Source organism: Catharus ustulatus, chromosome 23 (assembly GCF_009819885.2).
Source record: "Catharus ustulatus isolate bCatUst1 chromosome 23, bCatUst1.pri.v2, whole genome shotgun sequence".
NCBI lineage: Eukaryota > Metazoa > Chordata > Aves > Passeriformes > Turdidae > Catharus > Catharus ustulatus.
In genome coordinates this window covers 941,135-1,080,595 of record NC_046243.1, presented here as the reverse complement: position 1 = coordinate 1,080,595, position 139,461 = coordinate 941,135, and the positions used below count along the sequence as shown (strand labels likewise).

The 139,461-nt window shown below is 53.8% G+C and overlaps 7 protein-coding genes and 1 long non-coding RNA gene across 10 annotated transcripts; 4 read left to right on the top strand and 4 right to left on the bottom strand.

Annotated features, from left to right (window-relative positions):
- The first annotated feature begins 3,463 nt into the window (after positions 1–3,463).
- SP6 (Sp6 transcription factor) lies at positions 3,464–4,573 on the top strand. The gene has a single exon (XM_033079215.1). The coding sequence runs from the start codon at positions 3,464–3,466 to the stop codon at positions 4,571–4,573; it is 1,110 nt and encodes a 369-aa protein (XP_032935106.1).
- A 3,899-nt stretch (positions 4,574–8,472) lies between these two features.
- SCRN2 (secernin 2) lies at positions 8,473–15,468 on the top strand. The gene is given in 9 exon segments (XM_033079185.1): positions 8,473–8,507; positions 9,051–9,222; positions 9,767–9,838; positions 9,840–9,949; positions 10,713–10,912; positions 11,224–11,439; positions 12,414–12,579; positions 12,651–12,828; positions 13,755–15,468. Coding segments are annotated over 8 exon segments (1,272 nt in total). The 5' UTR covers positions 8,473–8,507; position 9,051; the 3' UTR covers positions 13,914–15,468.
- Positions 15,469–16,857: 1,389 nt separating this feature from the next.
- On the bottom strand, positions 16,858–17,259 carry LOC117006366. Its single transcript, XR_004419983.1, has 3 exons — positions 17,181–17,259; positions 17,040–17,100; positions 16,858–16,960 (listed from the first exon to the last, which is right to left on the bottom strand). It is a non-coding gene; the product is annotated as an uncharacterized LOC117006366 (long non-coding RNA).
- A 455-nt stretch (positions 17,260–17,714) lies between these two features.
- Positions 17,715–23,791, top strand: MRPL10 (mitochondrial ribosomal protein L10). The gene is made up of 5 exons (XM_033078904.2): positions 17,715–17,799; positions 18,752–18,921; positions 20,671–20,835; positions 21,891–22,035; positions 23,220–23,791. Exons 1-5 carry the CDS (start codon positions 17,760–17,762, stop codon positions 23,450–23,452), a joined length of 753 nt encoding a protein of 250 aa, XP_032934795.1. The 5' UTR covers positions 17,715–17,759; the 3' UTR covers positions 23,453–23,791.
- Positions 23,792–24,794: 1,003 nt separating this feature from the next.
- OSBPL7 (oxysterol binding protein like 7) lies at positions 24,795–36,581 on the top strand. Of its 2 annotated transcripts, none has more exons than XM_033079248.1 (23): positions 24,795–24,842; positions 26,382–26,574; positions 26,729–26,851; positions 26,950–27,003; positions 27,123–27,236; positions 27,317–27,418; positions 27,496–27,616; positions 27,694–27,797; positions 27,873–27,965; positions 28,064–28,193; positions 28,281–28,405; positions 28,501–28,581; positions 28,699–28,830; positions 29,293–29,383; positions 30,116–30,405; positions 31,600–31,737; positions 31,812–31,875; positions 32,485–32,563; positions 32,644–32,788; positions 34,322–34,463; positions 34,564–34,690; positions 34,763–34,885; positions 36,235–36,581. In XM_033079248.1, exons 2-23 carry the CDS (start codon positions 26,482–26,484, stop codon positions 36,341–36,343), a joined length of 2,580 nt encoding a protein of 859 aa, XP_032935139.1. In that variant the 5' UTR covers positions 24,795–24,842; positions 26,382–26,481; the 3' UTR covers positions 36,344–36,581. The 2 variants fall into 2 exon arrangements, with proteins under 2 accessions (XP_032935139.1, XP_032935138.1); XM_033079247.1 differs by having other exon boundaries at positions 27,873–27,971.
- Positions 36,384–51,291, bottom strand: TBX21 (T-box transcription factor 21). The gene is given in 15 exon segments (XM_033079119.2): positions 36,384–36,480; positions 37,944–38,136; positions 38,139–38,565; positions 38,567–38,708; positions 40,297–40,358; positions 41,866–41,892; positions 41,894–41,956; positions 41,958–42,022; positions 42,803–42,912; positions 42,914–42,926; positions 43,018–43,172; positions 50,874–51,038; positions 51,040–51,185; positions 51,188–51,264; positions 51,267–51,291. Coding segments are annotated over 15 exon segments (1,767 nt in total).
- Positions 51,292–66,857: 15,566 nt separating this feature from the next.
- TBKBP1 (TBK1 binding protein 1) lies at positions 66,858–81,760 on the bottom strand. Its single transcript, XM_033079272.1, is given in 12 exon segments — positions 66,858–67,301; positions 68,907–69,421; positions 69,424–69,756; positions 70,942–71,060; positions 75,814–75,863; positions 76,869–77,029; positions 78,079–78,220; positions 78,520–78,624; positions 78,722–78,844; positions 78,922–78,973; positions 78,975–79,148; positions 81,453–81,760. Coding segments are annotated over 11 exon segments (1,896 nt in total). The 5' UTR covers positions 79,142–79,148; positions 81,453–81,760; the 3' UTR covers positions 66,858–67,172.
- An 11,860-nt stretch (positions 81,761–93,620) lies between these two features.
- On the bottom strand, positions 93,621–134,066 carry KPNB1 (karyopherin subunit beta 1). Of its 2 annotated transcripts, XM_033079210.2 has the most exons (22): positions 133,953–134,054; positions 133,639–133,697; positions 129,972–130,154; positions 126,128–126,328; positions 122,855–123,007; positions 121,130–121,189; positions 119,892–119,981; positions 118,085–118,195; positions 117,480–117,581; positions 113,720–113,944; positions 111,709–111,900; positions 109,218–109,348; positions 107,396–107,543; positions 107,080–107,151; positions 104,247–104,391; positions 103,573–103,655; positions 102,177–102,284; positions 100,787–100,930; positions 99,099–99,204; positions 97,262–97,376; positions 95,701–95,862; positions 93,621–93,847 (listed from the first exon to the last, which is right to left on the bottom strand). In XM_033079210.2, coding segments are annotated over exons 1-22 (2,631 nt in total). In that variant the 5' UTR covers positions 133,993–134,054; the 3' UTR covers positions 93,621–93,846. The 2 variants fall into 2 exon arrangements, with proteins under 2 accessions (XP_032935101.1, XP_032935100.1); XM_033079209.1 differs by lacking the exon at positions 93,621–93,847 and having other exon boundaries at positions 95,697–95,862; positions 133,953–134,066.
- Positions 134,067–139,461: the final 5,395 nt, after the last annotated feature.

The window sequence follows — 139,461 nt, the reverse complement described above, 5'->3', positions numbered from 1 at the left end:
CCCGTGGGGTTGTGGTGGCCGGAGCCCGGAGCGGGGTTGGAAATGGGGACACGACGCGCCGGTGATTAAGTGGCTCCACTGGCCGTGGTGTTGTCACCCGGCGGCTCGCGGGGTTTGTCCCCTCCCGGCGGGGACACGCAGGGGTTGGACATCCCCGGCTCAACCAGCACCTCCTGGGCTTTTTTTGGGCTGTCCCAAATCCATCGGGGTCCCGCCAGCAGCGTCCTGCCGGGAGTCCGGCTCTGACCCCAAAATTGTCCCCAAAATTGTCCCCAAAATGCGTCCATCCCGTTTATCCCGAGGTCACTGAGCCCCCCCACGGGGACAGGTGACATCCCTGCGACCACGAGCAGGTGGCCACCTCTGTGTGACACCCCCGGGATGCTCCACACAGCGCGGGGGTCCCCGCGGGGATGGCAGAGGAGGGCGGTCCCCTCCTTGTGTGGGGACGCTCCGGGGGTCTCCGGAGGGGTGGCAGAGGAGAAGCCACCCCTTTGTGTCACCCCTTTGTGTGGGGACACTCCGAGGGTCCCCGCGGGGGTGGCAGAGGAGGGTGGCCACCCCTTTGTGTCACCCCTTTGTGTGGGGACACTTCGGGGGTCCCACAGGAGAAGCCACCTGTGTGTCACCAACAGGCGAGGCGAGGGGACAGCTGCAGTGCCGGGATGGGGGGTGGGGACAGAAGGGACGCCCGGGGGTCCCCGAGGGGGGGTGACAGGAGGAGGAGGCGGCCACAGGCGCGGGAGGGAGGCGGTTGCTGCTTTCTTCTTTAATTACCCCCCTGTTTGCGGTGTCTGCTGCGAACTTCCCGTCCCCTCCCTCCGCTTTCATCCGCCGGATCCTGAGACCGGAGCCGGCTCCTGTCAAGCGCCGGGGCTGCGGCTCTGCCTCCAAGGGTTAAAATCACCGGGGCCGGGGGTGGAGCTGGGCGGGGGGGGCGGAGGGAAGAGCCGGCGGCCGGGCTGGGACCTGGCCATTCCTGCTCGCCCGGCCCAGTGGGTGCCCCGTCCCTGGGGAGCCGCGCGGGTCCCTCGGGGTCCCCTGGGGAATCAGGACGCCGATGAGGACGGGCCCGCCGGGACCTCGCTGCCGCTAGAGCCGTACGTACCCCCGGTGCTGCCGGGGATCGGGGGATGGGGACCCCCGGGGTGGTCGCGGGGATGTGGCTGCTCTGCTCTGACTGACAAGTCCGTGCTCGCCACCCTGCCTCGTCCGCTCGCCACCGAGCCCTGGAGCTGCTGGGACACCGCGCTGTGTCCCCCCCGCTCCGATTTCCAGCGCGACCCCTCCCTGCGAGGGGCTGCACAGGCTGGACCCCCCTCCCCAAAAAAAAACAAACCCTGAGACTCGGGCAGCGCTGCAGAGGGGACAACCCCCAACCCACCGCACCCCCGGGACTCACGGCATCCCCCCAAAATTCCTCAGCATCCCCCGAACCCCCAAATTCCGCCCCCTCCGCCTCTCCCGTCCCTCCCGTCGGGGCTCCCGGTGCTGGGGGCAGCGGAGCCCGCCCGTCCCGCCGCGGGGCGAGGCACCGGCGGAGCTGCGAGACGGGGCTGGGCCGCCCGTGCCCAGCCCGGGCCGTGACTCACGGGACGCTTCAGCCGCCGCTGCCTCAGTTTCCCTGCGGTGAAATGGCCAACGCGTCGCTGAGCCCCGCCAGGGAGGGAGGGAGGGAGGGAAGGACGCTGGGGGCCCCTGGGGATTTTTTGTCATCATTCCCGGATGGAAAAATGTCCTGGGAGGTTCCCGTGCCGGGCTGGGGCAGGCCCGTGGGAAGGGGGGGTTCTCCCTGCGCTGCCCCCATCCTGGTCGTGGCGGTTTTTTCCCCCCGAATTTGGAGCTGGGAAGGGGGGGATGGTGCCACTGGGGGGGTCTGTGGGACCCCCGAGCTGAGGGGGGATCGTTGGGGTTGGGGGGTGCCAGGAGAGCCCCGGTGCTGGATCTGATGGGGTGGGACAGACCCCAGAGGGACCCTTCCCCTCATTTGGGGGGGCTGGGGGATGTCCCTCTGTCCCCAGACCTTGGGGGGGCCCCGTCCGTGCCCCCTGCCACCCCAACCCCCGTGCGGGGCTGTCACCGCGGCGTTTTGTGGGTCTGACCCCAATTTGGGGCCCGTGGGGGGCTCAGGACCCCCATTTGTGTCCCCATGAGACGGGGACAGTCCCCTGGAGGGTTGGGGTGGGCAGAGCTGAGCCCCCACGGGGGAGCAGGACCCCAAAATCTGCTGAGCTGCCCCCCCGGGGGGCTCATCCCGCCGAGCCCCCCCCCCGTGTCGGTACCACAGGCACACGTGGGACCCCTCCCCAAACTCCCACTCTGATATTTGGGGTCCCCCCGCCTTCCTGGGTGACACCTGATGTCCCCACACACCTGAGGGGCCTTCAGCACGGTGGGGACCCCCTCCCTACCCTGGAATCACAATTCTGGGGTCGGGGGGCACTGAGGGAGGTCCGACCCCTCTCCTCAGAGCATCCCCCCCCCAAATCTTCCAGCACCCCCTAAATGTGTCCCCAAGGGTCTGTCCCTGTCCCACGCGGGCTGGGGGTGCAGGAGGGGTGTCCGGGAGGTGGTGACGAGAGGGGACCGTGGGAGGGGGTTCCGGGGAGTGAGGGGGGTTCCAGGGAGTGAGGGGGGGTCTCGGCCGCCCCTCGCCGCGGCGCCGGTGGGAATTCGGGGGGCGGGAGCCGGTGGCGACAGGTGGATTTCGACACCGGGGTGGGGCCCGTCCCCAGTGGGGTTTGCCCGGCTCCCAGCTGAGTCACGGCCGCTCTGCCGGGAGGCTGCGGCTGCCCGGGGGTCTGGGGGTGCCCCGGGTGCTCCGGGGGTGCCCCGGGGGTTCCCTGGGGGTGTCCCGGGGGTGCGGGAGAAACCAGCCCCGAGCTCGGCTTCAAAGCGCTGCCCGCGGTTCTGCTGCCTCATCCCGCTGCCAACCGGCCCGGGGGTGCAGCCCCCCACCCCCAAAAAAATTAAAATAAAACAGCCTGTGGGTCTCAGCCGGGAGTTTATGGTGGGAGAGGAGGGGTGATGGTTTCACAGCACGGCTGGGATGCGGGAGAGACGGGTTGGGCTCGTGGGTGCTGTGTCCCTCTGTGTCCCCTCCTGGGTTCCGTGTCCCCCCCTGTTCGGCCCATGGACTTGGAGATGTCACCTTTGTCCCCCCTGGGACACGGGCACTGTTGGGGAGATGGTAAAATTTGAATTTCGGCTCGCATTCTGGAATCAGGCACCGACCCCTTCGAGCTGCAGACGTGATCCCAGGGGCTGTCACTGAGCCCCCCCGAACTGGTGCCACCACCCTGGTGTCACAGCAGCGTCACCGAGCAGCGCGACCCCCTTGGTGGGGAGGGCGGCAGGGACAGAGGGGGGGTTCAGAGCTGTGTCCCCCCTTTCTCACAGCCCCTCTCCCCCTCCCCTTCCCCCCCTCCCCTCCCCGCAGGTCTGTGCGCGCCGCCTCCCCGCGATGCTGACGGCGGTCTGCGGCTCCCTGGGATCCCAACCCTCGGACGCGCCCCGCGCCTCCCCGACCCACCTGGACCTGCAGCCGCTCCAACCCTTCCAACCCCACGGCCCCAACGCTCCGGGGGCTCCCGACTTCTCCTCGCCGCTTCCCCCGCCCGAGCTGCCGCTACCGGGGCCCGACGACGCCGCTTTCGGTGCCACCCCCGGTGCCTACGACCCGCATGGCCCCCCGAGGTTAGAGCTGCCCCCCGACGGCCCCGCCGCTCCCGGAGCTTACACCAAGCTGCTGCCGGCCGCCCCGGACATGGCCCATCCTTACGAGCCCTGGTTTCGACCCCCGCACCCCGGAGCTCCAGGAGAGGAGGGCGGAGGTGTCAACTGGTGGGACCTCCACGCCGGAGCCAGCTGGATGGAGCTGCCCCCCGGGCAGGGTGGGGGGCTGCAGGTGCCCCCCGCTCACCCCGGTTTGCCCGCGGGGTTGGGGGGGTACGGAGGGGGCGAGCACCAGCTCTGCGCGCCCCCCGCCCACCTGCTGCCCCCGCCGGCTCAGCATCTCCTGGCGGCCGAGGGGGTGAAGGCGCTGGAGGGACCCCCGGAGCCTCGGGGGCCGGAGGGGGAGGGCGGGGGGCGGCCGAAAGGAGCCCGGAGAGCCGTGCCCAGGGGCGGGGGGCAAGCCGCGTGCCGCTGCCCCAACTGCCAGGAGGCGGAGAGGGGGGGTCCGTGCCCCGAGGGGGTGAAGCGCAAGCACCTGCACAACTGCCACATTCCCGGCTGCGGGAAGGCGTACGCCAAAACCTCGCACCTGAAAGCCCACCTGCGCTGGCACAGCGGCGACCGGCCCTTCGTGTGCAACTGGCTCTTCTGCGGAAAGCGCTTCACCCGCTCCGACGAGCTCCAGCGGCACCTCCAGACCCACACGGGCGCCAAGAAATTCTCCTGCCCCGTCTGCGGCCGCGTCTTCATGCGCAGCGACCACCTGGGCAAGCACATGAAGACGCACGACGGGGGCAAGGAGGGCGCAGAAGGAGAGGGCAAAAGCGCCGGGGAGGCGTCGGCGGCCAAGGGAGGCAAGAGGGAGTCGGAGGGGGGCACGGCCACCCCCACAAACTGAGCCGCTGAGCCCCGGGGGGGACACGGATGGAGGTGGGGGGACCCTTCGGGGCCGGTCTCCGAAGGGATTTAGGATGATTTAGGGGCGGGGGTGGTGGGCGCAGGGCTGGCACCTTGTGCCGGGAGCGGTGCTGAGTTTGGGGACAGCGTTGGTGGCGTTGGTGGCGCGGCCCCGTCCCCCGGCGCGGTGTTTGGGGAGCGCCGCAGCCGGAGCTGCCCCGCGGCGGTTTCACTTGTCCCGCTCCCTCTCTCCCTCCTCCCCTTTTTTTTCCTCCCCCCCTCCCTCATCCTCCCCCGGCTTCCCAAATCTTTTTTTTTTTTTTTTCTTCGGGAGCTGCTGGCAGGCGGCGGGGCTGTTTGGGAGGAACATCAATGGGAGCCGAAGGAGCAGGAGCTGCCCGGGCACGTCCAGCCCAAAGGGGAGGAAGGAGAAAGGGAGGCAGGAGAGGAGAAACCCGGGGAGTTTTCGTTCGGCCGCAGCCCCCCCGAGCCCCCTCCCCACCCACACCGTGCCACCCCCACGAGGTTTTGGCACAGTGACCCACTCGGGGGTTGGCGACATCCCCCAGCCCCAGGTGGGGACGCTGAGCTGGCTCCCCGGGGGGTTTGAGGATGTGAAACCCACTTTTGGCCAAATCGCGGCTAAAACGAGGGGAGAAAAAAACCAAAAAAAAACAAAAAAAAAAGTCCTGCTTGAATGTGAGCCGTGGGGAGCTCGGGGGGCCGCGGTGGCGAGCGGAGGGCGAGCGGGGCGGTTGCCCAAGCGCACACCTGCAGCTTTCCCACACCCACCGCGGCCGCGGGCCCGGGAGAGCCGGGACAGCCGCATTCCACCGGCCTGGCACTGCCCCGAGACCCCCGGCACCGCCCCGGGCCCTGCGGGATCCCCCACCCCCGGCGGGCTCCTCTTGTCCCTTTTGTGGGGACGTTTTGGGGACAGCAGCCATCCCCTCGCTGTCCCCTCAGGGATTCCGTGTCCCCTCCGTGCATGCTGCCTGTCCCCTCTGTGGTCCCGTAGCCGCTCCCTCCCCGGGATCCCACAAATTCCAGGGAATTCTGCCTGTCCCCCCCTCCCCGTGCATGCTGCCCGTCCCCCCGGGGACCCCAGAGCTGTCCCTTCCCCCCCTGGGGACACCCCGGGGTTTTCCCCCCCACCAGGGACCCCGTAGTTTTCCTCCCCCGAATCTGTCCCGCACCCCTGGCTGGGGGTCGGTGAATCTCGGTTTTGTTTTTTTTTTTTTTTTAGATCTTTTGGGGGTCTTACACCCCGATTTTGGCAGAACCCCTCGGACACAGAAGGAGACGCTAAAGCCGGGACCTGGGGAGGGGGAGGTTTTGGGGTGGGGCACCCCGGGGGTCTCCCGGCCAACACCAGTTCAAACCAGTTGGGAATCTGGGGAGGGGGGAAAGATTTGGGGGGGTTCTGGGGGGGGCTGCCCCCCCTCTATGGCCCCATCCTGGGGGTTCTGGGGGGGCTGCCCGGGCTCGGAGCACCCCGAGGTCAGGGGGGAAGGGGTAGAGGTGAAGTCGAGTTGGGGTCCGTGCCCTGAAGGGCGCCCCGAGGCGTTCGGTTTTGAGTGTTTTATTATTAATTATTAATTATTATTATTATTAATTATTAATATTAATTATTAATTATTATTATTTTATCAAGGTGAAGCCAGGCTTTGCCGCTCGGGCAGAGTGGATGTCCCAGGCCGAAGCTGCGGCCGTGGGGCTGTGAGGATGAGGAGGGGGTAGGACCCCTCCGAGGGTCCCATCCCTGTCCCCATCCCTGTCCCCATCCCTGTCCCTGTCCCCACGGATGTGGCAGGGGCTGGCAGCAGCCCCCCCGTGGGGCAGGGACGAGCCGTGGGGCTGGGACCCCCAGCACGAGGTGAAGTCTCGCTGGGGGGGGGGTCTGCGAGGACGTGTCCCCAACCCCAGCACGGCCACCACTGTCCCCTCCGCAGGACTCGGGTGACCTGGGCTGTCCGCAGCTCTCGAAGGACGTCCCCGACTCCGGCGTTTGCTTTTTCCAGCACAAAATCCCCCCTAAAAAATGGGATTTCACCTCCCCACGGGACCCCGGGGGGGGGCTCGGGACCCTCCCCAATATCCCACAGCGTGGCACCAACGCGATTTTAGCGACCAGCAGCATCTGGGGAGGGGGCTCCGACTTTTTGGGGCACCCCAAGGAGGAAAGGGGTCCCAAGACCACGCTGGGATTCGGGGTTCAGCCTCAGCGAGCTGGCTCAGAGCCGGGGGGGTGCCCAGGTGCGCTCAGCCCCCCCAGGTGCGCTCAGCCCCCCCAGGTGCGCTCAGCCCCCCCGGCTTTGCTCAGCCCCCGCAGCCCCGGGGCCCTGCCTGCCGCGATGGGGCAATGAAGGCTGTAAAACCGGGTGGGGAGGGACGGCGGCCGGGAAACCAGTCCAGCCTGCTGCGGCTGTGGGGATCCCGGCCCCGCGCCCCGAACCGCCGCGTCCCCCACCCACCCTCGGGGCAGGGAGGGACCGGCCCGGCCGGGGATGGAGAGGGGGTGGCCCCAGGGGGTGTCCCCCCAGCCCGGAGAGGGGAGAGTTTGTGCTGTGAAGAGGCTGCGGGGCTGTGGGGTTTGGGTTTTGTACTGGAATAAACGCCGCGTGTTTTCCATGCTCCGGCTCTCCGGCTCCATCGCTGCTCGAGGATGGGGGGGTTCGGTGCCCTGACCCCAAATTTTCCCTGTTAAAGGACACCCTGACCCCAAATTTTCCCTGTCAAGGGGCTCAGGGGTTCGAAATCCCGACCCCAAATTTTCCCTGTCAAGGGGCTCAGGGGTTCGAAATCCCGACCCCAAATTTTCCCCACCGAGGGGCTCAGGGGTTCGGAATCCCGACCCCAAATTTTCCCTGTCAAATGACTCGGAGGGTCGGCACCTCTACTCTAAATTATCTCCTTTAAGAGGCTCAAGGGTTTGGAATCCCGACCCCAAATCAGCCCTGTCCAAGAGACTCAGGGCTCAGCACCCCGACCCCAAATTATCCCCACCAAAGGACCCAGGGGTCCGGAATCCCAATCTCAAATTATCCTCACCAAGGGGGTCAGGGGTCCAGAATCCTGACCCCAAATTATCCCCACCAAAGGACCCAGGGGTCTGAAATCCCGACCCCAAATTATCCTCACCAAAGAGGTCAGGGGTCCAGAATCCCGACCCCAAATTATCCTCACCAAGAGGGTCAGGGGTCCGGAATCCCAATCCCAAATTATCCTCACCAAGAGGGTCAGGGGTCCAGAATCCCGACCCCAAATTTGGGTCTCAGGGGTCCAGCCCTGCGCCCCCACCCCGGCCTCATCTCTCCAAGCCTTCCCAGGACGGGGACACCGCCGGCTGCTCCCCGTGGGGGTGACACGGGTTGGGACCAGCCGAGACCCCACGAGGGTCACATCCCGCACCCCCCGGGCCGGGCCGGAGCTCAGGGTCCCCCCGGGGGCTGGGCGGTGCCGGGGCAGGTCCGTCCGCATACCGCGGGCCGGGCGGGGTGCTGCCCACGGGCACCGGGGGTGCCCACGGGGGTGCTGCCCACGCCGGTTCCACCCACCCGGTGCTGCCCACGGGGACTCGGGGGTGCCACCCACGCGGGGCTCAGACCCACGGGACCCCACCCAGCACACACCCGGGTCCCCGCTCCCTGCTCCACGGGAGGAAAATTTGGATCATCGTGCCCGGGCTCATTTGGGAACGCCCCCGACGGACGCGGGTGCCGGTGCCGGTGCCGGTAACGATATCGGTGCCGGTGCCGGTGTCGGTGTCGGTGCCGGTCCCCGCGCTGCCGTCGCGCGGCCTCCGGCCACGGGGCGCCGCCGTCGCACGGCCGGGGCTGGACAGGGCGGGCCGGGGCTGGACAGGGCGGGCCGGGGCTGGACAGGGCGGGCCGGGGCGGGCCGGGGCAGCGGCGGCGGTGCGGAAGCAGCGGCAGGTCCGTGGGCACGGCGGGGCCCCGCGGGGTCCCGGTTACCGGCGCTGTGAGGGAGAGGGTCTCAGTTCCCGGGGGTCCCGGTTCCCGGGGGTCCCGGTTCCCGAGGGTCCCGTCCGCGGGAGGGGTCCCGGTTCCCCGGTGTCCTGGTTCCGGGGGGTCCCGGTTCCCGGAGGGTCCCGGTTCCCGGGGGGTGGCTCCGGCCGGGACGGAGCTGCGGGGTCCCGGGGTGGGGGGTACCCCCCAAATCACCCCGCTGTGGGGTCCGTGATGTCCCCCAAGTCTCGGGACCGCGCCATCCCACAGCCCCTCCGTGCCCAGCCCCAGAGCGACCCTGGGGACACAGCCAGGACGGGGACACATCCGGGACAGGGACAAGGGGTCGATGTCCCCCTCGGAGCCTCCAGCCCACCCCTGATCCCCCCCCAGCTCCAGGCACCTCTTCATCCCCCAGCCGCCCCTCCAGACTCCCCCCGGCCAGCCCCAAAGGGACTCTGGGGACACATCCAGGGCAGGGACAGGGGGTTGACATCGCGCTCGGTTTAGGATGGCGGGGCAGGCTCCTGTGCCCTCGTCCTGCGATTGCTTCGTGGCGCTGCCACCGCACACGGCGTCCCCCGCCGTCATCTTCGGCAAGAACGCCGATCGTCCCCGAGACGAGGTGCAGGAGATCGTCTATGTCCCCGCTGCCACCCACCGGCCTGGGGACAAAGTCCAGGTGAGACCGTGCTGGGGACAGAGCGGCTGAAGGGGTCAGTGCGTCGGGTGCCAGGTCACCCGTGGGTGTCCCCGCAGTGTGTGACTTCCTGGGCAGGGTGGCTACAGGGACAGAGCGTGCCAGGTGTCACCTCCATGTCACCCCCAGGCCACCTCCCTGAGCCAGAGTGGCTGCAGGGACAGCACTGAGTGTGCCAGGTGTCACCCCCGTGTCCCCCCACAGCACATCCCTGTGCAAAGGTGGCTGCAGGGACAGAGCATTGAGCCTGCCAAGTGTCACCCCCGTGTCCCCGCTGTGTCACCCCTCCGTCCCCGCTCTGTCACCCCGCTGTCCCTACTCTGTCACCCCTCTGTCCCTGCTCTGTCACCCCCATGTCCCCGCTCTGTCACCCCCGTGTCCCTGCTCTGTCACCCCCGTGTCCCCGCTCTGTCACCCTGTGTCCCCACTCTGTCACCCCCATGTCCCCACTCTGTCACCCGTCTGTCCCTGCTCTGTCACCCCGTGTCCCCGCTGTGTCACCCCGTGTCCCTCGGTGTCCCCGCAGTGCACGTACCTGGAGATCGAGCAGGTGCAGCACACCCACGCCGTGGTTCTGAGCCGCCCCGCCTGGCTCTGGGGGGGCCGAGATGGGCGCCAACGACCGCGGCGTCTGCGTGGGCAACGAGGGCGTGTGGACACGAGAGCCCACGGGAGAGGAGGAGGCGCTGCTGGGCATGGACCTGGTCAGGTGAGCAGGGGGAAGGTGGGGAGGATGGGGAGAGTGAGGATGATGAGGATGGTGAGGATGATGAGGACACTGAGGGTGTTGAAGGAAGTGAGGACAGTGAGAACGGTGAGGATGGTGACAGTGAGATGTTGAGGATGATGAAGATGTTGAGGATGTTGAGGATGTTGAGGATGGTTTGGACAGTGAGGATGTTGAAGAGAGTGAGGACAGTGAGGATGATGACGATGTTGAGGATGGTGAGGATGGTGAGGATGATGAGCACAGTGAGGACAGCAAGGACAGTGAGGATGGTGACAGTGAGATGTTGAGGATGATGAGGATGATGAGGTTGGTTTGGACAGTGAGGATATTGAAGAGAGTGAGGACAGTGAGGATGATGACGATGTTGAGGAAGGTGAGGATGGTGAGGATGTTGAATAAAGTGAGGACAGTGAGGATGTTGAGGATGATGAGGATGTTGAGGACAGTGGTGACAGCGAGGACAGGGATGAGTGAGGGCAGTGAGGACAGTGGTGACAGTGAGGATGCTGAGGATGATGAGGATGCCTAGGACAGTGAGGACAGTGAGGATGATGAGGGTGATGAGGATGTTGAGGACAGTGCTGACAGCGAGGGCAGTGATGACAGTGAGGATGATGAGGATGATGAGGATGCTGAGGATGCTGAGGATGCTGAGGACGATGAGGATGTTGAGGACAGCGATGAGCGAGGCCAGCCCCGCTGTCCCAGCCCCCGGCGCTCCTGACGGGCGCTGCCGGCCCAGGCTGGGTCTGGAGCGCGGCGGCTCCGCCCGGGAAGCCCTGGAGGTGATCACGGCTCTGCTGGAGCGCTACGGCCAAGGCGGGAGCTGCAAGGAGGAGCCGGTGCCCTTCGTGTACCACAACACCTTCCTGCTGGCCGACCGCACCGAGGCCTGGGTCCTGGAGACTGCCGGCCGCTACTGGGCGGCCCAGCGCATCCGCGGTGAGCGGGGACTGGGAGCACTGGGAGCACTGGGAGCACTGGGGCGTTCCTGGGCGGACTGGGAGCACTGGGGCGTTCCTGGGCGGACTGGGAGCACTGGGGCGGACTGGGAGCACTGGGGTGTTCTGGAGCGGACTGGGAGCACTGGGGTGTTCCTGGGCGGACTGGGAGCACTGGGGCGGACTGGGAGCACTGGGGCATTCCTGGATGGACTGGGAGCACTGGGGCGGACTGGGAGCACTGGGGCGGACTGGGAGCACTGGGGCGTTCCCGGAGCGCACCCAGTGACCGCTCCGCCCCGGCTGGCACAGAGGGAAGCCGCAACATCTCCAACCAGCTGAGCATCGGCAGCGACATCACGGCCGAGCACGCGGGGCTGCGGGAGCGGGCGCGGAGCCGGGGCTGGTGGAGCGGGCACGGAGAGTTCAGCTTCGCTCGGGTGTTCTCGCTGGACAAGCAGCCCCCGCGCATGGAGGCTGCCAAGGCGAGGTTCCAGGCTGGGAAGGAGCTGCTGCGGCAGCACCAAGGTGGGGACAGGGGTCGGGGTGGGGACAGGGTGGGGACAGGGTGGGGATAGCGCAGGGACAGGGATGGGGACAGGACAGGGACAAGGATGGGGACAGGACAGGGACAGGGATAGGAACAAAACACAGACAGGGATGGGGACAGGACAAGGACAGGGATAGGAATGGGGACAGGACAGGGACAGGGATAGGAACAAAACAAAGACAGGGATGGGGATAGGACAGGGACAGGGACAGGAATGGGAACGGGACAGGGATGGGGACAAGACAGGGACAGGGATAGGACAGGGACGGGAACAGGACAGGAACAGGGATGGGGATAGCACAGGGACAAGAATGTGGACGAGACAAGGACAGAGATGGGGATGGGAAATAAAACAGAGACAGGGATGGGGACAGGACAAGGACAGGAATGGGGACAGGACAAGGACAGGAATGGGAACAGGACAGGGAGAGGGATGGGGACAGGACAGGGACAGGGATGGGAACAGGACAGGGACAGAGATGGGGATTGGACAAGGACAGGGATGGGGACAGGACCAGGACAGGGATGGGGATAGGACAAGGACAGGAATGGGAACAGGACAGGGACAGGGATGGGAACGGGACAGGGATGGAGATACCCATCCATGGCTCCCCAAGGGCTGCTTTCCGCGCTGGCAAGGAGCTCCTGTGGCAGCACTCAGGTGAGAACAGGCATGAGGACAGGACGGGGATGGGGACAGGACGGGGATGAGGACAGGGATGGGGACAGGACAGGACAGGGATTGGGACAGGACGGGGATGGGGACAGGGATGGGGACAGGACAGGGATTGGGACAGCACGGGGATGGGGACAGGGATGGCCACCCGTGGCTCCCCAAGGGCTGCTCCTGTGCTGGCACATCCCCATTTCCTGGGGACAGACCCGCACCCGCCCCCACTGTGTCCCCATGCCCAAGCCGGCAGTGCTGAGGTGGCTCTGCCTGTCCCTCCAGGTGACATCACGGCAGAGACGCTGATGTCCATCCTGCGCGACAAGGAGAGCGGGATCTGCGTGGACACGGAGGGGTTCCGCACGGCCGGCAGCATGGTGTCCGTGCTGCCCCGCGACCCCGCCCTGCCCTGCGTGCACTTCTTCACCGCCACCCCCGACCCCTCCCGGTGAGCCCAGGTGGGGACAGGGATGTGGCATTCCCAGGAATTCTGCTCTCTCATCCCGGCTCCTCCTCCAGCTCTGTTTTCAAGCCCTTCGTGTTCGTGGCTGGCATCAAGCCGGCGCCGCAGGTGAGGTCCCCGAGCTTCCCGCAGGATCCGGCCAAGCAGATCCCGAGATTCCAGCGCTCCGTGGATCGGCGGCACGAGCTGTACCGGCGGCACCAGGCGGCGCTGGAGCTCATGGAGCAGGACCGGGTACGGCAGGCACCACTGATCCATCCCACAGAGCCCACAGAGCTCACAGACCCCACAGAGCTCACTGATCCATCCCACTGACCCCACAGAGCTCAGGGACCCCACAGAGCTCAGAGATCCCACAGAGCTCAGAGACCCCACAGAGCTCAGAGACCCCACAGAGCTCACTGATCCCACAGAGCTCAGAGATCCCACTGACCCCACAGAGCTCAGAGACCCCACAGAGCTCAGAGATCCCACAGAGCTCAGAGACCCCACAGACATCACTGACCCCACAGAGCTCAGAGATCCCACAGACATCACTGATCCCACAGACTGCACTGACCCCACAGAGCTCAGAAATCCCACAGAGCTCACAGACCCCACAGACCCCACAGAGCTCACAGACCCCACAGAGCTCAGAGATCCCACTGACCCCACAGAGCTCAGAGATCCCACAGACCCCACAGACCCCACAGAGCTCACAGACCCCACAGAGCTCAGAGACCCCACAGACCTCACTGATCCCACAGACTGCACTGACCCCACAGAGCTCAGAAATCCCACAGAGCTCACAGACCCCACAGAGCTCAGAGACCCCACAGACCTCACTGATCCATCCCACAGAGCCCACAGACCTCACTGACCCCACAGACTGCACTGACCCCACAGAGCTCACTGACCCCCCAAAGACCCCACAGATCCCAGAGACCCCACAAACCCCAAAGACCCTTCCCCATCCTGCACTAGGATCAAACCTTGAGCTCTCTGATCCCACTCTGGGTAGGACCAGACTCCCTGAGCTCCCTAATCCCACCCTACAATGAAATCAAACCCTGAGCTCTCTGATCCCATTCTGGATGGTACCAGACCCCCTGAGCTCTCTGATCCCACCCTGGATGGTACCAGACCCCCTGAGCTCTCTGATCCCCCCCTGGTCCCAGCAGGAGCGGGGTCAGCAGCTGCTGGAGACGCTGCAGGAGCTGGAGAAGCAGGGCCTGGAGGGGATGAGGGAGCTGCTGCAGGGCACTGTGACCCCCAGCCCAGAGGAGCTGGCCGATCTCTTCTTCGACTGCGTGGAGGCCGAGCTGAAGTTTTACACCTAAACCCCACCCAGGTGGGTGGGCTCAGCTTCCCCCACGGCATTTCTCATGGATAACGAACCACAGAACATTCCCAGAGTCCGGCTCTGACTCTTCCTGACTCCCTCCGTGGGTGCCAGCCCACAATTTACCCCGGAGGAAGCACCAGGAGGTGGGCAGGGTGTGGAATGAGGTGCAGAGGGATGTGGGATGGGATTGGGATCCCTGCCCACAGCTCTGTGTGTGCTCTCCCCCCATTTCCAGCCCCTCAGGATGGCTCTGGGGTGGGAATCAAGACTTTATTCCTGGCTGCTGCTGTTGCAGGATATTTGGGATAATTGCCCATTCCCTGCACCTTTGGCACCACTCTCCTTCTTCAGAGCCTTGCCTGGGGGCTGGATGGTGCCAGGAGCTCGCTGGGACGCACTGGATGCCACCAGAGGTGACAGCTGTGTCCCTCGCGGGCGGGGCTGGCACCATCCGGGTGTGGCCGTGTCGATGGCTTTGTCCCCTGCCAGCTCCCGCAGCGCTGCCCGGCGCTCCCACAGCTCCTGCAGCCGGGCCCGGTGCTCGTCCAGAACCTTCCTCCTCCTCTGCCGCGCCCTCCTCATCAGCTCCCGGTGCAGCTCCATCAGGAAATCTGTCAGGGAGGGGCAGGAATTCCAGATGTGGCACTGAAAACCGAGAGTGCCCCGTGTCCTGTCCCCACCCGGGCACCTCTGTCCAGAGTGAAGGGAGCCTTCAGCTCCTCCTCCTCCTCCTCGCTGCTGCAGGAGCCTCCTCCCGCCTCTTCCTCAGCTGTGTTTTCATGGACGGGCTGGAAATCCAGCTGCAGGAGGTTGGGCAGGGCTGCCAGCACCAGATCCCTGTGGGAAAAGTGGAGGAAAAGCCGAATTTTCTGTGGCTGTGGGATTGGGAGTGGATGTTCCATACTCCTTCAGCCCAGCAGAGCCTGGCCTGGGTTTGGGGAGAAGGGATTCGAATTTCTGGGATTTGGGGAGCAGGGATTGAATCCCTGAGGTTTGGAGAGCAGGGATTCAAATCCCTGGGGTTTGGAGAGCAGGGATTCAATCCCTGGGGTTTGGAGAGCAGGGATTCAAATCCCTGAGGTTTGGAGAGCAGGGATTCAATCCCTGGAGTTTGGGGAGCAGGGATTCAATCTCTGAGGTTTGGAGAGCAGGGATTCAAATCTCTGAGGTTTGGAGAGCAGGGATTCAATCCCTGGAGTTTGGAGAGCAGGGATTCAATCCCTGGGGTTTGGAGAGCAGGGATTCAAATCTCTGAGGTTTGGAGAGGAGGAATTCAAATCCCTGAGGTTTGGACAGCAGGGATTCAATCCCTGGGGTTTGGAGAGCAGGGATTCAATCCCTGGGGTTTGGTGGGCCAGGCTGTGTTTGATTTTCATGGAATAGTTTGGGTGGGAAGGGAACTTAAATCCCATCCATCTCCATCCAGGGACACATTTCACTATCCCAGCGTGCTCCAAACTGTCCTGGGAGATGTCCAGGGATCCAGGGGCAGCCACAGCCACTCTGGGAATTCCACTCCATCCCCTCCCAGCCAGGAATTCCTTCCCCAAATCCCCTCTGGCAATGTGAATCCATTCCCCCCTTGTCCTGTCACTCCATCCCTTGCCCAAAATCCCTTTCCCAGCTCTCTTGGAGGCACTGAAAGGCCACAGTTGGGTCACCCCGAGGCTTCTCCCAATTTTTTGAGGGGTTTTTCTCCCTGTCCTGCCTCTCCTGACCCACCTGTATCCATCCTGCTGGGTGCACTCGTTCCCTGTCAGGTCCAGGATCTGGAGGCTGTGGGGCAGCTCCTCTGTGGGGATAAAGGGAAGCACAGAGGGGCTGAACTGGGAGCTGAACCCCCTCCAACCAAAATTCCCACTCCCCTCAAACTCCCACAGCTCATCCCTCACTCCTGAGGCAGCTCCCAAAGCAGCATTTCAACCCCACACCCAGGGAAACTGAGGCAGGGAGGGCAGGGAATGGGAATTCCAAACATCCCTGGATCCATTTCTGCTTCCCACCTGTGTCCAGCACCTGGATCAGGTTGTGGGACAGGTCCAGGAGGCTCAGGTGGGGCAGGGCCTGAAGGTTTTCCACCTTCTGGATGCGATTCCCAGCCAGGCAGAGAAATCTGGAGGGCACAGGGATGTTGAGGGGGTCCCAAAGGCTGGAATTTGCCTCCCTTCCCCAGCCAAGGGGACCTATGGAAATAAATCTTTGGGAGCAGGAGATGCTGTACCTCAGGTTAGGAAAAGACTCCAAATTCTCAATCTTCTTGATTTGATTCTGGAAAATAAAATAGGAAAAAAAAAAAACCAAAATCAAAATAATGTGGTTTTGCTCACTGTGTGAAAAAATTGCATTTTGGGAACATTCTGGGATTGTTCCAAACAATCCTGGGGGCAACACCATGAGATTCTGGAGAGGGAATGGGGTGACCCCAAAATTCAGCACCCTGAGTATCCTCATGTGGGTTTGGAACCACTGGAATTCCAGTGGGGTTGGATGGGAATGGGGAGGGGGCTCAGAGACCTCCAGGGTGGGACTGGGAGGGGAGAAAACCCTGCAGGGTGGGGGGAAACTGTTCCCTTGGGGATATTGGGGAGGGGAAACAGGAGCAGAACTGGGGGTGTCTGTGTCACCCCAGGACAGAACTGGGGGTGTTTGTTCCCCCCCAGTACCAGAACTGGGGGTGTCTGTGACTCCCCTAGAATTGGGGGTGTCTGTGCCCCCCAGAACTCAGAACTGGGGGTGTCTGTGCCCCTCAGGAGCAGAACTGGGGGTGTCTGTGCCCTCCAGAACTCAGAACTGGGGGTGTCTGTGTCCCCCAGGACAGAATTGGGGGTGTCTGTGACTCCCAGGAGCAGAACTGGGGGTGTCTGTGTCACCCAGGACAGAACTGGGGGTGTCTGTGCCCCCCAGGAGCAAGGCTGCTCCCACACACTCCCCACCTGCTGCAGGTAGAGGCTGTGGATCTGTCCCAGCCTCTGGAGCTTCCCGATGGAGGAGATGTTCTCCCGATCCAGGCGGATGCTGGAGGTGGGCAGCGGCCCCGTGGATCTAAAAGAACACACAGGGGGGATTTTTTTGGGGTGCCCTGAGCCCCTTCCCTGGCAGCCAGGCTCGGTGGGATCCTCACCCCAGCTGGGTCACGATGAGGCTGTCGCTGAGGGTCACTCCTGGGGACGGCTCCTCAGGGGCTGTGGGAATTCAGAGTGAGGGTCCAGGCCAGGGGGGAACCCCCCCTGTCCCCTCCCTGTCGCCCCAAAGTCTCACTCACCCCCACAAGGGGTGTCCTCTTGTTCAGCCATGGTGGGGATGGCCTGAGGGTCCATGTCCCCTCCTTGGGTCAGGGTTTGAGGAGGGTGCTGGAAGGGGAAGGGAAAAGAGCGTGAAAAAACTGCGGATTGGGGATGTCAGTGGGGAAAGGATTGCTGGGGTGGGGGTCAGTGCTGGGACCCCATGGTGGGGCAGAGGAGCTCTGTATCCAGGGGGGTTATGGCACTGGAACTGGGGGGGATCAGTGGGACCGGGAGCCCCGGTGTGGGAATCTCAGAGATCCCCAAGATGGGGCTGGGGGGCGAACCAGGCCCACTTAGAGACCCCCTGAGATCGAGCCACAGCAGCTCAGCCTGACCGGATACCACGGGTTTGGAGCTCAGAGACCCCCGGAAAGGCCGGGATGGGGCTCACCGGCACCGGTTCCCCAGGTTTGGGGCACAGCCTCCCTCACTTTGGGGGGGTTTAACGAAGGGCCCAGGCCTCGCCTAGGCCGCGCCGCGCCGTTGCCATGGAGACGGGCGCACCGGAAGTGACGCCTCCGCCATGTTCCGGCCAGCCCTGTGCGGTCGCGGCCAAGATGGCGGCGCTGGGAGGTGGCGGGACGCGATGGCGGCGGGGTGAGAGACCGGGAACGGGAATGGGAATGGGGCTGGAATGGGAACGGGAATGGGAATGGGAACGGCAATGGGAATGGGGCTGGAATGGGAACGGGAATGGGAACGGGAACGGCAATGGCAATGGCAATGGCAATGGGAACTGCAGTGGGAATGGGACTGGAACGGGAGTTGGGAATAGGAATGGGACAGGAATGGGAATGGGACGGGAATGGGAATGGGGCTGGGACAGGAATGGGACAGGAATGGGAATGGTAGTGGCAATGGGAATTGGGAACAGGAACAGGACTGGGACAGGAGTTTGGCATGGGAATGGGATGGGAATGGGACTGAGACAGGAATGGGAACGAGACTGGAACAGGGAACAGGAACGGGACTGGGACAGGGGCCTGAAATGGTAACAGGAATAGACCGGACTGGGATGGGGGCCAGGATTGGAAACGGGACTGGAACAGGGAACAGGAATGGGAATGGGACTGGGACAGGACTGGGAAAGGGGCAGGAATGGGACTGGGACTGGGGCAGGAATGGGAACGGGATTGGAAACGGGACTGGGACAGGAATGGGACTGAGACAGGAACGGGAATGGGAATGGGAATGGGAATGGGACTGGGACTGGGACTGGAACGGGACTGGAACAGGGAACAGTAATGGGAATGGGACTGGGACAGGACTGGGACAGGGGCAGGAAATGGGGCTGGGACTGGGGCAGGAATGGGAACGGGATTGGAAACGGGACTGGGACAGGAACGGGAACGGGACTGGAACAGGAACAGGACTGGGGCAAGGGCTTGGAATGGGAATGAGAAGGAACAGAAACCAGGACCAGGAGCAGATCTGGGACACGATCAAGAACCGGGGCGAGCAGTATGAGCGGGGTCAGACCCAGACTGGCCCAGCCCCGGTGCTGGCTCCGTTACCGGTCCTGGCAGCGGTGCTGAGCGCTGCCCCGCAGCCTGGCTGCCCGCCCTGCAGCTCCTGCGGCGCGGCTCCAAGGCGGTGACGCGCCACTGGAAGGCCATGCACCTGCAGCGGCAGAAGCTGATGGCTGTCACCGAGTACCTGCCCCCGCGGCCGGCCGTGCCCCCGCGCTGCCTGCCCCGCCCCAGCGCCCACGGCGTCCAGGTGAGGCTCTCAGGGGAGCTGGGGGGGGCACAGAGCCCGGCTGGAGTTTGGGGAAGGTCGTGCCAGGGTGTGGAGTGGTGTGGGTGGGATGTGGTGGGTGGGAGGGAGAGGCTTGGTGGGTGCTGGGGACCAGGTGAGGCTCTGTCTGTGGGGTGTTGGGATGTGTGGGGGCAGCTTGAGGTCTGTGGGATCATCTTGAGGACCATGGGATCAACTTGAGGTCCATGGGAACACCTTGAGGTCCATGGGATCAACTTGAGGTCCATGGGATCACCTTGAGGTCCGTGGGATCACCTCAAGGTTCATGGAATCAACTCAAGATCCATGAGAGCACCTTGAGGTCCATGGGAGCACCTCATGGTCCATGGGAAAACCTTGAGATCCATGAGAACACGTTGAGATCCATGGAATCACCTCAAGATCCATGGGAACGCCTTGAGATCCATGAGAACACCTTGAGATTCATGGAATCACCTTGAGGTCCATGGGAACACCTCATGATCCTTGGGATCACCTCAAGATTCATGGAATCATCTCATGGTCCATGAGAACATGTTGAGATCCATGAGAACACCTTGAGATCCATGGGAACACCTCAAAATCCATGGCATCACCTCACAATCCTTGGGACCATCTCCCCGCATCACCTCCAGCTCTGGGATCAGTGGGGATCCCACCCTGTTCCCTTTTCCCATATCCCATTCCCACACTCCCTTCCTTACATCCCACATCCCCACACCCACATCCCCAGCCCCATACCCTCATCCTCATCCCCACACCCCACATCCCATACCCACATTCCAAGCCCCATACCTACATCCCCTATCCTATACCCACGTTCCATGCTGCATATCCACATGCCCATCCCCACATCCTCACACCCACATCCCCATCCCCACATTCCCATCCCCACATCCCCATCCCCACACCCACATCCCCATACCCACATCCCATACCCACATTCCAAGCCCCATACCTACATCCCCTATCCTATACCCATGTTCCCTGCTCCATACCCACATCCCCACACCCACATTCCCCATCCCCACACCCTCACACCCACATCCCCTGTCCCATCCCTACATCCCCATCCCCACATCCTCATCCCCACACCCCACATCCCATACCCACATTCCAAGCCCCATACCCACATCCCCTATCCTATACCCACGTTCCCTGCTCCATACCTACATCCCCATACCCACATCCCCACACCCACATCCCCATCCCCACACCCACATTTCCAGCCCCATCCCCACACTCCCATCCCCATTCCCACACTCCCTGCCCCCAGGAGGACGGCCGGGCACGGGTGCTGCAGGGATCCCACATTCCCTGCCCCATTCCCACACTCCCTGCCCCATTCCCACATTCCCATCCCCATTCCCACACTCCCTGCCCCCAGGAGGACGGCCAGGCGCGGGTGCTGCAGGGATCCCACATTCCCTGCCCCATCCCCACATCCCACAGCCACATTCCCTGTCCCACACCCCCAGGAGGACAGCCAGGCGCGGGTGCTGCAGGGATCCCACATTCCCTGCCCCATCCCCACATCCCACAGCCACATTCCCTGTCCCACACCCCCAGGAGGACAGCCAGGCGCGGGTGCTGCAGGGATCCCACATTCCCTGCCCCATCCCCACATCCCACAGCCACATTCCCTGTCCCACACCCCCAGGAGGACGGCCAGGCGCGGGTGCTGCAGGGATCCCACATTCCCATCCCCATTCCCACACTCCCTGCCCCCAGGAGGACGGCCAGGCGCGGGTGCTGCGGCGCCAGGTGCAGGACACGCTCAGTGCCAGCCGCATGGTGGCCGTGTGCCACTACAACCCCATGGCTGACGAGGACGTGGCCACCTTCCGGCACTACCTGCGCAAGCACGGCATCCACGTCAAGTTCGTGCTCAATGAGGTGGGGGCTGGGGGTGTCCTGGGGGTCCCAGGGGTGTTCCAGGGGTGTCCTGGGGTGTCCTGGGGGTGTCCTGGGGTGTCCTGGGGTGTCCTGGTGTTCTAGGGGTGTCCCAGTATTCCAGGAGTATCCCAGTGATTCCAGGGGTGTTCCAGGGGTGTCCTGTTGATTCCAGAGGTGTCCTGGGGGTCCCAGGGGTGTCCTGGGGTTCCCAGGGGTGTTCCAGGGGTGTCCTGGGGTGTCCTGGGGGTCCCAGGGGTGTCCTGGGGGTGTCCTGGCGGTCCCAGGGGTGTCCTGGTGTTCTAGGGGTGTCCTGGTGGTTCCAGGGGTGTTCCAGGTGTGTCCTGGTGGTGCCAGAGGTGTCCTGGGGTGTCCTGAGGGTGTCCTGGTGGTCTCAGGGGTGTTCTGGTGGCTCCAGGGGTGTCCTGGTGGTCCCAGGAGTGTTCCAGGTGTGTCCTGGTGGTCCTGGGGGTGTCCTGGTGGTCCCAGGGGTGTCCTGGGGGTGTCCTGGGGGTTCCAGGGGTGTCCTGGGGTGTCCTGGTGTTCCAGGGGTGTCCTGGTGGTTCCAGGGGTGTCCCAGTGATTCCAGGAATATCCCAGTGGTCCCAGGGGTGTTCCAGAGATGTCCTGGTGGTTCCATGGTGGTCCCAGTGCTATCCCAGTGCTCCCAGTGCTATCCCAGGGTTATCCCAGTGCTATCCCAGTGCTATCCCAGGGTTATCCCAGTGCTATCCCAGTGCTCCCAGTGCTATCCCAGGGCGTTCCCAGTGCTATCCCAGTGCTATCCCAGGGTTATCCCAGTGCTATCCCAGTGCTATCCCAGGGTTATCCCAGTGCTATCCCAGTGCTATCCCAGTGCTCCCAGTGCTATCCCAGGGCTATCCCAGGGTTATACCAGTGCTATCCCAGTGCTATCCCAGTGCTCCCAGTGCTATCCCAGGGCTATCCCAGTTCTCCCAGGCCTATCCCAGTTGTCCCAGGCCTATCCCAGGTCTATCCCAGGGCTATCCCAGGTCTATCCTGCTGTTCCCCTGCCTCATTCCCCTCATCTCTCCCAGATTGCCCGGCCAGTTGTGGCCCAGTCCAAGTTCCGGAACCTTCTGCCGCTGTTTGTGAGCCGGAACATCCTGCTGGTGAGCGCGGAGCCGCGGGCCAGGGAGATGCTGAGAGTGCTCAGGGGAGTGCCCCAGGTCATCCTGCTGGGTGAGAGCCTGCCCTGGGGGTCTGGGGAGTGGGGATGGGGTTTGGGAATGGGGGTCTGGGGAGTGGGAATGGGGTTTGGGGAGTGGGGATGGGGTTTGGGGAGTGGGAATGGGGATTTGGAGGGTGGGAATGGGGGTTTGGGGGTGGGGATGGGGGTTTGGGGAGTGGGGATGGGGGTTTGGGGAGTGGGGATGGGGGTTTGGGGAGTGGGGGTTTGGGAATGGGAATGGGGGTTTGGGGAGTGGGAATGGGGATTTGGAGATGGGAATGGGGGTTTGGGAGTGGGAATGGGGGTTTGGGGGTGGGAATGGGGGTTTGGATATGGGAATGGGGGTTTGGGGGTGGGGATGGGGATTTGGGGGGTGGGAATGGGGGTTTGGGGAGTGGGAATGGGGGTTTGGGAATGGGAATGGGGTTTGGGGAGTGGGAATGGGGGTTTGGGGGGTGGGAGTTTGGGGGTGGGAATGGGGATTTGGGAATGGGGATGGGGGTTTAGGGAGTGGGAATGGGGGTTTGGGAATGGGAATGGGGGTTTGAGGGTGGGAATGGGGGTTTGGAGATGGGAATGGGGTTTGGGGGTGGGGATGGGGGTTTGAGGGATTGGAATGGGGGTTTGGGAATGGGAATGGGGGTTTGGGGGTGGGAATGGGGGTTTGGGGATGGGAATGGGGATTTGGGAATGGGAATGGGGGTTTGGGGGGTGGGAATGGGGATTTGGGGATGGGAATGGGGGTTTGGGGGTTGGGGATGGGGCTTTGGAGGTGGGAATGGGGGTTTGGATATGGGAATGGGGGTTTGAGGGTGGGGATGGGGGTCTGGGAGGTGGGGATGGTGGTTTGGGGATGGGAATGGGGGTTTGGGGAGTGGAAATGGTGGTTTGAGGGTGGGAATGTGAGCCCAGGGCTGGCAGTGTGAGCCCAAGGCTGGCAGTGAGGGCTCAGGGCTGGGAATGAATGTCCAAGGCTGGGAATGTGAGCCCAGGGCTGGGAATGAGAACTCAGGGCTGGCAATGAAGACCCAGGGCTGGCAGTGAGGGCTCAAGACTGGCAGTGAGAGCCCAGGGCTGGCAGTGAGAGCCCCCTGCCAGAGCTGCACCCCAGAGGAGCTCTGGGCACCCTGCAGGCTCCAGCAATCCCCCCCCAGGGCTCTGCTGCCCCGTGCCCATCCCTGCTCCCCTTTTCCAGGCGCCGTCATCGACGGCACCATCCTGAGCCGGCGGGGCGTGGAGAACTTCGCCCAGCTGCCGTCCCTGGAGGTGTCCCAGGGCCAGACGGTGGCAGCCCTGTCCCTGCTGCCCTCCCAGACCTCCTCCCTGCTCCAGCAGGGCCCTGCTCGCCTCACGGCGCTCCTGGATGAGCACATCCGACGGCTGAGGGATGCAGGGGCAGCCACGGAGCCTCCCACAGGGAATCACTGATCCTGGAAACTGGGAAACTGGGAAACTGGGAACCAGTTCCTTCCCTGGGGATCATGGACATAATTCCCATGGAATCAGCTGCAGCCCCAAAAAAGGGGGCTCAGGGATTGGAGGTTTGGCACTGAGGGTCGTGGCCATTCCCTTGTGCTCCCTTGGGAATGTCCCAGCAGCGTTCCAGCTGTGCTCAGGGATCTGTGGGATCAGCCAGAGCAGGAGGAGCACGGGATGGAGCCTCCAGGAAGGATTTTGGGCACCCCCTGTGCCTTCAGAGCGTGCTGGAACACTGATCCCACCACCCGTGGGGTCGCTGTCGTGTCCAATAAAGCTGTGTGGAAATGCTGTGGCCTCGTCTGGGATTTTGGGGATGGGGGGAGAGGTCAGGGCTGCTCCAGGGGACTGGGGTGGGAGAGGGAAATCCCAGGGTGGGAGAGGGAAATCCCAGGGTGGGAATTCCCCAGGATGACCTTGGAGGGGTGATCCTTGAGACCCTCCTAGGGTGGTGATTCCTGGGATCTGCATGGGGTAATGATCCCTGAAATGGCCCTGGGGTGGTGATTCCCAAAATTCCCATGGGGTGATGAGCCTGGGACTTCCATGGGATGGTGATCCCTAAGACCCCCCTGGGTCAGTGATTCCTGGGATCTCCATGGGGTGGTGATCCCTGAAATTCCCATGGGGTGATTGCTGGGACTTCCATGGGGTGCTGATTCCCGGGATTCCCATGGGGTGGTGATTCCCAAGACTTCCATGGAGTGCTAATTCCTGGGATCCTATGGGATGCTAATTCCCGAGATCCTCATGGAGTGGTGATTCCCGAGGTTCCCATAGGGTGGTAATTCCTGAGAACCCCATGGGATGATGATTCCCAAGATCTCCATAGGGTGGTAATTCCGGGGACTTCCATGGGATGGTGATTCCCGAGTTCCCCATGGGGTGGTGATTCCTGAAATGCCCCTGGGTCAGTGATTCCTGAGATCCCCATGGGGTGCTGATTCCTGGGATCCCGGTGGGTCAGCGATCCCTGACACCCTCCTGGCTTGGCAATCCCCAAACCATCCACGGCTCGATGATCCCGAGACCCTCAGACATCCTGCGACCCCCGCGGGACGGCGATTTTAGGGTCCCCCGCTGATCGATGATCCCCGAAATCCCCAAAATCCCCACGGAATGACCAACCCCGGGACCCCCCACCCCTTTCCCCGGGTGGGCTCCGGTGCTGCCCCGGTTCCGTGGCCGCTCTCGGTGTCCCCGGCGCTGCCGGCTCCGGTCCTCCACGGAGCAGGGGGCAGAGCCGAGCGGCTCCGAACCGCCCTCCGTGTTCCGCTTCCTGCCGCCGCCGCCACCGGGCAGGATGCGCCCGATCCCCGCCGCCCTCCCTCCGCCCGCCCAGGTGAGCACCGGCACCGGCCCCGGGGGGTGCGACCGGGGGGTGACACCGGGGGGTGGCACCGGGGGGTGACACCGGCGCGGGGACACGGCGATGCGCTTTGGAGACCCCCGGGGGTACCGGCACTGCCCCGCTCCGGTGCGAGGGGTCGGTACCGATCCCCGGCAGCACCGGCGGGAGAGAACCGGGAGATTCCCGGTGCTGCGGAGCCGCCGGTACCGGTGCGGGGTTATCCATGGCAGCGGGGTTATCTGCCGGTGCCGTGGGTATCTGCCGGTGCTGTGGTTACCGGTGCTGTGGATATCTGCCGGTGCCGTGGTTCTATCTGCCGGTGCCGTGGTTCTATCTGCCGGTGCCGTGGGTATCTGCCGGTGCCGTGGTTATATCTGCCGGTGCCGTGGGTATTATTTGCCGGTGCCGTGGGTATTATTTGCCGGTGCCGTGGTTATCTGCCGGTGCCGTGGGTATTATCTGCCGGTGCCGTGGTTACCGGTGCTGCCGGTACAGCGCTGAGCGGTGCCGCGGTTACCGGCGCGGTGCTCCCCGGTGCCGGGGTTATCCCAGCATCCCAACATCCATCCTACAGCAGATACCGGGACACCCATCAGGGCCACAAGGCCAGGAGAGGCTTCCCCGTGCCTCAGTTTCCCCCTGGGGAATCTGAAGGGCAAAAGGAACAAACGCCCTGCTGGGAGCGCTTGGCAGGGGTCGTGTCCTGGCTTGGCAGGGGTCGTGTCCTGGTTTGATCCCGGTCTTGGCACCGCTGTCACCCTCCCGGCTGTGCCCCGGCTGCCACCGGCGGTGCCCGGTCCGTGGGGCGGACTCTGGACCCGGACTGGGCGGTGCAGCCGAGATAGCGCCTGGGAGGGTCAAAGGCTCCCGCAGAAGTTTCTGGGTGCTGCTGGCGGCGGTGCCAGTGCAGGGTCCCCCGGGAGCGGGGCACAGGGGGACACCCGACACCAGGTAGAGGGGGACAGGGGGATCCCCGTCACTCCGGGAGTGGGGAACAGGGGGATCCCCGGAGCGGGGGACAGGGGGATCCTCGCCACTCCGGGAACAGGGGACAGGAGGACCCCCGCCACCAGGTAGAGGGGGACAGGGGGACCCCCGCCACCAGGTAGAGGGGGACAGGGGGACCCCCGCCACCAGGTAGAGGGGGACAGGGGGACCCCCGCCACCAGGTAGAGGGGGACAGGGGGATTCCTGTCACCCCGGGAGCGGGGGACAGTGGGATCCCCGGGAGCGGGGGACAGGGGGACCCTCGCCACTCCAGGAGTGGGGGACAGGGGGATCATCACCACCCCGGGAACAGGGGGATCCCCATCACCCCGGGAAAAGGGGACAGGGGGATCCCCGTCATCCCAGGAACAGGGGACAGGGGGATCCTCGCCACCCTGGGAACAGGGGGATCCCTGTCACCCCGGGAAAAGGGGACAGGGGGATCCCCGTCATCCCGGGATCAGGGCACAGGGGGACCCCCGCCACCCCCTGTCCCAGCCAGGGTGCCGATTCCATCCCTGAGCTGCCGCCCCCTCCCCGCAGCGGCTCCCGCCGTGACGGCCGAGCTCGGACCCCCGGCCCCGCAGCCCGGACGGGAGGGGGGGCTCGGTCTGGTGCCCCCTGCCCCCTCTGCTCACCGGCCATGGGCAGCCACGAGAAGGACCCGTCCTCTCCCAAGAGAGCCCTGTCCCGCTCCAACAGCACCGTGTCTTCCAAGCACAGCAGCGTCCAGCAGGTCGGAGGATTTGGGTCTGGGGAGGGGGGCTCAGAAGGAGCAGAGGGAGCTTTGGGGGCTTTAGGATGTGGGTACCAAGCGTCCCTGCATGGAGATGAGGTGGGCAGCAGCCTCTGGTGCTCAGAGACCCCCACGCTGACCCCCAATCCCGCAGGGCTCGGAGAGCTGGGAGGTGGTGGAGGAGCCCCGTGGCCGGGGCAGCCCCGGGCAGCAGCCGCAGCGGCACGAAGGCTACCTGCTCAAGAAGAGGAAATGGCCCCTGAAGGGCTGGCACAAGGTAACAGGCTGAGCTGGCACCAGGAGCCGTGATTTGGGCAAGGTGGGCTGGGTGTAAGGGGGTGCAGAGCAACCCAAACCTTTCCCCTCCATCCCCAGCGGTACTTCGTGCTGGAAAACGGGATCCTGAAATATTCCACCACGCGCCAGGACGTGAGTGTGTGCCCAGGCTGTGGCCACAACGGCCTCCCCGGGGGGCTCAGGGCTGGGGACACCCCCCTGAGAAATGGGGGGAAGGGTCTTCAACCTGACAGACATCCCTGGACCCCCAGGTGCTCAAGGGGAAGCTGCACGGTGCCATCGATGTCCGGCAGTCCGTCATGTCCGTCAACAAGAAGGCGCAGAGGGTTGACCTGGACACGGAGGACAACATTTATCACCTCAAGGTGCCACTCATGGCTTGGGAGCTGGCATGGGACAGGGTTGGGGACATCAGGTGGTGACAATTTGCCGCTGTCCCCCCCAGATCAAGACCCCGGAGCTGTTCTCCAGCTGGGTGAGCAGCCTCTGCTCCCACCACCACGGCGAGCGGCCGGAGCCGTGTCCCCAGGGGGGTCCCAGCACGAAGGTGGGTGACACCTTGGGGTGACAGCACCAGGCAGGTGGCTCCTGACAGCGACTGATGCCCTCTGTGCCCTGCTGCAGGGCCAGTGGACACGGATCCTGCCCTCGGGCAGTGCCCCTGCGCTGTCCACGCTGGCCAGCTCCCGGGACAAGGTGAACGCGTGGCTGAAGGACAGCGAGGGGCTGGAGCGCTGCTCGGCCGGTGAGCGGGGCCCGAGGGGGTGTGTGGGGCCGGCTGGGTGCCCCGTGCCCCGCTCCCTGACCCCTGTGCCCCTACAGAGCTGTCAGAGTGCCAGGCCAAGCTGCAGGAGCTGACGGGGATGCTCCAACACCTGGAGGCTCTGCACCGCATCCCCTCGGCCCCGCTCATCCCCGGCAGCCAGGTGAGGGGGGCAGCCAGGTGAGGGGGGTCCCGAGCCCCTCCCTTTCCGGCTGCAGCCCCCTCCTCTCCCTCACAGCCCTCGGCTGCCACGGAGAGGCCCAAGAAAGGCCGGAGGAGCACCAAGATCTGGTGCACGCAGAGCTTTGCCAAGGACGACACCATCGGCAGGGTGAGGGTGAGCTGGAACCGCCCCCACCCCCCAATCTCTGCCACCACCAGGGCACGGAGCCCCCCCAGGTGACCCCGCTGACCCCCGTGTCCCCTCAGGTGGGCCGCCTGCACGGCTCTGTCCCCAACCTGTCGCGCTACCTGGAGCCATCGCAGAGCCAGCTGCCCTTCAGCGTCCCCCCGGAGTACACGCAGCTGCAGCGCAGCTTCTGGGTCCTGGCACAGAAAGGTGCGATGGGAACGGGGAGCTGAGCCTTGACGGGGGTGCCAGGGTGGATTTTGGGGTGCTGACCCTCATGTCCCTGTCCCCCGGCAGTGCACGGCTCGCTCAGCAGCGTGGTGGCCGCGCTGGTGGCCGAGAGGGCTCGTCTGGAGGAGATGCGGCAAGCGCTGGACAGGCAGGGTCCGGCCCCACGGCCCGGCAGCGCCGGCACGGCCGGGGTGAGGCACCACAGCGGATTTTTGGGGGTGCTGGGTGACCCCTGTCCCTGTCCTGGCTGGAGGGGACCGATGGCTCAGCCTCTCCCTTCCCACAGCCCGCCCTGCGCCGCTTCCACTCGCTCTCCGTCTCCTCCGACACCACCCTGGACTCCTTCGCCTCGCTGCACCCCGATGAGGTCAGGGGGTGGCGTGGGGTGATCAGGGGGTGGCGTGGGGACATCAGGAGTCACAGGGCGGGCTGGGGGTGCTGTGACCCCCCCGGGATGGGGCTGAGCCCGTGGCTGTCCCCGCAGCCGGACGCGCTGCCCGCCAAGGGCCGGGAGCAGCAGCTCTCCAACCGCAGCATCGTCTCGCTGGCCGATTCCCACACCGAGTTCTTCGATGCCTGCGAGGTTTTCCTGTCCGCCAGCTCCTCGGAGAACGAGGTGAGGGGGCTTTGGGGGGGTTCTGATGGTTGGGGAGGAGTCTCTGCCACCCCCTCGCTGCTCTGGGTTCATCTCTTCGCTCTCTCTCCCCCCGTCCCACCTCATTAGTTGATCCCTGGATCGCCCCCAGCCCCTGGATCCCCCCCAATCCCTGGATCCCCCCCAGCCCCTGGATCCCCCCCAACCCCTGGATCCCCCCCAGCCCCTGGATCCCCCCCTCTCCCCGTGTCCCCCCCAGCCCCTCCCCGCCCTCGGGCTCTCCGCAGTCTCTGAGCCCCGTGGTGCTGCCGGTGCCGCCCCCTCCCCATCCCGACGCCCCCAGCCCATCCCGGGGCTCATCCCCTCCTTTCGGGGGGACCCTTCCCGGTAGCACCGCACCCACCCCCTCCGTGGGGTCCCCCCTGCATCCCCCCCATCCCCCCGGGACCCCCGAAGCCGCCGACGCTCCCTGCGCCTCCTCAGCCCTCGGAGGACGAGTCGTGCATCAGCGAGGTCACCGCCAGCGTCTGCGAGGAGAGCGCGGAGCCGGGGGGGCCGGGGCGCGCCCCGACAGGTACCGGGACACCGGGGGGACACCGGGGGGACACCGGGGAGGGGAGAACCGGGGATGGGAGTGGGGGAAAAGGGAACCGAGGCGGGGGCAGCTCTGCTTTCCGAAATGGGAAGGGAAAACAGCGGATGGGGGGAACGGAGGGGAAGGGACGGCTCTGCTCCGACAGCACCGGGGAGGGGAGAATCGGGGAAGGGAGAACCGGAGAGGGAAGAAACGGGGATGGGACAATCGGGGATGGGAGAACCGGGGAGGGGAGAACTCGGGAGGGGAAAACCGGGGAATGGAGCACCGGGGATGGGAGAACCGGGGAGGGGAACACCGGGGATGGGATAATCGGGGATGGGATAATCAGGGATGGGAGAACCGGGGAGGGAGCACCGTGATGGAAGAATTGGGGAGGAAGCACTGGGAATGGGAGCACCGGGGATGGGATAATCGGGGAGGGGAGAACCGGGGATGGGAGAGTCGGGGAGAGAGCACCGGGGATGGGAGCACCGTGATGGGAGAACCGAGGAAAGGAGGGCCGGGGATGGGAGAACCGGGGATGGGAGCACCGGGGATGGGAGAACCGAGGAATGGAGAACCGGGGAATGGAGCACCGGGGATGGGAGAACCGGGGAATGGAGAACCGGGGAATGGAGCACCGGGGATGGGAGAACCGAGGAATGGAGAACCGGGGAATGGAGAACCGGGGAAGAGGATCAGCTCCATCCCACCGCCGCTGCCCGGCAGGAGCGGAGCGCCCGGGGCTCCCGGCCGAGCCGCCGCCTCTGGAGCCGCCGCTGGAGCTGCCGGGGCCGGACCCTCGGCGGAGGAGCCGCCTGCCCGCGCCCCCCGCTCCCTCGGGGGATGTCAGCCTGTGGGGGCTCCTGAGGAGCAGCGTGGGCAAGGACCTGTCCCGCGTGGCTCTGCCCGTGCAGCTCAACGAGCCGCTCAACACCCTGCAGCGGCTCTGCGAGGAGCTGGAGTACAGCGCGCTGCTCGACAGAGCCAGCCGGGCCCGGGACCCCCGGCAGCGCCTGGTCAGGGGGGAACCGGGGGCACCGGGGAGAGCCGGGGGAACCGGGGGGCTCGGGGAGGGTTGGGGGCTCGGGGAGGATTTGGGGGCTCGGGGAGGATTGAGGACTCGGGGGGCTCGGGAAGGATTTGGGGGCTCAGGAAGGATTTGGGGTTTGGGGGGGCTCGGGGAGGATTTGGGGCTCAGGGGGCTCGGGGAGGATTGGGGGCTCGGGGACGATTGAGGACTCGGGTGGCTCAGGAAGGATTTGGGGGCTTGGGGGGCTCGGGAAGGTTTGGGGGCTCAGGGGGCTCAGGAAGGATTGGGGACTCAAAGGGATCAGGAAGGATTTGGGGCTCAGGAAGGATTTGGGGCTCAGGGGGCTCGGGAAGGTTTGGGGGCTCCGGAGGCTCGGGAAGAATTGGGGACTCAGGGGGCTCAGGAAGGATTTGGGGTTTGGGGGGCTCGGGGAGGATTTGGGGGCTCGGGGGACTCGGGAAGGTTTGGGGGTTCGGGGGGCTCGGGAATGATTGAGGATTCGGGGGGCTCAGGGAGGATTTGGGGGCTCGGGGGGTTCAGGAAAGATTGGGGGCTTGGGGGGCTCATGTGGGGACAGGGAGAGTTTGGGGACACAGGAGACCCTGAGATCATGTGAGGACAGGGAGAATTTGAGAGTTTTGGGGACATGGGTGAACCTGAGGACTTGTGGGGACAGGGAGAATTTGAGGATTTTGGGGACATGGGTGAGCCCGAGGTCATGTGGGGACAGGGACAGTTTGAGGATTTTGGGGACATGGGGGAATCTGAGGACATGTGGTAACAGGGACAATTTGAGGATTTTGGGGATATAGGGGAGCCCGAGGACAGGTGGGGACAGGGAGAATTTGAGGACATGGGTCAGCCCAAGATCACATGAGGACAGGGAGAGTTTGAGGATTTTGGGGACATGGGGGAGCCCAAGGACGTGTGGAGACAGGGGGATTTAGAGACCTGTGGGACATGAGGGACACCTGGGACGTGGGGGACCCCAAGGACCGGTGGGGACAGGGAAAATGTAAAGATTTTGGGGACATGGTTGAGCCCGAGATCACGTGAGGACAATTTGAGGATTTAATGGGCTCAGAGTCGCTTGGCTCTGCTGGGACTTGTGGGACCGGGGCAGGACCCTCGTGTGCCCATCCCAGCCGTGGTGACAGCGGCGGGGTGGCCTTGGGGACAGGTTTATGTGGCCGCCTTCGCCGTGTCCGCCTACGCCTCCACCTACTACCGGGCGGGCAGCAAACCCTTCAACCCCGTGCTGGGCGAGACCTACGAGTGTGTGCGGCCAGACCGTGGATTCCGCTTCATCAGCGAGCAGGTGGGGTCTGGGGGGGCCCGGGGGGCACCCCGGGGCTGGACAGGGTGGTGGCATGTCCCTTATTGTCCCCTCAGGTGTCGCATCACCCTCCCATCTCCGCCTGCCACGCTGAGTCTGATAATTTTGTCTTCTGGCAAGGTGGGTGTGCTGGAGGGGGGGTGGGGGGTGCCCTGAAATCCTCCTCATCCTCATCCTCATCCTCATCCTCATCATCCTCATCCTCCTCCTCCTCATCCTCATCATCATAATTCTCCTCATCCTCATCATCCTCATCCTCATCATCATCATCCTCATCATCCTCCTGCTCCTCCTGGTCCTCCTCATCCTCATCCTCATCCTCATCATCCTCATCCTCATCATCCTCCTGCTCCTCCTGGTCCTCCTCCTCCTCATCCTCATTTTCATCCTCCTCATTCTCATCCTCCTCATCCTCATCCTCTTCATCCTCATCCTCATCATCCTCATCCTCATCATCCTCATCCTCATCATCCTCATCCTCATCATCCTCATCATCCTCCTGCTCCTCCTGTTCATCATCCTCATCATCGTCCTGCTCCTCCTGCTCCTCCTGTTATCCTCCTGCTCATCCTCCTCATCATCCTCCTCCTCCTCCTCATCCTCATCCTCATCCTCATCATCCTCCTCATCCTGCTCCTCCTCCACCTTCTCCTCATCCTCCTCATCCTCATCATCTTCCTCCTCCACCTCCTCCTCCTCCTCCTCCTCCTCCTCCTCCTCCTCCTCCAGACATGAGGTGGAAGAACAAATTCTGGGGCAAATCCCTGGAGATCGTCCCCGTGGGCACCGTCAATGTCCAGCTGCCCAGGTGAGACCCCCCCCCCACCCCAAACCCCCCCGTGCCTCCTCCCCCCTGCCCCCCCCGTGCCCACCCAGGTGTCCCCCCAGGACCGGTGACCACTACGAGTGGAACAAGGTGACCACGTGCATCCACAACGTGCTGAGCGGGCCCCGCTGGATCGAGCACTACGGGGAGGTGCTGATCCGGAACACCCGCGACGCCTCCTTCCACTGCAAGCTCACCTTCTGCAAGGTGTGCCCCTCCCTGCCCCGCCCTGCCACGCCCTGCCACGCCCTGCCCCTCCTCCTTCCACTGCAAGCTCACCTTCTGCAAGGTGTGCCAGCCCCGCCCTGCCCCGCCCTGCCACGCCCTGCCCCGCCCTGCCCCGCCCTGCCACGCCCTGCCACGCCCTGCCACACCCTGCCACGCCCTGCCCCTCCTCCTTCCACTGCAAGCTCACCTTCTGCAAGGTGTGCCCCGCCCTGCCACACCCTGTCCTGCCCCTCCTCCTTCCACTGCAAGCTCACCTTCTGCAAGGTGTGCCAGTCCCGCCACACCCTGCCCTGCCACGCCCTGCCACGCCCTGCCCCTCCTCCTTCCACTGCAAGCTCACCTTCTGCAAGGTGTGCCTCACCCTGCCCCACCCTGCCCTGCCCTGCCACGCCCTGCCCCGCCCTGCCACACCCTGCCACGCCCTGCCCCTCCTCCTTCCACTGCAAGCTCACCTTCTGCAAGGTGTGCCACGCCCTGCCCCGCCCTGCCACACCCTGCCCCGCCCTGCCCCTCCTCCTTCCACTGCAAGCTCACCTTCTGCAAGGTGTGCCCCGCCCTGCCACGCCCTGCCACACCCTGCCACGCCCTGCCACGCCCTGCCCCTCCTCCTGCCACTGCAAGCTCACCTTCTGCAAGGTGTGCCAGCCCTGCCCTGCCCCGCCCAGCCACACCCTGCCCCTCCTCCTACCACTGCAAGCTCACCTTCTGCAAGGTGTGCCCCACCCTGCCCTGCCCCACCCTGCCACACCCTGCCCTGCCACGCCCTGCCACGCCCTGCCACACCCTGCCACGCCCAGCCACGCCCTGCCACACCCTGCCCTGCCCCTCCTCCTTCCACTGCAAGCTCACCTTCTGCAAGGTGTGCCAGCCCCGCCCTGCCACACCCTGCCACGCCCTGCCACGCCCTGCCCCTCCTCCTTCCACTGCAAGCTCACCTTCTACAAGGTGTGCCCCGCCCCTGCCACACCATGCCCCGCCCTGCCACACCCCTCCGTGCCCACCCACTGCCACACCCTGCCCAGACCCTTTCTGAATTTTGTCTCTCCTGGCCCCATCCTTTGCCCAGTGGCCACGCCCTTTCCTGGTGACCCCACCCATCATAACCACACCCTTTCCCAGTAGCCACACCTCTCTTCCAATAGCCCCACCCCTTTCCCAATAGCCCCACCCTTCTCAATGACCACACCCTTTCCAATGACCCCACCCTATCATAGCCACACCCCTCTCCAAATAGCCACACCCCCTTTTCCAATAGCCACACCCCTTTTCCAATAACCACACCCCCCTTTCCAATAGCCACACCCCTTTTCCAATAGCCCCACCCCTTTTCAATAGCCACACCCCTCTCCCAACAGCCCCACCCTTCGCAATGACCCCACCCTATCATAGCCACGCCCTGTCCCAACAGCCCCACCCCTTTCCCAATAGCCACACCCCTCCCAATGACCCCACCCCCCCTCCCAGCCCCGCCCTTGTCCCCGGCCACCCCCTCTGAGCTCCCGGTGGTCCCAGGCTCGTTACTGGGGCGCGGGGGCCAACGAGGTGCAGGGGGCCGTGCTGAGCCGCAGCGGGACGCCCGTGGAGCGCCTGGCGGGCAAATGGCACGAGGGGCTGCACCGCGGGCCCGCCCCGGGCCAGTGCGTCTGGAAAGCCAGTAAGGAGCTGGGGGAGTGCCCTGAGGGGGTTATCCCACCCTGAGGGGGTTATCCCACCCTGGGGAGGGGTCTCCCACCGTTTCCCCCCTCCCCACGCAGACCCCATGCCCCGCGACCACGAGCGGAATTACGGCTTCACGCAGTTCGCGCTGGAGCTCAACGAGCTCACGCCGGAGCTGCGCCGCGTCCTGCCCTCCACGGACACGCGCCTCAGGCCGGACCAGCGGTCAGCACAGCTCGGGGGGGAGTGGGACAGGTGGGCTAAAGCCCCCCAGGTGGTCACAGCCGCTCCCCACAGGTACCTGGAGGAGGGGAACGTGCCGGCGGCCGAGGCGCAGAAGCGCCAAATCGAGCAGCTGCAGCGCGACCGGCGGCGCGTGATGGAGGAGAACAACATCACCCACCAGGCTCGCTTCTTCAGGTCTGGGGGGGCTGCCGGGGATGGGGGAGCCGTGGGGGGAGGGGGATGTGGGGGTCTTGTGGAGTGGGGAGATGTTCTGGGGGTGCTGAGGGCATCCCGTGGGTCGGCAGGGATGTGGGGTGATCAATAAATGGGGAAACTCCCTGGGAGTCTTGGGGACACCCCAAGAGGGGCTGGAGGGGTTTTAAAGGATTAGGGGGATCCTCTGTGTCCCAAGAGGGGGTGGAGGGGTTTTAAGGGATTAAGGAGATCCTCTGGGAGCCCTGGGGACACCCCAAGAATGTGTGGAGGGATTTTGAGGGGTTAAGAAGATGCTCTGGGAGTCTTGGGGAGGAGTTTTGAGGGATTAGGGAGGTCCCCTGGGAGCCTTGGGGACACCCCAAGAGGGGGTGGAGAGGTTTTGAGGGATTAGGGGGATCCTCTGTGTCCCAAGAGGGGGTGGAGGGGTTTTGAGGGATTAAGGAGATTCTCTGGGAGTCTTGGGGACACCCCATGGCTGAACGGCATGTGGGGTGATCAATAAATGGAGAAACTCCCTGTGAGTCTTGGGGACACCCCAAGAGGGGCTGGAGGGGTTTTAAAGGGTTAAGGAGATTCTCTGGGAGCCTTGGGGACACCCCAAGAATGTGTGGAGAGATTTTAAGAGATTAGGGAGATCCCCTGGGAGCCTTGGGGACACCCCAATAATGTGTGGAGAGGTTTTGAGAATTAGGGAGATCCCCTGGGGGTCTTGGGGACACCCCATGGCTCCTGGGGCACGTGGGGCTCTCAGAAAATGGGGATCCCCTCCCACTGGAGTTCTGAGAGCATCTCAGGAGGGTCTGGGGCTCTCAGGGGACATGTGGGGCTCTGATGGGATGGGGAGACCCTTGCCAGGAGTCCTGAGGGCACCCCAAGGCTCGAGAGGATGTGGAGCTCTCAGGGAATTGGGAAAAAACCCCATGGGAGTCCTGAGACCTCCCCATGGTAATTTCAGAGATTTTATGGAGAGATTTTAGGGAATGTTGAGACGCTTTGGTGGTTCAGAAGAGTTTGGAACTCTCAGGGAATGGGGGAAAAAACCCATGGGAGTCCTGAGACCTCCCCACGGTCACTTCAGAGATTTTTTGGGGGTATTTTAGGGAATGCTGAGACCCTTTGGTGGTTCAGAGGAGTTTGGGGCTCTCAGGGAATGGGGTAAAAATCCCCATGGGAATCCTGAGACCTCCCCATGGTAATTTCAGAGATTTTATGGAGAGATTTTAGGGAATGTTGAGACCCTCTGGTGGTTCAGAGGAGTTTGGGGCTCTCAGGGAATGTGAAAACCCCCCTGGAAATCCCATCCAAGCCCCCCCTGACCCCACCCCCAGGCGTCTGACGGATTCCAGTGGCAAAGAGTCGTGGGTGAGCAACAACACCTACTGGAAACTGCGCCTGGAGCCCGGCTTCGCCCACCTGGACAGCGCCGTGCTCTGGTAGCCCCCCCCAAATCCTGGGGGTGCTGAGCCCCCCCAGCTCCTCACAGCAGCGGGGCTGGTCCCCCCAGCGCTTGGGGGTGCAGAATCCCGCCCCTCCTGCCCCCCTTTCCGAGCCGATTTGCCGAGGTTTCCATAAAACTGTGATTTAAAAACGGGAGGGGGGCGCTGGCAATGCCTCCCCCCGCCCCGGGGCAGAGCCTTGGGGACAGCTGTGGCACTTTGGGACAGGGGGTGGCAGTGTCCCCCCCTGCCCTGGGGGCACAGGGTGGTTCAGGGGGGGTTCAGGGGGGTTCCCCGCGGGCGGGAAGACCCCACTGCTCCCCCTCCACCCCGCCCCAAATTGTGCTGCTCTAATAAAGGCTGTGAAGAGTTGGGGTGTGCTGAGATTCCTGAGGGGGTTCAGGACCCCCCTCCCAGGTCAGGATGGGGATACACGAGTCCTTCCCACCCTCCCTGTGCCTCAGTTTCCCTCTCTGTGCCTCAGTTTCCCTCCCCGTTCCTCAGTTTCCCTCCCCGTGCCTCAGTCCCTCCCCATGCCTCAGTTTCCCTCCCCGTGCCTCAGTCCCTCCTCGTACCTCAGTTTCCCTCCCTGTGCCTCAGTTTCCCTCCCCGTGCCTCAGTTTCCCTCCCCGTGCCTCAGTTTCCCTTCCCGTGCCTCAGTTTCCCTCCCTGTGCCTCAGTTTCCCTCTCCGTGCCTCAATTTCCCTCCCCGTGCCTCAGTTTCCCTCCCCGTGCCTCAATTTCCCTCCCCGTGCCTCAGTTTCCCTCCCCGTGTCTCAGTTTCCCTCCCCGTGCCTCAATTTCCTTCCCCGTGCCTCAGTTTCCCTCCCCGTGCCTCAGTTTCCCTCGCTGTGCCTCAGTTTCCCTCCCCGTGCCTCAGTCCCTCCTCGTACCTCAGTTTCCCTCCCCGTGCCTCAGTTTCCCTCCCCGTGCCTCATTTTCCCTCGCTGTGCCTCAGTTTTCTTTCCCGTGCCTCAGTTTCCCTCTCCATGCCTCAGTTTCCCTCCTTGTGCCTCAGTTTCCCTCCCTGTGCCTCAGTTTCCCTCCCCGTGCCTCAGTTTTCTTTCCCGTGCCTCAGTTTCCCTCCCCGTGCCTCAGTTTCCCTCCTTGTGCCTCAGTTTCCCTCTCTGTGCCTCAGTTTCCCTCCCCGTGCCTCAGTTTCCCTCCTTGTGCCTCAGTTTCCCTCCCCGTGCCTCAGTTTCCCTCCCCGTGCCTCAGTTTCCCTCCCCGTGCCTCAGTTTCCCTCCTCGTACCTCAGTTTCCCTCTCCATGCCTCAGTTTCCCTCCCCGTGCCTCAGTTTCCTTCCCCGTGCCTCAGTTTCCCTCTCTGTGCCTCAGTTTCCCTCCCCGTGCCTCAGTTTCCCTCCCCGTCCCTCACACCCCTCCCCGTGCCTCAGTTTCCCTCCCCACACTCCCAGCACCGCGCAGAGCCGTGTCCCACAGTGTCCCCTCCCTTTTATTGTGATATGCCGCATCCCCCCCTCCCCACACCGGGGGCACGGGCTGGGGAGGAAAACTCAATAAATACTCCAGCATCAACCCCCCCACTCCCCTTAAAACCCACCAACACCAAAAACCAAAAACCAAACCTCACCACCCACCCCCCTCCCCGCTCTCCCCGCGCCCCCACCGGGGGGTGATTGTTGATTGTCACGCCGAGCTCAAGGGAGCATTCACACCCAAAAAAAGGGTCTGACCCCTCTTTTTCCCCCCCTAATTGCCGTAGTAGCCGTAGTAGCCCCCGTCGGGCAGCGGCTCCTTGTCGTAGATGTCGCCGTTGCGGGGCTGGGGGGAGCCCTCGCTGCTGGAGGGGTGCGGTGACACTCTCCTCCTCTTGCACTCGTAAAGCCCCGAGTCCGACGAGTCCCCGGAGGCCACCACCGCGGCTGGCTCGCTGGCCCAACCCTCCAGCTCCTTCCCCTTGTCCTCCCGGTGCTCCCGGTACCAGCCCAGAGCCGCCGCTGTCCCTTTAGGACCGAACTGCCCCGCGCTCCATCCCCCCGGGGTCACCCCAAACCCCCCCTCGGGGTAATAGGGCAGGGGGGGGTGCGGGGTGGGGGGCAGCCCGAAGGGTTTCACCCCATAGGGTTGGAATTTTCCCCCTCCGTAGCTCCCCTCGTACCCCCCGAACTCCAGCGAGCCGGGGGCTGGGGGCTGCTGAGGGGGGAAAAACCAGTGGGGAGGGTCTTTGGGGGGCAGGGGTAGCGCAGCCCCCCCCCGATCCCCCCCCAAAAAAGCGGCCCGGGGGCAGCGGGAACTGCTCGGGCAGGAAGGGCTGGAAGCGAGGGGAGGGCAGGAGCTGCTGGCAGCCCGAGGGGTCCGGCGGGGACGGGGTCAGGCGGTCACTCTCCGAGGCTGTGTACATCCTGGGGAGGAGGGGAATACAGGAATTTGGGGTTTTGGGGGTTTTTGGGAGGGATCCCGGATGAGTGGGGAGGTTGTGTACATCCTAGGAAGGAGGGGAATGCACGGGTTTGGGTTTTTTGGGTTTTTTTGGGGGGTTTTTGGGTGGGATCCCGGAGAAGTTTGGAGGCTGTGTACATCCTAGGAAGGAGGGGAACGCAAAAATTTGGGGTTTTTGGGGTTTTTTGGGGTTTTTTGGGAGTTTTGGAGGGATCCCAGATGAGTGGGGAGGTTGTGTGCATCCTAGGAAAGGGGGGAAGGCAAAAATTTGGGGTTTTTTGGGTTTTTTGGGGTTTTTGGGAGGGATCCCGGAGGAGTGGGGAGGCTGTGCACATCCTAGGAAGAAGGGGAACGCAAAAATTTGGGATTTTTTGGGGTTTTAGGAGGGATTCCGAAGGAGTGGGGAGGCTGTGTGCATCCTAGGAAGGAGGGGTTTGGGGTTTTTTGGGGTTTTTTTGGGGGGGGTTGGTTTTTTTGGGGTTTTTTAGGGTTTTTTGTTGGGTTTTTGGGGGTTTTGGGAGGGATCCTGGAGGAGCGAGAAGGTTGTGTACATCCTAGGAAGGAGGAGAACGCAAAAATTTGGGGTTTTGGGGGTTTTTTTGGGGCTTTTTTTGGGGTTTTAGAAGGGATCCCGGAGGAGTGGGGAGGCTGTGTGCATCCTAGGAAGGAGGGGAATACAGGAATTTGGGATTTTTTGGGGGCTTTTTGGGGTTTTGGGGGGGTTTTTGGGGGGTTTTGGGGTTTTTTGGGAGGGGATCTCGAAGGAGTGGGGAGGCTGTGTGCATTCTAGGAAGGAGGGAAATACACGAATTTGGGATTTTTTTGGGTTTTGGGAGGGATCCCAGATGAGTGGGGAGGCTGTGTGCATCCTAGGAAGGAGGAGAACTCACGGGTTTGGGTTTTTTGAGGTTTTTTTGGGGTTTTGGGAAGGATCCCGGAGAAGTTTGGAGGCTGTGTACATCCTAGGAAGGAGGGGAACGCAAAAATTTGGGGTTTTTGGGGGGTTTTTTGGGGTTTTGGGGGGTTTTGGGAGGGATCCCGGATGAGTGGGGAGGTTGTGTACATCCTAGGAAGGAAGGGAACGCAAAAATTTGGGATTTTTTGGGGTTTTGGGAGGGATTCCGAAGGAGTGGGGAGGCTGTGTGCATCCTAGGAAAGAGGGGTTTGGGGTTTTTGGGGTTTTTTGGGGTTTTTTGGGGGTTTTGGGAGGGATCCCGGAGGAGTGGGGAGGCTGTGTGCATCCTAGGAAAGGGGGGGAACGCAAAAATTTGGGGTTTTTGGGGGGGTTTTGGGGTTTTTTGGGGGTTTTTTGGGGGTTTAGGAGGGATCCCGAAGGAGTGGGGAGGTTGTGTGCATCCTAGGAAGGAGGGGAACTCACGGGTTTGGGTTTTTTGAGGTTTTTTGGGGGTTTTGGGAAGGATCCCGGAGGAGTGGGGAAGCTGTGTACATCCTGGGAAGGAGGGGAACGCAAAAATTCGGGGTTTTTGGAGTTTTTTTGGGGTTTTTTGGGGGTTTTGTGAGGGATCCCGGAGGAATGGGGGTGACACTCACGAGTCAAAGTTGTCCCGGAATCCTTTGGCGAAGGGGTTGTGATCGATCTTCAGCTGGGTGATCTGTGGGGATGCTGGCAGCTTGTCCCCAACCCCCCGGGATGTCCTCAACCCCTCCGGGATGTCCCCAACCCCCCCGGGATGTCCCCTCGCTGTCCCTTTGTCCCCATCCCAGCAAATCCCACCCGGGGGGTGCTGAGGGATTCAGGGTGGGATGTGTGGGATGCTCCTTGGGAATCCAGAGTGGGGATGAGGGGGTCCAGGGGGAGGCTCTGGAAATTTGGGGGATACTGGGAATACTGGGAATCCTCTGGGATGCTGAAAGGATCCAGGGAGTGGTTCTGGAGCGGATCTAGAGTGTGGTTCTGGAAATTTAGGGGATACTGGGGGCACTGGGATGCTGAAGGGATGCAGGAGGAGATCCTGGGATGCTGAGGGGATGTGTGGGACGGTTCTGGGAGGGATAATGGGATGCTGAAGGGATCCAGGGGGAGGCTCTGGAAGTTTGGGGGATACTGGAGGCACTGGGATGCTGAAGAGAACCGGGGGCTGGTTCTGGAGAGGATCCAGAGGGTGGTTCTGGAAATTTGGGGGAATACTTGGAGCCCTCTGGGATGCTGAAGGGATGCAGGGGGAGGCTCTGGAAATTTGGGGGATACTGGGGGCACTGGGATGCTGAAGGGATGCAGGAGGAGATCCTGGGATGCTGAAGGGATGTGTAGGACGGTTCTGGGAGGGATAATGGGATGCTGAAGGGATCCACGGGGTGGTTCTGGAAATTTAGGAGATACTGGTGGCACTGGGAATCCTCTGGGATGCTGAAGAGAACGGGGGCTGGTTCTGGTGAGGATCCAGGGGGTGGTTCTGGAATTTGAGGGGATACTGGGAGCACTGGGAATCCTCTGGGATGCTCTGAATGGATGCAGGAGGACACCCCGGGATGCTGAGGGAATGTGTGGGATGGTTCTGGGAGGGATAATGAGATGCTGAAGGGATCCACACTGGTTCTGGAAGTTTGAGGGATACTTGGAGCCCTTTGGGATGCTGAAGGGATGCAAGGGAGGCTCTGGAAATTTGGGGGATACTGGGGGCACTGGGATGCTGAGGGGATGCAGGGAACACCCCCGGGATGCTTGAGGGGACGCAGGGGACACCCCGGGATGCTGAGGGGATGCAGGGGACACCCCGGGATGCTGAGGGGATGCAGGGGACACCCCGGGATGCTGTGGGGATGCAGGGAACACACCGGGAATGCTGAGGGGGATGCAGGGAACACCCCGGGATGCAGCTGGGCTCTCAGGGGAACACCCCGGATGCTGAGGGGGATGCAGGGAACACCCCGGGATGCAGCTGGGCTCTCAGGGGAACATCCCGGGGGCGCTGGCACACAGGAACGGGCCAGCGGGATTTTCCTGGAGCTGGGAACACTCAGAGGGTGCCGGGGAATCAACGGGGCTGCTCTGGGAGTGCTCGGGCTGCCGTGGTGACCCCGGGATATCCCATCGCTGGTTTTTGGGAGATTTTTTTGGGATTTATTGGGGAGGGGGCGGGACGGGAATGTCGCACTCACGTCGGCGTTCTGGTAGGCGGTGACGGCGAATGAACTGGGTCTCGGGGAAGGCGAAGGTGTGAGTGTGCGGGCTGGGGTATCCATCCTCCCCCCTCGCCCTCCTTCACCTCCGTGACGTGCAGCCGCGGCTGGTACTTGTGCAGCGACTGCAGCACGAATCATCTGGGGGGAGAAAAAAAACAGAAAAATAAAAAAAAAACGGGCCAGCGAGCCCTCGGGGGGAAATCAGAGAGGGTGGGAGGGTGGGAACCCATCCCCGGGACCCCTCCCGGGTGGGACCCCTCCCCAGTGCCCCACTATCCCCCAAATTTCCAGAACCACCCCGTGGATCCCTTCAGCATCCCAAAGGGCTCCCAGTATCCCCTCAAACTTCCAGAACCACCCCCTGGATCCTCTCCAGAACCAGCCCCCGGTTCTCTTTAGCATCCCGGTGCCTCCAGTATCCCCTAAATTTCCAGAACCCCTCTGAATCCCTCTCCAGAACCACACCCCCGGTTCTCTTCAGCATCCCAGTGCCCCCAGCATCCCCATCAAATTTCCAGAACCACCCTGTGGATCCCTCCAGCATCCCATTATCCCTCCCAGAACCGTCCCAAACATCCCCTCAGCATTCCAGGGTCTTTTCCTGCATCCCTTCTGCATCCCAAAGGGCTCCCAGTATCCCCTCAAATTTCCAGAAACACCCTCTGGATCCTCTCCAGAACCACTCCCTGCATCCCTTCAGCATCCCAGTGCCTCCAGTATCTCTCCAAATTTCCAGAGCCACCCTCTGGATCCCTCCAGCATCCCATTATCCCTCCCAGAACCATCCCAAACATTCCCTCAGCATCCCAGAGTCTCCCTCTGCATCCCTTCAGCATCCCAGTGCCCCCAGTATCCCCTCAAACTTCCAGAACCATCCCCTGGATCCCTTCAGCATCCCAGACGGAGCATCCCCTCACCTGCCCGACGTTGTTGGAGGCTCCCTTGTTGTTGGTGAGCTTCAGCTTCCCGAAGGAAACCTCCTGGCGCATCCAGTGCGCTCCGGTGTTGGGAGAGTCGGGTGGAGTACAGGCGGTTCCCTGGCGAGGGGACAGCGGGGACAGCGGGGACAGCGTCACCCCCGCCCCGCCAGCCCGCCAGGGGTGAGGGAAGGTGACAAAACCCCCGTACCTGGCATGGTGCCCTCGGCTTTCCCGCACTGCACCCATTTGCCGCCCTGGTAGCGCCAGTGGTGTTGATCCACCAGCACCACGTCCACGCACACGCTGTAGTGAGCCGCGGGGTTCAGGCCCGACAGGTTGAAGCTGAGGAAGGGGAACATGCGCCTGGGGAGGGGACAGAGGCACAGACATTGTCACATTGTCACATTGTCGCATTGTCGCATCCCTCCAGTTTGAGCAGGGATGATGATGGTGATGGGGAAACTGAGGCAGCGCTGTCACCCCCCCCCGCCCGTGAGGAGCTGAGTGACCCCGGCAGTTGGGGGATGATGTCGCGACCGATCCCCTCCCTGTAGTGGCATTGTCACATTGTCACATCCCCCCCAGTTTGAGCAGGGTGATGATGATGATGATGATGATGATGATGATGATGATGATGGTGATGGGGAAACTGAGGCAGCGCTGTCCTCACCCCCCCGCCCGTGAGGAGCTGAGTGACCCCCGCAGTTGGGGGACACTGTCGGGACCGATCCCTCCCTCACTGTAGTGGCATTGTCACATTGTCACATTGTCCCGCTCGGCAGTTCGAGCAGAGATGATGATGATGATGATGGTGGTGATGATGGTGGGGAAACTGAGGCAGCCCTGTCACCACCCCCCCCCCATGAGGAGCTGAGTGACCCCGGCAGTTGGGGGATGATGTCGGGACCGATCCCCCACACTGTAGTGACATTGTCACATTGTCACATCCCCCCAGTTTGAGCAGAGATGATGATGATGATGGTGATGATGATGGTGGGGAAACTGAGGCAGCGCTGTCACCACCCCACCCACGAGGATCTGAGTGACCCCGGCAGCTGGGGGGACACTGTCGGGACCGATCGCCTCCCTGTAGTGGCATTGTCACATTGTCACATCCCCCCCAGTTTGAGCAGAGATGATGATGATGATGATGATGGTGGGGAAAGGGAAACTGAGGCAGCGCTGTCACCACCCCGCCCGTGAGGATCTGAGTGACCCCGGCAGCTGGGGGACACTGTCGGGACCGATCCCCCCCCTCACCCCTCCCCGGTCTCTCCCTCCCCCTCCCCAAGCACCTTCCGGCTCGGAAATCAACACCGCTGCTATTTCGGGCCCGAGCCAAGGGCAGGAAGGGGACACGGTGGCACCGGGGGGGGACAACACGGTGGCAGCTGCCATCCCCCCCCCGGGTGTCCCCAAAAAATCTCCACTCGCCCTCCCGGTAGCCACCAGGTTGGCAGCAGAGCCAAAATTCAACCCCCCAAGTGGAATTTTTGGTAATTTTTGGTGATTTTTGGTAATTTTTGGAAATTTTTGGAAATTTTTGGTAATTTTTGGTAATTTTTGGTAATTTTGGTAATTTTTGGTAATTTTTGGAGCTTGGTATCAGCGTCTCCTCCTTAATGTCAGACCCCAAATTCTCATCATCCCAAATTCCTGACGGGGGAAAAATTAAAAATAAAAAAAAAAAAGGGAGGGGGTCGGTGTTGGCCCCCGCAGGAAGTGGAAAGAAAAGTCAGCGCTGCTGAGTCAAAATTGCCTTTGCGAGAGAGTGGGGAATAGAAAAAGAAAGAGAAAAATAAAAATGGAAAAAAATAGAAAGAGAAAGGAAAAAAAAAATGAGATGAGAAGGAAAAAAAAAAAGCAGAAAAATAAAAGAGAGGAAAGAGAGAAAAAGAAGAAAAAAGGAAAATTAAGAAGAAAAAAAAAATTAAAAGAAAGAAAAGGAAAAAAAAGAAAAATTAGAAGGAAAAAAAGAAGAAAAAAAGAAAAGGAAGATAAAAAAAAAGAAGAAAAAATAAAAAGGAAGAAAAAATAGAAGGAAGAAGAAAAAGAAAAAGGAGGAAAAAAGAAGACAAAAAATAAAAGAAGATAAAAAAAGAAGATAAAAAATAAAAAGAAGTAAAAAAGAGGAAAAAATCAAGAAGAGTCAGTAAAAGAGGAAGAAGAAGAAGATAAAGAAAACTAAAAACAAGAACGCAAAAAGACTAAAAAGGAGAATAAAAAGAAGATGAAGACGAAGATAAATAAAAGGACAAAGATGAAAAGAGAACCAAGAGGAGCTGCACGTGCTCCCGAACATCCCGGGCTGCCCCCGACCCCTCTCAGCCCCCATTTCCCCTCCGTGTCCCCAAAAATCGCCGTCCCCGCGGGCTCACATCTCCTGTGGAGCGAGCACCGACCTTCCAGCCGCTGATAGAAAAAAAAAATTAAAAAAAAAATTTCAACCACATAAAAAAACCACCTGGGTACCACCGGAGCCGAAACCCTGAGCTGCTGCACCAGCCCGAGCTGCTGCATGGAGCAGAGATGAAAAAACAGCTTTTTCTTTTTTTTTTTTAGTTGTTTGTTGGGTTTTTTCTTTTTTTTTTGTTCTTTGCGCTGCCAGCGCTGCTCGGGGCTCTCACGCTGCTGCAGGGTGGGGGCAAGACCCGAAACCGCGCTCGCCTCGCTTTTATTTTTAAATTCCCCCGGCTCGGGCAGGACTCGGCGCTCCGGGGTTCGGTCATTGCGGTTTGGGAGGTGCCCACCCCAAAAAAAAAAAAAAAAATTAAAAAAAAAAAATAAATAAAACCGCTGGTTTCAGAATTTGAGGGTTTTGTTTCGGGGAGTTTGTCCCTGGGTGAACCCCTGGGTTGGGGACAGTGAGGGGACAGCGAGGGGACAGCAAGGGACAGCTGGGGACACAGCTGGGGACAGCTGGGGACAACAGCTGGGGACAGGGTGGGGGGTCCAGGAGGACAAAACACCCCCAGGCCGCGGCTTCCTGAGCTTCATCCTCCTCCTCCTCCTCCTCCCCCGGGGACCGCAGGAGCCACCACGGGCGGGTGGGACATGTCCCAATCCCCTGCACGACACGGGGGTAGGGCACGGGGACATGGAGTGGTGACACGATGACATGGATGGTGACACACCAATGCATGGTATGGCGACACAGAATGGCTCCTGGACATGACACGGTGACATGGCACGGTGGCACACCAATGCATGACACAGTGACATGGAGTGGCTGCTGGACATGGCATGGTGACATGGAATGGTGACACACCAACCCACGGCATGGTGACATTACATGGTGACACACCAACCCATGGCAGGGTGACACAGAACACCCTCTGGACACGGTGACAATGGCATGGTGACACACCAACCCATGGCATGGTGACACCAAAACACCCTCTGGACACGGTGACAATGGCATGGTGACACACCAATGCATGACACAGTGACATGGAGTGGCTGCTGGACATGGCAGGGTGACATGGAATGATGACACACCAACCCACGACATGGTGACAATGGCAAGGTGACACAGAACACTCTGTGGACACGGTGACAATGGCACGGTAAACACCAACCCATGGCAGGGTGACATTACATGGTGGCACACCAACCCACAGCATGGTGACACAGAACACCCTCTGGACCGGTGACAATGGCATGGTGACACACCAACCCATGGCACAGTGACAATGGCACATAGGTGACACACCAGCCCATGGCATGGTGACAATGGCACATAGGTGACACCAAAACACCCTCTGGACACGGTGACAATGGTGGTGACACACCAGCTCATGGCATGGTGACAATGGCATGGTGACACACCAACCCATGGCATGGTGACAATGGCATGGTGACACACCAATGCATGACACAGTGACATGGAGTGGCTGCTGGACATGGCAGGGTGACATGGAATGGTGACATGACACAACAACATGGCAGGGTGACACACCAACCCACGACAGGGTGACAATGGCATGGTGACACACCAACCCATGTCACAGTGACAATGGCATGGTGACACACCAACCCACGGCATGGTGACAATGGCACATAGGTGACACCAAAACACTCTCTGGACACGGTGACAATGGTGGTGACACACCAGCTCATGGCAGGGTGACAATGGCATGGTGACACATCAGCCCATGGCAGGGTGACACGGAACACCCACTGAGCACGGCGACAATGGCGTGGTGACAACCAATGCATGACACAGTGACATGGAGTGGCTGCTGGACATGGCATGATGACATGGAATGATGACATGACACAACAACATGGCATGGTGACACACCAACCCATGGCAGGTGACAATGGCACAAAATGACACCAACCCATGGCACGGTGACAATGGCAAGGTGACACCCAACTCACAGCATGGTGACACAGAACACCCTCTGGACACAGTGACAATGGCAGTGCCACCACGGTGCCACAGCAGGACGAGTCCCCTGACAAGGCACATCTGTGTGGCCAGCTGTGCGGTGACAGGGCACAGCTGGGTGTCACAGCACAGCAGGACACGGTGACAAAGTGACAACACGGCCACACCGACCCTGCCAGGGGTGCAAAGGACAGGGACAGCCCTGGAGTGTCCCCAAAGGGCAGGGACAGCCCTGGAGTGTCCCCAAAAGACAAAGCCAGGTCCCTGTGTCACCCCAAACCCAGCGCCGATCCTTTGGGGAACCCCAAAAACAAAAATGGGTTTGGGGAACCCCAAAACTCAGGGGTGGCCTTTGGGGAACCCCAAAAAGCAAAAATGGGACCTGTGTCACCCCAAAACTCGGCCAGCCGCTTGTGTCACCCCAAAACTCGGGCCAGCCGCTTGTGTCACCCCAAAAAGCAGAGCCGGCCCTTTGGGGAACCCCAAAACACAAAAACGGCTTTTGGGTAACCCCAAAAGGCAAAGCCAGCCGCTGTGTCACCCCAAAAACGCACAGACAGCCCCTGTGTCACCCCAAAAAACACAAACACAGATCCTGCGTCACCCCAAAATTCCCTAAGCATCCCCAAAAAACACAAAGACAACCCCTGTGTCACCTCAAAAACACAAACACGGGTCCTGTGTCACCCCAAAAAGGCAAAGACAGCCCTGTGTCACCCCAAAAACACAAACACAGGTCCTGTATGACCCCAAAATTCTCTGAGCACCCTCAAAAATCACAAAGACAGTCCTGTGTCACCCCGAAATTCCCTGAGCACCCCAAAATCGCAGACTCAGCCCCCCAAACCCCACAACAGGAATTCCTGAGCACCTGAGCACCCCAAAAAACACAAACACAGCCCCTGTGTCACTCCAAAAATCACAAACACAGGTCCTGTGTCACCCCAAAAATCACAAACGCAGGTCCTGTGTCACCCCAAAAATCACAAAGACAGCCCCTGTGTCCCCCAAAATTCCCTGAGCACCCCCAAATCTCGGAGCCAGCCCCTGTGTCACCCCAAATCTCGGTCCCAGCCCCTGTGTCACCCCCAAATCTCGGACCCAGCCCCTGTGTCACCCCAAATCTCGGACCCAGCCCCTGTGTCACCCCAAGTCTCGGCCCCAGCCCCCCGAACCCCACTGCAGGAATTTCCCCCGCCCGTCTCTGCTGGGGCTCCGGCCACTCCTCGGGGTTTTCCGCAGAAATCCTGCCCTGGTGAACCCCAAAATCCGCGGGGGACCCCGTTGGGGGTTCAGGTGCCAATTTGGGATTCAGGTGACCCCGTTTGGGGGCTCAGGTCCCCCTCGTGTCCCCATTTGGGGGTTCAGGTGCCCCTCGGTTCCTGTTTGGGGGTTCAGGTGCCACTCGAGTCCCCATTTAGGGGTTCAGGTCCCCGTTTGGGGGCCCAGGTGCCAATTTGGGGGTTCAAGTGACCCCTCAGGTCCCCATTTGGGGTTCAGGCCCCCCTCGAGTCCCCGTTTTGGGGGTTCAGGTGACCCCACAGATCTCCTTTTGGGGTTCCGATGCCCCTCGGGTTCCTGTTTGGGGGTTCAGATGCCCCTCAAGTCCCCATTTGGGGTTCAGGTTCCTCAGTTTGGGGTTCAGGTGTCCCTCGAGTCCCCATTTGGGTTTCAGGCTCCCATTTGAGGTTCAGGTCCCCTCGAGTCCCTGTTTGGGGTTCAGGTGCCACTCGGGTCCCCATTTGGGGTTTCAGGTCCCTGTTTTGGGGTTCAGGTGTCCCTGTTTGAGGTTCAGGTCCCCTCGAGTCCCTGTTTGGGGTTCAGGTACCTCTCAGGTTCCCTTTTGGGATTCATGTCACTATTTGGGGTTCAGGTCCCCATTTGGGTTTCAGGTCCCATTTGGGGTTCAGGTCCCCCTCGAGCACCACTCTGGGTTTTTTTTTCTTTTGGTTTTTTTTTCCTGTCTCAGCAGCGCTGCACACCGAGCGCTGCAAAAAAAAAATTAAAAAAAAAAAAATAAAAGAGCGAGCGGCGCAGGGTCGGGGGAAACGGATGTTTTGTGGCTCTGAGTTTGACGCTCTCCACAAGCTGAGCTTGCTCTGAGCCCCCCTCACCCCTCACCCCTGCATGAAATTGGGGGAAAAAAATCCCCAAAACCGCCTGGTTTGAGGTCGGGAGGTGAAATCAAAGCGGGGCAGGAGGAATTTGAGATTTTGGGCTGCCGCAATTTCCAGTTCCTGACACAGAACATGGAAAAAGAGCGGAAAAAAAATTAAAAATCCGAATTTCCTGCAAAGCCCGGGCAACAAACACCAACTTGGGGTGCCCGCCACCCCCCTGCCACCCCCTGGGTGACACTGGGGACGTGTCACCTCACCCGCGCCTGGCTCGGAGCGTCCCCGAGCGCAGCCGGGCCGCGGCCGTGCCAAACCAAGCGGCCCTAACGTGTTTAGACTTCCAACACATTAAACAGGTTGGGCTCAGCATCGAAGTGACACCGAGCGAGCCGAGGGCAGCCCCCGGTGCTGGCAGGGCAGGAGGGACCCCCGGCAGTGGGGAGGGGGCTGGGGAAGGGGGGGGAGGAGTGGGGAGGGGGATGTGGGCACAGCGGGGGGATGTAGATCTGTTTTTTTTTTTAATTTTTCCCCTTGGCACGGAGTTTTGGGATGAGCTGAGCTCTGGGTCTGACCCTGCTGGGATGCTGGGTGGAGACCCCTCCCCAAAATGCGGCTCCCAGGGGTTGGTTCCGCTCATTTTCACCAGCTCAGGGTGGGGCTGAAGGACGGGTTTAGCATTTTGGGATCCCTTTCCACCAACTACGGTCCCACAAGGCTTTTATAGCACCCAGACCCCCCAAAATATGATTTTGGCAGACCCCAAATGGGATTTTAGCAGACCCCAAAATGGGATTTTGGCAGACCCCAAAAGATGATTTTAGCAGACCCCAAAATATGATTTTAGCAGACCCCAAAAAAATCCCCCAATTCTCAGCCGGGAACCAACACGGAGGGACAGCGAGAACCCGGCCGTGGCGCCACCAAAAGCGATTTTGGCAGCCAGGACGTGGCCGAACCTGGTGCCACATGGGGTAGCCTGCCCCACAGAGCCACCCAGAGAGGGGACAGCGACAGGGAGTGTCACCCCCCCTCCCGTGTCGCTGCGGGGTGACAGCAGCTCCTCACCACTTGTTGCAGCGCCGAGCTCCGGATCCGGCCCGTGGGTTGGGGCCGGATCAAAGCTCCCTGCAGGCCCCTCTGTCACCTTCCTGACCCCCCTGTCCCTCCCTGACACAGCTGGGGACACCCCCAGACCCTTTTCTGCTTCTCAGCTCCCCAGGGAAACAACACCGGGGATGCTTTGCCTCCCATCTCGGGTTCTTTTTGTGGATGGGGATCCGCAAACACCTCCCACCCTTTTGGGGACCCTTCAGAGCCCCCCCGGATTGTCGCACCCCCCTCACCCTCGATGTCCCCGCACCCCCCGCCACCCCCGGTGCCCGCTGGGGTCCCGGTGGCGCTGCCACTTTTTGTCACGGTGCTGATTCCCCTCGGTGTCCCCACTTTGTCCCCTCCTCTGCGACAATTCCCTGTCCCCACCGCTCCGCTGTCCCCATCCCAGTCCCTCCCAGTCCCTCCCAGTCCCCCCAGTCCCCCCCAGTCCCCCAGGCTCACCTGCCCTGCTTGGTGATGATCATCTCGGTCTGGTGCTTGTGGAACTTGGCCCAGAGCGGGTAATTATTGAGCATCACCTGCACCTTCCCCGCCGCCCGGTACCCGGGCAGGGCACAGAGCGGGGGGCACAGCGGGGCACCCCCGTACCGAAAGCACCCTCGGCACCCCGTAACCCTCCCCGGGAGCAGCGGGAGGCGGCGGTGCCCGGTAAGGCGGGCACGGCCCCAGGAACCGGCCACCAAAACCTCCGGGAGCGCCGTACGGGAGAGGGGCAGCTCCCGGTTCCGGTGTCCCCCCGTCACCGAAAAAAGCGGCGGAGGAGTCCCGGTGTCCCGGGGGTCCTTGGTGAAGCTGGAGACCGTACTGAGCATGGGGGCGGCGGCCCGGGGGCTCCGGTGCCCGGCTCCAGCGCGCCCATGGACGGGCGGGGGCACCGGCCCCGCTCAGCCGCTCTCGGGGGTCCCCGGCACTCGGAGTTGTCCCCTCGGTGAAGCTCCCAAAGTCCCCTCCATGCCCCGGTGGGATCCCCGAGACGGGGATGGACAAGAGGGAGTGAGGAAAAAAAAAATAAATAAAAACGAACCCGGTAAAAAATACCCTAAAGCAGGCGGAAAAACCCCAAAGTGCCGTGGTTGATTGGGGGGTGCCGGTGCTGTCACACGCTCCACCTGCGCATCCCGCGCTTCTTATCCAAAGAAGCGGCTCCGCACCGGGATCTCCGCCCTCCCAGCCCTCCCCACCCCCGCCGGGGCGGCCCCAGAGCGGGGCGGGGACCACGCGGGGACCGCGACACGCGGGGGAGCGAGGGACGGGACGGGCGACACGTGGAGATGGGGACAAAGTGACATCGGGGGATGATGTGACACCCGCTGAGGGTTCGGTGCCTTCTGGTCCTCCCTCCCCTTTTTGCTGATTTTTGGGGTCCCCACCAGGCTGTGCCACCCCCCGAGGTCAGACCCTGCTGGCACCTGTCCTTGACCCCGCCGTGCCCGGGGAAGTCCCGGTGTCCCCTGGTGCCACCAACGCGACATTTGGCTCTGCCCCGGCCGCTTCCCTTGGCTCATTCCCAGCTCGGCTCCAGTCAATATTTTCCATTCCCGGTGGGGCAGCGCCGCGCTGGGGGAGGGTCAGGGGTGGCTCGGTGTCACCCCACAGCGCACGGAAGGACGGGTGGCACTGCCGCTGTCCCCGCTCCTGGTGGCCTCGGTGATCCCCTGGGACTGGGGGGACAGCTGGGGACAGGGGACAAGGGACAGGGATGGGGACAGGGGACAAGGGACAAGGATGGGACAGGGATGGGAATGGGGACAAGGGACAAGGGACAGGGACGGGGACAGGGGACAGGGATAGGGATGGGGACAGGGGACAGGGACAGGGACAAGGGACAAGGACAAGAGATGGGGACAGGGATGGGACAGGAATAGGGAATGGGGACAGGGATGGGGACAGGGATGAGGACAGCGATGGGGACAGGGGATGGGGTCAGGAGACAGGGATAGGGACAGGAAATGGGGACAGGGATGGGGACAGGATGAGGACAAGGCACAAGGGATGGGACAGGGATAGGGACAAGTGATGGGAATGGGGACAGGGGACAAGGGACAGGGATGGGGACGGGAACAGAAATGGGGATGGGGATAGAGATGGGGACAAGGGACGGGAATGAGGACAGGGATGGGACAAGGGACAAGGATGGGGACAGGGATAGGGATGGGGACAAGGGACAAAGGATGGGACAGGGGATGGGGACAAGAGTGGGACAGGAATCAGGATGGAATGGGACAGGACTGGGTGGGGACAAGGGACACGAACAGGGACAGAAATTGGGATAGGGGAAAAGGGACAAGAATGGGGACAGGATAGGGACAAGGGACAGGTGTGAGGACAGGGATGAGGATGGGGATGGCACAGGGCTGGGGATGGCGACAGGAATGGGGACAGGGATCAGGATGGGAACCAGGTGGCAGGAATGGGGATGGAGACGAGCTGGGGACAGGGACAGGACTGGGGATGGGACAGAAATGGGACAAGGGACAGGAATGGGGACAAGGGACAGGATTGGAGATGGGAACACGGATGAGGACGACAGGGGTGGAGATGGGGACACAGAATAGGATGGGGACAGGGATGGTGACAGGGACAGGGATGGGGACAGGGACAGGGACAGGGACAAGGATGTCCCAGCCGTGGACAGGAGGAAATGGGGAGTTAAGGATGCGCAGCGCGGCCCTGGGGGGTGGATGGGACCCCCGGGCCAGGCTCGGGCGTGTCCGGGAGATGTTTATTGGCCCAGCAGACACATCCGGGCCGGCTTTTCAGCCGTGCCGTTCCTCACAGGGGTCCCGGCCCCCCACCGCCACCAGCCTGGGGACAGCATCCCCCTGTCCAGCTGTCCCCACCCTCCCGGGCCACCCCCTCCCAACCCACCGACTCCCCAGGTGACAAAAGAAGGAAACCAAGGAAATTTCCAGAATTATTTCATTCCAGAAGGGGAAATAAAGGCCGGAGGGGGTTGAGGATGGGGGAGCGATTCATTAACGGGGGGGAGTCAACACCGAGGGACAAATGCTCCTGACGTCACCACGCGCTAATTCATTCCCGTTCTGCCATCGCCGCCGAGGATGAATTCACAGGGACACCCCCCCTGCGGGATCAGCCGCCGTGGCCACCCAGAGGGGGACGGGCTGGCCAGTGTGGCCACCGTGCCCACAGCTGGGGACCTGCCACTGTCACCCTGGGGTCCCGGACTTGGGACCTGCCACCGTCACCCTGGGGGTTCTAGACTTGGGGACCTGCCACTGTCACCCTGGGGGTCCCGGACTTGGGGACCTGCCACCGCCACCCTGGGGGTCCGGAGGGGCGGGACAGGAGTGTGTGGCCCTGTCCTCAGGATGTCACGCCCTTGAGTCTCCCCCCCTGCCACGGTAAAGTGACACCAGGGACACTGGAAGAGACGCGGCAGACTCCTGGGGAGAGGGTTGTCACAAGTGTCCCCTTGCGGGGAGGACACGAGCAGGGCCAGGAGGGACGGAGGGACAGGAGCCGTGTCCTGACTGTCACCTTGAACAGCCCAAACTGTCCCATGGCAGCGACAGCGACATCCCGACACCCTTGGGACGGGACAGCCCGAGCTCGGCCCTCCCCGGGGAGTCACCACCGGGATTTGGGGTCCAATCCCACAGCCGGACCCTCCTCGGGGTTAATCATCTCCTTCCCCAGCCCCGTGCCTCAGTTTCCCCAGTGCGGGTGGCTCATGAGTGTCGCACATCCTAGTGTCCCCAATGTCCCCGAGTGTCGCCGTGTCCCATCCTCCTGGCCACCCGCGTGGCTTCGGGCACTCACCAAACACAGAGGGGACAGGAGGAAGTGACTCGGATACTCCCCGGGGTTGGGGACACGTTTGTCACCACGGGGACACGTTTGTCACCACGGGGACACATCCCTTCCCAAAGTGGCAGTGTCCCAAAATCCTGAGCCGACCCTGTCGTGGCCCCGTTCCTCAGTTTTCTCCCCTCCCTGGGGTCTCCAGAGCCGGCACGGGATGGGGTTTGATTATCCCAGGTGTCCCCTGTCCCCTGTCACCTCTGGGAATGTCACCGTGCTGGCATGTCCCCACTCCTGGGCATCGTCCCGGACTAAAACCCCGCACAGGACCGGACACCCAGCCGGGGGTGCAATCCTGAGGTCCCCAAAGTGTCCCCGAAGTGTCCCCAAAGTGTCCCCAAAGTGTCCCCAAGCCCCGCTGTCCCCACCCCTCCCTCCAGCCCAGCCCCCAGGCAGGTTCGCCTCCTCCGTGGAAGACCCGGCAGAATTTGGCTTCTGGGGAAACTCGGGGTAATTTCTTACTCAATGGCACCGTTCCTGTTTTCATATTAAATGAGCACGAGGGCACGGGCACCCGCTGGGGGCTAAATTTGGTCTCAGGGAAAACCAAAAACGCTGCCCCCACCCCGGAGGAATTTGCATCTCGCTGCTGCTCGAAGGCAGCGCGTGCCGAGCGGTTCATGGAGGCATGAATTAACAAACCGCAGGGCCCCCGGGCCGGCACGGCCACCTGCACACCCACCGGGGACCCACGGGGCCGCATCCGCCGCCCACCTCAGCCAGGGCCAGCTGGGGAGGGACGGAGCCTCATCCCCGGTGCTGCCCTCGAGTTGTATCCAGGAGCAGAATCCTCCCAAAATCCCCAAATCCCTCCTGTCCCATAGGTTTGTGTCCCCTTCCTCTAAACGTGGCCACCACCAGAGTCCTGTGGGTCACAGCGGGCTGGGGAAATCACGGGGTGGCGAGTGGGGAACAGGTTGGGCCAGAGGAGAGTTTGGGGGGTTCAGATCCCTCATCCCCCCCTCTCTGTACCCCAAATCACCCCCGTTTTGGGGGGTTTCAAATCCCTCATCCCCTCCTCTCTCTGCCCCAAACATCCCCGTTTTGGGGGCTCAGATCCTTCATTCCCCCCTTTATCTGCCCCAAACCATCCCGTTTTGGAGGGATCAGATCTTCGTACCCCCCTCTCTGCCCCAAACCATTCCCGTTTTGACGGGGCTCAGATCCCCATTTCCCCTTTTACTGCCCGACCACCCCCGCTTGGAGGGATTCAGATCCTTCATCCCCCCTTTATCTGCCCAGACCATCCCCGTTTTGAGGGGCTCAGATCCCTCATCCCCCCCAAACTCTGCCCCAAACCATCCCCGTTTTGGGGGGCTCAGATCCTCATCCCCTCCTCTCTCTGCCCCAAATCACCCCCAGGAGGGGACGGGGGTTCGTGCCCAGCGCGTTTCCCTTTCAGGACCCTCCAAACCCGCCCCAGCAGCGCTGGGAGGATGCTCAGCCCCTCCAGGACAGGGTGACACGCGTGGGTGTCGCTCCCAGGGGCCAGCCGGCCAGCCGGGGGTGACAATTCGGTGACAGGGCTGGGGGGCCGGCTCAGCGAGCAGACGGCTCCTTAATCTCGGGGAAGGAAGCGGCTCTGGTTACGGAGCTGCCCTCGGTGTAAAAGAGCGACAGGAAGAAACTCATAACATCGTTTCCAGGCGCTGCCATCCAAACCCGGCTGCTGCCGCTGTCCCCCGTGTCCCCCGTGTGTCCCCCTGCACCAACATCGCTGGGGTTTGGGGTTTCCCAAAATTCCTCTCCTCCTGCAGCACCAATCGCGTCCCCGCAGAACCGATCCACTCCCTCCTCCTCCTCTTCCTCACCCCTCCGTTGGCCGCGTGGGAGGTGACAGCGGGCACGGGCAGTGTCCCACAGCGTCCCTGCTCGGTGACAACGCGTTCCGGTGTCACCGTGTCCGGGGTGGCCCCCGTGGGTGGGGTGGGGCACCGGGGGGGGAGCAGGGGCTGAGTGGTGTGGGGGGAGGGAGGGTCCGGTGGGTAAAGGGTGGGAGGGGGTGGGGTGAGCAGGGAGGGGGAGAGCGGTCGGGTGGGTGCGAGAAGGGGTCCCTGAGTGTAAGGGGGGTCCGGGTGGGTGTGTGGGGTGTGCGAGGGGGGGGTCCTCCAGTGTGAGGGGGGGTCCGGGTGGGTGAGTGGATGTGTGAGGGGGGGTCCCCGAGTGTGACAGGGGGTCCAGGTGGGTGTGTGGGTGTACAAGGGGGGTCCCTAGTGTGACAGGGGTCTGAGAAGGCTCGGGTGTGTGCGAGAGGGGGTGCCCCAGTGTGAGGGGGGGTCCGGGTGGTGTGTGGATGTACGAGGAGGGTCCCGGTGTGTGTGGATGTACAAGGAGGGGTCTCCGAGTGTGACAGAGGGTCCGTGTATGTGTGTGGATGTACGAGGACGGGTCCCCTGTGAGAGGGGCCCAGGTGGGCGTGTGAATGTACCAGGGGGGTTCCCGAGTATGAGAGAGGGACCGGGTGGGTGTGTGGATGTACGAGGGGGGGTCCTCGAGTGTGACATGGGGTCCGGGTGTGTGTGTGGGTGTGCGAGGAGGGGTCCCTGAGTGATATAGGGGACCCGGGTGGGTGTGTGAATGTACCAGGGGGGTCCCCGAGTGATACAGGGGTCCGGGTGTGTGTGTGGGTGTACAAGGAGGGTCCGTGTGGGTGTGTGTGTGTACAAGAAGGGGTCCCCAGTCATACAGGGGGTCCGTGTGTGTGTGTGGATATACGAGGAGGGTCCCCAGTCATACAGAGGGTCCGTGTGTGTGTGTGTATGTACGAGGAGGGGTCCGGTGGGTGTGTGGATGTACAAGGAGGGTCCCCAGTGTGAGGAGGGTCCGGATGGGTGTGTGGGTGTACAAGAGGGTCCGTGTGTGTGTGTGGATGTACGAGGAGGGGTCCGTGTGTGTGTGTGGATGTACAGGACGCAGCTGTGCCCCTGTGCTCGCATCAACCGCCACCTGCCGGCTCGGGGGGGTCCCTGGGCCGGGGGGGCTCCGTTTCACCCCCCGCCTCCATCCCCGGCCCCTCGCCCCGCTCCTGTACGAGGCGATTTTCTTCAGCCGGAGCCGCATCCTCTGCGAAGAGCCGCGGCTCCCTGGGGAGCGCCGGGGGGCTGCAGCCCCTGTCCGGCCGCTTTAGCGTGACGGGGGCGCGGGGGCTCCGGGAGGCGCCCCCGGCCCTTCCTCTTCGTCAGCGGGAGGCGAAGGCCGGGAGTGATGTGCGCTGCCCGGGCGGGGGGACGGCGGCCGAGACACGGCTACAGCTTCTGACAACACGCGGGCCCCGCGGGCGAGCGCGTGTGAGGGATCGCTCGCCCCGCTGCCACAGCCCGCCCCAAATCAACCCCCCCGCCACGCCCCCGGGGGGATCGGGACAGGGGAGGGGTCCCGCGGGGTTTGGGGACGTGGGTGATGTGGGGACATGTGGGGCTGGAGCCCTCTGGGATGGGGATGGGGGTGGGGATGGTCCTGAGGGTGGAAGGGGGGGAGGGGGGTGCTGAGCCACAGGTGGGGTCCTGTCCCGCTGGAGTCGGTCCTGACCCACTGGGACCAATCCTGAATAACTGAGACCAATCCTGACCCACTGGGACCAATCCTGACCCATTGGATCAATCCTGACCCACTGGGATCAATCCTGACCCGCTGGGATCAGTCCTAAACAACTGAGACCAATCCTGACCCACTGGGACCAATCCTGAACAACTGAGATCAATCCTGACCCACAGAGATCAATCCTGACCCGCTGGATCAGTCCTAAACAACTGAGACCAATCCTAAACAACTGAGACCAATCCTAAACAACTGAGACCAATCCTGACCCACTGGGACCAATCCTGACAACTGCGATCATGCTGCTCCTCTGGGATCAATCCTGGTCCACTGGATCAGTCCTAAACAACTGAGACCAATCCTGAACACTGGGACCAATCCTGTCCCGCTGTGGTCAGTCCTGACCACTGGGACCAATCCTAAAAGACTGGACCAATCCTGAACACCCGGGACCAATCCTGGTCCACTGGGATCAATCCTGTCTCATTGGGATCAATCCTAGATAACTGGGATTTATCCTGACCCACAGGGATCAATTCTGACCCACTGGACCAATCCTGACCTACTGGGATCAATCCTAAACTGGGGATCAATCCCGTCCCACTCGGATCAATCCTGTCCCATTGGGATCAATCCTGAGCCATTGGAACCAATCCTGACCTACTGGGATCAGTTTCTGCTCTGTAGGGCACAGTCCCACCTGCCAGATCCCACCCCGTCCTGCACGACCCCCTCCCGCTCTGTGGGTCTCATCCTGCTTTTTGGGGGCTGATATCCCCTATGGGATCCCACCCTGCCCTGTGGATCCTGTCCTGCCCTATGGGATCCCACCATGTCCTACACGTCCGTATCCACTCTGTGGGGTCCCATCCTGTTTTTTGGGGCTGATATCCCCATGGGATCCCACCCTGCCTATGGGATCCCACCCTGCCCTATGGGATCCCACCCTGTCCTATGGGATCCCACCCTGCCCTATGGGATCCCACCCTGTCCTATGGGATCCCACCCTGCCCTATGGGATCCCACCCTGCCTATGGATCCCACCCTGCCCTATGGGATCCCACTGTATTACCCCTGCCTCCTCCAGCCGCTATGGGATCCTGCCATGGCCCCTCCTGCACATCCCGTTCTGTGGGGTCTCATCCTGTTTTTTGGGGAGGCTGATATCCCCTGTGGGACCTCACCCTGCCCTATGGATCCTGTCCTGCCTTATGGGATCCCACCCGTCCTGCACGTTCCATCCCATTCTGTGGGGTCTCATCCTGTTTTTTTGGGGATGATATCCCCTATGGGACCTCACCCTGCCCTGTGGGATCCCACCATGCCCTATGGGATCCTGCGCATCCTATCCCATCTGTGGGGTCTCATCCTGTTTTTTGGGGGCTGATATCCCATATGGGACCTCACTGCCCTATGGGATCCCCCCGTCCTGCACGTCCCTATCCCACTCTGTGGGGTCTCATCCTGTTTTTTGGGGGCTGATCTCCCTATGGGACCCCACCCTGCCCTGCCCACCCCCTCCCGCTCTGAGGGGTCCCACCCTGCTCTGCCCACCCCAAACTCCATCCCTGCCCCACTCCTGTCCCGCGCAGGACCGGGAGGGTCCCGCTCTGCCCCGGAGGGAGAGGCCGGACAGACGGACAGACGGACAGACGGACGGACACTCAGCGTGTGCCAAGCGGCAGAGCCGGGAGTTAAAAATACCCGTGGGGGCCCTGCGGAAGTGGAGGTGTCCGCACCGGCTGCTCCAGGCCGGGGTGGCGGGGTGGGGACCGGACTCTGGTGTCACCAACACCCCCTACCCAGCACCGCCACCCCAGCGCCAAATCCCGGCTCCCCCTCCCCCAAAATCACCGGGCAGGAGGAGCCTCCTCACCCCCCGGGGGTGGGGGGGTCACCCCGAGCTCGGCTGCGCCCCCCGCACCGCCGCGGCCACGGCGAGGGGACCTCGGGGAAATGCGAAGTGACAAATGACGCCCCGCGCGCGTTAATTGATGTGACGCGGGGATGACACCGCGGTCGCACCCGGGGCCGGAGAGCGGGAAGGGAGAGGAAAGGAGGAGAGAAATAATAATAATAAAATATATATAAAAACAACCGAATTCCGATCAAAATGTTAAAAATAGGTCACGGCGGAGGAGCCGGTTTCGTTTCAGCCCCCGTGGGACACGGGAGAGCTCGGATGAAAAGGAGGGAGGGGGACAGAGGTGACAGCAATGGGACGCGTCATCCCACCCTGAGCCCCAGCCCCAAATCCCACCTGGTTGGCAGCACCGGGGCAGGGCCAGAATGTCCCCAAACCGCCGCTGTCGCTGCCCTGCAGGACACCCGAGGGGGGACTGGAGCAGGATCCGTCCGGCTGTGACACCGGGAGGGTGGCCCGGTGCTGGGGTGGCCCGCGGTGGCCACAGCGGTCACCAGGAGTTCAGGCTGCCGCTCGCCGTGGCCCCCGGGCTGGATTTTGGGCCAGCGGCCAAAGCGGGGCCAGCCACCGGTCATGTCCCTCACGGCCACACGTGTCCCCGTGGCCGCGGTGACCCGCAGCAGGAACAGCTCCCTTGGGGACACGCCAAGCCCGGCCACCACCGCTGTTGTCCCCAGAGCCACGCAGGGAGCTGGGGACACGCTGATTGTGACCACAGAGGGTGCCAGGACACGCAGCGATTTGGGGCAGGGGGGTGTCCCTTTCTGTCACCCCCCCCTGTGGATGCTCCATCGGGGTGACCCCGAGTTTAACCCCACTTACGGCTCCGCCAGACGCTGTCCCGGACACAGATGGGTTGTGACAACCGAGAAGTCCCCCCCGGCGGGCTCTGGCGAGGCGCTGGCCGTGGCGAGGGGGGGTCTGCGAGCCCGGTGTCACCGCGCGTTGGCTCCGTCACCTCCCCGCAGCGCGGCGGCGGCTCCGGGGGGACCCGCGGCTCCCCGAGGGACACGGTGGCACTTGTCTCTCCGCGACAGCCGTGATGGCGCTGGGCACATGGCAGCCGGGGCTGTGTTTTTGTGCGTGTTCGTGTGTCCCCACACCCCTCCCCGCGCTGTCATTTGAGGCCGCGGCCCCCCGTGATGGTTGGGGATGGGGAGGGGGTCGCGGTGGATGGATGGAAAGAGTTGAATGCACCACGGGCATGGGGACGCTGCAGGAGGGGACAAACGCCACCTCCCCCAGGCCGGGGTGTGCTGGGTGTGAAGGGCAGGAGGTCCCCGGGCACTGCGAGTGCCACCAACGCTGTCCCCAAGTGTGCAAACCTCCAGGAAGAGCCTCTGCCAGAGGTCGGGAGAGCTGGCACAGGTGTGGGACAGGGACAGGGACAGGGACAGGGACAGCAGGGGCAGGAGAACCGGGGGGATGCAGGGAGCACGCCGGGATGATGTGGCAATGCTGGAGGGATTCTGTAGCTGGAGCACAGCTGGATACGGGGATGGTGCAGGATCTGCTGGACCAGGGGTGACCAGGGGTGACCAGGGGACCCTGGGGTGATGGTGGCACCAGCGTGATGGTGGCACCGGGTAGCCAGTCCGAACACAGCCACCCAGGGTGATGGTGGCACCCAGACCCAGTTAGATGAAGGTGCCCAGAGGTGATGAGGGGACCGTGGGGTGATGCTGGCACCAGGGTGATGGGTGGCACTGGACATCCAGTCAGATCCCAGGTGATGGTGGCACCAGGGTTGATGCTGGCACCGTGTACCCAGCCCGGACACAACCACCCTGGGGTGATGGTGGCACTCGGACCCAGTTAGATGAAGGCACCCAGGGTGATCTGAGGACCCCAGGGGTGATGCTGGCACCACGGGTGATGGTGGCACTGGACATCCAACCAGGACACAACCACCAGGGGTGATGGTGGCACTGGACATCCAGCCAGGACCCAGGTGATGGTGGCACCAGGGTGATGGTGGCACCGGGTACCCACCTGGACAAACCACCCAGGGGTGATGGTGGCACCCGGACCCAGTTATATGAAGGCACATAGGGTGATTTGAGGACCCCAGGGGGATGCTGACACCAGGGGTGATGCTGGCACTGGACATCCAGTCAGGACCCAGGTGATGCTGGCACCGGGTACCCAGCAGGACACAGTCACCCAGGGGTGATGGTGGCACTCGGACCCGGTTGGATGAAGGCACCGAGGGTGATCTGAGGACCCCAGGGATGATGCTGGCACCACGGGTGATGGTGGCACCAGGGTGATGGTGGCACCAGGGTGATGGTGGCACCAGACATCCAGCCAGGACACAGCCACCCAGGGGTGATGGTGGCACCCGGACCCAGTTAGATGAAGGTGCCCAGGGGTGACCAGGGGACCCTGGGGTGATGCTGGAACCAGGGTGATGCTGGCACCGGGTACCCAGCCCGGACACAACCACCCGGGGGTGATGGTGGCACCAGGGCGACGCTGGATGAGGTCCCTGGTGTCACCTCAGTGTGATGTGGGCACCCTTCGGGTGGTTTGGGTACTTTGGGACATCCTGGAGAGGGGCTGAGCTGCGAGGTTGGAGCTCAGAGAGCCAAGATCCGAGCCACGGAGCCCAAGGAGTGTCCCGGAGTGTCCCCGAGGGGGTGGCACAGCCGCGGTGCCACCCGGGCTCCCTCCCTCTTCGAGGCAGCCCCTCCATTTCTTATAAACGCCTCTGGCCCGGCTGCCCCGTGATCCGGCAGCTCTGGGGCTTTGCGGTTACACCCCAGGGCTCCGGCTTTGACTCACACCGGATCCCCGGCTCCGAGGGGCCTTTCGGGGCGCCCACGGCTGGAAAGAAACGCTCACCCCGCCAGGAGAGCCGGGCGCTTCCTCGCAGAGCCGTTTCCTATAAACCCGACGGAGGGGACGCGGGGACGAGCTGTCACCGTGTCCCCTGAGCGCGGCTGGAGCCCCCCAGGGTCCGTGGGGGTTCCCTGATTTGTTGGGATTGCAGGTGATGCCTGCTGGAACAGCTGGGAATGAGGTTCCAGAATATCAAAATCATTTCCAGGACTGTCCCATCCCTCCCTGGAACTCCCTCCGAGCTCCCAGGACAGCGCCAGGAGTGTCCTCGGTCCCCGTGTCCCTCCCCCCTGCAGGACCCGAGCAGAGAGGATTGTTTTCGTTTTTTCCCCTAAATGATAAAAAACTCTGAGAAAAGGGGAAAAAAAACCTCAGAAAAACCCAACCCAACTGAAAGCTGGAAAAAGAAAGCTTCAAGGTGCCCGAAATAAGAGGGGGTTTTGCTGGGAAAAACAATAAAATGAAACAGCGAGGTGTGGCGTGGGGACATGGGACACGGGGACATGGGGACACGGGGACATGGGGACACAGGGACACAGGGACACAGGGACACAGGGACATGGGGACACGGGGACGTGGGGACACAGGGACACGGGGACACGGGGACATGGGGACACAGGGACATGGGGACACAGGGATATGGGGACATGGGGATATGGGGACATGGGGACATGGGGACATGGGCACACAGGGACATGGGGACATGGGGACATGGGGACACAGGGACACGGGGACATGGGGACATGGGGATAAGGGGACATGGGGACATGGGGACACAGGAACATGGGGACAGGGGACACGGGGACACAGGGACATGGGGACACAGGGACATGGGGACATGGGGACACGGGGACACGGGGACATGGAGACATGGGGACACGGGGACACAGGGACACGGGGACATGGGAACATGGGGACATGGGGACACGGGGACATGGGGACATGGGGACACGGGGACACAGGGACATGGGGACACGGGGACATGGGGACATGGGGACATGGGGACATGGGGACACGGGGACATGGGGACATGGGGACACAGGGACACAGGGACATGGTGACACGGGGACACGGGGACATGGGGACACGGGGACACGGGGACACGGGGACAGGGGGACATGGGACACGGGGACATGGGACATGGGGACACGGGGACAATTCCCCCAAGGACGCTCCCACTTCCCTGGGGACAGGTGGGAGGTGACAATCCCCAGCCCTTGTCACCACCCTTCTCCCGACTGGCTTGTCCCTTGTCACCACAGCTAGGACACGGGACCCCACCAAGAGCCACCAAACACCACCGTGGGGACAGCGGGGGTGGCTTTGGGGACAGCGCGGGGGTGGCACGGCTGTGGTCGGACACTGCTGGGGACAGTCCTGTCACCAAGGGCTGCGGTTGGTGCTCCGGGGAGGGGGTGGCACAGGAAATGGGGCGACATTTCCCTCCCGGACACCCCCACTTCCCTCCGCGCCCGTGCCAAAGGGAAACTGAGGCACGGGGACAGCTCAAAGCCACCCCACAGTGTCCCCGAGGGTCACACAGGGGGTGACAAAACGGAGAGGTTTTTGGGGTGCTGGGACCCCCAGACTCAGCGGACGTTGCTGCACCGGGGGTCCTGCAGGGACGGAGGTTTTGGGGGGCTCGGGGGGAATTTGGGGAGATCCGGGGGGGGGAGTCCGGTGCTGATTCAGCGCAGCCGCCCCCGGGACGGGAGTGCCGGGATGAGTAAGGGCGTTTGGCATTTATCACGTGATTTCAAAAAAAGGAGAAAAAGCGAAAAAAACAAAAAAACGGGGTGGTGATGATTGGGGGGGGCACCCCTGATCGCATCCAACCCCCCAAACGGGGGGACAGGAGCAGGAGGAGCTCGGTCCCACCCTGCCCATCACCCCCACGCGGGTATTTTGGGGTGACCCTTCCCTCCAGTGTCACCGTGTCCCCTCCGGCACCCCCGGGTGCCCACCCGGGCCGGGGCTGCTCTTCCTGCGCCGAGATCAGGAGGCGATAAAAGCTGCCGGCAAAGCACCGGAGCTTTATCTGCTTCACACCATCGGCCCGCGGCTCTGGGAACCGCCTTCACACCCTGCCCGGGCCGGGCTGGGCTGGGCCAGCCGGGATGGGACCCCCAAAAAAACCCCAAACCTGCTGGGGATCCCCGGCCGGGGGGGAAAAACCGCGCAGAGCTGGCCCGGGACACGGGGATGCTGGATGTGCCTGCCCAGATAATTCCCCTGATGGCTGGGGTTGGAGTTTTTGTGTTTTTCAGGTTCTCTGCTGCTCGGTGTGCAACGATTTTGTGTTTTTTAGATTCTCTGCTGCTCGGTGTGCAACTCTGAAACTTCATATTTAGGAAAAGAGGAAGGAAAAAAAAAAGCCCGACGTCGATTTCGCGGGGGTGGTTGGACAGAATAATTCCTTCCTAGCTGGAGAATCGAGGACACCGGGCACCCAAAAATCACAAAAAACGGTGAGGGAAAGGGGGCTGTGGTTGGTGATTGACCCTGAGATGCACCAAAACTTTTAAAAGTGTAAAACTTACAAAAGTGTAAAGCTCCAGGATCCATCTTGGGTTTGATTCGGGTTTTGCACCGCTCAGGGTGGATCCTTTCAATAAATTCCGGTTTTATTCCTTTTGTTCTGTTCCAGCTCAGACAGTCCAGTAAAAGCGGGACAATGTCACCTCACTGTCACCCCCCGACCCCGGGACCCCCTGCTCGGGCTCTGCCTGTGTCCCTTCTGTGTCCCTGTGTCCCTTCTGTGTCCCTTCTGTGTCCCTGTGTCCTTCCTGTCCCTGGAAGTTTTATTTTATTTTATTTTGTTTCTCATTTTGTGTCCCCGAGAGCGAGGACACAGCTTCAGGACACCCCAAACCTGGCTCTGCCGAGCCCCCAAACTCCTTCCCACCCCAACCCCACCCCGGGGGGGACACCCACATCGGGACCCCCCCTTTTCCACCACCAGGGACCCCAACAGAGGTGACACCTTCTCCGCTTTCCGGGGCATTTTGGGCTCTGGAAAGGTTTTATTGGAGTCGGTGGCGTGGCAGCGAGGGCGGGTCCCTCCTCCCGGGGGTCCCGGGGGTCCCGGGGGGGTGAGGGTGGGGGGGCCGCGCCCGGCGTTGCTTTGGGGGGGATGTGCGCTGTGACACGGGGGGGACATGCAGCGCGGAGCGGCTCGGGGAGGGGGCACAGCGCTGCCGACCCCCCCTCTCCCGGCGGCTTTGAGGTAGATCGATCGTGGGGGGATGGGGTGGGGGGCTCGGGGTGAGCAGCCCCCGGCTAAAGGGGGGAGGGGGGTGGGGGGGGTCAGGGGGAGCCCCCCAGGGAGCCCAGTGCAATGTTGGGGGGTTTGGGGAGGGGTCCGTGCTGCTCCTCGGGGTTCAGCAGCATCGTTGTGAGGAATTTTGGGAGGGGGAGACTCCTGGGGGTCCCCACATTGAGTGGGGAGGGGTCGAGGGAGCCCCAGGGATCCCAGTGCAATCTTGGGGAGGGGTCTGTGCTGCTCCTCGGGGTCCAGCAGCATCGTTGTGGGGAATTTTGGGGAGGGGGGATATGGGGGGTTCCTGGGGGTCCCTACACTGCGTGGGGAGGGGTCGTGGGGGGACAGAGGGGCTGCTGGGGGTCCCCACATTGAATGGGGAGGGGTCTGGGAGAGCCCCCCAGGGAGCCCAATGCAATGTTGGGGGGATTTGGGGAGGGGTCCGTGCTGCTCCTCGGGGTTCAGCAGCATCGTTGTGGGGGAATTTTGGGGAGGGGGTGTCCCCACATTGAATGGGGAGGGGTCGGGGGGAGCCCCAGGGATCCCAGTGCGATCTTGGGGAGGGGTCCGTGCTGCTCCTCGGGGTTCAGCAGCATCGTTGTGGGGAATTTTGGGGAGGGGGAGACTCCTGGGGGTCCCCACACTGTGTGGGGAGGGGTCAGGGGGAGCCCAGTGATCCCAGTGCAATGTTGGGGGATTTGGGGAGGGGTCTGTGCTGCTCCTCGGGGTTCAGCAGCATCGCTGTGAGGAATTTTGGGGATGAGGGGGTCCCCACATTGAATGGGGAGGGGTCGTGGGGACAGGGGGGCTGCTGGGGGTCCCCACATTGAGTGGGGAGGGGTCTTGGGGAGCCCCAGGGATCCCAGTGCAATCTTGGGGAGGGGTCCGTGCTGCTCCTCGGGATTCGTTTTTTCAGCAGCATCGTTGTGAGGAATTTTGGGGAGGGGGCACAGGGGTGCTTTAATGTGAAGGTGCTTGAACCGGGACAAGGCAAACGAGCAGCTGACCCCTCCCCTCTCCCTCCAAACCCCCTCCCCAACTCCGACCCCACCGCCCCCTCCCCAAGGATCCTCCCTGAGATCAAACAGCGACACTCGCGGGTGACACCAGGGACACAAACCCAGCGCGATCCTGGCACCCCGAACATCCAAACCTGGGGGGTGAGGAGGGGGCGAACCCGCTCCGAGGAGCTCGGGGGGGCTCCGGGGGGCTCTGGGGAGCGCTGGGGAGGTGAGGAGAGGAGAGGGGGCTCAGTTTTTCCGTAGCTACTGAAGACTTGGAGGTATTCCGGGAGCCGGGCGCTCCCGCTGTGTTTTCCATGCAGCATCCAAAGGTCGGGGAAGGTGGGCAAGGCTCAGATCTTGCTGTTCTCCAGGTGAGAATCGATGTGTTTGACCAGCGCATCGTCCGGGTAGCCGATGGGGAAGGCGAGCTGGCACAGGGGGCAGCTCCGCACCTCCGAATCCACCGTCTCCAGCAGCAGCTGCCGGGGGAAGGGGCACAGAGGCTGCTGAGATCGGTCACCCCTCCCCAAAACCCCCCCAGGCCCCCCTCCAGTGACAAACGGGGAAACTGAGGCACGGTGCCTCGCTCCCCGCTTGTTGGGGAGGGTGAGACAGGGAAATTTTATCACTGATTGCCTGGAAAAAGGTTTTGGTAAAAGATTTTGGGAAAAGATTTTGAGAATAAGGGAGCTATAAACGAGATTGGAATGAAAACCATCTTGAAACAGGAAAATCTTATAAATGTGATTGCCTGATAAAAGGTTTTGGTAAAAGATTTTGGGAAAAGGTTTTGAGAATATGGGAGCTATAAACGAGATTGAAATGAAAACCATCTTAGGGATAGCAAATCTTAGTTACTAAATAACTAGAAAACAATAAAGTAGCCAGATAAAAGTAATCCCCTCTAATTGAATAATTCCTTCTGCTTGCAGACAGGTCCAAGGTTTAGAGAAGACCCTGCTGGATTGGCAGAAGGGGTCCAAAGAGAAATTTTTAGGGTTTAAAGAGTAACACAGGATGGAGGGATTTTTATAGGCTGTATGTAAATGTTACAGGATTTGCATCTTGTGTTAGATTGGTTAGTGAAAATTAGAATATTCAATACAAGATTTATTGTATCGTAACGGGACCTCGCTCTCTGAACTCTTTCTCCTACCTCTCTTAGTTCTTTTTTTTAACCTCTCTGAGCTCTTTCTCTTACCTCTCTCACCTCTTTCTCTTACCTCTCTCAGCTCTTTTTTACCACCCTCTTACCTCTCTTAGCTCTTTTTTTCACCACCCTCTCACCTCTTTCTCTCACCCCCACTCTCTCTGCCCTGCTCCGAGCAGCTCCAGGCAGGTCCCTTTTGCAATAAACACAAATTCCCAGTCCTGCCTTTAGAGATCTCTCCATCCATCCCTGCTCACCATCACCTCCTACACCCCTGATCCTTTTTTGGGGGTTCCCCTCCATCCTCTTTCACCCTCAGAGAAGATTTTGGAGGGGTTCCTTCTTGCATTGATAAAACCGGGACTGGGGGTGCCACCTCCTACACCCCCGATCTTTTTTTTGGGGTTCCTCTCCATCCACCCCCACCCTTGGAGGAGATTTTGGAGGGGCTCCTTCTTACATTGATGGAAGACCAGGACTGGGGGTGTCACCTCCTACACCCCTGATCTTTTTTTGGGGTTCCCCTCCATCCTCCCCCACCCTCAGAGAAGATTTTGGGGTTGCTCCTCCTTACATTGATGGAAGGCCAGGACTGGGGATGCTCTGCCCTGCTCACCATCACCTATTACATCCCCTGATCTTTTTGTGGGCTATTTCCCTCCATCCTCTCCCACCCTCAGAGAAGATTTTGGGATGCTCCTTATTACATTGATGGAAGGCCAGGACTGGGAGTGTCACCTCCTACATCCCTGATCTTTTTTTGGGGGCTCCCCTCCATCCTCTTCCACCCTCAGGGAAGATTTTGGGATTCTCCTCCTTACATTGATGGAAAACCGGGACTGGGGGTTCCACCTCCTACACCCCCTGATTTTTTTGGGGTTCCCCTCCATCCTCCCCCACCCTCAGAGAAGATTTTGGGGGTGCTCCTCCTTACATTGATGGAAGGCCAGGACTGGGCGTGCTCAGCCCTGGCATAAGCAGCCGCGGTTCTGTTCAGGGCATCTCCGTCGGGCACGGGGAATCCGGCACAGAACGAAGCGCAGCGAATGGCCCCGGCCTCGGGGCTGGGCGGGCTGGGCAGCGCCCACTCCTCCTCATCGGACGATTGCTTCTCGAAGCGAACGTGCTCCTCGAAAGGTTCGTGAGCGCTCAGAGGAGCCCCGGCGCCCCCTCCCAAATAAACCTCGCCGTAGGGTCGGTGCTTGGGCAGCGTGGAGGCCTCGGGCTGCAGCCAGAGCGAGCGGCTCTGCTGGTACAGAGCCACGTTGGTCACCTCGGAGTAACTGCGGCGACCTTGGAAGCCGGCCTTGATGTGGCGGCTGGAGGGTTTGGCGTAAGGCAGCTCCATCCTCTCGCCGGGCAGGCGGTGCGGGGATGCCGAGGTGGGAGACGGGCAGGGAGGAGGTGGCGGAGCTGGCGAGCGGCGCTGCTGGGCTGGCGACTGGCTGGGGGGGGCACGGGCGAGCGGCGCTGCTGGGCTGGCGACTGGCAAGGGCCGGGGGCTGGCGAGCGGCGCTGCTGGGCTGGAGATTGGCTCGGGGGGCCCGGAGAGCGGCGCTGGACGGCGGGGGATTGGCACTGCGGGCGGCCCGGGGCAACCGGGGATGGGCACTGAGGGGCGGGCGAGCGGCGCTGCTGGGCTGGCGAGTGGCACTGCGAGAGTGGCGAGTGGCACTGGGACAGTGGCGAGTGGCACTGGGACAGTGGCGAGTGGCACTGGGACAGCGGAGAGTGGCACTGGGACAGCGGAGAGTGGCACTGGGACAGCGGAGAGTGGCGCTGGCCTGGCACGGGATAAAGAGGGGATTATACAGGGAAAAGGTTCTGGGTTAGAGGGGAGGGTTGGGGGATGTGGGGGGAGAATGGGGGGGATGGAATGGGGGAAGGAATGGGGGAAATTAAATGGGGGAAATGAAATGTGGGGGATGGAATGGGGGGATGAAATGGGGAGTGAAATGTGGGGGAAGAAATGTGGGGGATGAAATGGGGGAAATGAAATGGGGGAAATGAAATGGGGGAATGAAATGGGGGAATGGAATAGGGGAAATAACGTGGGAAATGAAATGGGAAATGAAATGTGGGGAATGGAATGTGGGGGGATAATGTGTGGGGTGGAATGGGGGGAATGGAATGGGGGGAATTAAATGTGTGAATGAAATGGGGGGAATGAAATGGGGAATGAATCGGGGGAATGGAATGGGGGGGGATAATATGGGGGATGAAATGTGTGAATGAAATGTGTGAAATGAAATGTGGGAATGAAATGGGGGAAATGAATGGGGGGGAATGAATGAGGGGAATGAATGAGGGGAATGGAATGGGGGAAATGGAATGGGGGGAATGGAATGGGGGAAATGAAATGGGGGAATGAATCGGGGAATGGAATGGGGGGGATAATATGGGGGATGAAATGTGTGAATGAAATGTGTGAAATGAAATGTGGGAATGAAATGGGAGAAATGAAATGGGGGAAATAACGTGGGAAATGTGGGAAAGGAAATGTGGGAAATAATGTGGGAAATGTGGGGATCCCCGGAGGGATGGGAGAATCTGGAGGGGGATGCAGCCAGGGATGGATTCTCCCAGGTATGAATATTTTGGGATGGGACCCTCCCAGGTATGAATATTTTGGGATGGGACCCTCCCAGGTATGAATATTTCAGGATGGGACACTCCCAGGGATGGATATTTTGGGATAGGACCCTCCCAGGTATGAATATTTTGGGATAGGACATTCCCAGGGATGGATATTTTGGGATGGAACCCCAGGTATGAATATTTCAGGATGGGACTCCCCCAGGCTCTCACACACCCACCCGGGGCCGCCTCCCCTCCATGTGGGACCCTCCCAGACCCGACCACCCCTGAGCTCCCCCCCAGGCACAGCTGGAGCCCCCCACCCCCGTTTCCCGTTGTTGGAGCCCCCCACCCCCTTTTCCCGTTGTTGGAGCCCCCCATTCCCCCCTCACCGCCGTTGGGGCTCTTTTCCTGCAGCAGCTCCCGCAGGATCTGGCTCTGCAGGGAGCTCAGGTTCCGCAGCCGGCACAGCTCCTCCGTCAGCTCCGTGTACGCCAGAGCCAGGTTTACCCTGGGGAAAGGGAACCGGGATGGTGGGCAGGGATCAGATCCCTCAGTATGGATTAAATCCCTCAGTATGGATTAAATCCTCCAGCAGGGATCAAATCCTTCAGCAGGGATTAAATCCTTCAACAGAGATTAAATCCTTCAACAGGGATCCGTGGGCAGGGATCAGATCCCTCAGGATGGATTAAATCCCTCAGTATGGATTAAATCTCTCAGTATGGATTAAATCCCTCAGTATGGATTAAATCCTTCAGCAGGGATCAAATCCTTCAGGATGGATCAAATCCCTCAGTATGGATTAAATCCTTCAGCAGGAATCAGATCCTTCAGGATGGATTAAATCCCTCAGTATGGATTAAATCCTTCAGCAAGGGATCCGTGGGCAGGGATCAGATCCTTCAGTATGGATCAAATCCCTCAGTATGGATTAAATCCCTCAGTATGGATTAAATCCCTCAGCAGGGATCAAATCCTTCAGCTGGGGTTAAATCCTTCAGTATGGATTAAATCCCTCAGCAAGGGATCTGTGAGCAGGGATCCGTGAGCAGGGATTAAATCCTTCAGGATGGATTAAATCCTTCAGTATTAATTAAATCCTTCAGCAGGGATCAAATCCTTCAGCAGGGATTAAATCCTTCAACAGGGATCCGTGGGCAGGGATCAGATCCCTTGGGATGGATTAAATCCCTCAACTCAGGTTAAATCCTTCAGCAGGGATCAAATCCTTCTGCAGGGATTAAATCCCTCGGGATGGATTGAATCCTTCAGCAGGGATCCATGAGCAGGGATCAAACCCTGTTCCACCCCTCAGGAGGAGTTAAATCTTTCAGTATGGATTAAATCCTTCAGTATGGATTAAATCCTTCAGTATGGATTAAATCCTTCAGCAGGGATCAAATCCTTCAGCAGAGATCAAACCCTGTTCCACCTCTCAGGAGGGGTTAAATCCCTTAGCTAGGGTTAAATCCTTCAGCAGAGATCAAATCCTATTCTACCCCTCAGCAGGGGTTAAATCCCTCAGTATGGATTAAATCCCTCAATATGGATTATATCCTTCAGATGGGGTTAAATCCTTCAGCAGGGATCCTTCAGCAGGGATCAAATCCCTCGGGATGGATTAAATCCTTCCCTCAGTATGGATTAAATCTCTCAGTATGGATTAAATCCTTCAATCGAGGTTAAATCCTTCAGCAGGGATTGAATCCCTCAGTATGGATTAAATCCTTCAGCAGAGATTAAATCCGTCAACCGGGGTTAAATCCCTCAGTATGGATTAAATCCTTCAGTATGGATTAAATCTCTCAGTATGGATTAAATCTCTCAGTATGGATTAAATCCTTCAATCGAGGTCAAATCCTTCAGTAGGGTTTGACCTCCCTGCTGCATTTTTTTTTTGTTTCATTTTGCTTTGTTTGCTTTGCTTTGCTTTGTTTTATTTTTTTTTTTTCAGTAAATACAACTAAATCAGGTTTAGTTCCCCTGCCTGGATGGAGCTTCCATCATTCCCCCAGCAAATTCCGAATTAAATAATAACCCAGTGTTTAAAATAAAAAATAAATCCAGCTCAGGGTGTCCAAAATCCCCTCTCCCCACCCAGATCCAGGGGACAATTCCCGAGGGGACACGGTGGCTCTGGGGGTGACACAGCCCCGCTGTCCCCTCCCAGAACCAGCTCAAACCGAACCAAACCCACTTTTGGAACCCAAAATGGAAAAGTTTGGGGTGTTTTGACTCCTGGCGCTCGGAATCGCCGCCAGAATCATCAATTCTGCCCCAAATCGGGGTCGCGTTCCCAGCCCGGATTGTCGGAGCTGTCGCGACATCGCGGTGACAACGCCGAGAGCCCCGGGGCACAGAGGGAGGGTGGGAAAGGAGAAAAGTGAGGGGAAAATGAGGGAAAAGAGGGAGAGAATAGAGAGATAAAAATAATTATAATAATTAAAATAATGGGTGAAGAGAAAGAGCAAAAGGAGGAAAGGAAAAGAATGGAAAGGAGGAGAAGGAGGAGAAAAGTGAGGAAAAAATGAGAGGGAAAAGAGGGAGAGAATAGAGAGATAAAAATAATTATAATAATTTAAAAATAGGTGAAGAGGAAGAGCAAAAGGAGGGAGAAGAAAAGATGGAAAGGAGGAGAAGGAAGAAAAAAAAAGGAAAAGGAGGAAAAGGAGGAAAAGGAAGAAAAGGAAAATAAAAGGAAAAGGAAAAGGAAAAGGAAAAGGAAAAGGAAAAGGAAAAGGAAAAGGAAAAGGAAAAGGAAAAGGAAAAAGGAAAAGGAAAAGGAAAAGGAAAAGGAGGAATAGAAGGAAAAGAAGATAAATAATTAGAATGAGGAAAAGAAATAGAATGAGGAAAAATAAGGAAAAGGAGGGAAAAGAGGAAAAGGAGGAAAAGAAAGAAAAAAGGGAAATAATTAGAATGAGGAAAAGGAGGGAAAGGAAGAAAAAGAAAAGGAGGAAAAGAAGGAAAAGAAAGAAAAGGAGGGGAAAGGAAAAGAATGAAAAGGAGGAAAAGGAGGGAAAGGAAAAGGAAAAGAAGGAAAAGAAGAGGGAGTAAGAAAAACAAGGAAATGATTAGAATGAGGAAAAGAAACAGAATGAGGAAAAAGAAGGAAAAGGCAGAAAAGGAAGAAAAAGAAAAGGAAAAGGGGAAAAGAACGAGAAGAGGAAAAGAAAGAAAAGAAGGAAAAGGAGGAAAAGAAAGAAAAAAGGGAAATAATTAGAGTGAGGAAAAGAAGGAAAAGGAAGAAAAAGAAAAGGAAAAGGAGGAAAAGAAAGAGAGGGAGCCGGGAGGAGGGAGTGCAAGAGGGAATTAAAAAAAAAATTAAAAAATTTTAAAAAGTCTAAACCTCAGAAAAAAAAAAAACAAAAACAAAAAGGAAGAAAAAAAGAAAATTAAAAAAAAGAGGAAGCTCGGGACGCGGGGGGACCCCGCCCCACGCACACCGCAGCAGAAAATCACCGGGAGATGGAAAACGCCGATAAGGCGATTTTCACACCCCAAAAAGAATAAAAAAAAAGAAAAAACCAGCGGCGGAGAGAAGCAGGTGACAAAAAAAAAGCTGAATCGGCAAGAAAGAGCGCGGAGGGAAAAGCGGTGCCCGGGGAGGGGTGAGGAGCCAACCCTGCCTCGGTTTCCCCATCAATTTGGGTTTTAAAATAAAGATTTTGGGGGGTTTGGGGTTTGTTAAAGGAGATATTCGGGAGTTTTAATTAAACTCTCGGTTTCCTCATGCCAGGGTGGCCAATTTGGGCTTGAAAATAAAGATTTTGGGGGATTGTTAATGGAGATGTTTGGGAGTTTTAATTTCCGTGGAGGGAGAGGGGGGGGGGGACGATCTGGGGGAGGGGATTTAATGGGGATAAAGGGGATTTAATGGGAATAAAGGGAAATTAATGGGAATAAAGGGGATTTCATGGGAATAAAGGGGATTTAATGGGAATAAAGGGATTTAATGGGAATAGAGGGAATTTAATGGGAATAAATGGAATTAACAGGGGGAAGGGAGGAACAGCGTCACCACCTCAGTGTCACCCTTGGGGGTTCAAGGAGACAGGGGACACTGCCACCACCTCGGTGACACCGTGAGCCCTTGGAGATTTGGGGTCTGGGGACACTGCCACCACCTCGGTGACACTTTCAGGGGTTTCAGGGGTCAGGGGACACTGTCACCACCCCGGTGCCACCTTTGGGGTTTCAGGGGTCTGCCCACGGCTCTGTCTCCCCTCAGCTCTCCCAGGATTTGGATGTTTTGACTCAAAGCCCCAAATCTGTGAGTTCCAAGTGCCCGTCCCAGCACCCCAAGGGTTGGGGCCGCTCGGTGCCACTCGGTGCCACCCAGAGACCCTCGGTGCCACCCTCGGTGCCACCCTCGGTGCCGCTCGCTGGCAGCCGCGAGCCGTCGGTGCCCTCTGGAGGCAGCGCCGAGCGGGTACCGGCACCGGGACAGTGCAGGGACACCGGGAATGGGACAGTGCAGGGACACCGGGAATGGGACAATGCATGGACACCGGGAATGGGGCATCGGGAATGGGAGCACCGGGAATGGGACACCGGGAATGAGACACCGGGAATGGGACAATGCATGGACACCGGCACCGGGACAGTGCAGGGACACCGGGAATGGGACACCGGGAACAGGACACTGGGAATGGGACACTGGGAATGGGTCACTGGGAATGGGGCACCAGGAATGGGGCACTGGGAATGGGGCACCGGGAATGGGACACAGGGAATGGGACACAGGGAATGGGACACAGGGAATGGGGCACCGGGAATGGGACACCAGGAATGGGACACCAGGCACCGGGAATGGGGCACGGGGACAATGCAGGGCATCCAGTACTGGGCACCAGCTACCAGGCACCAGGACAGCACTTGGCAGCGGGCACCGGCACTGGGAACCGGGAACCGGGCACTGGGAACTGGGACAATGCAGGGGACTGGGAACTGGACACTGGGAACTGGGAACCGCGCACCAGACACTGGGAACCAGGAACCGGGCACTGGGACAACGCAGGGCACCGGGCACCGGGCACCGGGCACCCCGTGCCCATTCAGCTCCAAGCCCCCGGGGCTCTTGGGTGATTTTGGGGTGCGGGACCCCCCCAGTGCAGCCCTTCCATACAGGGAACCCCCCCAGGATCCCGTGCCAGGTGTGGGTGACCCCGTCGTGCCCCACAGACGGTCCCCGGTGTCCCCAACCCCTCCCTGCCTGCTCGGGCCCTCCCAGTCCCTCCCAGTTCCCTCCCAGTACTTACTGGTCATCGCCCACCTTCTTCACCCAGGCCATGTCCCGCTCCGACTGCTCCTGGGGACAGCAGAGCCTCGATCAGCACCGGGACCCCCACCCTGGGTATGGGGGGGTCCCACGGGGTCAAACACTGCTCCCAGACACCCCTCAGCACCGAGACCCCCACCCTGGGTATGGGGGGTCCTTTGGGGTCAGACTCTGCTCCCAGAATCCCTCAGCACCCAAACCCCACAGCCCGAGGATGGGAAGGGGTCTTATGGGGTCAGACCCTGCTCCCAGAACCCTTCAGCACCCAAACCCCACTCACTGGGTGTGGGGGGGTCCTGTGGGTCAGACCCTGCCCCTTTCCTGCTCCCAGAACTGCTCAGAATCCAAACCCTACACCTGAAAATAGGGGGGGGGGGGGGTTTCTGGGGGGTCAGGCCCTGCTCCCAGAACCCCTCAGCATCCAAATCCCGCACCCTGAGAATATGGGGAGGGGTCCTGTGGGGTCAGACCCTGCCCTGTTCCTGTTCCCAATGGGATCAGACCCCTCAACACCCAAACCCCACACCCTGAGAATAGGAGGGACCTGTGAGGTCAGACCCTGCCCCATTCCTGCTCCCAGAACTGCTCAGAATCCAAACCCCACACCCTGAAAATAGGGGGGTGTCCTGTGGGGTCAGACTCTCCCTGTTCCGGCTCCCAGAACCCTTCAGCACCCAAACCCCACTCACTGGGAATAGGGGGGTCCTGTGGGGTCAGACCCTGCCCCATTCCTGCTCCCAGAACTGCTCAGAATCCAAACCTACACCCTGAAAATAGGGGGGGCTTCTGTGGGGTCAGACTCTCCCTGTTCCGACTCCCAGAGCTCCTCAGCACCCAAACCCCACACCCCGAGGATGGGGAGGGGTCCTGTGGGGTCAGACCCTGCTCCCAGAACCTCTCAGCACCCAAATCCCACACCCTGAGAATATGGGGAGGGGTCCTGTGGGGTCAGACCCTGCTCCCAGACACCTCTCAGCCCCCAAACCCCCCTCCCCCCATCCCGTGGCCGCCCCCAGCCCCGTCCCTGCCCCTCACCTGCTCCCGGCTGTCCTGCAGGTGCTTCAGCTCCTGCTGCAGCCTCTCGCACTCGGCCTTGAGCTGCTCCTCGCGGTGCTGGGCGCGCTGGTTCTCCTGGCGCGCCGCCTCCAGCTCGGCCTCCAGCCCGCGGCTCTGCCAGCCCGCGGCTCGCTCCAGCACTGCGGGAACGGCCCGGGTCAGACCCCAGCTCCGGGGTACGGGGGAGAGGAGGGGCGGGAGGGGCGGGGAGGGGTGGGGAGGGGGCACAGAGAGGTGGAGAGGGGGCTGCTCACCGTGGCTCAGGCCGGGGTTGGGGAGGGGGCTCAGGGGTGGGGAGGGGGCACAGAAAGGTGGGGAGGGGGCACAGAGGGTTGGGGAGGGGGCTCAGAGGGATGGGGAGGGGGCACAGAGGGTTGGGGAGGGGGCTCAGAGGGGTGGGGAGGGGGCACAGAAAGGTGGGGAGGGGGCACAGAGGGTTGGGGAGGGGGCTCAGAGGGATGGGGAGGGGGCACAGAGGGTTGGGGAGGGGGCTCAGAGGGATGGAAAGGGGGCTCAGAGGGATGGGGAGGGGGCACAGAAAGGTGGGGAGGGGGCTCAGAGGGTTGGGGAGGGGGCACAGAGGGATGAGGAGGGGGCGCTCACCGTGGCTCAGGCCGGGGTTGGGGAGGGGGCTCAGAGGGATGGGGAGGGGTGCACAGGGGGCTCAGAGGGATGAGGAGGGGGTGTCTCACCGTGGCTCAGGCCGGGGTTGGGGTGCAGGGGGCGCACAGGGATGAGGAGGGGTTGTCTCACCGTGGCTCAGGCCGGGGTTGGGGAGGGGGCTCAGAGGGGGTTCAGAGGGTTGGGGAGGGGGCGCACAGGGATGAGGAGGGGGCGCACGGGGATGAGGAGGGGGCGCACAGGGATGGGGAGGGGGCGCTCACCGTGGCTCAGGCCGGGGTTGGGGAGGGGGCGCTCACCGTGGCTCAGGCCGGGGTTGGGGAGGGGGCTCTCACCGTGGCTCAGGCCGGGGTTGGGGTGCAGGGGGCACACAGGGATGAGGAGGGGGTGTCTCACCGTGGCTCAGGCCGGGGTTGGGGTGCAGGGGGCTCACAGGGATGGGGAGGGGGCGCACAGGGATGGGGAGGGGGCGCTCACCGTGGCTCAGGCCGTGGGTTGGGGAGGGGGCTCAGAAGGATGGGGAGGGGGCGCACAGGGGGCACACAGGGATGGGGAGGGGGTGTCTCACCGTGGCTCAGGCCGGGGTTGGGGTGCAGGGCCATGAAAGGCACGTCCGGGGAGCCCAGCCCGGGGAAGGCGCCGCTGTCGCGCTGCCGCAGCTGCTGCTCCAAGCTCCGGATGCGGCTCAGGTGCGTCTCCACCAGCGCCCGCTGCGGGGGGAGGGGACAGCGCTGAGACCCTCCTCGGGGCTGTCCTGCACCCCCAGAGCGAACACACCCTGATTTTGGGATGTGGTGACAGTGGCATGGCAGGAGTGACATCCCCTGGATGCCAGGACAGCAGAGCCGGGATCATCTTTTGGGAAGATTTGATAAATCTGAGAGTCCTTAAAACCCCCAATGCGGCCAAAACTCCCCAAACCCTGTCCCCCCCAAGGATGGGGACACCCCGGGCTGTGGTGGGGGAGGGAAGGGGACCCTGCTGTCCCCCGGTGGTGGCTGTCACCCACCATCTCTCCCAGCTCGGTCTCCAGGTCCGCCTTCTCCACGCACAGCTTCTCGTACGCCTGGATCATCTCCTCCAGCTGCTCCTCCCGCTCTTTGCTCTTCTGCAGCTGCCGTGGGGTGGGGAGGGAATGGAGGTGATTTGGGGGTGTCTGAATGGCTCGGAGACCCCCCAAACTCACCCCCAAACCCCCCGTCCCCGCTCACCTCGTGCTGGAACTGGTTGAGCTGCTGCTGCAGCGACGCCTTCTCGCTCTTGAGCAGCGAGTTCTCCTTGGCCTCGTAGAGGGAGAAGATGTGCTCCTCTCCGAACTCACCGATCAGGGGGTGCTGCGGCCGCGGGGGAGGCGGTCAGAGGGGTCCCCCCTGCCCCACGCACCCCCCGGGGCTCCCCTGGCCCCCCTCACCTTGACCTCGTACATCTTGAGGCGGCGCTTGAGGGTGGAGTCTCCCTCTCCAGCCCGTCAGGCGGTTCTTGATGTCGTCGTAGGCGGTGATGAGGGCGAAGTGCGAGGCCGAGCACATCTCCCCCGACAGGTCGGTGTTGGGGCTGTCCAGCCAGTCCTCGTCCGGCCCCAGCGCCTCCTGCGTCAGGATGCTGATGTCGTCCTCGAACATGGAGTCCATGTCCTGCCTGCGGGGACAGCGAGGGGACACCGGGAGCTCGGTGACAATGCCAGGAAGTGCCACCATCCTGCCTGCGGGGACAGAGCCGTGTGGGGACACTGAGGTGGGACACCGGGAGCTCAGTGACAATGCCAGGAGCTGCCACCATCCTGCCTGCGGGGACAGCGTGGGGACACCAGGATGGGACAGGGGGAGCTCAGTGACAATCCCAGGAGATGCCACCAGCAACGGTTCCAACCCCGTGGTGTCCCCTGGAGTGACAAAGGGACGCTCCTGCCTGGGGACAGTGTGGGGACACTGGGTGGGACAAGGGGAGCTCAGTGACAATGCCAGGAGCTGCCACCATCCTGCCTGCGGGGACAGTGTGGGGACACCGGGATGGGGCAGGGGGAGCTCAGTTCCAACCCCGTGCTGTCCCCTGGGGTGACAAAGGGGCGCTCCTGCCTGCGGGGACAGCGTGGGGACATCGGAATGGAGCAGGGGGAGCTCAGTGACAATGCCAGGAGCTGCCACCATCCTGCCTGCGGGGACAGCGTGGGGACACCAGGATGGGACAGGGGGAGCTCAGTGACAATGCCAGGAGCTGCCACCAGCAGCTGTTCCAACCCCACGGTGTTCCCTGGGATGACAAAGGGACGCTCCTGCCTGCGGGGACAGCGTGGGGACACCGGGGTGGGACGGGGGGTCTGGGGGAGCTCAGTGACAACCCCAGGAGATGCCACCATCCTGCCTGCGGGGACAGTGTGGGGACAATGAGGTGGGACAGGGGGAGCTCAGTGACAATGCCAGGAGGTGCCACCAGCAGCGGTTCCAACCCCGCTGGGTGACAAAGGGACACTCCTGCCTGCGGGGACAGTGTGGGGACAATGAGGTGGGACAGGAGGAGCTCAGTGACAATGCCAGGAGATGCCACCATCCTGCCTGCGAGGACAGCGTGGGGACACCAGGATGGGGCAGGGGGAGCTCAGTGACAATCCCAGGAGGTGCCACCAGCAGAGGTTCCAACCCCGCTGGGGTGACAAAGGGACGCTCCTGCCTGCGGGGACAGTGTGGGGACAATGAGGTGGGACAGGGGGAGCCCAGTGACAATGCCAGGAGCTGCCACCAGCAGCGGTTCCAACCTCGCTGGGTGACAAAGGGACGCTCCTGCCTGCGGGGACAGCGTGGGGACACCGGGGTGGGACAGGGGGAGCTCAGTGACAATGCCAGGAGCTGCCACCAGCAGCGGTTCCAACCCCGCGCTGTCCCCCGGGGTGACAAAGGGACACCGGCCACGCGCTCTGTCCCCACAGGGGGACACAGAACTCCTGACACCCCCTCAGCCTCCATCAGGACGAGGGTGGGAGCAGCGAGCATCCCCGGCAGAGCCCCCCAGGGTGGGCTGGGGGTGACACGGTGACTTTCCCCACGTCCCCTGGGGGGGAACGAGCACCAGAAATAGCGTCCGGTGCCGCTCCTCGCTCCCGCGCCGCACGCGAGCTCCTTCCCGGCCTCCCACGCCTCTCGCAGCCGTGCCCTAAATTCTGGAGCTGCCACTCACCCCCCCCCTCGCCATCCCCCACCCCTCACGGGAGCCACCTGGCCCCTGGCATTGTCCCCAAGCCCTCCCGGGGGTCCCCACCCCGCTCTGTCCTGGCTTTGGGGTGGCCGAGGCTCCTCCGGAGCTTCCGGGGCGTTTCCCGGTGGGAAAAGCGCTTCAAAGCAGCGCAGCCCGCTCTGTCCTTGTGTCCCTCTGTCCCTGTGTCCCCCTGTCCCCCTGTCCCTTGTCCTCTGTCCCCTGTCCCCTGTCCCAGCCGGGGACCCCGCGGGCAGCGGGGTGGAGCAGCCCCGGAGGCTGGGCAGACATCTGGCAGCCACGGCCGCACAAATAATTGATGGCACGGAGCTGGCAGAGGGAGGAGAGATCCGCAGGGTGACGGGGAGGGGACAGCAAAGGCTCCTGGAGCCGCTGGGGACAGCGCGGCCACCCCTCCCTGCCGGGAGTCCCGTGGGCACCTGGGGGCTGTGACAACGTCCGAGAATAAATAAATCATGGACAGACCCCCCCCGGCACTGTGACCCCTCCGGGGGTTTTAAATCAACCCCAGGGCGGTGACAGAGGGGACAAAGCTGTGCTCGGGCAGGGCGGGCACTGCCATCACCCCCTGGGGAAACTGAGGCACCCCAAAGCCAGGATGAGACCCCCAAACTCTGCTGAACACCCCCAAATTAAAATCCCCGAAGCTCTGGGTGGAGACACCGTGGTGACAGCGCCGTGTTTGTCCCCAAGGCCCAGCTGTGTGTCCCCAAGGCCGTGCCTCAGTTTCCCCACCTTGCAGCGGGCCCCAGGCGTGGGCGAAGCGGCGCGGGCTGGGCAGGGCTGCGGGCGGGGACAGGCGTGTCACACGTGTCACAGGCGTGTCACAGGCGTGTCACAGGCGTGTCACACGTGTCACAGGCGGGTCTCGGGTGCGGGAGCTCCGGACATCGGCGGGGACAGGGTCGGAGCTGCTCTCATCGGGTTCCGGGCAGGGTCCCCGCGGTGCCGCCGGTCCCTCCTCGAGGCCTGCGAATAAAATTTAAATTTAAATAGAATTTGAAAAAAAAGGAAAAATGGAGCTGCCCGGGAGTGGGGCACTGCGGGAGAGGGACGGGGAGTGGGGATGGGGATGGGAAACAGGGAATGGAGATGGGAAATGGGAAATGGGAATGGGGATGGAATGGGGATGGGGATGGGAATGGGGATGGGAAATGGGAAATGGGATGGGGATGGGGAATGGGAATGTGGATGGGAAATGGGAATGGGAAATGTGGATGGGGATGGAATGAGGATGGGGGTGAGCTGTAGGTGCTGCCGGGCCACTGGCTGGGTTGGAGACAGGATTTCTCCCCCCAAAAAACCCTTTTGTGGGTCGGGAGGATGCACTGGGTGAGACCCGGCCTAGGGCAGCCCCCCCTGCCCGACCCTCAGTGACCACGGCAGGGACGAGCCCCCCCCTCATTGCTGGGACCCCCCGAGCTCTGTCCCGGTCCTGAGGGGCTGGGGGGGCCGGGGGAGGGGCTGGGGGCACCGCCAGGGCCACGGGAGAGCGCAGCGGGCACGGAACCGGCGGGGAACCGAGCGAGAACCGGAGGGAACCGAGCGAGGACCGGCGGGGGAAGGGACCGGGCCCGGTGAGCACGGCCGGGGGTCGCAGCAGGGTGAGGGGGGGGGTCCGGCCTGCGGCGGCCCCGGAGCCTCCGGGAAAGCGTCCCCGAACGCCCCCGGGCCCGGCCGGTGCCGCCCCCACCCCCAGAGCCCGGGCCGGGGTCGCAGGGCGGGGGGAAGGGGACGGAAACGCAGGAGGGGTCCGGGGCGGAGCCGGACGGGAGGAGGATGAGGATGGAGATGGGGATGGGGATGGGGATGGGGATGGGGATGGGGATGGGATGGAGATGAGGATGGAGCCGGGGATGAGGATGAGGATGGAGCAGGGAATGAGGATGGAGCAGGGATGAGGATGAGGATGGAGAGGGGATGGGGATGGAAGCGGGATGGAAGCGGGATGGAAATGGGAACGGAACAGGGATGGGGATGAAGATGCGAAACAAACCGGGATGGAGACGGGAATGAGGATGGGGATGGGGCTGGGATGGGATGAGGATGAGGACGAAGCAGGGATGGTGAAAGCGGAGGGTTGGGGAGATGGAGCCGGGGCCAGGGCTGGGGTCGCGCTGAGGCGGGAGGGGACAGGCCCGGTGGCGCGGGGACAGCCAGCTCTGTCCCCCCCGGCCCCTCCCGCTGCCCCCCGGCCCAGGCCCCGCTCTCACCGGCGCTGCTGCTGCGCTGCGGCGGCGCCCGCCGGGATGGATGCGGCTCCGTCCCCGCCCCGCCGGGTCCCGCCGCCGTTCCCGGTCCCCGCCGCAGCCCCGGCCCCGCCGCCGTTTTCTTCCGCTCCGGAGACACCGAGAAACCACGTGGGCACCGGGAGGCCGCCAGCCCCTCCCCCGCCACGCGCCGGGGCCGCCCCCGGGGCTGTGACCCCCCCCCGGCCCCATCTCCGGGGCACGGCCGCTCCCGGGATGCTCCGGGGGGGACACAAGGGATGGTCCTGGGGGGGGACACAGGGATGGTCCGGGGGGACAAGGGATGGTGCGGGGGACACAAGGGATGATTTGGGGGGGACAAGGGATGGTGGGGGGGACACAAGGGATGGTCCAGGGGGGACACAAGGGATGATCTGGGGGGCACACAGGGATGGTCCGGGGGGACACAAGGGATGGTCCAGGGGGGACACAAGGGATGATCCTGGGGGGACACAAGGGATGGTCCTGGGGGGACACAAGGGATGATTTGGGGGGGGCACAAGGGATGATTTGGGGGGGACACAGGGATGCACCCCGACCCTCACACCCCTCCCGTGCCCCCGGAGCCCCCCAGGGTCGGGGGGTTTCTCCCTCCATGCCGGGGGGCATCGCGGAGCTGCAACCCCTGGGATCCTGCCCCCGCCCCAAACTCCCCCCCTTTCCCTTTTTTCCCGAACATTTTATTCCCTGAATTGTTCCCGGAGCTGCTTCCATTATGGAATTACATCTCTGCCCTGCGCTGGGTTATTAATAGCTGCTCTCCTTTCGCCGCGGCTGCCGGGGGCTCCGGGGGACACACCCGGGGGGGGGCGCTGCCAGCCTGGTGCCCGAGAGTCCCGGGTCCTGGGATGGCACGGGTGGACCCTGGGATGGCACGGGTGGACCCTGGGATGGCACGGATGGGTCCTGGGATGGCACGGATGGGTCCTGGGGTGGCACGGATGGACCCTGGGGTGGCACGGATGGACCCTGGGGTGGCACAGATGGGTCCTGGGATGGAGAGAGCCTGGGATGGCACGGATGAGTCCTGGGGTAGCACGGATGGGTCCTGGGGTGGCACGGATGGATCCATGGCATGGACAGACCCTGGCATGGCACGGACCCCTTGGAGACCCCTGGAGGGGGTCACTGCCAGCCTGGTGCACACAGAACCTCAGGAAAAACCCTGGGATGGCACAGATGGACTCTGGGATGGCACGATGGATCCATGGCATGGACAGAGCCTGGGATGGCACGGATGGATCCTGGGATGGCACGGATGGATCCTGGGATGGCACAGATGGATCCATGGCACAGACAGATCCCTGAGGACTCCCAGGGGGTGTCACTGCCAGCCTGGTGCCCATAGAACCTCAAGAAAAACCCTGGAATAGCACAGATGGATCCACAGCATGGACAGACCCACACATGGACACATCCACGGCTCTGAGTGACCCTGGTGGCACAAAAATTCCAGCCAGGGCCTCATCCCAGCTCAGCAGAGGGGTTGGGAGAGGGGAGCAGAGCCCCAGGAATGGGGGACCCCAACATCCCTGGAGGAGCTGGGGGTTAAAGAACAGCCCCAGGGATGGGGAATCTGCAGGATCCCGACATTCCAAATATTCCTGGAGAAGTTGGGGGGGAAAGAACAATCCCAGATGGGAGAATCTATGGAACCTCAACATTCCAAACATCCCTGGAGGAGTTGGGGGGGAAAGAGCAGCCCCAGGGATGTGAGACCTCAATATTCCAAACATCCCTGGAGGAGCTGGAAATTAAAGAGCAACCCCAGGGATGGGGGAATCTGTGGAACCCCAACATTCCAAACATTCTGAGAGGAACTGGGGGTTAAAGAACAACCCCAGGAATGTGGGACCCCAAACATCCCTGGAGGAGCTGGCGGGGGAGGAGCAGCCCCAGGGATGGGGAATCTGTGGAACCCCGACATTCCAAATATTCCTGGAGGAGCTGGGGGTTAAAGAGCAGCCCCAGGGATTGGGAACCAGGGGGGATTTGTGGGACCCCAATATTCCAAACATCCCTGGAGGAGCTGGAAATTAAAGAGCAACCCCAGGGATGGGGAATCTGTGGAACCCAAACATTCCAAATATTCCTGGAGGAGTTGGGGGGGAAAGAGTAGCCCCAGGGATGTGAGACCTCAATATTCCAAACATTCCTGGAGGAGCTGGAAATTAAAGAGCAACCCCAGGGATGGGGGAATCTGTGGAACCCCAACATTCCAAATATTCCTGGTGGAGCTGGGGGTTAAAGAGTTACCCCAGGGATGGGGAATCTGTGGGACCACAACATTCCAAACATTCCTGGAGGAGTTGGAAATTAAAGAGCAGCCCCAGGGATGGGAATCTGCAGGATCCCAACATTCCAAATATTCTGATAGGAGCTGGGGGGGAAAAAGCAACCCCAGGGATGGGCACTGGAGGAAATCCTGCAGCAAAATCCGAGCTGGGAGCACGGAGAATTCCCGGTCCTGACCATGGCTGGTGTCACGACAGAGGAAAAGAAATCGCTGAAAAATCAATTTTAGGATTTTTAGCTTCAAACTGGGAGCACCCACGGGATTCCCAATCCGGATTTCTTTTCCTGGTGCTCTGTTCAGTGCTGGGATATCCTGGATATTTATCTGGAGTGCTGGAAATTCCAGGAAATTCCCAAAGGAGCTGAAAACCAGGCCTGGAATATTTTGGGAAGTGATGCCAACGCTGGAATTTCCAGCAGGGAAATAAAATCCTTTGGAATGTCAAAGTCGGGTGGGACAGCACAGGAAGGGCAGGCGGGATCCGCAGGGATTTGCCGCAAACACCAAAAAAAAATTAAAATAAAATCAAATCAAATCCCCAGCGGCTCCTCCGGAGGATTTGCCGCAAAGAGCTTTGAAGTGCAAATGAAGGATTTCCGTCAGGTCGGGAGTTAATTCGGAATAAGAAAAACATCCCGGGGATGGGTTTTCTGTGAATCCCCATGGGGACATCAGGGAGTGAAAGGGGAGCACCGGGAACCCAAACTTTTCCCTTTTTTTTTCCCTCCTTTTTTCCCCTTTTCCCTCTTTTCCCCATTTTCCCCCTTTTTTTTTCCTTTTTCTCCTCTTTTTTCCCCTTTTCCTCCTTTTTTCCCCTCCTTTTCCCTCCTTTTCCCCCCCCTTTTTTCCCCCTTTTTTCCCTTTTCCCAGAGACCATCAGGGTCGGGAATGAAAGATCCCAGGTTAATCCCGGGAATATTGGGATGTCCCCAGGGCAGGGTGGTGGCACTGGTGACACAGGTGACAGCGTTGTCACCTCCAGGGTTCCACAAATCCACTTATGATTCATTTTTTCCAAGGAAATTCAGAATTTCCTTCTCTTTTAGAGGTAACTGAGACCATCAGGGTCGGGAAGTGAAGATCCGGGTTAATCCCGGGAATATTTGGGATGTCCCCAGGGCAGGGTGGTGGCACAGGTGGCCCTGGTGACAGCGCTGTCCCCTCCCCGGGAGCTCCCGGCGCGTTCCCCGCCCGCGGCGGCTCCCGGGAAATGAAACAGCAGGGAAAAAAAATAATAAAATAAAATAAAAACTAAAAAAACCAAAATAAAATAAAATAAAATAAATAAAATAAAATAAAATAAAATAAAATAAAATAAAATAAAATAAAGTAAAATAAAATAAAAATAAAATAGAAGAAATAAAGACTCTGGAATAGTTTTTATTTTTTATTTTATTTATTTTTTTTTGCACTACTCTCAGTGTTTGCTCTGCGCTGCCTCAGCCGGGAACTGGAACTGGGCAATGGCCACCAGGGGCTGAAATGGCCACTGGACATCAGAAATGGCCACCAGAACCTGAAATGGCCACTGGACATCAGAACTGGCCATCAGAATCTGAAATGGCCACCAGGACTGGGCAATGGTCACCAGGGGCTGAAATGGCCACTGGACATCAGAAATGGTCACTAGAACCTGAACTGGCCACCTGGAATGGCCACCAGGACCTGAAATGGCCACCAGAACTGGTCAATGGTCACCAGAACCTAAACTGGCCACCAGAACTGGCCACTGGACATCAGAACTGGCCAGCAGAGCCAGAACTGGCCAATGGTCACCAGGATCAGAACCAGAAATGGCCACCAGAATCTGAAATGGCCACCAGGATCAGAACTGGCTACCAGGACCCGAAATGGCCAATGGCCACCAGAACTGGTCACTAGAACCTGAACTGGACACCAGAACTGTTCAGTGGCCACCAGAACCAGAACTGGTCACCAGAACTGGCCAATGGCCACCAGGATCAGTACTGGCCAATGGCCACCAGAACCTGAAAGGGTCACCTGGAATGGCCACCAGGACCTGAACTGGCTACCAGGACCTGAACTGGCTACCAGAACTGGCCAATGGCCACCAGAACTGGCCACCAGAACTGGCCACTGGACATCAGAACTGGCCACCAGGACCTGAACTGGCCACCAGAACTGGTCAATGGCCACCAGAACCTAAACTGGCCACTAGAAATGGTCACCAGAATCAGAGCTGGCTACCAGAACTGCCCAGTGGCCACCAGAACTGGTCATTGGTCACCAGAACTGGGCACTGGTCACCAGAACTGGCCACCAGAACTGACCCGTGGCCACCAGGATCAGAACTGGACTCTGGTCACTGGAATCAGAGCCAGAACTGGCCACAAAAATCAGAACTGGCCACTTGGAACTGTTCAGTGGCCACCAGAACCAGAATGGACCTGTGGCCACCAGAACTGGTCAATGGTCACCAAAACCAGAACCAGAACTGCCCCATGACCACCAAAACTGACCCGTGGCCACCAGAACTGGTAATTGGCCACCAGAACCAGAACTGCTCAGTGGCCACCAGAATTTCTCAGTGGCCACCAAAACTGACCCGTGGCCACCAGAACTGACCTGTGGCCACCAGAATTTCTCAGTGGCCACCAGAACTGACCTGTGGCCACCAGAATTTCTCAGTGGTCACCAGAATCAGAAGTGCCCCATGGCCACCAAAATGGACCTGTGGCCACCACAGAACCAGAATCAGAACTGCTCAGTGGCCACCAGAATTTCTCAGTGGCCACCAAAACTGACCTGTGGTCACCAGAACTGCCCCATGGCCACCAAAACTGACCTGTGGCCACCAGAATTTCTCAGTGGCCACCAGAATTTCTCAGTGGCCACCAGAATTTCTTAGTGGCCACCAAAACTGCCCCATGGCCACCAGAATTTCTCAGTGGCCACCAGAATCGGCCCCGTGGCCCCTCCTGCCCAGGAGCGCCTTTATTGATTGATTTCTTCTTTTTTTTCTTTTTCTTTTTTAATAATTTTTTTTAAAAAATTTTACTTTTTTTTTTTTGAGTTTTGATTTTTTGCTGCAGCTTCGGGAAAGGAAAAAAATTCTGTTTTTGGGGGGGATTTTTGGGGTTTTTTTTGGGGTGGTTTCTGTCAATTTTGGGTTTTTTGGGATTTTTTTCTTTTTTTTTGAGGGTGGTTTCTGCCAGTTTTGGGATTTTTGGAATTTTTTAGGTGATTTCTGTCAATTTTGGGTTTTTTTGGGGGGTGATTTTGGGTTTTTTTTCCTTTTTTGGGGGGTGGTTTCTGCCAGTTTTGGGATTTTTTGATTTTTGGGGTTTTTTTGGGGTGGTTTCTGTCAATATTTTGGGATTTTTTTGAGTTTTCTGTCAATTTTGGGATTTTTTTAGGATTTTTGGGTGGTTTTTGGTTTTTTGGGGCAGTTCCTGTCAGTTCTGGTTGGTTTTTGGGTTATTTTTGGGTTTTTTGGGTTTTTAAAGGCACATTTTTGATACCCTGTATGAGCTGGGGCAGCAGGAGGGGAAAGGGAAAAAGGAGGAAAAATGGGGGATTAAAAATAAAAATGAAATAAAAAATAAAATAAAATAAAATATAAAATTAGTTAAAATAAAATAAAATAAAATAAAAAAAAAGAAATAAAATAAACAAAACCAAAATAAAGTAAAATATAGAATAAAGTAAAATATAAAATCAATTAAAATAAAATTTAAAAATAAAATAAAAGATAAAAGAACATAAAACAAAACAAAATATAAACAAAATAAAAATAAAATAAAATAAAATAATAAATTAAAATAGAATAAAAAACAATAAAATAAAAAATAAAATAACACAAACTAAAACAAAATAAAATAAAGCAAAACACAATAAAATAAATAGAATAAAATAGAATGAAATAAAATAAAACAGTAATTTAATAAAACAAAATAGAATACAATAAAATAAAAATAAAAATAAAATAAAATAAATTGATGGTGGTGGGAAAGAAAAAAAATTAAAAGAAAGGAAATGGGAAAAAAATGAAGGGGAGGTGGAAAAATTGAAATAAATGGAAAATTTTAAAAGGAAAAATAAATAAGAAAAATGGGGGAAGGAGAAAAGGGGAGAAAAATGGGAAAAATTTTAAATTAATAGAAAAAACCAGAAAATAACAATAGAAAAATGGAGAAATAAAAGTTAAGAAAATGAAGGGAAAAATGGAATTTAAAAAATTAAAAATAAAATAAAAAAGGGAAAATAAGGGAAATAATGAGGGGAAAAATGAAAATAAAAATCAAAATAAAAATGAAAATAAAGGAATAAAAAATGAAAATAAAAATGAAAATAAAGGAATAAAAAAATGAGAATAAAAGGAATAAAAAATGAAAAGGAATAAAAAAGAAAATAAAGGAACAAAAAAAATAAAATAAAAATAATAAAAAAATGAAAATAAAAATGAAAATAAAGGAATAAAAAATTAAAGGAATAAAAATTAAATTAAACCCAAATCCCCTCCCATTTTTCTGCTCCCCCTCTCCGACCCCTCCAGAGCTGCAAAAGTGAAAATTCCAAATTTCCAAACCCTGAATCTCCTCAAAATAACAAAAAAAATTTTATTTTTCTTTTTTTTTTTTTTCTTGTAACTTGTATCCCCAAAAAAAGAAAATTAAAAATAAAATTCCCAATTTTTTGGCTGGAAATGAACCTAAAATATCCCCAAAAAATAAAAATAAAAATTAAAATTAAACCTAAAATATCCCACAAAATTAAAATTCAAATTCCTAAAATATCCCCCCCCAAAAAAATTAAATTAAAAATAAAAATTAACCTAAAATATCCTCCCAAAAGAAAAAAAAATTAAAAATAAAATTCCCATTTTTTCTGTCTGGAAATGAACCTAAAATACCTCAAAAAATAAAAATAAAAATAAAAATTAAACCTAAAATATCCCACAAAATTAAAATTCAAATTCCTAAAATATCCCCCCAAAAAATAAAATTAAAAATAAAAAATTAACCTAAAATAACCTCCCAAAAGAAAATAAAATTTAAAATAAAATTCTCATTTTTTTTAACCTGGAATTCAATCTAAAATATCAAAAATTAAAATAAAAATTAACCTCAAATATCCCAAAAAACTTAAAAAAAAAAATTCCAAATTTTTGTCTGTAAATGAACCTAAAAATCCCCAAAAAATTAAAAATAAAATTCCTAAAATATCCAAAAAATAAAAATTAAAATTCCTAAAATAACCCCCCCCCCAAAAAAATTAAAAATTACTTAAAATATCCCCCAAAAAATAAAATTAAAAATAAAATTCCCATTTTTTGATTGGAAATTAACCCAAAATATCCCAAAAAAATTAAAAATAAAATTCCTAAAATATCCCCCCAAAAAATAAAATTAAAAATAAAAATTAACCTAAAATATAAAAAAAAAATAAAATTCCCAATTTTTTTTTCTGGAATTCAACCTAAAATACCCCCAAAAAATAATAAAAACTAACCAAAAACATCCCAAAAAATTAAAATTAAAATTCCCAAAATACCCAAAAAATTAAAATTAAAATTCCCAAAATATCCCAAAAAAATTAAAAATAAATTTCCTAAAACACCCCCCAAAAAAATCAAATTAAAAATAAAATTCCCATTTTTTTTTTCTCTTAAATTCAACCTAAAACACCCCAAAAAAATTTAAAAAAAATGAAAATATTGGGGAATGTTTGACACCATTTTATTCATCTTGAACTGCAGTGGAAAAATAGAAACCTTTAACAGCTCCCAACTTTATATATTTCTATTTGATAGAAATTCCTTTTTTTTTGTGGTTTTTCCTTTTTTTTTAACCCCTTTTTTTTCCCTTTTTTTTTAATCAAGTGCTGCAAGAAAAGTTGATCAAAATAATGAAAAAAAATCCCAAATAAATTGGGTTTTAATCTCATTTTTAATGGTTTTTAATCCAATTTTTTTGTGGTTTTATTCCAATTTTTGTTGGGTTTTTTCCCATTTTTTAATGGTTTTTAATCCCATTTTTGTGGGTTTTAATCTCATTTTTTATGGTTTTTAATCCCATTTTTTGTTGGTTTTTTTCCCATTTTCTGTGGTTTTTTAATCCCATTTTTTATTGTTTTTAATCCCATTTTTTGTGGCTTTTAATCTCATTTTCTGTGGTTTTTAATTTTATTTTTTCCTTTTTTTAAATCCAATTTTTTGTGGTTTTTAATTTTATTTTTTCTTGGTTTTAATCCCATTTTTTGTGGGTTTTAATCCCATTTTTGTTGTTTTAATCCCATTTTTTGGTGGTTTTTAAATCCTATTTTTTTGTGTTTTTTTTTCCAATTTTTTGTGGTTTTTAATCTCATTTTCTGTGGTTTTTAATTTTATTTTTTCTTGTTTTTAGTCCCAATTTTTGTTGTTCTTTTCCCATTTTGTGTTATTTTTAATACAATTTTTTGTGGTTTTTAATCCCATTTGTTCTTGTTTTAATCCCATTGTTTTGTAGTTTTTAATTTTATTTTTTCTTGTTTTCAATCCAATTTTTTGTGGTTTTTAATCCAATTTTTTATCCCATTTTTTATGGTTTTAATTCAATTTTTTGTGGTTTTTTATCCAATTTTTTGTTGTTTTTTCCCCCAATTTTCTTTCCAACCCCACCTGAATTTTTAATTTTTTCCCCACATTTTAAATCCTTTGGCACATTTTTATTTCCCCACCTTGCAGCACTTTTAAATTAAAAAAAAAAGAAAAAAAATTTCATTTTTTTTCACTTTTTCTTGAATTTTTTTTGGATTTTTTTGGAATTTTCGAAGCTGGACCAACGGAAATTTTTATTTTTTTTTTCTATATTCTTATTTTTTTACCCCATTTCTACATTCACAGTTGAAATAATTCAGATTTTTTTTATGAGCAGGACAAGCCAAGAGCTCTGAACATTCAGCATTCCCTAAAAAATAAAAAAAAAAAAAGAAAAAAAAAAAGCGACTTTCCTGAAATTTTTTTTTATTTTTTAAAATTTTTTTTTCTACTATTTTTTATTTCTTTTTACTGCCTGAACCTCACTTCTGAAATGCAACAGCTGAACCCTGAAATATTTTGTATATTTTGATTTTTTTTTTAATTTTTCCCCCCTTTTTAATGGAATATTTTGAATTTTTTTGGGATTTTTTTTTTTATCTCATATTTTGAATTTTTTTGGGATTTTTTTTCTGGAGGGAAAAAAAAAAAAAAAAAAAGAGCAAGAACTGCAATGAATTCTAATTTTTTTTTTTATATTTTGAATTTTTTTTTGGGAAGTTGAGAATGTGACCTCACTCACACACACTCACTCCTCAATTTTTCTTTTTTTTTTCTCTTTTTTTGGGATTTTTTTGCAATTTTTAAAAAATCCCAAATGTTGAGAAATCCCCAAATCTTGGGGAAATTCTCAATTTTCCACCTTTATTTTGATTTTTGATTTTTATTTTCTCTTTCCAGCAGCCAAAGCTCCCAGAGCACCACGAGAATCCCAAATTTTTCCTCGTTTTTCTCAGCCACTCCTGGGAATTTTGGGTTTTTTGTATTTTCATTTTTCCCCCTTTTTTCATTTTTTTGTTGGAAAATTTTGGGGAATTTCTTTTTGCATTTTCCCCCCTTTTTTCTCAGAATTGTTGGAAAATTTTGGGGAATTTATTTTGCATTTTTCCCCCTTTTTAGATTTTTTTTTTTGGTTGTTGTTGGAATTTTTGGGGAATTTATTCTTCATTTTTTCCCCCTTTTTCCACTTTTTTGTTGTTAATTTTTGGGAATTTATTTTGCATTTTCACCCCTTTTTTCTCAGAATTGTTGGAAAATTTTGGGGAATTTATTTTTAATTTTTTCCCCTTTTTTGCTGTTGTTGGAAAATTTTGGGGAATTTATTTTCATTTTTTCCCCCTTTTTAAATTTTTTGTTGGAATTATTTTGGTTTTTTTTTTTTTTTTTCATTTTCCCTCTTTTCCACAATTTTATTTGCTGTCAAAAATTTATTTTAGGGGAATTTATTTTATCATTTCCCCCTTTTTTCCAACATTTTTTTGTTGTTATTGAAATTATTTTGGGGGTTTATTATTTTCATTTTTCCCCTTTTTTTTCCAACATTTTATTTTTGCTGTTGAAATATTTTAGGGGATTTTTTCCCCTTTTTTCCAACAATTTTTTTGCTGTTAAATTTTATTTTTAGGGGAATTTATTTTCATTTTTCCCCTTTTTTCCAACATTTTTTTTGCTGTTAAATTTATTTTAGGGGAATTTATTTTTCATTTTTTCCCCTTTTTTCCAACTTTTTTTTTGCTGTTAAATTTTAATTTTAGGGGATTTTATTCTTCATTTTTCCCCTTTTTTCCAACAATTTTTTTGCTGTTAAATTTTATTTTTTAGGGGGATAAAATTCCCTTCTGGATGGTAAAAAAAAGGGAATTTTCTTCACTCACTCATCCTCACATCCCAACATTCCACACACTCCGGGGATTTTGTGGTTTTTGTGTTTTTGGGGCTTTTTGGAGGAGATTGGAGAATTTTTTTTCTGCTTTTTTCTCTCTTCTCTCTCTTGGTGTTGTTGGGTTTTTATCCTGTGGGGTCCTCAGGGGGAGCCCAAAGGTGAGATCTGGAAAAAAGGGAAATAAATGGGATTTAGGGGATAAAAAATGGGATTTTGGGGGGAGAAAATGGGATTTAGGGGGGAATAAATGGGGTTTTGGGGGGAATAAATGGGATTTAGGAATAAAAAATGGGATTTTGGGAATAAAAAATGGGATATTTACAATAAAAAATGGGATTTTGAGAGAAAAAAATGGGATTTGGGGGGAGAAAAATGGGATTTTGGGAATAAAAATGGGATTTAGGGTATAAAAAATGGATTTTGGGAATAAAAAAAGGGGTTTAGGGGGGAATAAATGGGATTTTGGGGAACAAAAATGGGATTTAGGGGATAAAAATGGGATTTTGGGAATAAAAATGGGATTTAGGGGGGAGAACATGGGGTTTAGGGGATAAAAAATGGGATTTAGGGGATAAAAATGGGATTTAGGGAATAAATGGGATTTGGGGGATAAAAATGGGATATTTACAATAAAAAATGGGATTTTGGGAGGAAAAAATGGGATTTAGGGGATAAAAAAATGGGATTTTGGGGGGAATAAATGAGATTTGGGGGAATAAATGGGATTTAGGGAATAAAAATGGGATTTAGAGAGGGAAAAAAATGGGGTTTTGAGAATAAAAAATGGGATTTTGGGGATAAAAATGGGATTTACAGGGAAAAAATGGGGTTTAGGGGGGAGAAAATGGGGTAAAGGGAATAAAAAATGGGATTTAGGGAGGGAAAAATGGGATTTTGGGGATAAAAAATGGGATTTTGGGAATAAAAAATGGGATTTAGGAAATAAAAAATGGGATTTTGGGAATAAAAAATGGGGTTTTGGGAGGGGAAAATGGGGTTTGGGGGGGATAAATGGGATTTTGGGAATAAAAAATGGGATTTAGGGGGGAGAAAATGGGGTTTAGGGGGAAATAAATGGGATTTTGGGAATAAAAAATGGGATTCAAGGGGGAATAAATGGGGTTTTGAGATAAAAAATGGGGTTTAGGGGATAAAAAATGGGATTTACAGGGGAAAAATGGGGTTTGGGGGGATAAATGGGGTTTTGGGAATAAAAAATGGGATTTAGGGAATAAAAAATGGGATTTTAGGAGAAAAAATGGAATTTTGGGGGGGAAATGGGATTTAGGGAATAAAAAATGGGATTTAGGGAATAAAAATGGGATTTAGGGGGGAGAAATGGGGTTTAGGGAATAAAAATGGGATTTTGGGAGGGGAAAATGGGATTTAAGGAATAAAAAATGGGTTTTGGGAATAAAAAAATGAGATATTTACAATTACAAATGGGATATTTACAATCAAAAATGGGATTTTTGGAGAAAAAATGGGATTTAAGGAATAAAAAATGGGATTTAAGGAATAAAAAATGGGGTTTAGGAGAGAAATAAATGGGATTTTGGGGGAAAAAAGGGGATTTAGGGGGGAAAATGGGGTTTAGAGAAGAAAATTTGGATTTGGGGAGGAAATAAATGGGATTAAAGGAGGAAAAAAAGGGGAATTAAAAGGGAAAAAAGAAATTAAAGGGGGAAAAAAGGAATTAAAGGGAAAAAGGGAATTAAGGGAATTTAAAATCCCTGGAAGGGTTTAAAAACAGGATTTAAAAAAGGGATTTGGCTTTTATGTTGAGCTCCAACTTAATTTAACAATTCCAGGATCACAACAACAACAAAAAAAATAAAAAACCCCAAATCAGGATTAAAAAACAGGCGAAAAATCAACTTTAAAATAGAACTAAAACCCCCAAAATCGGATTTTTTTACCAAAAAAAATCAGGAAAAAAAACCAGTGGAAAATTGAAATTTGGGATTGGGATTTTTTATGTTTTGCTGAAGGAATATTTGGATTTTTTAAGGCCTCACCAAGCTTGGTTTTTGAGTTTTCTCAGCTCTTTCGTGGCCCAGGTGGCGAGAGTTTTCGTTTTGTTCGTCTTGGATCTCCTCCCCTCTGTCAGCAGCTCGTGGATCATGGGTCTGGCTTCTACTAATTTCAGGACATCCTTGCCAAAAGCTGTACACAAATCCCTGGAAGGGGAGAAAAAAAGAAAAAAATAATAATTAAAAAATAAAGGGTGTGAGTGGTAAAAAAATGGGGGGAAAAAGTGAAAATTGTGGTGAAAAATGGGGTTTAAAAAGCTCAATTTTTTGTTCAAATGTTGATTTCTGCCCAATTCTTCTCAAATTCAGCAGGAAAAGTGGAAATACCTCAAGGTGGATTTCTCAGTTCCCTAAGGATTGGGATTTTCGTTCCAAAATTAAGGGAAAAATACAAAATTTGGGATTTTTTGTGATGGTTTTCTCACCTGGGGAATCATCTGGAGCCAAATACCCAAAAACTGACCCCAAAACCTTCATGCAGGTAGGAAAAAATGCAGATCTCAGGATTTCAACCCAATTTCCTCACTCCTGATGAGGTTTTTTTATTCCTAAACTCCTGGAAAATTCCTAAATTTGGAATTTTTGCGACAATTTTCTCACCTGCGGAATCGCGTCACACCTGGAGCCAAACACCCAAATCCTGACCCCAAAACTGACCCTAAAACTGACCCCAAAACCTTCACCCATGCAGGAAAAAGGGGCAGATTTCAGGATTTCAACCCAATTTCCTCACTCCTGATGAGGTTTTTTTATTCCTAAACTCCTGGAAAAATCCTAAATCTGGAAATCTGGGACTTTTTGTGACGATTTTCTCACCTGCGGAATCGCGTCACACCTGGATCCAAACACCCAAATCCCAACCCCAAAACTGACCCCAAAACCTTCATGCAGGCAGGAAAAAATGCAGATTCCAAGATTTCAACCCAATTTCATCTGTTCCATAAGGATTAGGAATTTTTTTTTTCCCTAAACTCCTGGAAAATTCGTAAATGTGGAATTTTTGCGACGATTTTCTCACCTGTGGAATCGCGTCACACCTGGAGCCAAACACAAAATCCAAACCCAAAACTGACCCTAAAACCTTCATCCAGGCAGGAAAAAATGCAGATTTCAGGATTTCAACCCAATTTCCTCACTCCTGATGAGGTTTTTTTATTCCTAAACTCCTGGAAAATTCCTAAATCTGGAATTTTTGCGACAATTTTCTCACCTGCAGAATCGCGTCACACCTGGAGCCAAATACAAAACCCCAACCCCAAAACTGACCCCAAAACCTTCATCCATGCAGGAAAAAAATGCAATTTCAGGATTTTAACTTGGTTTTCTGTTTCCTGATGAGGTTTTTTTGGTTCTAAACTCCTGGAAAAATTCCTAAATGTGGAATTTTTGTCACGATTTTCTCACCTCATCCCTTACCTGAGGAATCGCGTCACACCTGGAGCCAAACACCCAAACCCCAACCCCAAAACTGACCCTAAAACTGACCCCAAAACCTCCATCCATGCAGGAAAAAATGCAGATTCCAGGATTTCTCCCCATTTCTCACCCTATGAGCCCTGCAGCACAGGCCACCACGCCGTCCGTGTGATCCTCGTCCCCCGCGATGTGGTCGATGTAGGACAGGATAAATTCCACCCTGGGCTGCACCAGCATCACGTCAGCTGGGGGGGAAAGGCTGGGTCAGGGTTGGGGTGGTGATTGGGGATCCTAAAATATCCTGGGTTCCACATGGGGTGGGGTTTATGGGGGTTTTTGGGGATTTTTTTGGGATTTTTTGGGAGATTTTGGGGGTTTTTGGGGATTTTCTTTGGTTTTTTGGGGGATTTTTGGGGATTTTTTTGAGATTTTTTGGGTTTTTTTGGGGGGATTTTTGGGGTTTTTTTTTTGGATTTTCTTTATTTTTTGGGGATTTTTTGGGGATTTTTTTGAGATTTTTTGGGGATTCTTGGGGAGTTTATGGGGATTTTTTTGTATTTTTGGGGGGATTTTTTGGTATTTTTTTGGTAATTTTGGGGTATTTTTGGGGATTTTTTGAGATTTTTTGGGGTTTTTTGAGGATTTTTTGGGGATTTTGGTGGGATTTTTTGGGGGGATCTTTTGGGATTTTTGGGGGGTTTGGGTGTTTGTGGCTCTGAGGGTTTTGGGTTTTTTTTTCTGGAAATGTCTTGGGAATGAGGGGGTGGGGTAAGGAGGGAAAAGAAAAGGGGGGAAAAGGGGATTTAGGGGAAAAGGGAATTCAGGGGAAAGGCTGGGTCAGCTTTGGGGTGGTGCTTGGGGTTCCTAAAATATCCTGGGTTCCATCTGGGGTGGGGTTTATGGGAGGGAAGGGGGGGTTGTGGGGATTTTTTTGGGATTTTTTTTATTTAGGGGGATTTTTTGGGGAGTTTAAGGGGATTTTTTGGGATTTATTGGGATTTTTTTTTCCTCAGGATCCCTAAGAGGATCCCAATGTTCCCCCATGACCCCAACGATGATCCCAAGGATGATCCCAAGGATGATCCCAATGTTTCCCATGACCCCAGGGAAGATCCCAGTGTTCCCCCATGACCCCACAGAGGATCCCAAGGATGATCCCAATGTTTCTCCACGACCCCAAAGAAGATCCCAATGTTTCCCCATGATCCCAAGGAGGATCCCAGTGTCTCTTCATGACCCCAAGGAGGGTCCCAGCAGGATCCCAATGTTTCCCTAGGATCCCAAGGAGGATCCCAGTGTTTCCCCACAATCCCAGTGTTTCCCCATGACCCCACAGAGGATCCCAAGGAGGATCCCAATGTTTCTCCACGACCCCTAAGAGGATCCCAATGTCTCCTCGTGACCCCACAGAGGATCCCAAAGAGGATCCCAGTATTTCCCCAGGATCCCACTGTTTCCCCATGACCCCAAGGAGGATCCCAAGGATGATCCCAATGTTTCCCATGATCCCACTGTTCCCCCCTGACCCCAGAGAAGCCCCCAGCAGGATCCCACCCCCCAGCACTCACGGTGCACGTTCTCCTGGTCTCCCTTCAGCCCCTGGATGATCCCAGTGTTCCCCATGACCCCAAGGACGATCCCAGTGTTTCCCATGACCCCAAGGATGATCCCAGTGTTTCCCATGACCCCAAGGATGATCCCAGTGTTCCCCATGACCCCAAGGATGATCCCAGTGTTCCCCATGACCCCAAGGATGATCCCAGTGTTCCCCACGACCCCAAGGATGATCCCAGTGTTTCCCATGACCCCAAGGATGATTCCAGCAGGATCCCAGCCCCAGCACTCACGGTGCACGTTCTCCTGGTCTCCCTTCAGCCCCTGGATGATCCCAGTGTTCCCCATGACCCCAAGGATGATCCCAGTGTTCCCCCATGACCCCAAGGATGATCCCACCCCCCAGCACTCACGGTGCACGTTCTCCTGGTCTCCCTTCAGCCCCTGGATGATCCCAGTGTAGGCCTCCAGGCAGCCCTCCCGCAGCTCGTTCAGGTAATCCACCATGTCGTAGTCGGACTGAGGGAGGCACAAACACCCTCAGCTGTGATTTTTGTGTTCTCCACGTTTTTACTGCATTGGTTTAGAGCTCTGAGCTTTGTATCAAGGGTTAGAAAACTCTCCCCATGGTTTAGTTAAATGAAATAAACATTTCCAGCCCCAGAATCAAGGACAGCTTCACCCCAAAAAGTGTTGGAGAGAATTTGGGAGGGTGGGACTGCAGAACCTGGAGCTGGAATTGGACAATGAATCCCAATGTGGGAATGGAACAAAACTTTTAAAAGTGTGAGAATTGGTGACTCTGAGTCCATCTTGGAACCATCTTGGGTCCATCCTGGAACCATCTTGGGTCTACCTTGGATCCATCCATCTTGGATCCATCTCAGATCCACCTTGGATCTACCTTGGATCCATCTTAGATGCATCTTGGGTCCATCCATCTTAGAACCACCTTGGATCTACCTTGGATCCATCTTAGATTCATCTAAGAACTATCTTAGAACCACCTTGGATCCATTTTAGTTCTAAGATGGACCCAAGATGGATCCAAAGTGGATCTATCTTAGAAACATCTTGGATCCATCATGGATCCATCATAGATTCATCTTGGATCCACCTTAGAACTGTCTTAGAACCATCTTGGTCCACCTTGGATCCATCTTGGGTGCACCTTGGAACCATCTTGGATCCACCTTGGATTCATCTTAGATCCACCTTGGATCCATCTCGGATCCATCACAAATCCATCTTAGAACTATCTTAGAACCATCTTGGATCCACCTTGAGTCCATCTTGGTCTACCTTGTATCCATCTTAGAGTCATCTTGGATCCACCTTAGATCTACCTTGGGTCCATCTTGGATCCACCTTAGAACTATCTTAGAACCATCTTGGTCCACCTTGGATCCATCTTGGGTCTGTCTTGGGTCCACCTTAGTTCCATCTTGGATCCATCTTGGGTTCATCTTGGATCTACCTTAGATCCATCATGGGTCCATCTTGGGTCTATCTTAGAACCATCTTGGATCCATCTTGGATCCACCTTAGATCCATCTTGGACTCATCTTGGATCCATTATGGATTCATCTTGGGTCCATTATGGATTCATCTTGGGTCCATTATGGATTCATCTTGGGTCCACCTTAGATCCATCCTGGATCCACCTTGGATCTACCTTGGGTTCATCTTGGATCCATCTCAGATCCACCTCAGATCCACCTTGGATTCATCTTAGATCCATCTTGGAACCATCTTAGAACTATCATCTTGGATCCATCTCAGATCCACCTTGGATTCATCTTAGATCCATCTTGGGTCCATCTTGGAACCACCTCAGATCCATCTTGGAACCATCTTAGAACTATCATCTTGGATCCACCTCAGATCCACCTCAGATCCACCTTGGATCATCTTGGATTCACCTCAGATCCACCTTGGATCCACCTCAGATCCATCTTGGATCCAGCCCAGGCTCTTGCACTGCCCAAGGCGAATCCTCTGAAGGATTTCAATAAACCCTGACCTGATCCTTTAACTCTGCCCAGCCCCTGCTCCAAGCAGCCTCTCCAGGGAATGTCCCCAGGGCTTGGGGACAGCTCACCTTGTCCACCTGGGCCTGGGATGCCTGCTGGAGGGTGTTGAGCACCACGTCCAGGTACTTCTTGAACTCGCCGCCGATGGCCAGGGCGATGTCCCCGAACACCGAGAGGATCTGTGGCTTCACTGACCTGTGCACGTTCTCATTCTGGGAGAAAAAAATAAAATTAAATTAAATTTAAAATCCCCAAAGGGTCCTGGATCAGTGTGGGAAGGGGGAAAGGAAAAGAGGGAACGGCCTCAAGTTGCTCCAGGGTTTTTTTGGGAACGTTTCTCCAGTGGAAAGGGTGGAAAATGTTGGAGCAAGTGCACCCAGGGGGTGGAAAATAGCTGGGGAGAGGAATGTGGGAGAGGGAAGAAGGGATTCAGAAGGAATAAAGGAATTGGGAAGGAAGGAATTCAGAATTCAGAAGGAATTGAAGAGGAAGGGAAGAAGGAATTCTGCTACAATCCCAATTTGCAGCACTTTAAAAAAAAATTTGATTTTTTAAAAATTATTTTCCTGATTTTTTTTTAAAATTTTTTGGAATTTTTGACGCCTGAAACTTGCTGGACAAATGGATTTTTCTATTCCTTGCAATCCAAAAATTGTGGTTTTTCCCCCATTTCTTCCTTCAAGGAAGGAAGGAATTTGGAAGGAATTCAGGAAAGGATTCAGGAATTGAGGAGGGGATTCAGGGAGGAAAGAATTCAGGAACAGATTCAGGATTTCAGGAAGGAAGGAGTTCAGAAATTCAGAAATTCAGGAAGGAAGGGATTCAGGAATTCCAAATAGATTCAGGAATTCAGGAAGGAACAAATTCAGAAGTTCAGGAATTCAGGAGGGAAGAAATTCAGAAATTCAGGAAGGGTTTCAGGAAGGAAGAAATTCAGAAATTCAGGAAGGAATTCAGAAATTCAGGAATTCAGGAAGGAAGGGATTCAGGAATTCAGGAAGGAAGAAATTCAGAAATTCAGGAATAGATTCAGGAATTCAGAAAGGGATTCAGAAAGGGATTCAGGAGCTCAGAAAGGGATTCAGGAATTGATTCAGGAGTTCAGGAATTCAGAAAGGGATTGAGGAAATCAGAAAAGGATTCAGGAGTCCAGGAATTCAGAAAGGGATTCAGGAGTTCAGGAGTTCAGAAAGGGATTCAGAAATTCAGGAAGGGTTTCAGGAATACATTCAGGAATTCAGGAATGGATTCAGGAATACATTCAGGAATTCAGGAATTCCAGAAGGAATTCATTTAGCAATTCAAGAGCTGATAAAGGAGTCATTCCCTCAAATCCTTTGCCCCCAACACCTCGAGACATTCCTGGCAGATTCCTCCCACTTTTCCCAAGCTTCTCCCACCTCCCACTCCCCTGGGAAGAGCGAGCACCCAAAGTGTTACTCAGGATCTCCCACTCACCCCCAGGTTCTCCAGGAGCAGCTGCATCACCTCGTCACAGAAGGGGAGGATGTTGGACTGCAGGGCTCGGCACAGGTCCCCCACCAGCCCCACTGCTGACAGGCAGACCTGCAACGGCATTTGGGGTCAATCCTGGGGGTTTGGGGGCATTCCTGGGGGTTTGGGGTCATTCCTGGGGGTTTGGGGTCATTCCTGGGGGTTTGGGGTCATCTTTGGGGTAATTCCTGGGGTTTGGGGGCATTCCTGGGGGATCTGGGGTCATTCCTGGGGGTTTGGGGGCATTCCTGGGGGATTTGGGGTCATCCCTGGGGATTTGGGGGCATTCCTGGGGGATTTGGGGTCATCCCTGGGGATTTGGGGTCATTCCTGGGGATTTGGGGGCATTCCTGGGGGTTTGGGGTCATTCCTGGGGGTTTGGGGGCATTCCTGGGGGTTTGGGGTCATTCCTGGGGGTTTGGGGTCATTCCTGGGGATTTGGGATCAATCCCTGGGGATTTGGGGTCATTCCTGGGGATTTGGGATCATTCCTGGGGGATTTGGGGTCATTCCTGGGGGATTTGGGGTCATTCCCTGGGGGATTTGGGGTCATTCCCTGGGGGATTTGGGGTCATCCCCCGGGGATTTGGGGTCATCTTTGGGGATTTGGGGTCATCCCTGAGAATTTGGGATCATCCCCAGGGATCTGAGTTCAATCCCCAGGGATTTGGGGTCATCTCCTGAGGATCTGGGATTTGATATTCCAAGGGAAAATCCCAACCAGGATTTGATATTTTAAGGGAAATCCCTGCCAGGATTTGATATTTTAACCAGGATTTGATATTCCAAGGGGAAATCCCAACCAGGATTTGATATTTTAAAAGGAAATCCCAACCAGGATTTTGATATTTTAAAGGGAAATCCCAGCCAGGATTTGATATTCCAAAGGGAAATCCCAACCAGGATTTTGATATTTTAAAGGGAAATCCCAATCAGGATTTGATATTCCAAAGGGAAATCCCAATCAGGATTTGATATTCCAAGGGAAAATCCCAACCAGGATTTGATATTTTAAGGGAAATCCCAACCAGGATTTGATATTTAATAGGAAATCCCAATCAGGATTTGAGCTGGAAAAACAACTCCAAAATCCCCATAGAGGCCACCAGGATTTGATATTCCAAAGGGAATTCACTGCCTTATCCACATTTTCCCTTGGAAGGAATAAAAAAATCCATAAGAAACCAAAATTGCACGCTCCAAGGTGGTTTGGATTTTAGAATCCTGGGATTATTTGGGTTGGAAATGATGTCACTGGATAGACAGGGACACCTTTCACTATCCCAAAACTCATCCTGGAAAATTCCAGGGATGGGGCAGCCACAAATTCCCTGGATAAAGGGAGAGGTTGGATCCATACCTGGTACTCAGCGTAATTTTTCAGCCCAATCCCAAGGAAAGGTTTGAAGGCATCCATGTACTTCAAGAATTCTCCACCCAAGACTGGGAAAATAAGGAAAAAAAAATCCCAATTTGTGGCATAAACAACAAATCAGATATCCCTCAAATTCCACCTAAACCCAGTGAAAACCAACTCTCCACTCAACAGCTGAGAACAGTGAAATTATCCAGGTCCTCCTGGATAAATTCTTAAATTCTTATTGGAAGTAATAAGAAAATACAGAAGATGACAATTCCATGTTCTGAGGTGGTTTAGATTTTAGAATTCCAGGATTTTTTGGAATGAAAGGGACCTTAAAATGACAACTTTCACTATCCCAAGTTACTCCAAGCCTTGTCCAACCTGGCCTTGGACATTTCAGGCATGTATCCACATTTTTCTTTGGAAATAATAAGAAAACACAAAAAACCAAAATTCCATACTCTGAGGTGGTTTGAATTTCAGAATCCTAGGATTTTTTAGGATAAAAGGGACATTAAAGTGAGTCCTTCCAGGTTGCTCCAGCCTCAGACCCTTCCAGGGACGGAGCACCCCCACCTGCCCTGCACCACACACAAACGTTATTTTTGAACACATTGCCTAAAATTCCCAAATCCAAACCCATTCCTGGCTGTTCCCAGCCTGTTGCTCACCTTCCACCAGGGTGCTGACGGCCATCAAGGCGTCCTCCTGCACCCCTCCGGAGCCGGCCGTGCTCTGGAACATTCTGAGCAGCGACGCCATCACCACGTCCGAGATCTGCAGAGCGTCCTGGTGCTGCACCTTCCGCAGCACGTTCTGAGGGAAAAATTGTGGAAAATGGGTAAAAATCAGTGTTCATCCCACAGGAAAAGGGTTCCTACAGATCTGGGTGCTGCAACTTCTGAGGGGAAAATTATGGAAAATGGGTAAAAATCAACATCTGTTCCAGCATTTCCACAGGCCTGGGTGCTGCACCTTCCGCAGCACGTTCTGAGGGAAAAATTATGGAAAAAGGGTAAAAATCAGTATTCATCCCACAGGTAAAGTGTTCCTACAGGCCTAGGTGTTGCAATTTCTGAGGGGAAAATCATGGAAAAAGGGTAAAAATCAACATTTGTTCCAGTATTCCCACAGGCCTGGGTGCGGCACATTCTGCAGCACGTTCTGAGGGGAAAATTATGGAAAAAGGGTAAAAATCAGCAATCATCACACAGGTAAAGTGTTCCTACAGCTCTGGGTGTTGCAATTTCTGAGGGAAAAACCATGGAAAACAGGCAAAAAATAGCAATTATCCTAGAGGTAAAGTGTTCCCACAGGCCTGGGTGCTGAAAACTGTTCCCACAGGCCTGGGTGCGGCACATTCTGCATCAAGTTCTGAGGGAAAAATTATGGAAAACGGGTAAAAATCAGCAATCATCCCACAGGTGAAGTGTTCCTACAGATCTGGGTGCTGCAACTTCTGAGGGAAAAATCATGGAAAATGGGTAAAAATCAGAGTTTCTCCCAGTATTCCCACAGGCCTGGGTGCCACACATTCTGCAGCACGTTCTGAGGGAAAAATTATGGAAAAAGGGTAAAAATCAGCAATCATCCAACAGGTGAATTGTTCCTACAGATCTGGGTGCTGCAACTTCTGAGGGAAAAACCACGGAAAAGGGGCAAGAAGTACCAATTATCCTAGAGGTAAAGTGTTCCCACAGGCCTGGGTGCTGAAAACTGTTCCCACAGGCCTGAGTGCTGCACCTTCTGCAGCAAGTTCTGAGGGAAAAATTATGGAAAATTGGAAAAAAATACCAATTATCCTACAGATAAAGCATTCCCATACCCCTGGGTGCTGCAATTTCTGAGGGGAAAGTCATGGAAAATGGGCAAAAATCAACAATCATCCTACAGGTGAAGTGTTCCCATACACACCCTTGGGTGCTGCACATTCTGCAGTAAATTCTGAGGAAAAAAACATGGAAAATGGGCAAAAATCACTGCTCATCCTACAAGCAAAGCATTCCCACAGCCCTGGGTGCTGGGAGAGGGATGAAAAAGTTGCTGTTTGAACTCTTTTGCTGCCAAAAAAAAATCTGCTTTTGTGGCTGCAAAGTCCCGTTCATTTGGCTGCATTCAGATTTTCCAGCTGAATTTCCCTTTCCTGCTGCATGGGCTGTTCTCAAAGCTTTGCTATTTGTTAGCTGGAATTAAATGTGACCAGACCAAATTTAGCCTATTAAAAAAAACATAATAATGAAATACTTTTTTTTTTTTTCTGTCGCAGCTGACTCTGAATTTGGCTTCTGAATTAAAGTTTAGAAATGCTTGAAGTGGTTAAAATACAACAATTCTAAAGAAAATTTTAAAAAATCCTTAATTTTCAGAGGAAAGTAATTATTTGAAGTTTAATTTTTCCCTCCAAAAGATGGACTTTGGTTGTTTATGTAATTCAGACTTGATTTATGGAATTACAGGATGGTTTGGGTGGGAAGGGAGTTTAAAAATCCTCAAATTCCACTAAACCAAGTTGTTCCTTGAAGGGATGGGATATTCTCAACTAATTTTAAATATTAACAAATGTTTTTCCTCTGCTGGATGTTCATAATTGTATTCCCATCAAAAGAATAAAAAAATTTAGGTAAAAGAGCAATATATTTGATTTTTCTAATATTGAAAACAGCCCCTCTGCTGAGTTTTACTCAGGTTTTTTAAGTATTTGCAGCAAATGGGTAAAAAAACATCAAGTTCAGGTTCTGGGATAATAGAAATTTAGAAATTAAACACATTCAGAAATTAAAACTGGCAGCTGGACTCCACTCCCCTGGCAGAGATCAGTGCCCACCCTGTGAGATTCCAGGGTGAAAATTCCCCATTAAAACTCTTCCTAATGACAAATTATTCCCATTATTTTCAAATATTACCTAAAAATTGGGAGAGTGAAAACAACCACAAAGCTTTTGAGGATGAAATTAAGGATTTCTCACATCAACCTGGAGACCACCTGGGTTGCTCTGAGCTGATTTTTGGGGGAAAAAACCTCTTTTTTTGAGTGGTGTTTGAGTAATCACTGCACTGGTGGCTCCTGCTCATTAGCAGATGTTTAATTGGGAATTCTGAGGACACCCAGAACATTTTAATTGGTGCCATTTGCATCAGGAGCAGCAAGCACGAGAGGCAGATGAAGGAATCAAAGCCATGAGGGATTTTTCTGTTGTTGTTGTTGTTGTCTGTGGGATTGTTGAGGCTGTAGCCAACCCAAGAACCAATCTGGCAGCACAGACAATCTTTTCTAAAATCCCCAACAGCATTCTTTGAGTCATATTGCCCTGAATTTTGTCACTAGAGCACAACTTAGAGACTTCTGAACCTTGCATCACCTCCCACGTGTCAGCTGGAACCCAAAATCCACTTTTCCCATTTAATTCTCTGCACCAGGAGCTGAGGTTGGCGCTCCAGGGGCACAAAACCACCTCAAAAATCACTTTATTCCCACAAAAAAAAACCCAGGAGGGAGGGATTTACCTGGAGAGTAGCACAGAGAAGGGACTGGAGATCGTTGAACTGGATTCTGTCCGAGGTGCTCTGGATGTGAGACTGAAACAAGAACAAAACCCCGCGTGTCAGAGGCTGCCTGGGCTCCTGGCAGCTCCGGGAGAGCCAGCTTGTACTTTAAATATTTGTTCTTTTCAGATTTCAGAGCAGAGGGGCTGTGAAGAAAGCTGAATATAGAATCCCTGAGTGGTTTGGGACCTTAAATCCCATCCACTCCCTCCCACCCCATCCCTGGATTTGGACAATCAGCCACAATTTCCCTTTTTTTAAATCAGGATTTCCCCACCTCCATCTGCAGCACTTGCTGGAGCCTCTCCATGATGACCAGGGTGGTTTTTTGGACAGCAGGATAACAATCCTTGGCACTGTTTTTCACTATTTCCATCAGGGATTCATAGGCAGAACTCCTCAAGTTATTCTGGTGTCCATCAGGTCTGCAACAGAAGGAGGAAGATTTGTAGCTCCCAGTGCTTGGAAACAGATTTTTTTATTTTTAATTTTAGTAAACCAGTAACAGCTCCAATTGAGTGCTGTGACAAGCAGGAGCCACTTGAAAAGCCTTGAAATAAAGAGAATTCGTGAAGCCACTTCTGGCACATTTCTTTTTAGCAATTTTTTGGTTTTTAAAATGATTTTCAGTAACTCTCACAACAAGAGCCCCTCCCCAGACACCTCTGAGGGTGTGAAATTTGAAATTAAGGCACCTGAGATGATTGATGGGCTCCAGAGCCTCGAGCCAGACACTCCTCTATGGCTGGATGTAAATGATGACAAGAAAAAAAATTAAGTTTTAAGGTTTTTAAGGAGAATCAGCAGCAAAAAGACTCCATGGAGTTGATCCAGGGATTGAACCTGGAGCTGCCAGATTTATGTGACCTTCAAGCCACAATAAAATTTGAGTTTTAATTTTCTTTTTCTGCATCTGAGAGCAAAATATTTTGTCTCATTTATTTTTTTTGTTTTAGCTGGGATGGGAATGGGAGATTAAGTTGGTGCCTGGGTTTTCTGGGAGCACCTGGATGGAACCCACAGAAAAATAATCAGGAAAAGGAACAAACAGGGATTCCTGACTATGTCCTGCTGCAATTCCTGAAAAAGTGTGGAGTTAAACGGGGAAATGTGAGGGGAAAATGTGAGGGGAAAAATGTGGGAAATGTGAGGGGAAAATGTGGGAAATGTGAGGGGAAAAATGTGGGAAATGTGAGGGGAAAACGGGAAATGTGAGGGGAAACGGGAGAGGCATGAGGAGAAAATGGTGGAGCTGTGAGGGGAAAATATGGGGGAAATGTGAGGTGAAAAATGGGAAATGTGAGGGGAAAACAGGGGAAATGTGAGGGGGAATATGGGGGAAATGTGAGGTGAAAATGTGAGGGGAAAATGTGAAGGGAAAAAGGAGAAATGTGATGGGAAAACAGGGGAAATGTGAGGCGAAAAATGGGAGAAATGTGAGGGAAAATATGGGGAAAATGTGAGGGGAAAATGATGAAATGTGAAGGGAAAATATGGGGGAAATGTGAGGGGAAACATGGGGGAGATGTGAGGGGAAAATATGGGGGAAATGTGAGGGGGAAAACGAGGAAAACATGAGGGGAAAATATGGGGAAATGTGAGGGGAAAATATGGGGGAAATGTGAGGAAAATGTGAGGGGGAAAATGAGGAAAATGTGAGGGGAAAATATAGGGGAAATGTGAAGGGAAACAAGAGAGGTGTGAGGGGAAAATGGAGGAAATGTGAGGGGAAAAATGGGGGAAATGTGAGGGGGAAAATGGGGGAGAAATCCAAATGAAAACAGGAAAGGGACACTCCTGCATTTGCTAAAACCAGGTATGACCAAAATGATGAGAAATTATTCAGTGGGAAGAGCTGTTTCCCTGGGATTTGCATCCTCTACTCCTCTGGGTTTATTTTATACCAAATAAAATCACATTTTAATCCAATACCAGATCTCAGCTGACAAGAAGAGCCTGAGAGCTTGGAGTGGGAAATGAATGGAAAAAGGAAATAAATGGAAAAAGGAAATTAATAGAAAAAAGGAAATAAATGAAAAAAGGAAATAAATGAAAAAAGGAAATAAATGGAAAAAGGTTTTTTGGAGAGGTTGTTTCACCTGTCTGCAGTCTCCAGCAGTTTCTGCACTATCAGCTCAAAGGAGGAGGATAAGCAGTAGGTTGCTGGTTCTTCCTGATCATCAGCCACATCTGCAGCTTCATAGGCAGCTTCAGCAAGGCTGGAGAAGGCCTAAAACAGAAAATATCCATTGGTTTTCCACCCTCACAGCTCCAGAAATTCAGGTGCCAGCAGTTTTAATTCCAAAATCCACAAAAATTAAAAAAAAAAAAAAAAAAAACCAGAAAACCAACCAACCAACCAAAAAACCCCTCAAAAAATCCCAAAAAACAAACAAGAAAACAAAAAAAAAATTAAAACTAAAAAAGTGTGCAAGATTAACAATTCCAGAGCAGTTAAACTGTGCTATAGGTGGGTCAGGGGAACTTAAATGACTTGAAAGAGAAATGGGGGAGATGTGAAGGAAAATGGGGGAGATTTGAGGGAAATTGGGAGAGATTTGAGAGGAAAATGGGGGAGATGTGAGGGAAACCATGAGATTGAAGGGAAAATGGGGGAGATGTGAGGGAAAATGGGGGAGATTTGAGGGAAAATGGCATAGAAGTGAAGGAAAATGGCAGAGATATGAGGAAAAAATGGGGTTGATATGAGGCAAAATGGGGGAGATGTGAGGAAAAATGGGGGAGATGTGAGGGAAACCAGGAGATTCAAGGGAAAATGGCGGACACGTGAAGGAAAATGGCGGAGATGTGAGGGGAAAATGGGAAATTCAAGGGAAAATGGTGGAGATGTGAAGGAAAAAATGGGGGAGATTTGAGGAAAAAATGGGGAAGATTCAACCACACAAGAGCCAACAACCTCAAGGCAAGTCCAGGCTGGACATTCACTAAAATCCCCTCACACAAAAACCCCCAGACATGTGAACCAAACCTCCTGAACTCCCAAGCCCTGAACCGCTCCCAAACTCCCAGATGAGCGACACCATCACCGGAGTTGTTTTCCCAAGCCCTGGTGGCTTTGGGCTCTCACCCAGCAGACGTTGGTGGCCACCCTGGGCTCGGCTCCCAGCCCCTCCATCAGGCACTGCAGCAGGGGGGCCAGGGAGATGTCGTTGATGGGGGAGATTAGAGAAGGAAAATGGGGGAGATATGAGGGGAAAAAATGGGGGAGGTATGAGGGGAAATGGGGGAGATTTGAGGGAAACCAGGAGATTCAAGGGAAAATGGCGGAGATGTGAGGGAAAAATGGGGGAGATGTGAGAAGGAAAATGGCGGAGATGTAATGGAAAGCGGGAGAGATTTGAGGGAAAATGGGCGAGATTTGATGGAGAATGGGAGAATCAAGGGAAAATGGTGGCGATTTGAAGGAAAATGGGAGAGACTTGAGGAAAAAATGGGGAAAATTCAGCCAGACAAGAGCCAACAACCTCAAGGCAAGTCCAGGTTGGACATTCACTAAAATCCCCTCACATAAAAACCCCTGGACATGTGAACCAAACCTCTTGAACTCCCAAGCCCTGAACCGCTCCCAAACTCCCGGATGAGTGCCACCATCAATGAAACCAAACCCCATTGTGGAGTTTTTTTTTCCTGGTGACCTTTGCTGTCCCTCACCCAGCAGACGTTGGTGGCCACCCTGGGCTCGGCTCCCAGCCCCTCCATCAGGCACTGCAGCAGGGGGGCCAGGGAGACGTCGTTGATGGGGGAGATGTGAGGGAAAATGGGGGAAATATGAGGGGGAATAATGGGGGAGGTATGAGGGGAAATGGGGGAGATTTGAGGGAAAATGGCGGAGATTTGAGGGAAAATGAGGGAGATTCAAGGGAAAATGGCGGAGATGTGAAGGAAAATGAGGGAGAGTCAAGGGAAAATGGCGGAGATTTGAAGGAAAATGGTGAGATTTGAAGGAAAAATGGAGGAGATTCAACCAGACAAGACCCAACAACCCTGGACATGTGAACAAAACCTCCTGAACTCCCAAGCACCAAACTCCCAGATAAGCCCCACCATCAGTGCCACCAAACCCCATTTTGGAGCTGTTTTTCCCCAAGCCCTGGTGACCTTTGTTGTCCCTCACCCAGCAGACGTTGGTGGCCACCCTGGGCTCGGTTCCCAGCCCCTCCATCAGGCACTGCAGCAGGGGGGCCAGGTAGACGTCGTTGATGGGGGAGATGTGAGGGAAGATGGGGGAAATATGAGGGGGAAAAATGGGGGAGGTATGAGGGGAAATGGGGGAGATTTGAGGGAAAATGGCGGAGATTTGAGGGAAAATGAGGGAGATTCAAGGGAAAATGGCAGAGATGTGAAGGAAAATGAGGGAGAGTCAAGGGAAAATGGCGGAGATTTGAAGGAAAATGGTGAGATGTGAAGGAAAAATGGAGGAGATTCAACCAGACAAGACCCAACAACCCCGGACATGTGAACAAAACCTCCTGAACTCCTAAGCACCAAACTCCCAGATGAGCCCCACCATCAATGAAACCAAACCCCATTGTGGAGTTTTTTTTCCAGGTGACCTTTGTTGTCCCTCACCCAGCAGACGTTGGTGGCCACCCTGGGCTCGGCCCCCAGCCCCTCCATCAGGCACTGCAGCAGGGGGGCCAGGTAGACGTCGTTGATGGCGGCCTCGGGCAGCATCTCGCAGATCCTGCCCACGGTCCAGGCCGTGGTGTCCCTGACCACCACGCTGGGATCCTTCATCAGCTCGATCAGCGTGGGCATGGCCTGGAGAGAGCCAGGGAGAGGTGAGGGGAATGAATTCTGAACTGGGAGAGGGGAATGGGGGCTCTTCCAAATGCTCATTGTTGTATTCACATCATACTGAAATTTATTTCTATATTTATTTATTTTAATGCTGTTTATTGTATTCAAAGGATCCAGAAATTTATTTATTATTTAAAATATTTTTATTGTATCCAAATGACACAGCAATAATTCATTTATTAAAATATTTTTATTGTATCTAAATGATGCAGCAATTATTATTTTTAATGCTGTTTATCGTAATTTTTAATTAAATTTTTTTATTGTATTAAAATTACGCAGCACTTTATTATTTAAAATATTTTTATTGTATTCAAATGATACAGCAATTTATTATTTTAAGTATTTTTATTGCATACAAATGATGCAGCAATTAATTAATTTATTATTTTTAAGGCTGTTTATTGTATCCAAATGATACAGAAATTTATTTATTATTTAAAATATTTAATGTATCCAAATGATACAGCAATTAATTTATTATTTTAATGCTGTTTACTGTATCCAAACGATACAGAAATCTAGTATTTGAAATATTTTTATTGTATTCAAATGAGACAAATTTATTTAGTAATTAGAATATTTTTATTGCATTAAAATGCTACAGCAATTAATTTTTATTAATTAAAATATTTTTATTGTGTTAAAATTATGCAGCACTTTATTCATTATTTAAAATATTTATTGTATCCAAATGATGCAGCAATTAATTAATTTATTATTTTTAATGCTGTTTATCGTATCCAAACGATACACCAATATATTATTTAAAATATTTTTATTGTATTCAAATGATACAGAAATTTATTCATTATTTGAAATATTTTAAATTGCATTCAAATGAATACAATATCAATATTTTCCCCCAAAAACTCACCTGTATTACCTTTCAAAGTTTTTAAACCTGCCTTATTTTTGCTCCTATCTCACAACAGAAAATAAATGTATTAAAATTGGCAAACTTAAACTGTAATTGTGGTGCATTGGCCAGGAAATCGAACTGAAACTCCTGATTTTCCTTCAATAAAAATCCCACTCCAACCAATCTTTTCCCTCAAAAACTCACCTGTATTACCTTTCAAAGTTTTTAAACCTGCCATATTTTTGCTCCTATCTCACAACAGAAAATAATAAAAATTGGCAAACCTAAACTGAAACATTGATGGCAAGGAAATCTAAACCTCTTAATTTTCCTTCAATAATTTTCCAAACCAATTTTTTTTCCCCAAAACCTCACCTGTATTACCCTTTTAACTTTTTAAACCTGCCTTGTTTTTGCTCCTATCTCACAACAGAAAATAAATGTATTAAAATTGGCAAACCTAAACTGAAACATTGATGGCAGGAAAATCCAAACCTCCTAATTTTCCTTCAATAATTTCCCAAACCAATTTTTTTTCCCCAAAACCTCACCTGTATTACCCTTTTAACTTTTTAAACCTGCCTTGTTTTTGCTCCTATCTCACAACAGAAAATAAATGTATTAAAATTGGCAAACCTAAACTGTAATTGTGGTGCATTGGCCAGGAAATCAAACTGAAACTCCTGATTTTCCTTCAATAAAAATCCCACTCCAACCAATCTTTTCCCTCAAAAACTCACCTGTATTACCTTTCGAAGTTTTTAAACCTGCCATATTTCTGCTCCTATCTCACAACAGAAAATAAATGTATTAAAATTGGCAAACCTAAACTGAAACATTGATGGCAGGAAAATCCAAACCTCTTAATTTTCCTTACACAATTCCAAACCAATTTTATTTTTTCCCCCAAAACCTCACCTGTATGACTAAAGGTTTGAGCTGGTTGGGCTCAGGCCCCTCCAGGATGCAGCCAAAGGCCATGACAGCAGCGTCCCTGTACCTCCAGTCGGGGTTCTTGATGTGCTCCTTGATGAAGGGCAGCACGTGGGGGACGATGTCGTCCTCGCAGCACGTGGCCAGCAGCATCAGGCACACCCCTGCTGCCTTGCAGGGGTTCCAGTCGTCGTCATCGTCGTTCTCATCCTGCCAAAAAATACAGAGAGAGCTCAGAAACCTGCAGAAAAATTTACAGAGGTAAAAAACCTGCGAAAAATAAATATACAGAGGTAAAAACCCTAACAAAAATAAATATACAGAGCTCAAAACCCTGTAAAAAACACAGACAGAGCTCAAAACCCTGCCAAAAAAGATTTACAGAGGTAAAAATTCTGCAAAAAAATAAATATACAGAGGTAAAAACCCTGCCAAAAATTTGCAGTGGTAAAAACCCTACCAAAAATAAATATACAGAGCTCAAAACCCTGTAAAAAACACAGAGCTCAAAAACCTTCAAAAAAGATTTACAGAGGTAAAAATCCTGCAAAAAATAAATATACAGAGGTAAAAACCCTATAAAAAACACAGACAGAGCTCAAAACCCTGCCAAAAAAGATTTACAGAGGTAAAAATTCTGCAAAAAATAAATATACAGAGGTAAAAACCCTGTCAAAAATAAATATACAGAGGTAAAAACCCTGCAAAAAACAGACAGAGTTCAAAACCCTGCTAAAAAAAGATATACAGAGGTAAAAACCCTGCCAAAAATTTGCAGAGGTAAAAACTCTACCAAAAATAAATATACAGAGATAAAAACCATGTAAAAAATAAATATACAGTGCTCAAAACCCTGCAAAAAAATTTACAGAGGTAAAAATTCTGCCAAAAATAAATATACAGAGGTCAAAAACCTGCAAAAAATTTAGAGAGGTAAAAATCCTGCAAAAAATAAATATACAGAGGTAAAAACCCTGCAAAAAAATACAGAGGTAAAAACTCTGCCAAAAAAATATACAGAGGTAAAAAACCTGCAAAAAATAAATATACAGTGCTCAAAACCCTGCAAAAAAAATATACAGAGGTAAAAACCTGCCAAAAATATATATACAGAGGTAAAAACCCTAACAAAAATAAATATACAGAGCTGAAAAACCTGCCAAAAAATTTACAGAGGTAAAAACACTAACAAAAATAAATATACAGAGGTAAAAACCCTGCCAAAAAATATACAGGGGTAAAAACCCTAACAAAAATAAATATACAGAGGTAAAAACCTCACAAAAATAAATATACACAGCTCAAAACCCTGCAAAAATTAAAGAAAAAAATCTTGTGGAATGTGGTTTGGAGCTTACGAAGAACTTCCCATGTGGACAGGAGCTGAAAGTGGTGAAAATCTGTTTGTTCACATCAGAAAGAAATTTAAATCATTTATTTATTATCTTGTTATTCTGTCAGGAACACAAGGAATCATCAAACCCCTTCAGAAACCACAAATGTTGGGAAGTACAACACAAATAAGCCACTCAACTTTTTAACAAGGACTAAAAGCAAATCCAGGCCTCAAAATCCCAAGGATTGGAGCCCACATGAGGCAGAACTGTGAAATATTTGGTTTAATATTTCAAATATTCCCGAACAGGAGTACAGAGAATCATCAAACCCTTTCAGAAACCACAAATTTTGGAAGCACAGCCCCAATAAATCCCTGGAAGTTTTTTAACAAGGTCTAAATAAACCAGGCCTCAAAAATCCCAGGGATTGGGACCCACATGAGGCAGAACTGTGGAATATTGGATTTAATATTTTGTCAGGAACACAGGGAATAATCAAATCCCTTTTAGAAACCACAAATCCTGGAAATACAGCTCCAATAAATCCCTGGAAGTTTTAAACAAGGACTAAATAAATCTAGGCCTCAAAATCCCAGGGATTGAGAGCTCAGATAAGGTAGAACTGTGGAATATTGGGTTTAATATCCCAAATATTCTCAATAGGGTTTGATGATTCCCTCTATTCCCTTTCAGAAACCACACATGTTAGGAAGCACAGTTCCAATTAATCCCTGCAAGTTTTTAAGAGGGACTAAACAAACCCTGGAAGTTTTAAACAAGGCCTAAATAAACTCAGGCCTCAAAAATGCCAAAGACTGGGAGCTCAGATGAGGCTGAACTGTGGAATATTTGGTTAAATATCCCAAATATTGTGTCAGAAATACAGGGAATCATCAAACCTATCTGGAAATCATAAATCCAGGAAGTACTACTCCAACAAATTCCTGGAAGTTTTTAACAGGGCCTAAACAAACCCAGGTCTCAAATATCCCAGGGATTGGGGCGCACATGAGGCAGAACTGTGGAATATTTGGATTTAATATCCCAAATGTTCCCAATAGGGTTTGATCATTCCCTGTATTCCCTTTCAGAAACCACAAATGTTGGGAAGCACAGCTCCAATAAATCCCTGGAAGTTTTTAACAGGGCCTAAATAAACTTAGGCCTCAAAATTGCAAAGATTGGGAGCTCAGATGAGGCAGAACTGTGGAATATTGGGTTTAATATTTCAAATATTTCCAAAAGGAATACAGGGAATCATCAAACCCTTTCAGAAACCAGAAATGTTGAGAAGCACAGTTCCAATAAATCCCTGGAAGTTTTAAATAAGGACTAAGCAAATACAGGCCTCAAAAATCCCAGAGATTGGAGCTCAGATGAGGCAGAACTGTGGAATATTGAGTTTAATATCCCAAATATTCTCTCAGAAATAAAGGGTATGATCAAACCCCTTCAGAAACCACAAATCCTGGAAGTACAACTCCAATAAATTCCTGGAAGTTTTTAAGAGAGAGTAAAAAAACCCAGGTCTCAAAATCCCAGGGATTGCAGCCCACATGAAGCAGAACTGTGGAATATTGGATTTAATATCCCAAATATTCCCAATAGGAATATAGGGAATCATCAAACCCCTTCAGAAATCATAAATGTTGGGAAGCAGAGCTCAAATAAATCCCTGGAAGTTTTTAATAGGGAGTAAATAAACTCAGGCCTCAAAATCACAGAGATTGGGAGCTCAGATGAGGCAGAACTGTGGAATATTGGGTTTAATATTCCAAATATTCTGTCAGGAATACAGGGAATGATCAAACCTATCTGGAAATCATAAATCCAGGAAGTACTGCTCCAACAAATTCCTCGAAGTTTTTAACAGGGATTAAATAAACCAGGCCTCAAAAATCCCAGGGATTGGGAGCTCAGATGAGGCAAAACTGCGGAATATTGGATTTAATATCCCAAATATTCCCAATAGGAAGACAGGGAATCATCAAACCTATCTGGAAATCACAAATCCTGGAAGTATAGCCCAAATAAATTCCTGGAAGATTTAAGAGGGACTAAACAAACCCAGGCCTGAAATATTCCAAGGACTGCTGCCCACATGAGGCAGAACTGTGGAATATTTGGTTTAATATCCCAAATATTGTGTCAGGAATAAAGGGAATGATCAAACCCCTCCAGAAACCACAAATCCAAGGATGTGATTAAGATAAAAACAGGAGGCAAGTCCCAGTCTCAGCCCATCAATTGCTGCATCACTGGCTCAGAGTGGTGCATGAAAACTCATCCCAGACCAGGGACTGCCTCTCCTGGGGCATTTTTGGGGATCAGAGGAAACCAAAAATAAATCCCAAAGGAGCCAGGGGGGCAGGAAAAGCTGCAATTCCCGCAGGGATTGAGGCACTCACCTGTTTTGTTAAGGTCTGGGTTAGGATGGGGACCAAATATTGCAGAGCCCCCTTGGCATAGAACTTGCTGGTGTGTTCTGGGGGTCGCCCTTGTTCTGCTGCCTGGAGAGGGGAGAAGTTTATTTTCATCAATATTTTTATCTGTTTTCATAGAATTTTATTTTTAGTTTCATCAGGATTTTCATCTGGTTTTGTATAATTTTATTTTTTATTTGTATTTTCATCTGGTTTTGTATAATTTTATTTTTATTTTCGGGAAGGGAAGGGAAGGGAAGGGAAGGGAAGGGAAGGGAAGGGAAGGGAAGGGAAGGGAAGGGAAGGGAAGGGAAGGGAAGGGAAGGGAAGGGAAGGGAAGGGAAGGGAAGGGAAGGGAAGGGAAGGGAAGGGAAGGGAAGCAGAAGCTCAGGGAAGCTCAGGGAAGCTCAGGGAAGCTCAGGGAAGCTCAGGGAAGCTCAGGGAAGCTCAGGGATTTTCAGGGAAGGGAAGCTCAGGGATTTTCAGGGAAGCAGAAGTTCAGGGATTTTCAGGGAAGGGAAGGGAAGCTCAGGGATTTTTAAGGAAGCAGAAGCTCAGGGATCAGCACACCCAGCCCAGTCCAGCCCCACCTCCGAGGCCTCGATGGCCAGGTCCATCTCCTCGTCGCACACGTTGGACCAGAACTCGATGCCCTGCAGCGCCACCTCATCGATGTCGCTCTTCATGGCCTCGATTGTGATCTGGGGGGAATGGCACAAAATCAATCATCAATAATCAATAATCAATCAATATTGCAGGGGTTCTGATGAGCCTCAGTGATCAGCTGGGGTTTGGGGTTTATCAGCTGCCAGGTTCTGTCCCTGTCTGTGTGAGACACATCCAGAAGTTGGTATCAAAATCACCATAAAAATAAATATTACTATATAAATAAATTACTGGATTACTACAAGAATTAATACCAGAATTACCTCAAGAATTACCATAATATAAATTACCATCATATAAACTACCATAATATAAACTACCATATATAAATGATCATTATATAAATTACCATATATGTTACCATCATATAAACTTACCATAATATAAATTACTATATATAAATTACCATCATAAAAATTATCATTATATAAATCACCATACCTAAATTACCATCATGTGAACTAGTATAGAATTAAATATATTACCATAGAAATAAATTACTGTATTACTACAAGAATTAGTACAAGAATTACCACAAGAATTGCCATCATATAAATTACCATATATAAGTTACCATAATATAAATTACTATAATATAAATTACCATATATAAATTACCATCATATAAACTAGTATAGAATTAAATATATTATTATAAAAATAAATTACTGTATTACTGCAAGAATTAGCACAAGAATTACCACAAGAATTACTATAATATAAATTACCATCATATTATTTACCATCATATAAACTACTATAAAATTAAATACATTATTACATAAATTACTACATTACTACAAGAATTACTACAAGAATTACCATAATATAAATTACCACAATATAAATTATCATATATAAACTACTATAGAATTGAATATACTACTGTATAAATAAATTACTGTATTACTATAAAAATTACTACAAGAATTGCCACAGGAATAACCATAATATAAATTACCATAATATAAATTACCATAATATAAAGTACCATATATGAACTACTATAGAATTAAATATATTATTATATAAATAAATTACTACATTACTACAAGAATTACCAGAATTACCAGAAGAATTACTCTAATATAAATTACCATATATAAACTACCATATAAAAATTACCATATACAAACTACTATAGAATTAAACATATAACTATATAAATAAATTATATTACTACAAGAATTACCAGAAAAATTACTATAATATAAATTACCATAATACAAATTACCATACATAAATTACCATAACATAAATTATCATAATATAAATGACCATAATATAAATTATCATATATAAACTAGTGGAGAAATAAAAAATATTATGAAAGTGATTATAAAAATTCAACATTCAACTTCTACTAAAAACAAGATCAGCCAAAAATAAGAGAAATATAAATAGAAATAAATATGAGAATTATAAATACAAATGGGGGAATCAGAGGAATAAATGTGAGAAATATAAATATAATTAATAATGAAAAATAGAAATACAACTAAAGAAAATTATGTAAAATAATATAAATAACTTAAAATAATATAAAATATAAATATAAATGATAATGAAAAATAGAAATAGAACCAAATAAAATTATGTAAAATAATACAAATAATCTAAAATAATCTAAAATAATCTAAAAAATAAATACAAATAATAACAAAAAATAGAAATACAGCCAAAGGAAACTCAGAGAATTAAAAATGATTATAAACAGAAATAAAAACTCACAGCAAAGAGGGCAGGCCCCATGTAGGTCTCCATGTACTGATAATAAAGGGACATGATCTTCACCAGGTTCTGTAAGGCAGCCACACGGACCTGCAGCACAGAAAAATCCATTTTTACACCAGGTCCTGCTTTTATATTGGTTTTTATATTTTTTAAATATTTTTAAAATTATTTAAATTTTTCTAAAATTTTTAACTTTTTTTTTAATTTTTAAATATTTTTTTATTTTATTTTTGAGGCGGAAATTTCAATTTTCACTTCACTCATCCTGGTGTCTGAAAATTCCATTTTTACACCAGGTCCATCTTTAATATATATTTTTAATATACTTTTTAAAAAATATTTAATTTTTAAAAATTTTTTTAATATTTTTTAATTTTATTTTTGAGGCAGAAATTTCCATTTTCACTTCACTCATCCTGGTGTCTGAAAATTCCAGTTTTACACCAGTTCCTTCTTTTATATTTATTTTAATATTATTTTATATTTAAAAAAAAAATTTAAATATTTTAATTTTTTTTATTTTTTTAAAGTTTTTTTAATATTTTTAAATTTTATTTTTGAGGTAGAAATTTCCATTTTCACTTCACTCACCCTGGTGTCTGAAAATTCCATTTTTACACCAGGTCCTTCTTTTATATATATTTTTAAAATACTTTTAAAAAAATATTTAATTTTTAAAAATTTTTTAAATATTTTTTAATTTTATTTTTGAGGCGGAAATTTCAATTTTCACTTCACTCACCCTGGTGTCTGAAAATTCCAGTTTTACACCAGTTCCTTCTTTTATATTTATTTTAATATTTTTTATACTTAAAAAAAATTAAATATTTTAATTTTTTTTATTTTTTTAAAGTTTTTTTAATATTTTTAAATTTTATTTTTGAGGCAGAAATTTCCATTTTCACTTCACTCACTCTGGTGTCTGAAAATTCCATTTTTACACCAGGTCCTTCTTTTAATTTATATTTTAAAAACACTTTTTAAAATTTTTTATTTTTTTTTTTTTAATTTAAATTTTTTAAATTTTATTTTTGAAGCAGAAATTTCAATTTTCATTTCACTCACCCTGGTGTCTGAAAATTCCATTTTTACACCAGTTCCTTCTTTTAATATTTATTTTCATATGTTCAAAATACTTTTTAAATTTTTTTAATTTTTTAAAATATTTTTTTAATTTTTAAAATATTTTTTAATTTTATTTTTGAAGCAGAAATTTCAATTTTCACTTCACTCACCCTGGTGTCTGGACACTGTGTGGCTTCACAAACTACTTGCATAATAAAGTGCCTTTCAGACTGGGAAAAAAAAAGAGAAATAAAAGAATATTAAAAATGGTTTTTAAAGAGAATTTTAAATTTTTCAATTTTCCCAGAGAGGGGGATTCAGGTTTGGAGTAGCTCAGCTTTATTTTCATTTTGTCCCAAAATGAGAATATTTCTTCTTCAAACGAGAATATTTCTTCTTCAAAATGGGAAATATTTCTTTCCCAAAAAGAGAATTTTTTTCCCCAAAATGGGAATTGTTTCTTCCCCAAATGGGAATAGTTTTACCCCAAAATGGGAAATATTTCTTTCCCAAAATGGAAAATATTTCTTCTTCAAATGGGAATTTTTCTTCTCCAAAATGAGGACTAAAAAGGGACTAAAAGAAGAATAAAAAGGGAAAAAAAGGGAAAAAAATGAATTAAAAAGAAAGAAAAAAAGGAAGAAAAAGGGAAAAGAAAGTAATAAAAAAGGGGAAAAAGAGAAAAAAAATAATTAAAAAAAGAAATAAAAATTAATAAAAAAGAAAAAAAGAAAAAAAAGGAAGATAAAAGGAAAAAAAATTTAAAAAGAAATAAAAAGGGACTAAAAAGGAATAAAAAAGGAATAAATAGGGAATAAAAAGGAAAAAAAAAGAAAAAAGAGAATAAAAATGGAATAAAAAAGGAAAATAAAACAAAAGTAAAAGGAAGATAAAAGGAAAAAAAGGAATAAAAAAAGGAATAAAAAGGGAATAAATTGGGACTAAAAAGGGAATATAAAGAAATAAAAAAGGAATAAAAAATGAATAAAAAGGGAATTAAAAAAAAAAGAGAATAAAAAAAGGAATAAAAAAGGAAAAAAAGGAAAATAAAAGGAGAAAAAGGAATAAAAAGGAAATAAATTGGGACTAAAAAGGGAATAAAATTAGAATAAAAATGGAATAAAAAGGGAATAAAAAGGAATAAAAAAGGGAATAAAAAAGGAATAAAAAGGAAATTTAAAAAAGGAATAAAAAGGGAATAAAAAAAGGAATAAAAAAAGGAATAAAAAAGGAATTTAAAAGACTTAAAAAGAATAAAAAAGAACCCAAAGTGCTGAGGCCAAGTCTCAGATTTCAGATTTTCCATCAGAACTCAGCGTGGTGCATGAGAGCTCCTCACTGACCTGGCCCAGCAATGCAAACCCCAAACCCCAAATCTCTGGGGTTTTTAATTTCCTAAATCCCAAATCATAAACCCAAAATTTGGGAGATTTTTTGGCATTTCTTTTCCCTAAAATCCCAAATTTGAGGCCATTTTTGGAGCATTTTTGAGATTTTTTTTTCCCCCCAAAAACCCCAAATTTGGGGCTATTTTGAGGCATTTTTGGGATTTTTTTCCCCAAAATCCCAAACCCCAAACCCAAACTTTGGAAATATTTTTGAGCATTTTTGTGATTTTTTTTCCCCAAAAATCCCAAATTTGGGGCTATTTTTTGGCATTTTTTTCCCAAAAATCCCAAATTTGGGGCTATTTTGGGGCATTTTTGAGATTTCTTTTCCCTAAAATTATAAATCCCAAATTTGAGGCATTTTTGGGATTTTTTTGATCGTTTTTTGGCTTTTTTTCACCCAAAAATCCCAAAATTGGGGCTATTTTTTGGGTTTTTTTTCCCCAAAATCCCAGATTTGTGGTTATTTTTTTTTTCATTTTTATGATTTCCCCCCCTTTTTGTCACCTCTTTGTCAAAGTTTGCTTTGGTGAACTCCAGGGAGTTGAGGAGGGCGTTGGTGGCCGCGAGCTTCACGTTGTTGCTGGGCTCCTCCTTCCTCATCCCCTGGATTATGGCAGTCAGGATTTCATTGGATTTGTCCTGTAGTTGCTCTGGATCCTGAGAAAAAATAATTTAGAATATTTTTTTAAAAATTCTTTTAAAAAATTGGATTTTGGTGAAGTTATTTGTGATTTAAAGGGATTTTTTTCATGTTTTTAAGGGGGGAAATGTGGAATGTTTCCTTATAAAGTGAAATATTTCCTCATAAAGCAAAATATTCCCTCAAAAAGTAAAATATAACCTCAAAAAGAGAAATATAACCCCATAAAAGTGAAATGTTCCCTCAAAAAAGCAAAATATTCCCTCAAATAGAAAAATGTTCCCTCAAATTGTGAAATATTCCCTCCAAAAGTGAAATATAACCTCAAAAAGCTAAATATAACCTCAAAAAGAGAAATGTAACCTCATAAATGTGAAATGTTCCCTCAAAAAAGCAAAATATTCCCTCAAATAGAGAAATGTTCCCTCAAAAAGTGAAATATTCTCTTAAAAAAGCAAAATATTCCCTTCAAAAAGTAAAATATTCACTCAAAATGTGAAATATTCCCTCAAAAAAGAGAAATATTTCCTCAAAAAGTGAAATATTCCCTCAAAAAGTGAAACATTCCAAGTGTCCCTGGGTTTGGGATCATTCCCTGGGGAGCTGCTCCAGTGCCTGAGAAAAACCCAAATCTGACCCAAAACACGACCTGAAAAACTCAACCCCAAATCTGACCCAAAAAAATCCAACCTCAAAGAACTCAACCCCAAAATCCAGCCCCAAAAAACTCAACCCCAAAATTCAACCTAGAAATTCTACCCAAAGGACTCAACCCAAAATCCAACCCAAAAAAATTCTACCCAAAGGACTCAACCCAAAATCCAACCCAACAAAAAAAAACTCCAAACCAAAAATTGCAACTGAAAATTCAACCCAAAAAGTTGACCCCAATAAAAACCTGAAAAACACAACAAATCCAAAATCCAATCCAAAAGATCCAACCCTAAACCCAACTCAAAAAACCCAACCCAAAAAAACCAAAATCAACCTTAAACCCAACCCAAAAAAACCCAAAATTAAACCAAAAGTCCAACCCAAAAAAGTCCAACTCTAAACCCAATCCAACAAACCTAAAAAATTTCAACCCAAAAGTCCAACCCAAAGAACCCAAGCCAAAACCCAACACAACAAACCCAAAATCAACCCAAAGAGTCCAACCTTAAACCTGACTAACAAACCCAAAATCAAACCTGAAGTCCAATCCAAAGAATCTGAGCCAAAATTCGACCTAACAAAGCCAACCCAGCCAAACCCTAAACCCAACAAACCCAACCCAAAAAACCCAAAACCAAACCAAAAGTCCAACCCAAAGAACCCAAGCCAAAACCAAACCCAACAAACCCAAAACCAAACCAAAAGTCCAACCCAAAAATCCGAGCCAAAACCCAACCCAAGAAACCCAACTCGAGAGTCCAACCCTAAACCAAACCCAAAACCAAACCAAAAGTCCAACCCAAAGAATCCGAGCCAAAGAGTCCAATACTAAACCCAACAAACACAAAAAGACCAACCCAAAGAAACCAAGACTAAACCACACCCAACAAATCCAATTAAACGAATCCAAAAAGTTCAACCTAAAGAATCTGAGCCAAAATTCGATCCAAACCCAACCTAGACTACAACCCAACCTTAAACCCAACAAACAAACCCGACCCAAAAAACCCAAAATCAAACCAAAAGTCCAACCCAAAGAGTCCAACCTTAAACCCAACAAACAAACCAAAAAACACCAACCCAAAGAGCCCATCCAATGAACCCAACCCCAAAATCCAACCCGACAAACCCAAAAAATCCAATCCAAAGAACCCAATCCAACAAACCCAACCCAACAAACCCAACCCAACAAACCCAAAAAGTCCAATCCAAAGATCCCAACCTAAAACCCAAGTCAATGAACCCAATGAACCCAACCAACCAAACTCAAAATCCAACTCAACAAACCAAATCAACCCAACCCAAAACCCAACTCAGCAAACACAAAAAGTCCAATCCAAAGAACCCAAGCAACAACCCAACCCAACAAACCCAACCAACCAAACCCAAAACCCAACCCAACAAACTCAACCAACCAAATTCAAAACCCAACCCAATAAACCAAATCAACCCAACCCAATGAACCCAAAAAGTCCAATCCAAAGAACCCAACTCAAAACCCAACCCAACTAATTCAACCCAACAAACCCAACCAATCCAACCCAAAACCCAACAAACCCAACCCAACAAACCAAATCAACGCAACCCAACCCCCAACAAACCCAACCCAAAACCCAACAAACCCAACCCAACAAACCAAATCAACCCAACTCAAAACCCAACTCAGCAAACACAAAAAGTCCAATCCAAAGAACCCAACCCAAAACCCAACCCAACAAACACAAAAAGTCCAATCCAAAGAACCCAACCCAAAACCCAACCCAACGAACCCAAAAAGTCCAATCCAAAGAACCCAAGCAACAACCTAACCCAACAAACCCAACCAACCAAACTCAAAACCCAACCCAACAAACTCACCCAACCAAATTCAAAACCCAACCCAATAAACCAAATCAACCCAACCCAACGAACCCAAAAAGTCCAATCCAAAGAACCCAACTCAAAACCCAACCCAACAAATTCAACCCAACAAACCCAACCCAAAACCCAACAAAGCCGAACAAACAAACCAAATCAACCCAATCCAACCCAAAACCCAACAAAACCAACCCAAAAAACCAAATCAACCCAATCCAAAACCCAACCCAACAAACCCAATCAACCCAACTCAAAAAACTCAAAACCCAACTTAGCAAACACAAAAAGTCCAATCCAAAGAACCCAACCCAAAAAACCCAAAAAGTCCAATCCAAAGAACCCAAGCAACAACCTAACCCAACAAACCCAACCAACCAAACTCAAAATCCAACCCAACAAACCCAACCCAACAAATCCAACCAACCAAACTCAAAACCCAACCCAACAAACCCAACAAACCCAACCCAACAAACCCAACAAACCCAACCCAACAAACCCAACCAACCAAACTCAAAACTCAACCCAACCAACCCAACCCTTCCCTGCACTCTGCCCCATCCCGAGCCGCGCCGGGCGATCCGAAATCCCCGCGACCTCTTCCCGACCCCGACCCCCGCCGCACTCACAATGTCCTGGCAGATGTAACCGATGGCCTCGAGCGTGGACTCCTTCATGTGCTCGGTGCTGTGCTGGTTGGTGACGTTGGCCACCAGCTGTGGGATCAGCTCTGGCCACTGGTTCATGGGGATCTCGGCGCAGGCGATGCCGGCCACGCACTGCGACGCCGAGCTGGGCCGGTACGTCTCGGTGCCCAGGGTCTGCAGCACCTGGAGTGGGGTCAGGGAATGGGGTCAGGGGGTGGGAAACATCCCCTGACCCCAAATTCTTCAGCTGGAGCCACAGATCTCTCAGTTTGTTCTGGAAAAACGGTGCTGGGGACGTGGAGTTGGGATTTCTCAGCTCTCACGGTGAAGGAAAATGGCAAAAGTTGGATAAATTGGCATTAAATTCACCCCAAATTGCCAGTTTTTAATGTCAAAATAATCTGGGTTATTTTGTTGTGCACTGGGATCCATCAGGAGGATTTTTGGTGCCCAGGGTCTGCAGCACCTGGAGTGGGGTCAAAGGGTGGAAAAAAAAAAAAAACCCTGACCCCAAATTCTTTATCTGGAGCCACAAATCTCTCTGTTTATTCAGGGAAAACGGTGCTGGGGATTGGAGATTGCAGCTGGGCTCTAGTGGTGAAGAAAAATGGCAAAAGTTGGATAAATTTGGGTTAAACTCACCTCAAATTGCCAATTTTTAATGTCAAAATAATCTGGGTAGTTTTGTTGAGCACTGGGATCCATCAGGAGGATTTCTGGTGGCAAACTTTGAGAATCCCCCCCTGATTTTTTCAGCTTTTTCTGTTACACATCAAAAACTTTTCTTTAAAAAATAGAGGGAGGGATTTTAATTTTTTCATCATTTGTAGCTGTACATCAACAACACTTTTTTTTTAAAATAGAGGAATTTTTACAGCATTTCCCAGTCATTCACCAATAAAACTGTCTTTAAAACTTGAGGGAGGGATTTTAATTTTTCCATCATTTATAGTTATACATTAATAGAACTTTCTTTAAAAAACAGAAGGAGTGATCTTTATTTTTTTCATAATTTATAGCTAGAAACCAGTAACTTCCTCTACAAAATGAAGGGATATGGGATGAATTTTTTTCAGCATTCCCAGTTATACACCAGTAACTTAAAAAAAATAAAATCTTTTAATGATTTCCACTTGAACACCAATTATATTTTCAATAAAAAAATTGAGGGATGTATTTGCATTTTTCCAACATTTCTGGTTGCTCACCAATAAAACTTTATTTACAAAATAAAAAAATGGGGACTGATTTTTTTTCAGCATTTCCAACTCCACACCAACAACATTTCCTTTAAAAACTGGGGGGAGTGAGATGCATTTATCAGCATTTATCAGCATTTCCAGTCACACATCTTCATTTTCCAAGTTTCCACCTAAATGTTGTATTTCTGATGTTGAAAACAATCACAAATTGTTTGATTTTAGTGCATTGGGACAGCTGCTGATCAAGTAAAATTCCATGGAAATAAAGGATCAAAGGTGCTCCATCATCTCTCCCCCAAATTTATGAATTTATGCCCCTGGAATGTTCAAGGCCAGGTTGGATTTTCAGGAATGGAATTTAAGGTTCTCCCAACCCAAATAATTCTGGGATTATAGACAGAGATTTTATTAACACACACAGACAAAAAAATAAATATAAAGCTCAGGGCTGAGCTGAAACAATCACAGAGCACTGCACAAATCCCAGCACCAGTTTTTGCTCCCATCAGCCAAAAAAAAAACAAAACAAAACAACCCACAAAAATCACTGAGCCACCACTTCTGTCCCTGCAGGCTCTGAATTCCAACTGGCACAGAGCAAAAAAAGGATCCTCAGGAAAACATCTGAATTTTTTCTGAATTTTCTATCTGGAACTTGCATTTTTTTTCCCAATTTCCACTCTAAACTCTCCCATCACGAGGATGTTGTTGAGACTCAGAGAATTTCCAAGGTGTTGATGGAGAGCACTTGGGGAAGCTCTTCCTCACAAAGGGAAGAAAAATCTTCTTTAAAAAGCATTTCCTGCAGCAAAATCAACGCCCAGCCCAGCTGCAGGGGAAGGCACAGAATCCTGGAGTGGTTTTGGGTTGGGAAGGGACCTTAAATCCCATTTTCCACCCCCCAGGCTGCTCCAAACCCCGTCCCAGGGCTCCAGGGGCTGCTCTGGGAAATCCCTGCAGGGTTTTTAGAGTTGCACTGCAAAAACTTCTTATTTCAGCTCATCCCCATCCATTCTCTGCCAGCTGGAAACCATCCTGCCCTGGCCCACTGCAGCCCTGCAGAAATCCCAAAACCCTGAGCTGCAAGGGACCCCCAGGGATCATCCAGCCCAGCTCCCAGCCCTGCAGGACCCCCCAAAACCCCAGCCCAGCTCCCAGTCCTGCAGGACACCCCAAAATCCCAGCCTGGGCCCCCCTGCCAGGCTGCCCAAACATTCCTGGGGCTTTGGGAGCAGCACCAATTCCATGGGAGTTGTGCCCAAAAACTCTCTGGGGGAAACCCCAAACTCCAAATTAAACTCCATCCCAAAAATCCTGGAACTCTCAGAGGTTTGGGATCACAACCATTCCATGGGGAGCTGTTCCAGTGCCCAAAAACCCTCTGGGGGAAATCCCAAAATCCAAATTAAACTCCATCCCAAAACTCCTGGAGCTCTGAAAGCTTTGGGATCACAACTATTCCATGGGGAGCTGTTCCAGTGCCCAAAAACCCTCTGGGGGAAATCCTAAAATCCAAATTAAACTCCATCCCAGAACTCCTGGAGCTCTGAGAGGTTTGGGATCAGGACCAATTCCATGGGGAGCTGTGCCCAAAATCCCTCTGGGAGAAACCCCAAAACCCAACCCAAAATCCATCCCAAAACTCCTGGAGCTTTTCAAGGTTTGGGATCACAACCATTCCATGGGGAGTTGTTCTAGAGCCCAAAATTTTTCTGGAGGGAACCCCAAATCCAAATCAAACTCCAATCCAAACCTCCTGGAGTTCTGAGAGGTTTGGGATCACAACCATTCCATGGAGACCTGTGCCCAAAACCCCTCTGGGAGAAATCCCAAAATCCAAACAAAATTCCAACCCAACAAATCCAACCCCAAAATCCTGGAAGTCTCAGAGGTCTGGGATCACAACCATTGATGGGGAGCTGTCCCAGAGCCCAAAAATTCTCTGGATGGAACCCCAAAATCCAAATTAAACTCCATCCCAAAACTCCTGGAGCTCTGCTAGCTTTGGGATCACAACCATTCCATGGGGAACTGTTTCAGTACTCAAAAACCCTCTGGGAGAAACCCCAAAAACCCAAATTAAACTCCATCCCAAAACTCCTGGAGTTTTGCAAGGTTTGGGATCACAATCATTCCATGGGAGCTGTGCCCAAAAACCCTCTGGGAGAAACCCCAAAACCCAAACCAACAAATCCAACCCCAAAAATCCTGGAACTCTGAGAGGTTTGGGATCACAACCATTCCATGGGAGCTGTTCCAGTGCCCAAAACCCTCTGGGGGAAATCCCAAAATCCAAATTAAACTCCATCCCAAAACTCCTGGAACTCTCAGAGGTTTGGGATCACAACCATTCCATGGGGAGCTGTTCCAGCGCCAAAAACCCAACCCAACAAATCCATCCCAAACCTCCTGAACCTCTGAGAGCTTTGCCATCACAACCACTCCACACTGAGCTGTCCCACCAAAATCTTTTATCTTTACCCAAATCCCACCCCAAAAACTCAAACCAACACCCGGGAACCACCACAGCGACTTCCCAACCGCGAAACCCCCAACGAGGCTCCTCACCAACCCCTCCCAAGCTGGAAAAAAACTGGAAAAGGATAAAAGAGCAAAGCACTCACAAAGTTTTTGACCTCCCTGCGCGCGTTGGCGTCGATGGCGAGCCATCTCTGCTGGTACTGAGCCTTGATGTCGGGGTCCTTGGAGGTCAGCGAGTTCTTGATCTGCAGCCCCGCGGCCACTCGAGCCACCTGGCTGTTGCCAGGGTTTGCCAGCACTTTGGACAGTTCCACCAGGAAGGTGGGCTGGGAAAAACATCGGGGTCAGCCCCAAAATCAGCGCAGAAATTCTCCTCTAGGCACCCCCCAAGCTGGGATCTGGGCCCAGGTTAAGGGTTGAGCGGCGGAAGCTCCGCTGGGATTTTTTTTTTTTAGAGCTCGGTTGTTTGTTCTGCTTTGAGGATTTCTTGAAATGAAATGATTTGTGGGGTTAAAAATGGATTTTTCTAGGTGGGAATTCAGGGGGGAAAGGAGGAAGTTCACTGTTTGTTGGTTTTGGGGGCAGAGTGGGATGGGTGGAATGTGGAAGGTGGGTTTGTGATGTTCTCGACTCTCTGCTGATCAGAGGGATGATAAATCCCCCAAAATCATGATAAACCCCTCAAAATCATGATTAACTTTTAAAAATAATGATAAACCCCTCAAAATGATGATAAACCCTCCCCCAAAATGAGGATAAACCCCTCAAAATGATGATAAACCCTCCCCCAAAATGATGATAAACCCCTCAAAATTATGATAAACCCCCCAAAATCATGATAAACTTTTAAAACTCATAATGAACTCCTCAGAATGATGATAAACCCTCCCCCAAAATCATGATTAGCCTTTCAAAATGATGATAACCCTCTCAAAATTATGATAAACACCTCAAAATGATGATAAACCCTCCCCCAAAATCATTACAAACACGTCAAAATCATGATTAACCCCCTGAAATGATGATAAACCCCCCAAAATCATGATAAACCTCTCCTAAAATGATGATAAACCCCTCAAAATGATGATAAACTTATCAAAATTATTATTAACCCCCCCAAAATGATGATTAACCCCCCCAAAAAACTCCTGATTTCACACCAAACCCTCCTGGCATTGCTGCCACCTCCCCTGCCAAAACCTTTTCTTTTTAAATCTTTTCTTCTTTGAAACCTTTTATAAATTCCCTCATTTTCAGAGGTTTCCCTGAAGTCAAGTCTCAGCAGAAAAGTTTTCAATTCCTGAATATTTTTCCTCAAAAAAGTTTTTTTGCCTGCTCAGAAAACCCTTCCTAGGAAACAGTGGGAGGAGATTTCCCAAATCTTTTTACACCAAGCAGAAATGTGATTTTTCCTAAAAATCTCCAACTTTTTTTACAAGAAACCCACTGCTAGAATCTCTTTAAAAACCTTAAAATACATCTTTTTTTAAAAAAAAATTAATCCTAAAGATGTTAAACTCTTGAGATAAAATTCATTTTAGTTGTTCCATCCCAAACTCTTCAATGTTTAAACTGCACAATTTGGGGTCAAAAAATGAGGGAAAATTTAAAGGGATGGGTGTGAGGCTTTAGAAATATTCTCAATTTAATGCAGTAGAATAAATCTTACAAACAGAGCCCACAGAACAACTTCAAACTGAATTTTTAACTCTGATTTTGAGGGAGGAACCAGCCAGAATGAGCTCACAGGACAAGAAAACTCCTGAAATTCCCAGGTGGAGAAGAACCCTTGGGTTTCTCACCTATAAATTAGCAAGGAAAAAATTGTCTTTTTGTGAGGTTTTTTTTTGGGGGGCTAAATTCAGCTAAAAAAATTTTAAAAAGAGCAGCATGACAAGAAGCCTCCCCAGAGTTGAGAGAAAAAGTGAAGATGTGCAGGTGTCAGTGAACAGCTCAGGTAAAAGGGAAAATCAGCTAAAAGGGATTAACTAAAAGGAATAAAGGAACTAAAAGGGAAAAATGAGCTAAAAGGGAGAAATTAATTTAAAGGAATAAATGAAATAAAAGGGAGAAATTAGGGGTGGAGAGGAGGAGGAAGGGGGATGAGGAAGAGCAGGAATTGGGAGATGCTCCCTGGGATTTTCCTGTCCCTTTCCTCTCCTGGGGAAATCTCTTCCCATCCTAAATTCCACATCTTCATCCTCATCCTCCTGACTTCATCCTCATCCTCCTGGTTCCATCCTCATCTTCATCCTCCTGCCTTCATCCTCACCCTCCTGCTTCATCCTCACCCTCTTGGCTTCATCCTCATCCTCACCCTCCTGGCTTCATCTTCATCTTCCTGGTTTCATCCTCATCTTCATCCTCCTGACTTCATCCTCCTGGTTTCATCCTCCTCCTCCTCCCAGCCTGGACCATTCCAGGTCCCCATCCCTCACAAATCCTCAGTCCCAGCCCAAGCTCTGCTCTCACCCAGTCCTGCCTCTCCCAAAGGAAAGTAAAAATGAAAGCTTGGAGTAAATCCCACAAGGCAAAGAGGAAGAAATGAAACTTTGGGAAATGCAAATCCACATCTCCCCCCAGCTCTTGCCAACACCTGGGAATCAGGACCACGAGCAGCTCCTGCCCATCACCCCAAAAATCCCTCACACCACTCAGCCCTGCAGCTCCAGCCTCAGCTGGGGGGTCCTGAGACTCCACCAGCACCAATCCAGAGAATTTTTCCCCCAAAACTGAGGCTCAGTACAAAACCTGCATCAACCTCGGGGCCTCACACTCCTTCCAAAAACACAGAACCCCTGTGGCTCTCCCAGGTAGGGAACTGCTGCTGGGGTGACAGGTGACAATTCTGGGGGTGATAATGGGGGTGTGACAGGGACAGCACCCCCAGTGCTCCCCATCCCTGCCAGGAGCAGCCAGAGCTGCAGCCCCACACCTTGACTAAGCAAAAAATCCCTTCTGAAGCAGCACCAGCATCAAATCCCCCGCTCCAGCACAGCGACTACACCCAGGAGTTTCGGCTTTTTTTGTTTTTCCCTCCTTTTCTTTCCTTTCTTTCAGATTTCTTTTCCTCCTCACATTTAAGGTCACCGGGGGTGTGACTCCCCCTGCCCAGCCGAGCCTCCCTCCCCCCCCGGACACCCCCGAGCTCCTCCCGGGGCTCCCGGAGCTCCGGTCCGGCCCGGGCGGGGATCTCGAGTGGATGCGCTGATCCGGGCGGAGCACCGGACAGGGATGCCGAGGGTACCAGAATCGGGCAGCGGGACTGGGCGGGGATCCCACGGGCTGTAGGACCGGGCACTAGAACCGGGCAGCAGCTCCGGGCAGGGATCCCGCGCACAGCGGGGCTGGGCGAGCACCGGGCCCTGGGAACGGGCGGGGGTCCCGCGGACACTCGGAGCGGAGGGTGGGAGCGGCCAGCCGGGCTGGGCGGGGGCGCGGCGGGCACCGGGGCCTAGCGGGGGTCCCGGGGGGGGTGGGAGCGGCCGGCGGGGCCGGGCCGGGGTCCCCGAGGGCAGCGGGGCTTTAGGACCGGGCGGCGCCCGGGGCCGCGATGGCCGCGGTGGCCGCACATGGCCCGCGGCCGCTCCCGCACCGGCCCCGCCCCCCGGCCCGGCGCCGCGCGCTGATTGGCTGCCGGGCCCGCAGGGCGCGCTCTGATTGGCCCGCGCGGCCGCCGGGCGCGGGCAGGGGCGGCAGCGGCCATGGCGGCCGGGCCGGGCCGGGCCGAGCCGGGCGGGGCGGGGGGGGCCGCGGAGCGCTCGGGGCAGCGCCGGCCCCGCCACCCTCGGAGCGACCCCGAGCGCTCACCAGGTTCTCGATGGCCGCCTGCTCCAGGAACTTCTGCGCCGCCTCGAGCTCCGAGCAGTCTGCGGAGGGGAAACCGGCGTCAGCCGCGGCCCAACCGCCCGGGCCCTCAGGCTCCGAGCGCTGCTCCTCACCGTGCCCCGGAGCCTCCCCGCCGCCACGGTTCCCGCCCGCCCCGCGGCCTCCCTCGCCGCCCACGCCCTCCCCGGGGCTGCGGGCGCCGCCTCGGCCGCCCCGCGGGTTGCGCGGCCCCCGCCCCGCCCGGCCCCGCCGGGCCTGCCCGCCCCGGCGCCCTCAGCCCTCAGCCCGCGCCCTACCCGGCGAGACCGTCTTCTCTAGGATGGTGATGAGCTCCATGGCGGCGGCGTGGCGGCTCCGGCGCCGGCGGGAGGAGGAGGAGGAGGAGGAGGGGAAGGGGAGGGGGGGGGAAGCGGGGCGGGCCGGAGGAGGGGAGGGAGGGGAAGGGCGGAAAGCCGGGGCCTGCCCCGCGGAGTCGGCGGGCGGAGGAGGCCGGGGCGGGGGTGCTTGTGACTCCCGGTGCGGCTTCGGGGCGGTGGCGGGAGATTATTGACACACACTCAAAAAAAAAAAAAAAAAAAAAAAAAAAAAAAAGGAAGAATTAAAAAAAAAAAAAAAGGGGGGGGGAAAAAAAAAAAAAAAAGAAGGGGCCGCGCGAGCGGGGAGGCGGCGGCGCGCGCGCGCACCGGGCGGCGGAGGGATACGCCAGGAGGCCCCGCGCGCGCGCCCCGCGCCCGCCGCTCTGATTGGCCAGCGGGGCCCCCCGGGCCGGCGCGCGCCGCTTCCCATTGGTCGAGCCGGCGGCGCGAGGCCATTGGAGCGGGGGGGGGGGGCCGAGGGGAGCGGGGGGGGAACGGGGGAGGAAAGAGAAGGGGCGGAGCTTCCGGCGGCGCGCGCGGGCATTGGGCGGGACCGGCCGCGACCATTGCTGGGGATGGGGGGTGGGGGGGAAACGGGGGGCGCGACCACGTGGGGCCGGGCGCGGGGGTGACACCGGGATGCAGCGCGGGGTCCCCGGTGCTGCCGGGGCTTCCCGGTGGTTCCCGGTGGTTCCCGGTGCGGCTCCGGCCGCCGTGGCCGCGGGGAGCGGCGGCACCGGCAGCGGCACCGGAACCGGCTTGGGAGGAGCCACGTGCTCGGCGCGCCGCGGGAAGCGGCGTTCCCGGGGCCGGGGGCGTGTCCGGGCGTGTCCGTGTGTCCGGGCGTGTCCGTGTGTCCTGCCCGGCCCTGCGGAGCCGCTCCGGGATGGGCATCCCGCAGGAAGAAGCGGCGGCAGGTCCCGGCCCGGTCTGCACCGGGTACCGGGGCTCGGATTGAAGCGCTGCCCGAGGAGCCAACCCCGGCACACACCGGCCCCGGTGTCCCCGAGTGTCCCTGACCGGCCCCGGTGTCCCCCCACACCGGCCCCGGTGTCCCCGAGTGTCCCCGCACCAGCTCCGGTGTCCCCCAGTGTCCCCGCACCAGCTCCGGTGTCCCCACACCGGCCGTGATGTCCCCCCATTGTCCAACACCGGCTTCGGTGTCCCCCCGGTGTCCCCACACCGGTTCCGGTGTCCCCGAGTGTCCCTGACCGGCCCCGGTGTCCCCGCACCGACCCCGATGTCCCCCCACTGTCCCACACCGGCTCCGGTGTCCCCGAGTGTCCCCACACCGTCTCGGTGTCCCCCCGCATCCCGGTGTGTCCCCAAACCGGGTGACACCGGGCTGGGAAGGGAATAACGGGAGAGCGGCCGGGACAATTAACGGCTCGCTAATTAACGGCGCCCTAACGAGGAGCGGTAATTAGTGACACACAGGCGACAATGACCGGGACAGCCCCGGGCTGGCAGCACCGGGATGAGCGCCCGGGGCCCGGGAGCGCCCTGGGATCGGCCCCAGAACCGGGACGGGCTCGGGAGCGATGGGATGAGCGGGGAGGAGAACGGGGGTGGGTGGGACAGGAATGGGGGAGGAATTTTGTCCTTGGAAAGGGAATTTGGGGCACTGGAGCAGTTCCTCATGAACTGGTTGTGATTTCAGACCTCTCAGAGTTTCAGGATTTCGAGTTGGATTTTGGGCACTGGAGCAGCTCCCCATGAACTGGTTGTGATTTCAAACCTCTCAGAGTTATGGAATTTTGGGATGGATTTCGAGTTGGATTTTGGGATGGATTTTAAGTTGGGTTTTGGGGTTTCCTCCAGAGGGTTTTTGGGCTCTGGAACAGCTCCCTGTGGAGAGGTTGTGATCCCAGATCTCTGAGAGTTTCAGGATTTTTAGGATGGATTTTGGGCACTGGAAAAGCTCCTCATGAACTGGTTGTGATTCCAGACCTCTCAGAGTTTCAGGATTTTGGGGTGGATTTGTTGGGTTGGGTTTTGGGCACTGGAACAGCTCCCCATGAACTGGTTGTGATCCCAAACCTCTCAGAGTTTCAGGATTTTGGGGTTGGATTTGTTAGGTTGGATTTTCAGGTTTGGAGTGTCCTGGGAGTGTCCCTGGACGGGGTTTGGAGCAGCCTGGGGGGTGGAAAATGAGATTTAAGGTCCCTTCCCAGCCCAAACCACTCCAGGATTCTGTGCCTTCCCCTGCAGCTGGGCTGGGAGTTGATTTTGCTGCAGGAAATGCTTTTTAAAGGAGATTTTTCTTCCCTTTGTGAGGAAGAGCTTCCCCAAGTGCTCTCCATCAACACCTTGGAAATTCTCTGAGTCTCAACAACATCCTCGTGATGGGAGAGTAGAGTGGAAAATTGGGATTTAAGGTCCCTTCCCACCCCAAAATCAGCCCAGAATTCTGAGAGCTGAGGGTGAGGAACAGCTGGCAGCAGCTGGCTCTGACATTTCCATTCCAGCTGCCAACATCTGCCCCAGCCCAGAGCAGCTCCCAGAATTTCCTCCCGTGGGGCTGAATTCCAGAATTCCCTGCTGGATTCAGGAGGAAAAACTGCCCCAAAAAAAGTATCCAAAAAAGTATCCAAAAAGCTGCAGGCAGCAATTCCCTAAAAACAGCAATTTCTTTTCCCAAAAGGAATTCTGGATTCCCAAAAAACTGCAATTTCTCTGAAGGAATTCTGGATTCCATAAAAACTGCAATTATTTCCCCCAGGGAATTCTCCTGGAGCAGAGCTGGTTCTGGCCCCCATGTGGGATTTTATTCATTGCTGAGGAAATGAGAATATCCAGCCCAGGGAATGTTCAGCATTCCCTAAAAAATCTGGATTATTTGGGTGTCCCATCATTCCTCAAAATAATTCAGGTTATAGGGAATGTCCAGGATTCCCTAAAAAATCCCCAAATCTCCTCTGTGTTTGTCCTGCCCCTTTTCTTTGCCATCATTTTACTACAGCAATAAAAATCAAGATTTCCCAGGAAAGGAAAAATCCCAAATTTCCTTTAATTAGGAATTAAATTCCTTTCAGGCCCCAAATTTTCCTCACCCCAAAATCTCTCTCCTCATCTCTCCTTTTCCTTGGCATCACTGTTTCCAGCAATAAAAATCAAGATTTCCTAGGAAAGGACAAATCCCAAATTTCCTTTAATTAGGAATTAAATTCCTTTCACTTCCAGATTTTTCTGTTTTTTCTGTTCTCATCTTCTCCTTTTTCTTGCCATCACTTTTCCACTAAAGATTTCCTAGGAAAGGAAAAAAAATCCCAATTTTTTTAAAATTAGGAATTAAATTCCTCTCAGGCCCAGCCAGGCCGGTTCTGCTGCTCCTGCTTTATTTTTATTTTAATTTATTTTTTATTTTTTGGTTTTTCTGTCCCTCCCTGGCTCTGTGTGGATTCCCCCTGGGCTGATTTTCACATTTTTATTTTTGTTCCTGTGCAGGGAGCAGAAGGGACAGAGGCTTAGGCTGTGCTGACAGCAGGGAAATGCAGAATTCCCAACCCAGCCACAATTCCCAGAGCTCCAAATTCCCATTTTTGGGTTTTTCCCACCCTGGAAATGATTCCTCAGTGGGATCCAATCAGCTCTGTGTTGTTAAATAAATATTTTTTGATTCATTGTTAATTTTTTTTTGGCTAAACTCAGTTCTGGGGTGGGTTTTATTCAGATTTTATTCAGATTTTTATGCAGATTTTATGCAGATTTTTATTCAGATTTTATTCAGATTTTATTCAGATTTTTATTCAGATTTTAATTCAGATTTTATTCAGATTTTTATTCAGATTTTAATTCAGATTTTATTCAGATTCAAGGGGCTCTGTGAGGGGTCCTGGAAGGTCACACAGCCTCTGCTGCCCCTGGGGGCTCTGGGTCCTGGCAGGTTCCAAATCAACCAAATTTGGGTCCTGTCAGGTTCCAGATAAACCAATTTTGGGTCATTTTGGGCTCCAGATAAACCAAATTTTGGGTCCTTTCAGCTTTTAATTAACCCCAGTTTTGGGTCCTTTCAGCCTCCTAATAAACCAATTTTGGGTCCTTTTGGGCTCCAAATAAATCAAATTTTGGGTTCTTTCAGCCTCTAAATAACTCCAATTTTGGGTCCTTTCAGCCTCCTAACAAACCCAATTTTGGGTCCTTTCAGGTTCCAAATAAACCAATTTTTGGTCCTTTTGGGCTCCAGATAAATCCAGTTTTATGTCCTTTCAGCCTCCAAATAAACCCAGTTTTGGGTCCTTTTGGGCTCCAAATAAATCAAATTTTGGGTCCTTTCAGCCTCCAAATAACCCCAAATTTGGGTCATTTCAGGTCCCAGATAAACCAAATTTGGGTCATTTTGGGCTCCAGATAAACTCAATTTTGGGTCCTTTCAGCTTTTAATTAACCCCAGTTTTGGGTCCTTTCAGCTTTCAAATAAACCAAATTTTTGGTCCTTTTGGGCTCCAAATAAATCAAATTTTGGTCCTTTCAGCCTCCAAATAAACCCAGATTTGGGTCCTGTCAGGTTCCAAATAACCCCAATTTTGGTCCTTTCAGCTTTTAAATAAATCCAATTTTGGCAGTCTTTCAGCCTTTAAATAAACCAAATTTTGGGTCTTTCAAGGCTCTAAATCACACCCAGATTTGGGTCCTTTCAGCTTTCAATAACCCCAATTTTGGGTCCTTTCAGCTTCCAAATAAACCAAATTTTGGGTCTTTCAAGGTTCCAAATAAATCCAATTTTGGATCCCTTTGGGCTCCAGATAAACTCAATTTTGGGTCCTGTCAGGTTCCAAATAAACCAAAACTTGGGTCATTTTGGGTTCCAGATAAACCAAATTTTGGGTCCTTTCAGCTTTTAATTAACCCCAGTTTTGGGTCCTTTCAGCCTCCAAATAAATCCAATTTTGGGTCCTTTTGGACTCCAAATAAATCAAATTTTGGGTCCTTTCAGCCTCCAAATAACCCCAGCTTTGGGTCCTGTCAGGTTCCAAATAAACCCAATTTGGGGTCATTTTGGGATCCAAATAAACCAAATTTTGGGTCTTTCAAGGCTCCAAATAATCCAATTTTGGGTCTTTTCAACCTCCTAATAAACCAAATTTTTGGGTCCTTTCAGCTTTCAAATAAACCGAATTTTGGGTCCTTTTGGGCTCCAAATAACCCCAATTTTGGGTCCTGTCAGCTTTTAAACAAATCAAATTTTGGGTCCTGTCAGCTTCTAAATAACCCAAATTTTGGGTCCTTTCAGCTTCTAAATAACCCAAATTTTGGGTCCTTTCAGCTTTCAAATAAATCAAATTTTGGGTTTTTCAAGGTTCCAAATAAACCCAATTTTGGGTCCTTTTGGACTCCAGAAAAACCAAATTTTGGGTCCTGTCAGCTTTTAAAAAAACCCAATTTTGGGTCCTTTCAGGTTCCAAATAATCCCAGCTTTGGGTCCTTCCAGCTTTTAAATAAACTCAAA

Bases quoted from the DNA above. Each gene is read 5' to 3' on its own strand.
- SP6 (XM_033079215.1), top strand. From the start codon at position 3,464: ATGCTGACGGCGGTCTGCGGCTCCCTGGGATCCCAACCCTCGGACGCG.
- KPNB1 (XM_033079209.1), bottom strand. From the start codon at position 133,992: ATGGAGCTCATCACCATCCTAGAGAAGACGGTCTCGCCGG. The intron at 133,698-133,952 runs GTAGGGCGCGGG...TCCCCTCCGCAG, and splicing joins AGAGAAGACGGTCTCGCCGG to ACTGCTCGGAGCTCGAGGCG. The intron at 119,982-121,129 runs GTGAGTGAAGTG...TCTGTGCTGCAG, and splicing joins CACAGTGTCCAGACACCAGG to GTCCGTGTGGCTGCCTTACA.
- OSBPL7 (XM_033079247.1), top strand. From the start codon at position 26,482: ATGGGCAGCCACGAGAAGGACCCGTCCTCTCCCAAGAGAGCCCTGTCC. The intron at 28,406-28,500 runs GTGAGGCACCAC...CCCTTCCCACAG, and splicing joins GCAGCGCCGGCACGGCCGGG to CCCGCCCTGCGCCGCTTCCA. The intron at 29,384-30,115 runs GTACCGGGACAC...GCTGCCCGGCAG, and splicing joins GCCGGGGCGCGCCCCGACAG to GAGCGGAGCGCCCGGGGCTC.
- MRPL10 (XM_033078904.2), top strand. From the start codon at position 17,760: ATGGCGGCGCTGGGAGGTGGCGGGACGCGATGGCGGCGGG. The intron at 18,922-20,670 runs GTGAGGCTCTCA...CCCTGCCCCCAG, and splicing joins CCAGCGCCCACGGCGTCCAG to GAGGACGGCCAGGCGCGGGT. The intron at 20,836-21,890 runs GTGGGGGCTGGG...CATCTCTCCCAG, and splicing joins TCAAGTTCGTGCTCAATGAG to ATTGCCCGGCCAGTTGTGGC.